The sequence below is a fragment of the Myodes glareolus genome, chromosome 4, assembly GCF_982192425.1.
Source record: "Myodes glareolus chromosome 4, mMyoGla1.1, whole genome shotgun sequence".
Taxonomy (NCBI): Eukaryota; Metazoa; Chordata; class Mammalia; order Rodentia; family Cricetidae; genus Myodes; species Myodes glareolus.
Genome location: NC_142029.1, coordinates 121,722,719 through 121,866,897, shown reverse-complemented (window position 1 = coordinate 121,866,897; position 144,179 = coordinate 121,722,719). Strand labels below are relative to the sequence as shown.

The following is a 144,179-nucleotide window of genomic DNA, read 5'->3' as shown; positions in this document are numbered from 1 at the left end:
AGTAGCCTTAGGCACTTTCAAAGGAAAGTGATTTTCTCTGAAAGGACAGCATTTAGAAAGTGAAGCAACACTCCATTCACTTCGCACAGTGAATTCAATTGTTGGAACAGACTGCTTCTCTTTCAGAAGAAAGCATGTGAGTTTCTAGTGAATGCATGTAAGTAGCTTAAGGCACTTTCAAAGGACAGTGATTTTCTCTGAAAGGACAGCATTTAGAAAGTGAAAGAACACTTCATTCACTTCGCACAGTGAATTGAAGTGTTGGAACAGACTGTTTCTCTTTCAGAGAAACAGATGTGAGTTTCCTGTGAATGCTTGTAAGTAGCTTCAGGCAGTCTCAAAAGAGAGTAATTTTCTCTAAAAGGACAGCATTTAGAAAGTGAAGCAACACTCCATTCACTTCGCACAGTGAATTGAAGTGTTGGAACAGACTGCTTCTCTTTCAGAAAAACGCATGTGAATTTCTGTTGAATGCTTGTAAGTAGCTTAAGGCACTTTCAAAAGAAAGTGATTTTCTCTGAAAGGACAGCATTTAGAAAGTGATGCAACACTCCATTCACTTCGCACAGTGAATTGAAGTGTTGGAACAGACTGCTTCTCTTTCAGAGAAACGCATGTGAGTTTTTTGTGAATGCTTGTAAGTAGCTTAAGGCACTTTCAAAGGAAAGTGATTTTCTATTAAAGCACAGCATTTAGAAAGTGAAGCAACACTCCATTCACTTCGCACTGTGAATTTAAATGTTGGAACAGACTGCTTCTCTTTCAGAAAAACGCATGTGAATTTCTGTTGAATGCTTGTAAGTAGCTTCAGGCTCTTTCAAAGGAAAGTGATTTTCTCTGAAAGGACAGCATTTAGAAAGTGAAAGAACACTTCATTCACTTCGCACAGTGAATTGAAGTGTTGGAACAGACTGCTTCTCTTTCAGAGAAACCAATGTGAGTTTTTTGTGAATGCTTGTAAGTATCCTTAGGCACTTTCAAAGGAAAGTGATTTTCTCTGAAAGGACAGCATTTAGAAAGTGAAGCAACACTCCATTCACTTCGCACAGTGAATTCAATTGTTGGAACAGACTGCTTCTCTTTCAGAAGAAAGCATGTGAGTTTCTAGTGAATGCATGTAAGTAGCTTAAGGCACTTTCAAAGGAAAGTGATTTTCTCTGAAAGGACAGCATTTAGAAAGTGAAAGAACACTTCATTCACTTCGCACAGTGAATTGAAGTGTTGGAACAGACTGTTTCTCTTTCAGAGAAACAGATGTGAGTTTCCTGTGAATGCTTGTAAGTAGCTTCAGGCAGTTTCAAAAGAGAGTAATTTTCTCTAAAAGGACAGCATTTAGAAAGTGAAGCAACACTCCATTCACTTCGCACAGTGAATTGAAGTGTTGGAACAGACTGCTTCTCTTTCAGAAAAATGCATGTGAGTTTCTTGTGAATGTTTGTAAGTAGCTTAAGGAACTTTCAATGGAAAGTGATTTTCTCTGAAAGGGAAGCATTTAGAAAGTGAAGCAATACTCCATTCACTTCGCACAGTGAATTGAAGTGTTGGAACAGACTGCTTCTCTTTTAGAGAAACGCATGTGAGTTTTTTGTGAATGCTTGTAAGTAGCTTAAGGCACTTTCAAAAGAAAGTGATTTTCTCTGAAAGGACAGCATTTAGAAAGTGAAGCAACACTCCATTCACTTCGCACAGTGAATTGAAGTGTTGGAACAGACTGCTTCTCTTTCAGAGAAACGCATGTGAGTTTTTTGTGAATGCTTGTAAGTAGCTTAAGGCACTTTCAAAGGAAAGGGATTTTCTCTGAAAGGACAGCATTTAGAAAGTGAAGCAACACTCCATTCACTTCGCACAGTGAATTGAAGTGTTGTAACAAACTGCTTCACTTTCAAAAAAACGCATGTGAATTTCTGTTGATTGCTTGTAAGTAGCTTAAGGCACTTTCAAAGGAAAGTTATTTTCTCTGAAAGGACAGCATTTAGAAAGTGAAGCAACACTCCATTCACTTCGCACAGTGAATACAAGTGTTGGAACAGACTGCTTCTCTTTCAGAAAAATGCATATGAGTTTCTTGTGAATGCTTGTAAGTAGCTTAAGGCACTTTCAAAGGAAAGTGATTTTCTCTGAAAGGACAGCATTTAGAAAGTGAAGCAACACTCCATTTACTTCGCACAGTGAATTGAAGTGTTGGAACAGACTGCTTCTCTTTCAGAGAAACGCATGTTAATTTCTGTTGGATGCTTGTAAGTAGCTTAAGGCACTTACAAAGGTAAGGGATTTTCTCTGAAAGGACAGCATTTAGAAAGTGAAGCAACACTCCATTCACATCGCACAGTGAATTGAAGTGTGGGAACAGACTGCTTCTCTTTCAGAAAAACGCATGCGAATTTCTGTTGATTGCTTATAAGTAGCTTAAGGCACTTTCAAAGGAAGGTGATTTTCTGTGAAAGGACAGCATTTAGAAAGTGAAGCAACACTCCATTCACTTCGCACAGTGAATTGAGGTGTTGGAACAGACTGCTTCTCTTTCAGAGAAACCAATGTGAGTTTTTTGTGAATGCTTGTAAGTAGCTTAAGGCACTTTCAAAGGAAAGTGATTTTCTCTGAAAGGACAGCATTTAGAAAGTGAAGCAACACTCCATTCACTTCGCACAGTGAATTCAATTGTTGGAACAGACTGCTTCTCTTTCAGAAGAAAGCATGTGAGTTTCTAGTGAATGCATGTAAGTAGCTTAAGGCACTTTCAAAGGAAAGTGATTTTCTCTGAAAGGACAGCATTTAGAAAGTGAAAGAACACTTCATTCACTTCGCACAGTGAATTGAAGTGTTGGAACAGACTGTTTCTCTTTCAGAGAAACAGATGTGAGTTTCCTGTGAATGCTTGTAAGTAGCTTCAGGCAGTTTCAAAAGAGAGTAATTTTCTCTAAAAGGACAGCATTTAGAAAGTGAAGCAACACTCCATTCACTTCGCACAGTGAACTGAAGTGTTGGAACAGACTGCTTCTCTTTCAGAAAAACGCATGTGAATTTCTGTTGAATGCTTGTAAGTAGCTTCAGGCACTTTCAAAGGAAAGTGATTTTCTCTGAAAGGACAGCATTTAGAAAGTGAAGCAACACTCCATTCACTTCGCACAGTGAATTGAAGTGTTGGAACAGACTGTTTCTCTTTCAGAAAAATGCATTTGAGTTTCTTGTGAATGCTTGTAAGTAGCTTAAGGCACTTTCAAAGGAAAGTGATTTTCTCTAAAAGGGAAGCATTTAGAAAGTGAAGCAACACTCCATTCACTTCGCACAGTGATTTGAAGAGTTGTAACAGACTGCTTTTCTTTCAGAAAAACACATGTGAGTTTCCTGTGAATGCTTGTAAGTAGCTTAAGGCACTTTCAAAGGAAAGTGATTTCTCAAAAACTACATCATTTAGAATTTGAAGGAACACTCCATTCACTTCGCACAGTGAATTGAAATGTTGCAACAGACTGCTTCTCTTTCATAGAATCGCATTTGAGTTTCCTGTGAATGCTTGTAAGTAGCTTAAGGCACTTTCAAATTAAAGTGATTTTCTATTAAAGCACAGCATTTAGAAAGTGAAGCAACACTCCATTCACTTCGCACAGTGAATTGAAGTGCTGGAACAGACTGCTTCTCTTTCAGAAAATTGCATGTGAGTTTCTTGTGAATGCTTGTAAGTAGCTTAAGTCACTTTCAAAGGAAAGTGATTTTCTCTGAAAGGGAAGCATTTAGAAAGTGAAGCAACACTCCATTCACTTCGCACAGTGAATACAAGTGTTGGAACAGACTTCTTCTCTTTCAGAAAATTGCATGTGAGTTTCTTGTGAATGCTTGTAAGTAGCTTAAGTCACTTTCAAAGGAAAGTGATTTTCTCTGAAAGGACAGCATTTAGAAAGTGAAGCAACACTCCATTAACTTCGCACAGTGAATTGAAGTGTTGGAACAGACTGCTTCTCTTTCAGAGAAACGCATGTGCATTTCTGTTGGATGCTTGTAAGTAGCCTAAGGCACTTTCAAAGGAAAGGGATTTTCTCTGAAAGGACAGCATTTAGAAAGTGAAGCAACACTCCATTCACTTCGCACAGTGATTTGAAGTGTTGGAACAGACTGTTTCTCTTTCAGAAAAACGCATGTGAATTTCTGTTGATTGCTTGTAAGTAGCTTAAGGCACTTTCAAAGGAAAGTTATTTTCTCTGAAAGGACAGCATTTAGAAAGTGACACAACACTCCATTCACTTCGCACAGTGAATTGAAGTGCTGAAACAGATTGCTTCTCTTTCAGAGAAACACATGTGAGTTTTTTGTGAATGCTTGTAAGTAGCTTAAGGCACTTTCAAAAGAAAGTGATTTTCTCTGAAAGGACAGCATTTAGAAAGTGATGCAACACTCCATTCACTTCGCACAGTGAATTGAAGTGTTGGAACAGACTGCTTCTCTTTCAGAGAAACACATGTGAGTTTTTTGTGAATGCTTGTAAGTAGCTTAAGGCACTTTCAAAGGAAAGTGATTTTCTATTAAAGCACAGCATTTAGAAAGTGAAGCAACACTCCATTCACTTCGCACTGTGAATTTAAATGTTGGAACAGACTGCTTCTCTTTCAGAAAAACGCATGTGAATTTCTGTTGAATGCTTGTAAGTAGCTTCAGGCTCTTTCAAAGGAAAGTGATTTTCTCTGAAAGGACAGCATTTAGAAAGTGAAGCAACACTCCATTTACTTCGCACAGTGAATACAAGTGTTGGAACACACTGCTTCTCTTTCAGAAAAATGCATGTGAGTTTCTTGTGAATGCTTGTAAGTAGCTTAAGGCACTTTCAAAGGAAAGTGATTTTCTCTGAAAGGACAGCATTTAGAAAGTGAAGCAACACTCCATTCACTTCGCACAGTGAATTGAAGTGTTGGAACAGACTGCTTATCTTTCAGAGAAACGCATGTGAATTTCTGTTGGATGCTTGTAAGTAGCTTAAGGCACTTTAAAGGAAAGGGATTTTATCTGAAAGGACAGCATTTAGAAAGTGAAGCAACACTCCATTCACTTCGCACAGTGAATTGAAGTGTGGGAACAGACTGCTTCTCTTTCAGAAAAACGCATGTGAATTTCTGTTGATTGCTTGTGAGTAGCTTAAGGCACTTTCAAAGGAAAGTGATTTTCTCTGAAAGGACAGCATTTAGAAAGTGAAGCAACACTCCATTCACTTTGCACAGTGAATTGAAGTGCTGGAACAGACTGCTTCTCTTTCAGAGAAACGCATGTGAGTTTTTTGTGAATGCTTGTAAGTAGCTTAAGGCACTTTCAAAGGAAAGTGATTTTCTATTAAAGAACAGCATTTAGAAAGTGAAGCAACACTCCATTCACTTCGCACATTGAATTGAAGTGCTGGAACAGACTGCTTCTCTTTCAGAAAAACACATGTGAATTTCTGTTGAATGCTTGCAAGTAGCTTAAGTCACTTTCAAAGGTAAGTGATTTTCTCTGAAAGGACAGCATTTAGAAAGAGAAGCAACACTCCATTCACTTCGCACAGTAAATTGAAATGCTGGAACAGACTGCTTCTCTTTCAGAAAAACGCATGTGAATTTCTGTTGAATGCTTGTAAGTAGCTTAGGGCACTTTCAAAGGAAAGTGATTTTCTCTGAAAGGACAGCATTTAGAAAGTGAAGCAACACTCCATTGACTGCACACAGTGAATTGAAGTGTTGGAACAGACTGCTTCTCTTTCAGAGAAACCAATGTGAGTTTTTTGTGAATGCTTGTAAGTAGCCTAAGGCACTTTCAAAGGAAAGTGATTTTCTCTGAAAGAACAGCATTTAGAAAGTGAAGCAACACTCCATTCACTTTGCACAGTGAATACAAGTGTTGGAACAGACTGCTTCTCTTTCAGAAAAATGCATGTGAGTTTGTAGTGAATGCATGTAAGTAGCTTAAGGCACTTTCAAAGGAAAGTGATTTTCTATTAAAGCACAGCATTTAGAAAGTGAAGCAACACTCCATTCACTTCGCCTCGTGAATTGAAGTGTTGGAACAGACTGCTTCTCTTTCAGAAAAATGCATGTTAGTTTCTTATGAATGCTTGTAAATAGCTTAAGGCAGTTTCAAAAGAGAGTGATTTTCTTTAAAAGGAGACCATTTAGAAAGTGAAGCAAAACTCCATTCACTTCGAACAGTGAATTGAAGTGTTGGAACAGACTGCTTCTCTTTCAGAAAAATGCATGTTAGTTTCTTATGAATGCTTATAAGTAGCTTAAGGCACTTTCAAAAGAGAGTGATTTTCTCTAAAAGGAGAGCATTTAGAAAGTGAAGCAACACTCCATTCACTTCGCACAGTGAATTGAAGTGTTGGAACAGACTGCCTCTCTTTCAGAGAAACGGATGTGAATTTTTTGTGAATGCTTGTAAGAAGCTTAAGACACATTCAAAGGAAAGTAATTTTCTCTGAAAGGACAGCATTTAGAAAGCGAAGCAACACTGAAGTCACGTCGCACAGTGAATTGAAGTGTTGGAACAGACTGCTTCTCTTTCAGAAAATTGCATGTTAGTTTCTTAAGAATGCTTGTAAGTAGCTTAAGGCACTTTCAAAGGAAAGTGATTTTCTCTGAGAGGACAGCATTTAGAAAGTGAAGCAACACTCCATTCACTTCGCACAGTGAATTGAAGAATTGAACAGACTGCTTCTCTTTCAGAGAAACGCATGTGAATTTCTGTTGAATGCTTGTAAGTAGCTTAAGGCACTTTCAAAGGAAAGTGATTTTCTCTGAAACTACAGCGTTTAGAATGTGAAGGAACACTCCATTCACTTCGCACAGTGAATTCAATTGTTGGAACAGACTGCTTCCCTTTCAGAAGAAAGCATGTGAGTTTCTAGTGAATGCATGTAAGTAGCTTAAGGCACTTTCAAAGGAAAGTGATTTTCTCTGAAAGGACAGCATTTAGAAAGTGAAAGAACACTTCATTCACTTCGCACAGTGAATTGAAGTGTTGGAACAGACTGTTTCTCTTTCAGAGAAACAGATGTGAGTTTCCTGTGAATGCTTGTAAGTAGCTTCAGGCAGTTTCAAAAGAGAGTAATTTTCTCTAAAAGGACAGCATTTAGAAAGTGAAGCAACACTCCATTCACTTCGCACAGTGAATTGAAGTGTTGGAACAGACTGCTTCTCTTTCAGAAAAATGCATGTGAGTTTCTTGTGAATGTTTGTAAGTAGCTTAAGGAACTTTCAATGGAAAGTGATTTTCTCTGAAAGGGAAGCATTTAGAAAGTGAAGCAATACTCCATTCACTTCGCACAGTGAATTGAAGTGTTGGAACAGACTGCTTCTCTTTTAGAGAAACGCATGTGAGTTTTTTGTGAATGCTTGTAAGTCGTTTAAGGCACTTTCAAAAGAAAGTGATTTTCTCTGAAAGGACAGCATTTAGAAAGTGAAGCAACACTCCATTCACTTCGCACAGTGAATTGAAGTGTTGGAACAGACTGCTTCTCTTTCAGAGAAACGCATGTGAGTTTTTTGTGAATGCTTGTAAGTAGCTTAAGGCACTTTCAAAGGAAAGGGATTTTCTCTGAAAGGACAGCATTTAGAAAGTGAAGCAACACTCCATTCACTTCGCACAGTGAATTGAAGTGTTGTAACAAACTGCTTCACTTTCAAAAAAACGCATGTGAATTTCTGTTGATTGCTTGTAAGTAGCTTAAGGCACTTTCAAAGGAAAGTTATTTTCTCTGAAAGGACAGCATTTAGAAAGTGAAGCAACACTCCATTCACTTCGCACAGTGAATACAAGTGTTGGAACAGACTGCTTCTCTTTCAGAAAAATGCATATGAGTTTCTTGTGAATGCTTGTAAGTAGCTTAAGGCACTTTCAAAGGAAAGTGATTTTCTCTGAAAGGACAGCATTTAGAAAGTGAAGCAACACTCCATTTACTTCGCACAGTGAATTGAAGTGTTGGAACAGACTGCTTCTCTTTCAGAGAAACGCATGTTAATTTCTGTTGGATGCTTGTAAGTAGCTTAAGGCACTTACAAAGGTAAGGGATTTTCTCTGAAAGGACAGCATTTAGAAAGTGAAGCAACACTCCATTCACATCGCACAGTGAATTGAAGTGTGGGAACAGACTGCTTCTCTTTCAGAAAAACGCATGCGAATTTCTGTTGATTGCTTATAAGTAGCTTAAGGCACTTTCAAAGGAAGGTGATTTTCTGTGAAAGGACAGCATTTAGAAAGTGAAGCAACACTCCATTCACTTCGCACAGTGAATTGAGGTGTTGGAACAGACTGCTTCTCTTTCAGTGAAACCAATGTGAGTTTTTTGTGAATGCTTGTAAGTAGCTTAAGGCACTTTCAAAGGAAAGTGATTTTCTCTGAAAGGACAGCATTTAGAAAGTGAAGCAACACTCCATTCACTTCGCACAGTGAATTCAATTGTTGGAACAGACTGCTTCTCTTTCAGAAGAAAGCATGTGAGTTTCTAGTGAATGCATGTAAGTAGCTTAAGGCACTTTCAAAGGAAAGTGATTTTCTCTGAAAGGACAGCATTTAGAAAGTGAAAGAACACTTCATTCACTTCGCACAGTGAATTGAAGTGTTGGAACAGACTGTTTCTCTTTCAGAGAAACAGATGTGAGTTTCCTGTGAATGCTTGTAAGTAGCTTCAGGCAGTTTCAAAAGAGAGTAATTTTCTCTAAAAGGACAGCATTTAGAAAGTGAAGCAACACTCCATTCACTTCGCACAGTGAACTGAAGTGTTGGAACAGACTGCTTCTCTTTCAGAAAAACGCATGTGAATTTCTGTTGAATGCTTGTAAGTAGCTTCAGGCACTTTCAAAGGAAAGTGATTTTCTCTGAAAGGACAGCATTTAGAAAGTGAAGCAACACTCCATTCACTTCGCACAGTGAATTGAAGTGTTGGAACAGACTGTTTCTCTTTCAGAAAAATGCATTTGAGTTTCTTGTGAATGCTTGTAAGTAGCTTAAGGCACTTTCAAAGGAAAGTGATTTTCTCTAAAAGGGAAGCATTTAGAAAGTGAAGCAACACTCCATTCACTTCGCACAGTGATTTGAAGAGTTGTAACAGACTGCTTTTCTTTCAGAAAAACACATGTGAGTTTCCTGTGAATGCTTGTAAGTAGCTTAAGGCACTTTCAAAGGAAAGTGATTTCTCAAAAACTACATCATTTAGAATTTGAAGGAACACTCCATTCACTTCGCACAGTGAATTGAAATGTTGCAACAGACTGCTTCTCTTTCATAGAATCGCATTTGAGTTTCCTGTGAATGCTTGTAAGTAGCTTAAGGCACTTTCAAATTAAAGTGATTTTCTATTAAAGCACAGCATTTAGAAAGTGAAGCAACACTCCATTCACTTCGCACAGTGAATTGAAGTGCTGGAACAGACTGCTTCTCTTTCAGAAAATTGCATGTGAGTTTCTTGTGAATGCTTGTAAGTAGCTTAAGTCACTTTCAAAGGAAAGTGATTTTCTCTGAAAGGGAAGCATTTAGAAAGTGAAGCAACACTCCATTCACTTCGCACAGTGAATACAAGTGTTGGAACAGACTTCTTCTCTTTCAGAAAATTGCATGTGAGTTTCTTGTGAATGCTTGTAAGTAGCTTAAGTCACTTTCAAAGGAAAGTGATTTTCTCTGAAAGGACAGCATTTAGAAAGTGAAGCAACACTCCATTAACTTCGCACAGTGAATTGAAGTGTTGGAACAGACTGCTTCTCTTTCAGAGAAACGCATGTGCATTTCTGTTGGATGCTTGTAAGTAGCCTAAGGCACTTTCAAAGGAAAGGGATTTTCTCTGAAAGGACAGCATTTAGAAAGTGAAGCAACACTCCATTCACTTCGCACAGTGATTTGAAGTGTTGGAACAGACTGTTTCTCTTTCAGAAAAACGCATGTGAATTTCTGTTGATTGCTTGTAAGTAGCTTAAGGCACTTTCAAAGGAAAGTTATTTTCTCTGAAAGGACAGCATTTAGAAAGTGACACAACACTCCATTCACTTCGCACAGTGAATTGAAGTGCTGAAACAGATTGCTTCTCTTTCAGAGAAACACATGTGAGTTTTTTGTGAATGCTTGTAAGTAGCTTAAGGCACTTTCAAAAGAAAGTGATTTTCTCTGAAAGGACAGCATTTAGAAAGTGATGCAACACTCCATTCACTTCGCACAGTGAATTGAAGTGTTGGAACAGACTGCTTCTCTTTCAGAGAAACACATGTGAGTTTTTTGTGAATGCTTGTAAGTAGCTTAAGGCACTTTCAAAGGAAAGTGATTTTCTATTAAAGCACAGCATTTAGAAAGTGAAGCAACACTCCATTCACTTCGCACTGTGAATTTAAATGTTGGAACAGACTGCTTCTCTTTCAGAAAAACGCATGTGAATTTCTGTTGAATGCTTGTAAGTAGCTTCAGGCTCTTTCAAAGGAAAGTGATTTTCTCTGAAAGGACAGCATTTAGAAAGTGAAGCAACACTCCATTTACTTCGCACAGTGAATACAAGTGTTGGAACACACTGCTTCTCTTTCAGAAAAATGCATGTGAGTTTCTTGTGAATGCTTGTAAGTAGCTTAAGGCACTTTCAAAGGAAAGTGATTTTCTCTGAAAGGACAGCATTTAGAAAGTGAAGCAACACTCCATTCACTTCGCACAGTGAATTGAAGTGTTGGAACAGACTGCTTATCTTTCAGAGAAACGCATGTGAATTTCTGTTGGATGCTTGTAAGTAGCTTAAGGCACTTTAAAGGAAAGGGATTTTATCTGAAAGGACAGCATTTAGAAAGTGAAGCAACACTCCATTCACTTCGCACAGTGAATTGAAGTGTGGGAACAGACTGCTTCTCTTTCAGAAAAACGCATGTGAATTTCTGTTGATTGCTTGTGAGTAGCTTAAGGCACTTTCAAAGGAAAGTGATTTTCTCTGAAAGGACAGCATTTAGAAAGTGAAGCAACACTCCATTCACTTTGCACAGTGAATTGAAGTGCTGGAACAGACTGCTTCTCTTTCAGAGAAACGCATGTGAGTTTTTTGTGAATGCTTGTAAGTAGCTTAAGGCACTTTCAAAGGAAAGTGATTTTCTATTAAAGAACAGCATTTAGAAAGTGAAGCAACACTCCATTCACTTCGCACATTGAATTGAAGTGCTGGAACAGACTGCTTCTCTTTCAGAAAAACACATGTGAATTTCTGTTGAATGCTTGCATGTAGCTTAAGTCACTTTCAAAGGTAAGTGATTTTCTCTGAAAGGACAGCATTTAGAAAGAGAAGCAACACTCCATTCACTTCGCACAGTAAATTGAAATGCTGGAACAGACTGCTTCTCTTTCAGAAAAACGCATGTGAATTTCTGTTGAATGCTTGTAAGTAGCTTAGGGCACTTTCAAAGGAAAGTGATTTTCTCTGAAAGGACAGCATTTAGAAAGTGAAGCAACACTCCATTGACTGCACACAGTGAATTGAAGTGTTGGAACAGACTGCTTCTCTTTCAGAGAAACCAATGTGAGTTTTTTGTGAATGCTTGTAAGTAGCCTAAGGCACTTTCAAAGGAAAGTGATTTTCTCTGAAAGAACAGCATTTAGAAAGTGAAGCAACACTCCATTCACTTTGCACAGTGAATACAAGTGTTGGAACAGACTGCTTCTCTTTCAGAAAAATGCATGTGAGTTTGTAGTGAATGCATGTAAGTAGCTTAAGGCACTTTCAAAGGAAAGTGATTTTCTATTAAAGCACAGCATTTAGAAAGTGAAGCAACACTCCATTCACTTCGCCTCGTGAATTGAAGTGTTGGAACAGACTGCTTCTCTTTCAGAAAAATGCATGTTAGTTTCTTATGAATGCTTGTAAATAGCTTAAGGCAGTTTCAAAAGAGAGTGATTTTCTTTAAAAGGAGACCATTTAGAAAGTGAAGCAAAACTCCATTCACTTCGAACAGTGAATTGAAGTGTTGGAACAGACTGCTTCTCTTTCAGAAAAATGCATGTTAGTTTCTTATGAATGCTTATAAGTAGCTTAAGGCACTTTCAAAAGAGAGTGATTTTCTCTAAAAGGAGAGCATTTAGAAAGTGAAGCAACACTCCATTCACTTCGCACAGTGAATTGAAGTGTTGGAACAGACTGCCTCTCTTTCAGAGAAACGGATGTGAATTTTTTGTGAATGCTTGTAAGAAGCTTAAGACACATTCAAAGGAAAGTAATTTTCTCTGAAAGGACAGCATTTAGAAAGCGAAGCAACACTGAAGTCACGTCGCACAGTGAATTGAAGTGTTGGAACAGACTGCTTCTCTTTCAGAAAATTGCATGTTAGTTTCTTAAGAATGCTTGTAAGTAGCTTAAGGCACTTTCAAAGGAAAGTGATTTTCTCTGAGAGGACAGCATTTAGAAAGTGAAGCAACACTCCATTCACTTCGCACAGTGAATTGAAGAATTGAACAGACTGCTTCTCTTTCAGAGAAACGCATGTGAATTTCTGTTGAATGCTTGTAAGTAGCTTAAGGCACTTTCAAAGGAAAGTGATTTTCTCTGAAACTACAGCGTTTAGAATGTGAAGGAACACTCCATTCACTTCGCACAGTGAATTGAAGTATTGGAACAGACAGCTTCTCTTTCAAAGAAACGCATTAGAGTTTCCTGTGAATGCTTGTAAGTACCTTAAGGCACTTTCAAAGGAAAGTTATTTTCTCTGAAAGGACAGCATTTAGAAAGCGAAGCAACACTCCATTCACTTCGCACAGTGAATTGAAGTGTTGGAACAGACTGCTTCTCTTTCAGAGAAACAGTTGGGAGTTTCTTGTGAATGCTTGTAAGTAGCTTAAGGCAGTTTCAAAAGAGAGTGATTTTCTTTAAAAGGAGACCATTTAGAAAGTGAAGCAACACTCCATTCACCTCGCACAGTGAATTGAAGTGTTGGAACAGACTGCTTCTCTTTCAGACAAATGCATGTTAGTTTCATATGAATGCTTATAAGTAGCTTAAGGCACTTTCAAAAGAGAGTGATTTTCTCTAAAAGGACAGCATTTAGAAAGTGAAGGAACACTCCATTCACTTCACACAGTGAACTGAAGAGTTGGAACAGACAGCTTCACTTTCATAGAAACACATTTGAGTTACCTGTGAATGCTTGCAAGTAGCTTAAGGCACTTTCAAATGAAAGTTATTTACTCTGAAACTACAGCATTTAGAAAGTGAAGCAATACTTCATTCACTTTGCACAGTGAATTGAAGTATTGGAACAGACTGCTTCTCTTTCAGAGAAACGCATGTGAATTTCTGTTGAATGCTTGTAAGTAGCTTAAGGCACTTTCAAAGGAAAGTGATTTTCTCAGAAACTACAGCGTTTAGAATGTGAAGGAACACTCCATTCACTTCGCACAGTGAATTGAAGTGTTGGAACAGACACCTTCTCTTTCAAAGAAACGCATTAGAGTTTCCTGTGAATGCTTGTAAGTAGCTTAAGGCACTTTCAAAGGAAAGTGATTTTCTCTGAAAGGACAGCATTTAGAAAGCGAAGCAACACTCCATTCACTTCGCACAGTGAATTGAAGTTTTGGAACATACTGCTTCTCTTTCAGAGAAACAGATGTGAGATTCTTGTGAATGCTTGTAAGTAGCTAAAGGCAGTTTCAAAAGAGAGTGATTTTCTTTAAAAGGAGACCATTTAGAAAGTGAAGCAGCACTCCATTCACATCGCACAGTGAATTGAAGTGTTGGAACAGACTGCTTCTCTTTCAGAAAAATGCATGTTACTTTCTTATGAATGCTTGTAAGTAGCTTAAGGCACTTTCAAAAGAGAGTGATTTTCTCTAAAAGGACAGCATTTAGAAAGTGAAGCAACACTTCATTCACTTCTCACAGTGAATTGAAGTGTTGGAACAGACTGCTTCTCTTTCAGAAAAATGCATGTGAGTTTCTTGTGAATACTTGTAAGTAGCTTAAGACACTTTCAAAGGAAAGGGATTTTGTCTGAAAGGACAGCATTTAGAAAGTGAAGCAACACTCCATTCACTTCGAACAGTGAATTGAAGTGTTGGAACAGACTGCTTCTCTTTCGGAGAAACGCATGTGAATTTCTGCTGAATCCTTGCAAGTAGATTAAGGCACTTTCAAAGGAAAGTGATTTTCTCTGAAAGGACAGCATTTAGAAAGTGAAGCAACACTCCATTCACATCGCACAGTGAATTGAAGTGTTGGAACAGACTGCTTCTCTTTCAGAGAAACGCCTGTGAATTTCTGTTGAATGCTTGTAAGTAGCTTAAGGCACTTTCAAAGGAAAGTGATTTTCTCTGAAAGGACAGCATTTAGAACGTGAAGAAACACTCAATTCGCTTAGCACAGTGAATTGAAGAGTTGGAACAGACTTCTTCTCTTTCAGAGAAACAGATGTGAGTTTCTTGAAAATGCTTGTAAGTAGCTTAAGGCACTTTCAAAGGAGGTTGATTTTCTCTGAAACTACAGCATTTAGAATGTGAAGGAACACTCCATTCACTTTGCACAGCGAATTGAAGTGTTGGAACAGACTGCTTCTCTTTCAGAGAAACAGATGTGAGTTTTCTGTGAATGCTTGTAAGTAGCTTAAGGCAGTTTCAAAAGAGAGTGATTTTCTCTAAAAGGAGAGCATTTAGAAAGTGAAGCAACACTCCATTCACTTCGAACAGTGAATTGAAGTGTTGGAACAGACTGCTTCTCTTTTAGAGAAACGCATGTGAATTTCTGCTGAATGCTTGCAAGTAGTTTAAGGCATTTTCAAAAGAGAGTGATTTTCTCTAAAATGACAGCATTTAGAAAGTGAAGCAACACTCCATTCACTTCGCACAGTGAATTAAAGTGTTGGAACAGACAGCTTTTCTTTCAAAGAAACGCATTAGAGTTTCCTGTGAATGCTTATAAGTACCTTAAGGCACTTTCAAAGGAAAGTTATTTTCTCTGAAAGGACAGCATTTAGAAAGCGAAGCAACACTCCATTCACTTCGCACAGTGAATTGAAGTGTTGGAACAGACTGCTTCTCTTTCAGAGAAACAGTTGGGAGTTTCTTGTGAATGCTTGTAAGTAGCTTAAGGCACTTTCAAAGGAAAGTGATTTTCTCTGAAAGGACAGCATTTAGAAAGCGAAGCAACACTCCATTCACTTCGCACAGTGAATTGAAGTGTTGGAACAGACTGCTTCTCTTTCAGAAAAATGCATGTAAGTTTCTTGTGAATGCTTGTAAGTAGCTTAAGCCACTTTCAAAGGAAAGGGATTTTCTCTGAAAGGACAGCATTTAGAAAGAGAAGTAACACTCCATTCACTTCGAACAGTGAATTGAAGTGTTGGAACAGACTGCTTCTCTTTCAGAGAAACGCATGTGAATTTCTGTTGAATGCTTGCAAGTAGCTTAAAGCACTTTCAAAGGAAAGTGATTTTCTCTGAAAGGACAGCATTTAGAAAGTGAATCAACACTCCATTCACATCGCACAGTGAATTGAAGTATTGGAACAGACTGCTTCTCTTTCAGAGAAACGCATGTGAATTTCTGTTGAATGCTTGTAAGTAGCTTAAGGCACTTTCAAAGGAAAGTGATTTTCTCTGAAACTACAGCGTTTAGAATGTGAAGGAACACTCCATTCACTTCGTACAGTGAATTGAAGTTTGGAACAGACTGCTTCTCTTTCAGAGAAACGCATGTGAATTTCTGTTGAATGCTTGTAAGTAGCTTAAGGCACATTCAAAGGAAAGTGATTTTCTCTGAAAGGACAGCATTTAGAAAGCGAAGCAACACTCCATTCACTTCGCACAGTGAATTGAAGTGTTGGAACAGACTGCTTCTCTTTCAGAGAAACAGATGGTAGTTTCTTGTGAATGCTTGTATGTAGCTTAAGGCAGTTTCAAAAGAGAGTGATTTTCTTTAAAAGGAGACCATTTAGAAAGTGAAGCAACACTCCATTCACTTCGCACAGTGAATTGAAGTGTTGGAACAGACTGCTTCACTTTCAGAAAAATGCATGTTAGTTTCTTATGAATGCTTGTAAGTAGCTTATGGCACTTTCAAAAGAGAGTGATTTTCTCTAAAAGGACAGCATTTAGAAAGTGAAGCACCACTCCATTCACTTCACACAGTGAATTGATGAGTTGGAACAGACAGCTTCTCTTTCATAGAAACGCATTTGAGTTTCCTGTAAATGATTGTAAGTAGCTTAAGGCACTTTCAAAGGAAAGTGATTTTCTCGGAAACTACAGCATTTAGAATGTGAAGGAACACTCCATTCACTTCGCACAGTGAATTGAAGTGTTGGAACAGACTGTTTCTCTTTCAGAGAAACGCATGTGAATTTCTGTTGAATGCTTGTAAGTAGCTTAAGGCACTATCAAAGGAAAGTGATTTTCTCTGAAACTACAGCATTTAGAATGTGAAGGAACACTCCATTCACTTCGCACCGTGAATTGAAGTGTTGGAACAGACTGTTTCTCTTTCAGAGAAACAGATGTGAGTTTCCTGTGAATGCTTGTAAGTAGCTTAAGGCAGTTTCAAAAGAGAGTGATTTTCTTTAAAAGGAGACCATTTAGAAAGTGAGGCAACACTCCATTCACTTCGCAGAGTGAAGTGAAGTGTTGGAACAGACTGCTTCTCTTTCAGAGAAACAGATGTGAGTGTCTTGTGAATGCTTGTAAATAGCTTAAGGCAGTTTCAAAAGAGAGTCATTTTCTTTAAAAGGAGACCATTTAGAAAGTGAAGCAACACTCCATTCACTTCGCACAGTGAATTGAAGTGTTGGAACAGACTGCTTCTCTTTCAGAGAAACAGATGTGAGTTTTCTGTGAATGCTTGTAAGTAGCTTAAGGCAGTTTCAAAAGAGAGTGATTTTCTCTAAAAGGAGAGCATTTAGAAAGTGAAGCAACACTCCATTCACTTCGAACAGTGAATTGAAGTGTTGGAACAGACTGCTTCTCTTTTAGAGAAACGCATGTGAATTTCTGCTGAATGCTTGCAAGTAGTTTAAGGCATTTTCAAAAGAGAGTGATTTTCTCTAAAATGACAGCATTTAGAAAGTGAAGCAACACTCCATTCACTTCGCACAGTGAATTAAAGTGTTGGAACAGACAGCTTTTCTTTCAAAGAAACGCATTAGAGTTTCCTGTGAATGCTTATAAGTACCTTAAGGCACTTTCAAAGGAAAGTTATTTTCTCTGAAAGGACAGCATTTAGAAAGCGAAGCAACACTCCATTCACTTCGCACAGTGAATTGAAGTGTTGGAACAGACTGCTTCTCTTTCAGAGAAACAGTTGGGAGTTTCTTGTGAATGCTTGTAAGTAGCTTAAGGCACTTTCAAAGGAAAGTGATTTTCTCTGAAAGGACAGCATTTAGAAAGCGAAGCAACACTCCATTCACTTCGCACAGTGAATTGAAGTGTTGGAACAGACTGCTTCTCTTTCAGAAAAATGCATGTAAGTTTCTTGTGAATGCTTGTAAGTAGCTTAAGCCACTTTCAAAGGAAAGGGATTTTCTCTGAAAGGACAGCATTTAGAAAGAGAAGTAACACTCCATTCACTTCGAACAGTGAATTGAAGTGTTGGAACAGACTGCTTCTCTTTCAGAGAAACGCATGTGAATTTCTGTTGAATGCTTGCAAGTAGCTTAAAGCACTTTCAAAGGAAAGTGATTTTCTCTGAAAGGACAGCATTTAGAAAGTGAATCAACACTCCATTCACATCGCACAGTGAATTGAAGTATTGGAACAGACTGCTTCTCTTTCAGAGAAACGCATGTGAATTTCTGTTGAATGCTTGTAAGTAGCTTAAGGCACTTTCAAAGGAAAGTGATTTTCTCTGAAACTACAGCGTTTAGAATGTGAAGGAACACTCCATTCACTTCGTACAGTGAATTGAAGTTTGGAACAGACTGCTTCTCTTTCAGAGAAACGCATGTGAATTTCTGTTGAATGCTTGTAAGTAGCTTAAGGCACATTCAAAGGAAAGTGATTTTCTCTGAAAGGACAGCATTTAGAAAGCGAAGCAACACTCCATTCACTTCGCACAGTGAATTGAAGTGTTGGAACAGACTGCTTCTCTTTCAGAGAAACAGATGGTAGTTTCTTGTGAATGCTTGTATGTAGCTTAAGGCAGTTTCAAAAGAGAGTGATTTTCTTTAAAAGGAGACCATTTAGAAAGTGAAGCAACACTCCATTCACTTCGCACAGTGAATTGAAGTGTTGGAACAGACTGCTTCACTTTCAGAAAAATGCATGTTAGTTTCTTATGAATGCTTGTAAGTAGCTTATGGCACTTTCAAAAGAGAGTGATTTTCTCTAAAAGGACAGCATTTAGAAAGTGAAGCACCACTCCATTCACTTCACACAGTGAATTGATGAGTTGGAACAGACAGCTTCTCTTTCATAGAAACGCATTTGAGTTTCCTGTAAATGATTGTAAGTAGCTTAAGGCACTTTCAAAGGAAAGTGATTTTCTCGGAAACTACAGCATTTAGAATGTGAAGGAACACTCCATTCACTTCGCACAGTGAATTGAAGTGTTGGAACAGACTGTTTCTCTTTCAGAGAAACGCATGTGAATTTCTGTTGAATGCTTGTAAGTAGCTTAAGGCACTATCAAAGGAAAGTGATTTTCTCTGAAACTACAGCATTTAGAATGTGAAGGAACACTCCATTCACTTCGCACCGTGAATTGAAGTGTTGGAACAGACTGTTTCTCTTTCAGAGAAACAGATGTGAGTTTCCTGTGAATGCTTGTAAGTAGCTTAAGGCAGTTTCAAAAGAGAGTGATTTTCTTTAAAAGGAGACCATTTAGAAAGTGAGGCAACACTCCATTCACTTCGCAGAGTGAAGTGAAGTGTTGGAACAGACTGCTTCTCTTTCAGAGAAACAGATGTGAGTGTCTTGTGAATGCTTGTAAATAGCTTAAGGCAGTTTCAAAAGAGAGTCATTTTCTTTAAAAGGAGACCATTTAGAAAGTGAAGCAACACTCCATTCACTTCGCACAGTGAATTGAAGTGTTGGAACAGACTGCTTTTCTTTCAGAAAAATGCATGTTAGTTTCTTATGAATGCTTGTAAGTAGCTTAAGGCACTTTCAAAAGAGAGTGATTTTCTCTAAAAGGACAGCATTTGGAACTTGAAGCACCACTCCATTCACTTCACACAGTGAATTGATGAGTTGGAACAGACAGCTTCTCTTTCATAGAAACGCATTTGAGTTTCCTGTGAATGATTGTAAGTAGCTTAAGGCACTTTCAAAGGAAAGTGATTTTCTCGGAAACTACAGCATTTAGAATGTGAAGAAACACTCCATTCACTTCGCACAGTGAATTGAAGTGTTGGAACAGACTGTTTCTCTTTCAGAGAAACAGATGTGAGTTTCCTGTGAATGCTTGTAAGTAGCTTAAGGCAGTTTCAAAAGAGAGTGATTTTCTCTAAAAGGACAACATTTAGAAAGCGAAGCAACACTCCATTCACTTCGCACAGTGAATTGAAGTGTTGGAACAGACTGCTTCTCTTTCAGAAAAATGCATGTGAGTTTCTTGTGAATGCTTGTAAGTAGCTTAAGCCACTTTCAAAGGAAAGGGATTTTCTCTGAAAGGACAGCATTTAGAAAGAGAAGTAACACTCCATTCACTTCGAACAGTGAATTGAAGTGTTGGAACAGACTGCTTCTCTTTCAGAGAAACGCATGTGAATTTCTGTTGAATGCTTGCAAGTAGCTTAAAGCACTTTCAAAGGAAAGTGATTTTCTCTGAAAGGACAGCATTTAGAAAGTGAATCAACACTCCATTCACATCGCACAGTGAATTGAAGTGTTGGAACAGACTGCTTCTCTTTCAGAGAAACGCATGTGAATTTCTGTTGAATGCTTGTAAGTAGCTTAAGGCACTTTCAAATGAGAGTGATTTTCTCTAAAAGGACAGCATTTAGAAAGTGAAGCAACACTCCATTCACTTCACACAATGAATTGAAGTGTTGGAACAGACAGCTTCTCTTTCATAGAGACACATTTGAGTTTCCTGTGAATGCTTGTAAGTAGCTTAAGGCACTTTCAAAGGAAAGTGATTTTCTCTGAAAGGACAGCATTTAGAAAGTGAAGCAACACTTCATTCACTTCGCACAGTGAATTGAAGTATTGGAACAGATTGCTTCTCTTTCAGAGAAACGCATGTGAATTTCTGTTGAATGCTTGTAAGTAGCTTAAGGCACTTTCAAAGGAAAGTGATTTTCTCTGAAACTACAGCGTTTAGAATGTGAAGGAACACTCCATTCACTTCACACAGTGAATTGAAGTGTTGGAACAGACACCTTCTCTTTCAAAGAAACGCTTTAGAGTTTCCTGTGAATGCTAGTAAGTAGCTTAAGGCACATTCAAAGAAAAGTTATTTTCTCTGAAAGGACAGCATTTAGAAAGCGAAGCACCACTCCATTCACTTCGCACAGTGAATTGAAGTGTTGGAACAGACTGCTTCTCTTTCAGAGAAACAGATGGTAGTTTCTTGTGAATGCTTGTATGTAGCTTAAGGCAGTTTCAAAAGAGAGTCATTTTCTTTAAAAGGAGACCATTTAGAAAGTGAAGAAACACTCCATTCACTTCGCACAGTGAATTGAAGTGTTGGAACAGACTGCTTCTCTTTCAGAAAAATGCATGTTAGTTTCTTATGAATGCTTGTAAGTAGCTTAAGGCACTTTCAAAAGAGAGTGATTTTCTCTAAAAGGACAGCATTTAGAAAATGAAGCACCACTCCATTCACTTCACACAGTGAATTGATGAGTTGGAACAGACAGCTTCTCTTTCATAGAAACGCATTTGAGTTCCCTGTGAATGATTGTAAGTAGCTTAAGGCACTTTCAAAGGAAAGTGATTTTCTCGGAAACTACAGCATTTAGAATGTGAAGGAACACTCCATTCACTTCGCACAGTGAATTGATGTGTTGGAACAGACTGCTTCTCTTTCAGAGAAACGCATGTGAATTTCTGTTGAATGCTTGTAAGTAGCTTAAGGCACTATCAAAGGAAAGTGATTTTCTCGGAAACTACAGCATTTAGAATGTGAAGGAACACTCCATTCACTTCGCACAGTGAATTGATGTGTTGGAACAGACTGTTTCTCTTTCAGAGAAACGCATGTGAATTTCTGTTGAATGCTTGTAAGTAGCTTAAGGCACTATCAAATGAAAGTGATTTTCTCGGAAACTACAGCATTTAGAATGTGAAGGAACACTCCATTCACTTCGCACCGTGAATTGAAGTGTTGGAACAGACTGTTTCTCTTTCAGAGAAACAGATGTGAGTTTCCTGTGAATGCTTGTAAGTAGCTTAAGGCAGTTTCAAAAGAGTGTGATTTTCTCTAAAAGGACAGCATTTAGAAAGTGAAGCAACACTCCATTCACTTCGCACAGTGAATTGAAGTGTTGGAACAGACTGCTTCTCTTTCAGAAAAATGCATGTGAGTTTCTTGTGAATGCTTGTAAGTAGCTTAAGGCACTTTCAAAGGGAAGGGATTTTCTCTGAAATTACAGCATTTAGAAAGAGAAGTAACACTCTATTCACTTCGAACAGTGAATTGAAGTGTTGGAACAGACTGCTTCTCTTTCAGAGAAACGCATGTGAATTTCTGTTGAATGCTTGCAAGTAGCTTAAGGCACTTTCAAAGGAAAGTGATTTTCTCTGAAAGGACAGCATTTAGAAAGTGAATCAACACTCCATTCACATCGCACAGTGAACTGAAGTGTTGGAACAGACTGCTTCTCTTTCAGAGAAACGCATGTGAATTTCTGTTGAATGCTTGTAAGTAGCTTAAGGCACTTTCAAAGGAAAGTGATTTTCTCTGAAACTACAGCGTTTAGAATGTGAAGGAACACTCCATTCACTTCGCACAGTGAATTGAAGTGTTGGAACAGACACCTTCTCTTTCAAAGAAACGCATTAGAGTTTCCTGTGAATGCTTGTAAGTAGCTTAAGGCACTTTCAAAGGAAAGTGATTTTCTCTGAAAGGACAGCATTTAGAAAGCGAAGCAACACTCCATTCACTTCGCACAGTGAATTGAAGTGTTGGAACAGACTGCTTCTCTTTCAGAGAAACAGATGTGAGTTTCTTGTGAATGCTTGTAAGTTGCTTAAGGCAGTTTCAAAAGAGAGTGATTTTCTTTAAAAGGAGACCATTTAGAAAGTGAAGCAACACTCCATTCACTTCGCACAGTGAATTGAAGTGTTGGAACAGACTGCTTCTCTTTCAGAAAAATGCATGTTAGTTTCTTATGAATGCTTGTAAGTAGCTTAAGGCACTTTCAAAAGAGAGTGATTTTCTCTAAAAAACAGCATTTAGAAAGTGAAGCTACACTTCATTCACTTCACACAGTGAATTGAAGTGTTGGAACAGACTGCTTCTCTTTCAGAAAAATGCATGTGAGTTTCTTGTGAATGCTTGTAAGTAGCTTAAGGCACTTTCAAAGGAAAGGGATTTTCTCTGAAAGGACAGCATTTAGAAAGTGAATCAACACTCCATTCACTTCGCACAGTGAATTGAAGTGTTGGAACAGACTGCTTCTCTTTCAGAGAAATGCATGTGAATTTCTGTTGAATGCTTGTAAGTAGCTTAAGGCACTTTCAAAGGAAAGTGATTTTCTCTGAAAGGACAGCATTTAGAACGTGAAGCAACACTCAATTCGCTTAGCACAGTGAATTGAAGAGTCGGAACAGACTGCTTCTCTTTCAGAGAAACGCATGTGAATATCTGTTGAATGCTTGTAAGTAGCTTAAGGCACTTTCAAAGGAAAGTGATTTTTTCTGAAAGGACAGCATTTAGAAAGTGAAGCAACACTCCATTCACTTCACACAATGAATTGAAGTGTTGGAACAGACAGCTTCTCTTTCATAGAAACGCATTTGAGTTTCCTGTGAATGCTTGTAAGTAGCTTAAGGCACTTTCAAAGGAGGGTGATTTTCTCTGAAACTACAGCATTTGCAATGTGAAAGAACACTCCATATACTTCGCACAGTGAATTGAAGTGTTGGAACAGACTGCTTCTCTTTCAGAGAAACAGATGTGAGTTTCTTGTGAATGCTTAAGTAGCTTAAGGCAGTTTCAAAAGAGAGTGATTTTCTCTAAAAGGCGAGCATTTAGAAAGTGAAGCAACACTCCTTTCACTTCGCCCAGTGAATTGAAGTGTTGGAACAGACTGCTTCTCTTTCAGAGAAACGCATGTGAATTTCTGTTGAATGCTTGTAAGTAGCTCAATGCACTTTCAAAGGAAAGTGATTTTCTCTGAAACTACAGCATTTAGAATGTGAAGGAACACTCCATTCACTTCGCACAGGGAATTGAAGTGTTGGAACAGACAGCTTCTCTTTCATAGAAACGCATTTGGGTTTCCTGTGAATGCTTGTAAGGAGCTTATGCAGTTTCAAAAGAGAGTGATTTTCTCTAAAAAGAGAGCATTTAGAATGTGAAGCAACACTCCATTCACTTCGCACAGTCAATTGAAGTGTTGGAACAGACGGCTTCTCTTTCAGAAACATGCATGTGAGTTTCTTGTGAATGCTTGTAAGTAGCTTAAGGCACTTTCAAAGGAAAGTGATTTTCTCTGAAACTGCAGCATTTAGAATGTGAAGGAACACTCCATTCACTTCGCACAGTGAATTGAAGTGTTGGAACAGACACCTTCTCTTTCAGAAAAATGCATGTGAGTTTCTTGTGAATGCTTGTAAGTAGCTTAAGGCACATTCTAAAGAAAGTGATTTTCTCTGAAAGGACAGCATTTAGAAAGTGAAGCAACACTCCATTCACTTCGAACATTGAATTGAAGTGTTGGAACAGACTGCTTCTTATTCAGATAAACGCATGTGAATTTCTGTTGAATGCTTGTAAGTAGCTTAAGGCACTTTTTTTTTTGAAAGTAATTTTATTAAATTATAAAGAGTTTCCATTTACGCCCCTCCTCCCAACGCCCTCCCACTCCCCCCTCCCTCTTCTCCTCCCTCTTTGTCCCCAAGGGCAGTCAGAGTCTCCTGCCCTGTGGGAAGTCCAAGTTCCTCCCCCTTCCCTCCAGGTCCAGGAAGGTGAGCATCCAAACAGACTGGATCCCAAAAATCCAGTATATGCAGAGGAAACCAGTCCCAGTGTCATTGTCAATGGCTTCTCAGAAAGACTGCAGGCCAGCCACATTCAGAAAATCCGGCCACATTCAGAGAATCTGGTTGGATCACATGCTCGTTCAGTCACGGTCCATCTGGCCTTGGTAAACTCTCATTATATCCGACCCCTTGTATCAGTGGGTGATAGTATCCCTCGCAGTCCTTCGTCATTTTCTTCCTTCCATTTGGATCTTGGGGGGCTCAGTTCCGTGCTCCAACGCGGGCCTCCATCTGTATCGTCATCCAACGCCAGATGAGGGATCTATGGTGATAAGCAAAATATTCATCAGTATGGTCACGGGCCAAGGCCGGTTCAGGCACCCCCTCCTCTGTCCAGAGAACAATCTGGGGATCTCTCCTTGGACCTGGGATCCCATATATAATCAAGTTTCCTGTAAACTCTAATATGACTCCCTTAGTTGAAATATATTCTTCCCTGATCCCACATTCATCCTTCCTCCCTTCCCCCCATCCCGGTCAACTGAGCTTTCTCCATTCCTCCACTACTCCCTTCTCTCTAACCCTCTCCCCTTCCAACAACCCTCCCACCCCACCCCCCATGCACCCAAAGTTACCTTGGACTCTTGACTATTTCCTACCTCCTGGCGGATAGCTAAAAAATCTTCATCAGGTTCGTCTTCTTATTTAGCTTCTCTAGGATCACGAATAATAGACTCAAAGACCTTTAACTATGGTTAGAATCCACTTATGAGTGAATACATACCATATTCCTCTTTTTGGGTCTGACTTACCTCACTCAGTAAAGCATTTTCTATGTCCATCCATTTGCATGAGAAATTCAAGATGTCATTATTTTTTACCGCTGAGTAAAACTCTAATGTGTATATGTTCCACACCTTCTTTAACCATTCTTCTATTGAGGGGCACCTAGGCTGTTTCCAGGTTCTGGCTATTACAAATAGTGCTGCTATGAACATAGTTGAACAAATGCTTTTGTAGTATGTTTGGGCATCTCTAGGGTATATTCCCAAGAGAGGAATTGCTGGGTCCTGAGGGAGGTTGACTCCCAGTTTCCTGAGAAACCGCCACACTGATTTCCAAAGTGGCTGCACAAGTTTGCATTCCCACCAACAATGGATGAGTGTTCCCCTCATTCCACATCCTCTCCAGCATAGGCTATCATTGGTGTTTTTAACTTTAGCTATTCTGACAGGTGTAAGATGGTATCTCAAAGTGGTTTTGATTTGCATTTCCCTGATCGCTAAGGAGGTTGAGCATGACCTTAAGTGTCTTCTGGCCATTCGAAGTTCATCTGTTGTGAATTCTCTGTTCAGATCAGTACCCCATTTTTTAATTGGGTTAATTAGAGTTTTAGTGTCTAGTTTCTTGAGTTCTTTGTATATTCTGGAGATCAGACCTTTGTCTGATGAGGGGTTGGTGAAGATCTTCTCCCAGTCAGAAGGCAGCCTTTTTGTCTTACTGACAGTGTCCCTTGCTTTACAGAAGCTTCTCAGTTTCAGCAGGTCCCATTTATTCATTGTTTCTTTTTTTTTGTTTTGTTTTGTTTTTTTTTTTTAGTAAATTTTATTAAATTATAAAAGTTTCCATTTCCACCCCGCCTCCCAACACCCTCCCACTCCCCCTACTCCCCCTCCTCCTCCCTCTTCGTCCCCCAGGGCAGTCAGGGTTTCCTGCCCTGTGGGAAGTTCCAGTTCCTTCCCCCTCCCTCCAGGTCCAGGAAGATGAGTGTCCAAACAGACTGGATCCCCAAAATCCATTATATGTAGAGGAAACAGGTCCCAGTGTCATAGTCAATGGCTTTTCAGAAAGACTTCGGGTCAGCCACAGTCAGAGAATCCGGCCAAATTCGGAGAGTCTGGTTAGATCACGTCCTCTTTCAGTCCCAGTCCAACTGGCCTTGGTAAACTCTCATCAGATCCGTTCCCTTGTATCGGTGGGTGATAGCATCCCTCGCAGTACTGATTTCGTTTTTCATGTTCTTCCTCCTTCTGCTCCTCATTTGGACCTCGGGGGGCTCAGTCCCGTGCTGCAATGTGGGTCTCCGACTGTATCGCCATCCTTCGTCAGATGCAGGATCTATGGTGATAAGCAAAATATACATCAGTATGGACATGGGCCACGGCCGATTTAGGCACCCACTCCTCTGTCCAGAGAGCAATCTGGGGGATCTCTCCTTGGACCTGGGATCCCATATATAATCAAGTCTCCTGTAAACCCTAAAATGGGTCCCTTAGTTGAAATATAATCTTCCCTGATCCCTTGTTCATCCTTCCTCCCTCCCCCCCCATCCCAGGCCACCAAGCTTTCCCCTTTCTTCCCCTACTCCCTTCTCTCTAACCTTCTCCCCTTCCATCGACCCTCCCTCCCCCCCATGCACCCGAGGTTACCTGGGACTCTTGTCTATTTCCTACCTCCTGGTGGATAGCTAAATAATCTTCATCAGGTTCATCTTCTTATTTAGCTTCTCTAGGTTCACGAATAATAGGCTCAAAGACCTTTAATTATGGTTAGAATCCACTTATGAGTGAATACATACCGTGTTCCTCTTTTTGGGTCTGGCTTACCTCACTCAGTAAAGCGTTTTCTATTTCCATCCATTTGCATGCAAAATTCAAGATGTCATTGTTTTTTACCGCTGAGTAAAACTCTAATGTGTATATGTTCCACACCTTTTTTAACCATTCTTCTAATGAGGGGCACCTAGGCTGTTTCCAGGTTCTGGCTATTACAAATAGTGCTGCTATGAACATAGTAGAACAAATGCTTTTGTAGTATGATCGGGAATCTTTAGGGTATATTCCCAAGAGTGGAATTGCTGGGTCCTGAGGGAGGTTGACTCCCAGTTTCCTGAGAAACCGCCACACTGATTTCCACAGTGGCTGCACGAGTTTGCATTCCCACCAACAATGGATGAGTGTTCCCCTCACCCCACATCCTCTCCAGCATAGGATATCATTGGTGTTTTTGACTTTAGCTATTCTGACAGGTGTAAGATGGTATCTCAAAGTGGTTTTGATTTGCATTTCCCTGATCGCTAAGGAGGTTGAGCATGACCTTAAGTGTCTTCTGGCCATTCGAAGTTCATCTGTTGTGAATTCTCTGTTAAGTTCAGTACCCCATTTTTTAATTGGGTTAATTAGAGTTTTAGTGCCTAGTTTCTTGAGTTCTTTGTATATTTTGGAGATCAGACCTTTGTCTGATGAGGGGTTGGTGAAGATCTTCTCCCAGTCAGAAGGCAGCCTTTTTGTCCTACTGACAGTGTCCTTTGCTTTACAGAAGCTTCCCAGTTTCAGTAGATCCCATTTATTCATTGTTTCTCTTATTGTCTGTGCTGCTGGGGTCCTGCTTAGGAAGAGGCCTCCTGTGCCTAAATCTTGTAGACTACTTCCCACTTTCTCTTCTATCAGGTTCAAAGTGGACGGATTAATGTTGATGTCTTTAATCCATTTGGACTTGATTTTTGTGCATGGTGATAGATATGGATCTATTTTCATTCTTCTACAGGTTGACATCTGGTTATGCCAGCACCATTTGTTAAAGACACTTTCCTTCTTCCATTGTATACCTTTAGCTCCCTTGTCAAAAATTAGGTGTTCATAGGTTTGAGGGATAGTATCTGGGTCTTCTATTCGATTCCATAGGTCGACTTCTCTGTTCTTATGCCAATACCAAGCTGTTTTCAATACTGTAGCTCTGTAATAGAGTTTGAAGTCAGGGATAGTAATGCCTCCAGAAGTTCCTTTATTGTATAAGATTGTTTTGGCTATCCTGGGTTTTTTGTTTTTCCATATAAACTTGATTATTGCTCTCTCAAGGTCTGTGAAGAAGTTTGATGGGATTTTGATGGGGATTGCATTGAATCTATAGATTGCTTTTGGTAGAATTGCCATTTTTACTATGTTGATTCTCCCAATCCAAGAGCAGGGGAGGTCTTTCCATTTTCTGGTATCCTCCTCAATTTCTCTTTTCAAAGGCTTAAAGTTCTTGTCAAATAGGTCTTTCATATCCTTGGTTAGAGTAACCCCAAGATATTTTATGGTGTTTGTGGCTATCGTGAAAGGTGATGTTTCTCTGATTTCCCTCTCTGCTTCTTTATCCTTTGTGTATAGGAGGGCAACTGATTTTTTGGAGTTGATCTTGTATCCTGCCACATTACTAAAGGTGTTTATCAGCTGTAGGAGTTCTTTGGTAGAGTTTTTGGGGTCACTTATGTACACTATCATATCGTCTGCAAATAACGAAAGTTTAACTTCATCCTTTCCAATTCGAATCCCCTTGATCTCCTTATGTTGTCTTATAGCTATTGCTAGAACTTCAAGCACTATATTGAAGAGGTATGGAGAGAGTGGACATCCTTGTCGTGTTCCTGATTTTAGTGGAAAGGCTTTGAGTTTCTCTCCATTCAATTTGATGTTAGCTGTCGGCTTGCTGTATGTTGCTTTTATTATATTTAGGTATGATCCTTGTATCCCCAGTCTCTCCAACACCTTTATCATAAATGGGTGTTGAATTTTGTCAAACGCTTTTTCAGCATCCAATGAAATGATCATATGATTTTTTTCTTTCAGTTTATTTATATGATGGATTACATTGATAGATTTGCGTATGTTGAACCATCCCTGCATCTCTGGGATGAAGCCTACTTGATCATAATGGATGATTTTTCTAATGTGTTCTTGGATTCGGTTTGCCAGTATTTTATTGAGAATTTTTGCATCGATGTTCATGAGTGAGATTGGCCTGTAATTCTCTTTCTTGGTTGTGTCTTTGTGTTGTTTTGGTATTAGGGTAACTATAGCTTCATAAAAGGAGTTTGGCAGTGACTTTTCTTTTTCTATATTGTGGAATACATTATGGAGTATAGGTATTAGCTCTTCCTGGAAGTTCTGGTAGAATTCTGCATTGAAACCATCTGGTCCTGGGCTTTTTTTGGTAGGAAGATTTTTGATAACAGCTTCTAGTTCTTCACGACTAACAGGTCTATTTAGATTGTTCACCTGGTCTTGGTTCAACTTTGGTATATTGTACTTATCTAAAAAAATGTCCATTTCTTCTACATTTTCCAACTTTGTGGCATATAAACTTTCGTAGTAAGATCTAATGATTCTCTGAATTTCCTCTGTGTCTGTGGTTATGTCCCCCTTTTCATTTCTGATCCTATTAATTTGCAAGTTCTCTCTCTGCCGTTTGATTAGTTTTGATAGGGGTTTGTCAATCTTGTTAATTTTCTCCAAGAACCAGCTTTTTGCTTCATTGATTCTTTGAATTGTTTTCTGTGTTTCTATTTTGTTGATTTCAGCCCTCAGTTTGATTATTTCCAGTCTTCTACTCCTCCTGGGTAAATCAGCTTCTTTTTTTTCTAGAGCTTTCAAGTGTGTTGTTAAGTCTCCAATGTGTGCTTTCTCTGTTTTCTTTAGGTGGGCACTTAGTGCTATGAACTTTCCTCTTAGCACTGCTTTCATTGTGTCCCATGGGATTGAATACGTTGTGTCTTTGTTTTCATTATATTCAAGGAAGACTTTAATTTCTTTCTTTATTTCTTCCTTGACCCAGGGGTGATTTAGTAGTTGACTGTTCAACTTCCATGAGTTTGTTGGCTTCCTGGGGGTACCATTGTTGTTGAATTCTAATTTTAATCCATGGTGATCTGACAAGACACAGGTGGTCACTAATATTTTTTTGTATCTGTGGAAGTTTGCTTTGTTACCAAGTATGTGGTCAATTTTCAAGAAGGTTCCATGAGCTGCAGAGAAGAAGGTATATTCTTTCCTATTTGGGTGGAGTGTTCTATAGATGTCTGTTAAGTCCATTTGATTCAGTACCTCCAGTAAATCTCTTATTTCTCTGTTAGGTTTCTGTCTGTTTGACCTGTCCATTGGTGAGAGAGGAGTGTTGAAGTCTCCTACTATTAGTGTGTGTGGTTTGATGACTGCCTTGAGTTCTAGAAGAGTTTCTTTTACATATGTGGGTGCCTTTATATTAGGAGCATAGATATTCAGGATTGAGACTTCCTCCTGATGAATTGTTCCAGTTATGAGTATGAAATGTCCATCTCCATTTCTTCTGATTGATTTTAGTTTGAAGTCGATTTTGTTAGATATTAGAATGGCCACGCCCGCTTGTTTCTTAGGTCCATTTGCTTGGAAAACCTTTTCCCAACCCTTTACTCTGAGTAAGTGTCTGTCTTTGTGGTTGAGGTGTGTTTCTTGTAAACAGCAGAATGTTGGATCCTGTTTTCGTATCCAATCTCTAAGTCTGTGCCTCTTTATAGGTGAATTGAGTCCATTGATATTAAGTGATATTAATGACCAGTGGTTGTTGACTCTGGTCATTTTTTTTTTAGGTAGTAGAATGTATGTGTTTTCCTTCTTTGATTTGTGCTTGTGAATGGTCGCTAGATGTTTGAGTTATTGTAGATCGTGTTGGGAATGTTGGATTCCTTCGGTAGTGATTTTCCTTCTAATATTCTCTGTAAGGCTGGATTAGTAGCTACGTATTGTTTAAATTTGTTTTTATCCTGGAATATTTTGTTTTCTCCGTTGATAGTGAACAATAGCTTGGCTGGGTATAGTAGTCTGGGTTTGCATCCATGGTCTCTTAGTTTCTGCAGTACCTCTATCCAGGATCTTCTGGCTTTCATGGTTTCCATAGAGAAATCCGGTGTAAGCCTGATAGGTTTACCTTTATAAGTTACTTGACCTTTTTCCTTTGCAGCTCTTAAAATTTTTTCTTTAATATTTATGTTTTGTGTTTTGATTATTATATGGCGAGGGGATGTTTTTTTCTGATCCAATCTATTCGGTGTTCTGTATGCTTCTTGAACCTTCATAGGAATATCGTTCTTTAGGTTGGGAAAGTTTTCTTCTATAATTTTGTTGAATATATTTTCTGGGCCTTTGATCTGCAGTTCTTCTCCTTCTTCAATCCCTATTATTCTTAGATTTGGTTTTTTTATTGTGTCCCAGATTTCCTGAATGTTTTGTGAAGAGAATTTGTTGGATTTGCCGTTTTCTCTGACCAGAGCATTTATTTTCTCTATGGTATCTTCAGAATCTGAGATTCGTTCTTCTATCTCTTGTATTCTATTGGTTATACTTGATTCTGTAGTCTCCGCTCGTTTACCTAGGTTTTCCATATCCAGCTGGTTCTCGTTTTGTGTTTTCTTCATTGCCTCCATTTCAGTTTTCAATTCTTGGACTGTTTCCTTTACTTGTTTGATTGTTTTTTCTTGGTTTCTCAGGGTATCACTCACGGATTTACTTATTTCTTCAAACTTTTTGTTATATTTCTCATCCATTTCTATACTCATTTCTTCAAATTTTTTGTTATACTTCTCGACCAGTTCCTTAAGGGAGTTATTCATATCCTGTTTAAGGGACTCTATTGCTTTCATAATGGCACTTTTTTCCACTTCATCTGGGTTAGAGTGTTCAAATCCTTCTGTTGTAGGGTCATTGGGATCTGATATTTTCATGTTGTTTTTCAGATTGTTGGAGGAGGTCTTGCCTTGGCGTCTGCCCATCTCTTCAATCAAATGCTCTCTATTGGAACTTCTGGTATCGGGTCAGGTTCCCTTGTTGGGCAGGGAGTTCACTGATAGAATGCCTACCTTTCCCCAAGCAGGGTATTGAACCACAGGCACTGCCTCTTTCCGGGATGCCCCTATAGAGCAGGCCCAGTGTGCAAGGCAGCTGAGCTGGGGAAATTTTATGGGCTCAGTGGTAGGGGAGAAATATAGAAATTTGTACCTGGATGGAAGCTGGGATGGCAGGTGGGAGAGCCTAGCAGGGTGGAAACAGCACTGCAGGCTGACCTGGGAGTCTATGGGGTTGGGGAGAGTCCTAGCACCCCTCGCCGGGCCCCTGTCGTGGGCCCGAATCAACTCACCACTCCGAAGGCCCTCTGGATGGAAGCTGGGATGGCTGGCGGGGAAGCTAGCAGGGTGGAGCCAGCAGAGCAGGCTGACCTGGGAATCTATGGGGTCGGGGAGAGTCCTAGCTCCCCCTCGCTGGGCCCGCAGGGACCCGAATCAACTCACCACTCCGAAGGCCCTCTGGATAGAAGCTGGGATGGCTGGCGGGGAAGCTAGCAGGGTGGAGCCAGCAGAGTAGGCTCACATGGGAGTCTATGGGGTCGGGGAGAGTCCTAGCTCCCCCTCGCTGGGCTCGCGGGGGCCCGAATCAACTCACCACTCCGGAAGCCCTCTGGATGGAAGCTGGGATGGCTGGCAGGGAAGCTAGCAGGGTGGAGCCAGCAGAGCAGGCTGACCTGGGAGTCTATGGGGTCGGGGAGAGTCCTAGCTCCCCCTCGCTGGGCCCGCGGGGACCCGAATCAACTCACCACTCCGAAGGCCCTCTGGATAGAAGCTGGGATGGCTGGCGGGGAAGCTAGCAGGGTGGAGCCAGCAGAGCAGGCTGACCTGGGAGTCTATGGGGTCGGGGAGAGTCCTAGCTCCCCCTCGCCGGGCCCGCGGGGGCCCGAATCAACTCACCACTCCGAAGGCCCTCTGGATGGAAGCTGGGATGGCTGGCGGGGAAGCTAGCAGGGTGGAGCCAGCAGAGCAGGCTGACCTGGGAGTCTATGGGGTCGGGGAGAGTCCTAGCTTCCCCTCGCCGGGCCCCTGTCGCGGGCCCGATTCAACTCACCACTCCGAAGGCCCTCTGGATGGAAGCTGGGATGGCTGGCGGGGAAGCTAGCAGGGTGGAGCCAGCAGAGCAGGCTGACCTGGGAGTCTATGGGGTCGGGGAGAGTCCTAGCTTCCCCTCGCCGGGCCCCTGTCGCGGGCCCGATTCAACTCACCACTCCGAAGGCCCTCTGGATGGAAGCTGGGATGGCTGGCGGGGAAGCTAGCAGGGTGGAGCCAGCAGAGCAGGCTGACCTGGGAGTCTATGGGGTCGGGGAGAGTCCTAGCTCCCGCTCGCCGGGCCCGCGGGGGCCCGAATCAACTCACCACTCCGAAGGCCCTTAATATTCTTTCTTTAATCTGTATGTTTTGTATTTTGATTATTATATGACGAGGGGATGTTTTTTTTTTTTTGATCAAGTCTATTCGGTGTTCTGTATGCTTCTTGAACCTTCATAGGAATATCATTCTTTATGTTGGGAAAGTTTTCTTCTATCATTTTGTTGAATATATTTTCTGGTCCTTTGATCTGCAGTTCTTCTCCTTCTTCAATCCCTATTATTCTTAGATTTGTTTTTTTTTATTGTGTCCCAGATTTCTTGAATGTTTTGTGATGAGAATTTGTTGGATTTGCTGTTTTCTTTGATCAGAGCATTTATTTTCTCTATAGTATCTTCAGACTCTGAGATTCGTTCTTCCATCTCTTGTATCCTATTGGTTATACTTGATTCTGTAGTCTCTGTTCGTTTACCTAGATTTTCCATATCCAGCCAGCCCTCGTTTTGTGTTTTCTTCATTGCCTCCATTTTAGTTTTCAATTGTAGAACTGTTTCCATTACCTGTTTGATTGTTTTTTCTTGGTTTCCCAGTGTATCATTCACGGATTTACACATTTCTTCAAACTTTTGGTTATACTTCTCATTCATTTCTTTACTCGTTTCTTCAATCTTTTTGTTGTATTTCTCATCCAGTTCTTTAAGGGAGTTATTCATATCCTGTTTAAGGGACTCTATTGCTTTCATAATGGCATTTTTTTCCACTTCTTCTGGGTTAAGGTGTTCAAGTCCTTCTATTGTAGGGTCGTTGAAATCTGGTGTTTTCATGTTGTTTTTCAGATTGTTGGAGGAGGTCTTGCTTTGGCATCTGCCCATCCCTTCCTTCAAATGCTCTCTATTGAAACTTCTGGTACCAGGTCAGGTTCCCTTGGTGGGCAGGGACTTCACTGACAGAATGCCCACCTTTCCTCAGGCAGGCTATTGAAGTACAGGCACTCCCTCTTTCCGGGATATGCCTACAGCCCAGGCCCAGCTCACAAGGCAGCTGAGCTGGGGAAATTTTATGGCCCCAGGGGGAAGGGAGAAATATAGGAATTTGTACCTGGATGGAAGCCGGGATGGCAGGAGGGAGAGCTTAGCAGGGTGGAGCCAGCACTGCCGGGTGACCTGGGAGTCTATGGGGTCGGGGAAAGTCCGAGCTCCTCCTCACCGGGCCCCTGCCATGGGCCAGAAGCAAACTCACCCCTCCGATGGCCCTCTGGATGGAAGCCGGGATGGCAGGAGGGAGAGCTTAGCAGGGTGGAGCTCTTGCCTATGAATTTCATGATGTCATTGTTTTTAACAGCTGAGTAATACTCCATGGTGCAAACATACCACATTTTCTTCATCTATTCTTTTGTTGAAGGACAACTAGGTTGTTTCCACGTTTTGACTATTAGAAATAAAGCTGCTATGAACATAGTTGAGCACTTGTCCTTGTGGTATGATTGATCATCCTTTGGATATATGTGTAACAGTGATATAACTGGGTCTTGAAGTAGATTGAGTTCCAATTTTTCTGACAAATCACCATACTGATTTCCCAAAGTGGCTATATGAGTGGCGTGTTCGCCTTGCTTCACATCCTCAACAGCATGAGCTATCAGTTGGGATTTTGATCTTAGCATTCTGATAGGTGTAAGATGAAATCTCAGAGTCTTTTGATTTGCATTTCCCTAATAACTAAGGATATTAAACATTTTAAAATGTTTCTTGGATATCTGACATTCTTCTGTTGTGAATTCTTTGTTTAGATTTATACCCCATTTTTAAATTGACTTACTTGATTTTTTGATGTCTAATTTCTTGAGTTCTTTATACGTTTTGGAAATTATCCCTCTGTAAGATATAGGGTTGTTAAGATCTTTTCTCATTCTGTAGGCTTTTATTTTTCCTACTGATGATGTCTTTGCCTTACAGAAGCTTTTCAGTTCCGTGAGGTTCCATCTTAGTGTCAGTGATTTTGGTGTTCTTTTCAGGAAGTTTTCTCCTGTGCCAATGCATTGAAAACTGTCTTCCACTTTCTCTTCTGTCAGGTTTAGTGTACCTGAACTTATGTTGAGGTCCTTGATCCACTTGGACTTGAACTTTGTGCAGCTTTATAGATAAGTCTCAAATTGCATTCTTGTGTCAACCTTCAGTTAGACCAGCACCATTTGTTGAAGATGACTTCTTTTTTCCATTATATAATTTTGACTACTTTGAGAAAAATCAAGTGTTCATAGATGTATGGATTTATGCATGGGTCTCCAATTGCATTACCTTGGCCAATGTGTTTTTATGCCAATACCATGGGCTTTTTATTACTATAGTTCTGTAGTTGAACTTGAAGTCAGAGATGATGCTAACTCCAAAAGTTTTTTTATTGTACAGGATTGTTTTAGCTATCTTTTTTTTTTTGTCTTTTCATTTGAAGTTCAGTATTTTTCTTTTAAGGTCTGTAAAGAATTATGCTTTGATTTTAATAGAAATTTCATTGAATCTGTAGATTGCTTTTGATACTAGGGCTGTTTTTACTACATAATCCCTGCTGATACATGAGCATGGGAGCTCTTTCTATCTTCTGTTATCTTCTCTGATTTTTTCTTTAAATACTTGAAGTTCTTGTCATAAAGGTATTTTACTTGCTTGGTTAGAGTTACACCAAGATATTTTATATTATTTGTGGCTATTGTGAAGGGTGTTGTTTCCCTGATTTCTTTCTCTACCTGTTTATTCTTTGTTTATAGCAGAGCTCTGATCTTTTTGAGTTAATGCTGTATTCAACCACTTTGTGGAAGGTGTTTATCAACTGTAGGAGTTCCCTGGTAGAATTTATGGGATCGCTTATGTATACTATTATATCATCTGCAAATAGTGATACTTTGACTTCTCCTATTTGTATCCCCTTGATCTCCTTTAGATGTCTTACTGTTTTAACTAGAACTTCAAGTACTATATTGACTAGATATGAAGAGAGTAGACAACCTTTTCTTGTTCCTGATTTTAGTGAGATTGCTTTGATTTTTCTCTCCATTTAATTTGTTTTTGGCTATTGGCTTGCTATATATTACATTTATTACATTGATGTATATCCCTTATATCCTTGATTTCTCCAAGACTTTTATAATGAAGAGGTGTTGAATTTTTTTCAATCACTTTTTCAGCGTCTAGTGAGATGATCATTGTTTTTTTCTTTCAGTTTGTTTATATTGACTGATTTTCGTATATTGAGCCACCTCTGAATCTTTGGGTTAAAATCTACTTTATCATGGTTGATATTCTTTATGATGTGTTCTTCGATTTGGTTTACAAGTATTTTGTTGAATATTTTTGTGTTGAGGGATATTGGTCATTAATTCTCTTCTTTGTTGAGTCTTTGTGTGGTTTCAGTATCAGGATGACTAGCCTCATAATAAACTTGGCATTGTTGCTTCTTTTTCTGTTTTGTGTAATAATTTTAGGCATACTGGTATTACCTCTTTTTTGAGCATGTGGTAGAATTCTGGCCCTGGCTTTTATTTTATTTTATTTTATTTTTATTTTATTTTATTTTATTTTAGAGACTTTTAATGAGTCTTTCTAGTTCTGATCTTGATTTAACTATGGTAAGTGAAATCTATTAAGAAATTTGTCTGTCATTTTTAGATTTTCCAGTTGTGTGTTGTATAGGTTTTTAATGATTTTCTGGATTTCCTTGGTGTCTATTGTTATGTCCCCCCTTTTCCTTCTGATTTTGTTGATTTGCATGTTCCCTCTCTGTCTTTTAGTTATTTTGTAGAAGGATTTGTCTGTCTTACTAATTTTTTTCAAAGAACCAACTCTTTGTTTTATTGATTCTTTTTATTGCTGTCTTTGCTTCTATTTTATTGATTTCAGACCTCAGATTGATTATTTCCTGCCATCTATTCTTCTTGGTATTTGCTTCTTTTGGTTCTAATTCTCAGGTGTGCTTCTAAGTTGCTAGAATACAATCTCTCCAAATTCTTGATAAAAGCACTAGTGTTGTAAACTTTTCTCTTAGCTCTGCTTTCATTGTGTCCCATACGTTTGAATATATTCTGCATTCATTTTCATTGAATTTGTAGGAATTCTTTAATTTCTTTCTTTATTTCTTCCTTTACAATGTAGTCATTCATTAGAGAGTTGTTCTATTTCCATGAGTTTGTTGTTTTTCTGCTGTTTCTGTTGTTGAAATTCAACTTAAATCTATGTTGTTCTGATAGGTTGCAGGGGGTTATTTCAATTTTCTTTTATCTTTTGAAACTTGCTTTGTGACTGTGTATATGGTCAATTTTGGAGAATGTTCCATGAGGTTCAGAGAAGAAGGTATATTCTTTTGTTTTGCTTGAAGTTTTCTGTAGTTATCTTTTAGATCCATTTGGTTCATAACATCTGTTAGCTCCAGTGTTTTCTCTGTTTTTGTCTGAGTGTTCTGTCCAATAGGGAGTGCAGGGTATTGAAGTCTCCCAATATTAATATTAACAACCGTGGGTGTCCTTGTGTTTGGGAAAGGTATTGAGAATTAAGATGTCATATTGATGGATGTTTCTTTTGATGGGTATGAAATGTCCTTTCCCATGTCTTTTGATTAATTTTTGTTTGATGTCTACTTTATTAGATATTAGGATAGTTGGACCAGCTGGTTTCTTGGGGGTTATTTGCTTGGAAAATCTTTTGCTAACCCTTTACTCTGAGGTGACGTCTGTCTTTGATGTTGGGGTGTGTTTCTTGTATGCAGCAGAAAGACAGATCTTGTTTTCACATCCATTTTATTAGTCTGTGCCTTTTTATTGGGGAATCAAGTCCTTTAACATTGAGAGATGCTGTTTTCTTATATTGTTATTGTTGTACTGTGTGCAAACGTGTGTGTGTGTGTGTGTGTGGTTCTCCTTTGAGATATGCTGATGTGAGATTATTTATTGCCTATGTTTTTGTGGGTTTAGTTAACCTCGTTGCATGGAAGTTTTCCTTCTCGTTCTTTCTGTGGGGCTGGACTTGAGGATAGAAATTTTTTAAATTTGACTTTGTCATGGAATATTTTGTTTATTCCATTCATGATGATTGAAAGTTTTGCTGGGTATAGTAGTCTGATCTAGCATCTCTGCTTTTAGAATTGCCCTTGAGAAATCCAGTATTCTGATGTATCTATCTTTATATGTTATTTAACCTTTTTATCTTGCAGCTTTTAGCATTCTCTCTGTGTTCTGTATGTTTTATGTTTTGATTATTATGTGGTGACTATTCTTTTGCTTCTGATCTAATCTATTTGGTGGGTGTTCTGTAAGCTTCCTGTACATTTATGGGCATGTCCTTTTTTGGTTAGGAAAATTTTCTTCTATGATTTTGTTTAAAATGTATTCTGGGCTGTGTTTGTGCTGTAAATCTTCTTCTCCTCTTCCTATTATTTTTAATTTTGGTCTTTCCATAGTGTCACAGATTTTCTGAATGTTTATGTCAGGAATGTTTTAGATACAACATTTTCTTTGACCCATGTATCTATTTCTCTATAGTTCCTTCAACACCAGAGATTCTTTCTTCTATTTCTTATATTCTGTTGGTGATGCTTGCGTTTATAGTTCCTATTTGAGTGCATATATTTTTTCTTTTTTAAAATTTTGTTTTGTGTTTTCCTGTTTACTTCTATCCTCTTTCTCTTCTTCTTCCCTTTAGAAACATGTGCTCTAATCAGGTTAACACACATTCTTCTCAGTTTTTATGAAATGAATTCATATCCAAAATGTGTGTATCTATTCAAGTACATAGTTGAAGATGAATAGCTTCATATTATAAAAGTAGTTCCCTATCATCCACTTATAGTATATTTCTCCCATATGCCTTGTAGATATTTAAAAATTGACAAAGTATTCAATTTAATTTCTAACATAAAGTCTATAGGTTGAGTCTCTGTAAATCTGAAAATATAAAATTCAAATTTCTCTAAAATTTGAGGATGTTTGAGAGCAGATATAATGCTCCCAATGGAAAATATCCATATCTAAGCCTATGTGATGAGTCATAGTGAAAACACAAGCACATCAAAAATAAGATATAAGATTACTTTCAGCCCGGTATAAGGTTAAACACTGATTTTGGATAAGGGCATTTCAATGTATATTAAGTTTATTATCACTTTAGAAAATGTCAAATTTGTTATTAGTAAAATTATTATTTTATGCTTTTTATTTGATTGTGTCAATGGTGTAAAAACTTTAAATATTCTTACAGGTCTATTTTTAATTTGTTTTGCCTGTGATTTGTCATCTTTTTTGCTTTGACCACAACATTAAAAGCTCAGATTAGTATCAGTGTTACTTTTATATTTTCAGTTAAATATAAATTTATTTTATACAAATAAAAATATACAGTTTCTGAGTGTGTTTTGCTTCTCTGGTTACAAACTTGAGGTCTTCCTGATATTTGCAACAGCATTTTGGAAAAATGGTTGAAAGAAGGTTACATTAAACATAAACCTGATCAGTTGACCATAAATCAGTATGAGCCTGGGCATGTTAGGTGTTTCTTTTTAAAAAAGCATTTTCTTTTATTTTAGGGTATCTATTTTCATATATATATATATATATATATATATATATATATATATATATATAGAGAGAGAGAGAGAGAGAGAGAGAGAGAGAGAGAGAGTTTTGACTGTATGCATGTCTGTGAATCTCATGTGATTGTAGTGCCCTAGGAGGTCAGAAGAGAAACTATCATGTCCCATGGAACTGAAGTTATAAATGGTTCTGAGCTGCTTTGTGGGTGTTGGAAACTAAACCTGGGTCTTCTGGGAAGAGTATCTAGTGTTCATAATCACTGAGCCATATCTCCAGCTCCATTTGTTTCTTCTTTAATATCCCAGTTGTGTATTTCAGAATTAAGAAGGTTATGAAACTTTTCAAGATCAAAATTCAGTGTTTTTTGTTTTTATTTTGGCTAAAATTAAGTTTTAGACTGCTTCAATAATATTCAGTATCTGTATTACTTCTTATTACTTGTAGTCTGTACCTCCATTTCTTGAGAAGCTTCCATTATAAAACATAATTAAATGGATATACATTGCTGTTTGTAGTTTTTGTTCCTCTCTCAACATGTTAGAGAGGGAGTTGGTAGCTTGGAAAACAAGAAATGCATAATAGAAGAAGCATGTTAGCCACAGAAAGGAAGAAAGTTAACTGGTTGGATGATTTTTCTCCTGCTGCTTTAGAATGTGTAAGATAATTCTAGGTGTATTTGTCAGTGAAAATCTTAGGTATAGGTAGGTTATTAGTAGCATTTTCACCCGATATTTGTAGTTAAGTGAGTTCCCCCCACCACACACACAAAGGGAATCACTTTTTGTCCCACCTTTTATTTTATCATGGAATGTTTTATATTTTATTTTTTATTGTTTTATTGTGATGCTGGGGATTAAACATAGGACCTAGTGTAGTATGAATTATAATAAAAACCTGAAGTCAGATATTGGGATAAATGTTGAAAGATCAGAGAGACAAAGGAGTCAGCCACAGCCACCTCTTGCCTAGCTAACTTTTGAGCTGAAAAAGGTTGAGCTCCTTTCTGTACCTCGCCTTATTATCACTTCTTCTCTCTGCTGAGCCATATCAATCACTTTCTCTTTCCTTTTCCCAAGTGCCTGGCTGTAGCTAACAAAGTTTCTTCCCTTCTCTCCTGACTATTCGCAGGGCCATGTGACCTCCGGCTTCCTGGAGTCTCTGCTCTAGCTCTGGCTTGAGGGGATAACTTAGCAAGAACCTGGTTCTCTTTGTTATGGTGATTCCACTTGTATTCAAGGTCTTAGCAGTGGGCCCATGCCTGCCTCCCCTAGCTGACCCTGCCCGAGTGGCTGGGAGGCTTTAATCTTCTCCTCCTGCTTCTGGTTGGGAGGAGGCCTTGCCTTTTTGATCCTGGTTGCCCACTGGTATAAATATCTGACTTGAGTTTAATAAAGTTGCCATTTACTCTTGTAGATGAGCCAGGTCTCTTTGTGTCTGTGTCTCTTTTTCAACCCTCAGGAAATTGTCCCTTCTCGTGGGCCCGAGTTCAGGAAGCGCGCAGCCTGGGTCGGGCATGGGTATCTATTGAGAAATGCAGACTCCCACAGATGGCGTCCCTCGAGTGGGCTTGGCTTTGAAGAATTAAAGAGTCGCGTCCTGCTGTCAGTGGATCCAACACGAGAAGCCCAAATAGAGGTGAGGGCCCCCCAACGATCCGGAATCTGGCCAGATTTTGCAGTTTTGTAACGTGCAGTTGTGCACGGGTGATAAGGGGGTGAATAGGTTGAACAGTTTGATGTGTAGAAGTATGGGTGCTGAAAAGTCTGATCCAGAGCTGAAGGCCAATGGGCAAATCAGCTGCTAAATTTCTTAAAGAGACTAGGCACCAGGATCAAAAGATGACACTGCATTAGAGACTGCTTAGAATTAAACTCAGTCCCTGGCTCTCTCATGCAGGGAACTTTAATCTTTGCCTAGAGCACAGGCTGGGCGCAGTTAGCTCCCAGCCGGAATCCGTTCCCAAGGCAACAGAGCCAAACGTAGCTGGCTACTAGCAAAGTACATAGCCGAGGCACATATAGGTGAGGACCTCGGGCTGAGAGAGGATTAAAGATATATTTGTAAGTTCTATTAAGAGTTTTTGAGTAACAAAAGAAAAGCTTCACAGAGCTTGTCTTTCAGGGAGACTAGAAAGCTCCCATGTATGTTTGAATGCGGGTCACAGGACCGCACTGGGTCACTCACTGTGGCTGAGGTTCTGCAAGGTGCACTTAAAACAGAGAAACAGACAGCTGTATGGCGCAGGGAGAAGCGCAGGCAGCTGCCAGGCCCTGCCTGTGAGCGGCGGGGCCATTACAGACAGGCCAAGGAGGGTAAACGCAGCGGTGTGCCAGTACACTCAACCGCGGGTGCAAACTCGTTCGGGAGGCACATCCGCGCTCACCAGACACAGAAAGGCAGTCACATGGCTTCCTCGCCCAAGGCAGCCAGTGAACGGCGGGCTGCAGGGACCTGGAGCAGGGCTATGCCGGTTGTGGCTGCGCCTGAGCAGACAGATAATAAGAGAGTGCTAGGCGCCTCGCAAACTCCCGGGCGGGGGCTACGGGAGAAAGGCGCAGGGCAACACAGCGTGCGGTGCCGGCCTTTCCGCGGGGCTCGCATCTTATTGGTGGGCACCTGGGCTGGCTTGGAGGGCTTGCCTGGACAACAGAGACAGCCCACAAAAAGCGACAATAGCCAGGCCTTGGTGGTGCAAAAAAAATAGTTAAAATCCGCCCGCCAAATCTCAGGTGACAGTTTGCAGCCGGAGGGAGCGGGTCTGTGTCCCGCCCCCTGCTGTGCAGCGCAGGCAGCTTCGGCGGTTTTTAGTGGAGATTGATAGATTCAAAGGTTTTACAGACCCAAAGAGGTTAGCTAAATCTTGGAATGGATTGTTGCCTAATTTTCTGTAAATCCAAACTGTGCTAGTTTGCATTTCCACCAGTGATGGAGGAGTTTCTCTTAAGTAAAAGTTATGAACAATATTTGATCTTGATCATGTTTAAGGGATAAGATAAGAGTCAAGAGTTATTTTGATTCACACTTCTCCTATGATTAAAGATGTTTGAGGATTTTTTACATGTCTTTCAGTCATTTTAAGTTTGTCTATTGAGAGTTTTCAGTTTAGGTTCGTTGCATATATTTTAATTTTATTAATTGCTCTTTGGAGGACTAATTTATGGAGTTCTAATATTTTTTATGTGGATTGATGACTGACAAAGATTTCCAAATCTGTAGCCAGATATGTCGATCCTATTAATTATTTCTCTAATGTTGGTGGGAGGCAATGTGCCCCCATAAAGACAATTTTTATAATTCTGTCCAGTTGTGTAAGTGCTCATGTACTGGATCAGATAATAATTTTCTGCCCTTGGAAAAGTTCCAGGTGGAGCTGATTTTAAAAGATGTTTTGGAGCTGACCATTCAGCCCAATTCAAAACCTGCTATGATGGTACAGGCCAATAAAAATTAATGTTTTGAGGTTGGCTAATTCAGGCCAATATTTATGCTGGTTGCAGTGGCACGGGCCAATAAAATTTGCTCCTTGGAGACAGAGACCTACAGATCTCTGTATGTCCAAGATCTGCTTGGTTGTAGTTTAGATCCTAAACAGCTAGGCACATTGCTCCCAGAGACCAATGAGGGGAGCCAATTTCAATGGCGCACACAGGCAGGATTTGCCTCAGCTAGCGTCTGGCAAGGTCCAGGTCATGTACTGATGTACATGGTCCGGACTGGGCTTTGATTTGGGGAAGAGAAGCGGTTTTTGCATATTTCCACAGGATGCAGAGCTCCCGATCTGGGTTCCTGAACGTCTGGTGTGGACCGTGGATTCCTCTGTTCAGAAACCTGAGGACGAGGCGAGGTCGAGAGATCCCACGGACACGGTGGCAGAGGCGACAGCGGAGTTGGCAGATTCCTGAGAGATGATCCAGCGCCTGATTTTACCCCTTTCCCAGTTTTCTGTCTCTCTGTCTGATCTGTCCCTTTCAGCCAAGGCTGCTTGGCCCCCTGAGGGGAAAACAGCTACTTCCCCCTGCCCTGCTAGCAGCTTTTGATGCTCAAGGCTGAAACCTTGCCAGATACACGGAATTACCATACTATTCAAATTCTCTATTGGACGTGGTAGTCAATCTTTACAACTGGGTGTGAATTTTAACCTCTGCTGGTCATAGGTTAAGATTGTGCTGCTTTTTCTCGGACCCCGGAATACAAAATTGCTAATTGGCTCTAATTTAGTTTACCTAGTCACATCAGGGGTCCCATTTGCTGGTGCTGCAGCCCTACCCAAGGGCGCTATGCTGAGCCAACGTTTCAGACATTGTGCAAGCACTGTCTCTTCCAGGAATGCTTATGCATGCTTACGCTGGAGTGTCTTCTCCTGCCCAGTGGCTTCAGGTCCGCCACGACCTGGCCCTAGTTGGCGTTCGCCCCTGAGTATCTTTCAGCATTAACTGGCTGAACATGTTGGAGGATGACATTAACCAGAGACGGGTCTAAATCACTGGGCAGACATTTCCAATCTAAGACAGGGAGCGTCGGACCTGATGCGTTATTCTAAGGATGGATCCGGATCTGTTCTGCTGACTACTTCCGGTGATGCCTAAGACAGGTGGTGTCATCATATTTTATATATAAAAAGGGAGACTTGTAGCTAACAAAGTTTCTTCCCTTCTCTCCTGGCGATTCGCAGGGCCATGTGACCTCCGGCTTCCTGGAGTCTCTGCTCTAGCTCTGGCTTGAGGGGATAACTTAGCAAGAACCTGGTTCTCTTTGTTATGGTAATTCCACTTGTATTCAAGGTCTTAGCAGTGGGCCCATGCCTGCCTCCCCTAGCTGACCCTGCCCGAGGGGCCGGGAGGCTTTAATCTTCTCTTCCTGCTTCTGGTTGGGAGGAGGCCTTGCCTTTTTGATCCTGGTTGCCCACTGGTATAAATATCTGACTTGAGTTTAATAAAGTTGCCATTTACTCTTGTAGATGAGCCAGGTCTCTTTGTGTCTGTGTCTTCTTTTTCAACCCTCAGGAAATTGTCCCTTCTCGTGGGCCCGAGTTCAGGAAGCGCGCAGCCTGGGTCGGGCGTGGGTATCCATTGAGAAACACAGACTCCCACACCTGGCCTCTGTGGTTAACTAGTGGCTAGCATTGCACTCTGATCTTCCAGCAAACTTTATTATTATAGCACAAACAAAATATCACCACAGCTTAGTCCTGCTGGACAGGAACCCAGTCAATGTGCTACATTCCCAGCCCTCAAAGACTGATTAAAACGTGAGCTGCTCCTTTCCCATCTCCCGCGGGGCTAGGACTTCAGATGTGTACTGTGGTGTTAATATTGTAAGTATTTGAATTTCTTGTTTTCCTATCTGGCTTTCCACCAGTCTATACATTCTTTAGTAGGATATATCTTTCTTCTTTGTATCTTTTCTCTGAGTTACACTTTCTTTACCAATGTCTACTCATTTGCCAGACTGATGAATGGAAGAAGTGGTATCTTAATTATTAATAACTAAGTCTTTAGTGTATTAATGACCTCTGTTGTCCAAGTTTTTGAGAATCCATGTGTTTATGGAAAAGAATGACTTGTATTTGTCTTCCACATTGACCTCTTGAACTGTGAATGGAAAGTGTCCTATTTAAGCAGTTACTCCTGAAACTTTATTTAAAGTCAATTCTCAATGTCATTTAACTTTGATGTTGAGCTATCCTGTTTTAGATTTAGTTTAATTTTGTTGAGTCATATTCATTCTGTTTCCCTCTAATTGAGATTATAGTCCCTTCTAAAAAACCAAACAATCTTTTCACCATAATTATGTGAGACTCCATGCGTGGAGTCTAAATCTACGATGAACGATGAAGTGATATTGTCATGTTTTCTATCTCAGGAATTCCTGCCCATATTGACACACATTCTACATTTGAGGATGAGATTATTTCTCTCAGTTTGGGGTCAGAGGTAAGTGCTGAAGCATTTCTTTTTTTTCTTTCTTTTTGTTTTTAAATCAGCTTTTAACCCATTTTACCTTGCACAGTGCCTTGTTTCCCCATATGGGAATATCCATTCTAATTAAAATGAATTAAAATTTCTAAAAGGAAATAACTTTTTTAGCACATTAGTTCCTAAATGACCACCCCTCCTTTTTTTTTAAAGTTGTCATCAGATGCCAGGAAAGTCTATACATTTATTGATACATTTCAAATAAGCAGTTGCGTGAAATATAGATAGATTTTCTCTGGTACTGTTTGGCCAATTTTTGACCTGCCTTTGTTTCATTGTCACCTGATGGCAAACGATAGTCACTGTATGAAGCAGGATAATGAGATAATGACAGAACTGAAATACAAATACATAAACTTCTCATTTATTTATTTATTTGGCTGTTGTGGTTTTAGATTGTAGTCTTTTTGGTTTTGGTCTCCTTATGTAGACCAGACTGGTCTGGAACTCACAAAGATCCACCTGCCTCTGCCTCCTGAGTGCTAGGATTAAAAGCATGTGTCACCACATCCGGCCACATGGTAGATCTTTATAATACTTGGGTAACTTGAGTCAGGCCTTTCAGAAATGTTAGCAGCGGATAATTTCTGCCCCGCCAGGTGAAGGAAAAGCCCATGTTTATTCAGTGCTTGCTTTCTCTTGCACTTTGCTTGAGCTGCTATACATGCGGAACCATGCTTTAATGTGGTGAATATAAGCCCCTCAATGAATGAGGGACCAGGCCCTGACTACTCTGATAGCCAGACCTAGTCCCTTGAGGCATGTGGCACAGGCCCTGTCCCTCAAGACTACTCTTACAGTTTTATTTTAATGGCTATTTCTGTCTGGAGATGCAGGTGGCTAAGCTCTACCTTACAGGAAAAAAAAGCCTGTGATCAGGTCACAAAATTCCATTAATTCATGAGTTTGCCCCCAAGATCAGGCTAGAGAATTACAGCAATTCCTGAACTTGCCTCAAGATCAGGCCGCCCTGGAGAGGTCTTCCTCCCTCAAAAACCCATAAGGCCTATGTCCTGTTCAGTTCTTTGCTGCTTTTCTCTCAAGCAGAGGCAAACACCCTCATGTGTCTTTCCCAAAAATTATTTTGCGTTAGGTTTGTTTGGTGGTATGACTTTGGTATTCCTACTGCCAGAATACCTTTCCTCTCAGAGATGTAACACTTATAGTATATACAAGTTTCACATGTACTTTCAGACAGAAATAAAAAAAATAAATCCAAAATAATTTTTGAAATATGAAAGCATCTGACTAGAGTTATTCAATATTTGATGTCTCACCTGAAGGCAAGTACTATTTGCCTCTCACCCTCCTTTCCTCTCCCCTCCTCCTCCTTTTGTCTCTCTCCCCTATATCTGTACAGTTTCCATCTGTATAGCTTAAGTACTTTGGCTTCTTAACTTTTGCTGTATTCTTCTGATCATCTTATTGCTGTGATTAAAAAACCAATATGATTTATTTGATATAGTAAACCATCTTTTCACTTACATATGTAGATTTTTGTATAGAAAGTTTTAGAAATAATGAGCATGGGAGAAAAAACAGTTCTTTTTCCATGTTGCCGATTATTACTTGTAGTTTTAGAAGATCAGTGAGTAACATTCTTGAGTTTTCTTCTCAAAGCTGTGGAATTTAAAAAAAAATGACAAGTGAGATCAGCATGTCTTCAGCTTCCTAATGTGAACAATGATGGCAGACTACATTGTAGGTCTATGGCCATTGCATACTTCACCTCTGAGTTGTGGAAATACAGTGTTCTTATTCGCACTGACTGTTTAGAGGAAAAGGCTGGCCCTGTAACATTAGACCAGAAGGAGCTTGGTAGATAATACACACTGGTTCTGAATAAGGTTGAAGAAAGGGCAGGGACAAGTGAGCTAGCTTTGTTACTGTCCTGGGAAACTGTAAGCAAGAAGGTATGTCAAAGGTAGGGGTTTGCTTCTTTCTCCTGGAGAGATTTGCCTCCCTCCCAAGAAAATATGAAATTAAACACTGGAAGTGCTTAATTAAATGTTGTAAGGGAGGGGAATCTTGTGTTTTTTGAACTGAAATCTTGTGGATCAGTATTTCCATTTCTTATCTCTGGAGATGTGCTTTTCATCTGCTGGTGGAATGAATAAGTTTTTTGTTAAAACTTTCTATGTAATAGCTAGGAAGAATATGAGTTATAGTTATTACAGGCACAGATTTTACCTTAAAAGATAGTTTGAGGGGAAGTAAAATTTTGAGATTTTGAAAATTTCAAAATTAACATTTCAGATTATCCTGCTATTCAAAGTAGGGCTCTAAATCTGAACTTTTATTTTACTTATCAAGTGGGGTTATTAAAATTGCTTTCCTGACCAAAAGATTATGGTAGGAATAAAATGAGTTAATCTCATTAAAATGGTTTTCAAACTTGGAGCCATCCATTTAGGTAAAGACCCATCAAGGCTTGTCCACTAGGAGTCTTTGCTTGAAACCATTGTTTTTGGCAGAAAAGGAAGTCCTTATACCCATGACCTGGGTGTAAGCTTTCTTACCCTTGGCACAGCAGCCATCCACAGTTGTTTTTTTTTCCACAGTTGTTTTTAAGAAATTTCTGATAATTTCTTGTAGTGTACCGTTAGGACCTGTTTGCTTGTGGCAGCCTCCTTTTCTTCCTTCCTTCATTCTTTCCTTCCTTCCTTCCTTCCTTCCTTCCTTCCTTCTTTCCTTCCTTCCTTTTAAACTTAAATTAATTAATTATTATTATTTTTTAAAAACTGTCTTTTCTCATTTTACATACCTATCCCAGTTACTACTTTCTCGCCTCCTCCTGCTCCCTCCATCTTCCCCCCACCCCATCCCTATCAGACAGGGTAAGGATTCCCATAGTGAGTCAACAAAGTCTGACATGTAGCTTTGAGGCAGGACCAAGGCCCTCCCCCCCATATTTAGGCTGAGCAAGGTATCCTGGCAAAAAGAGTGGGTTCCAAAAGACCAGTTCAAGCACTAGGGATAAATCTTGGTCCCACAGCCAAAGCTAGTGGCCCCACAGACTGCGCAATCCAAACAATTGTCACCCACATTCAAAGGACCTAGTTTGGTCCTATGCAGGTTCCCCCACTATCAGTCTGGAGTCAGTGAGCTCCCTCTAGCTCAGGTCAGCTGTTTCTCTTGGTATCCCCATTATGGTGTTGACCCCTTTGCTCATATTATTACTTGTCCTTCACTTTGACTCGTCTCCTTTTTCTTCTTCCATCAGTTGCTGGTTGAAGGTTCTATAATGATAATTCAGGTATTCATCAATCTGATTACAGATTACAGTGGAAGGCCAGTTCAGGTACCATCTCCACTATTATGTAGGGTCTTAGCTGGGGTCATCCTTGTGGATTCCTAGGAATTTGCCTGGTGCCAGATTTCATGCTAAACCCATAATGGCTCCCACAATCAAGTTATCTTTTTCATTGCTCTCCCTCTCTGTCCTTCCCCAGTCTCCAGCATCCTATTCCCTCCTGTTTTCATCCTCCCTCCTTCTCCTCCCCCCTCCCTTTTTGCTCTTCCTTGTCGACTCCCCCCACCCACCTGCACACATCCTGCACGCTCCCCATTTTCTCAGGATAACTTGTCTATTTCCCCTTCCTTGGGGGAATCCATGTATGTCTTTCTTAGGGTTCTCCTTGTTAACTAGCTTCTCTGGGGTTGTGGTCTATAGTCTGATTATCCTTTGCTTTACATCTAATATCCACTTATGAGTGAGTATATAAAATGTTTATTTTTCTGGGTCTGGGTTACCTCATTCAGAATGTTTTTTTCTCGTTATATGCATTTGCATACAAATTTCATTGTTTTTTATCACTGAGTAGTACTCCATTGTGTAAATGTACCACATTTTCTTTATCTGTTCTTCTGTTGACATACATCTAGGATGTTTTTAAGTTCTGACTGTTAAGAATAATATCCTTGTGGTATGAGTGTGCATCTTTTTGGGTATATGCCCAAGAGTGGTATTGCTGCATCTTGAGGTACATTGATTCCAAATTTTCTGAGAAACTGCTGTACTGATTTTCAAAATTGCTGTACAAGTTTGTGCTTCCACCAGCAGTGAAGGAGTGTTCTGCTTACTCCACATCCTTTCCAGCACAAACTATCATTGCTATTTTTGATCTTAGCCATTCTGACTGGTGTCACAGAGTATCTTAGAGTCATTTCTATTTACATTTCCCTGTTTGCTAAGTATGTTGATCAATTCCTTAAATGTCTTTTGGCCAAATGAGATTCTTCTGTGGAGAATTCTCTGTTTAGATCTGTACCACATTTTTTATTGGATTATTTGGTATTTTAATGTTTAGTTTTTTGTGTTCTTTGTGTATTTTGGAGATCAGTCCTCTATCCAATGTGGAGTTGGTTAAGAGCTTTTCCCATTCTATAGGTAGCCACTTTGTCTTCTTGACTGTGTCCTTTGCCTTCACTGTTTCAGGTTGTCCCATTTATTGATTATTGGTCTCTGAGTCTGTGCTATTGGTGTTATATTTAGGAAGTGGTCTCCTGTACCCATGCATTGAAGTCTACTTCCCGCTATCTTTTCTATCAGGTTCAGTGCCAATCATTTTGTTGAGGTGTGTGATCCATTTGGACTTGAGTTTTGTGCATGGGATAGATATGGATCTATTTGCCTTCTTCTACCTGCTGACATCCAGTTATGCCAGCACTATTTGTTGAAGGTGCTGTCTGTTTTCATTGTAAAATTTTAGCTTCTTTGTCAAAAATCAGGTGTTCATAGGTGTATGAATTAATATCTAGGTATTCGATTCAATTTCATTGGTCCATGTGTCTGTTTTGAAAATATCAAGCTTGTTTCATTACTATAGCTCTACAGTAGAGCTCAAACTCAGAGTTGTTGATGCTCCAGAAGTTTGTTTCTTGTACAGGATTGTTTTGACTATCCTGAGTTTTTTTGTTTTTCCATATGAAGTTGAGAGCTGTCCTTTTGAGGTCTGTGAAGGATTTTGTTGGAATTTTGATGGGGATTTTATTGAATCTGTAGATTGCTTTTGTAAGATTGCCATTTTTATTATGTTGACTCTACCTATCCAGGAGCATGAGAAATCTTTCTGTTTTCTGATATCTTCTTCAATTTCTTTCTTCAAAGACTTAAAGTTTTTTTCATACTAGTCTCCCACTTCTTTGATTAGTGCACCCCAAGATATTTTATGTTATTTGTGGCTGTTTATTGTAAAGGGTGATGTTTCTCTGATTTCTTTTTCTTTTTTTACTTTTTTTTATTAAAATTTCCACCTCCTCCCACTTCCCTCTCCTCCCCTCTCCCTCCCCCCTTCCCCTCCTTCTCCAGGCCAAAGAATAGTCAGGGTTCCCTACCCTATGGGAAGTCCAAGGTCCTCCCGGCTCCCCCCAGTTCCAGGAAGGTGAGCATCCAATCAGACAAGGCTCCCACAAAGCCCATCCATGCAGTCGAATCAAAGCCCAGCGCCATTGTCCTTGCCTTCTCAGTCAGCCTCCATCATCAGCCACATTCAGAGAGTTCGGTTTGATCACATGCTCCATCAGTCCCATTCCAACTGTCCTTGGTGATCTTCCATTAGATCTGTCCCACCGTCTCAATGGGTGAACGTACCCCTCGCAGTCCTGACTTCCTTGCTCATGTTCTCCCTCACTCTGCTCATCATTTGGACCTTGGGACCTCAATCCAGTGCTCCAGTGTGGGTCTCTGTCTCTATCTACATCCATCACCAGATGAAGGTTCTATGGTAATGTGCAAGATATTCATCAGTGTGGCTATAGGACAAGGCCAGTTCAGGCACCATTTCCTCTGCTGCTCAAGGAACAAGCTTGGACATCTGGGAACCCCTCTAGAGTCAAGTCTCTTGCCTACCCTGAAATGGCTCCCTTAATTAAGTTATATACTTCCCTGCTCCCATATCCAACTCTCCTTCATCACAATCATCCCATTCCCGCAAGTTCTCCCCATCCTCCCCTTCTCCCTTCTCTCCCCCCATCTCCCCTTATTTCCACCTCACCCCCACCCCCTTGCTAACAACCCATGCCCAGCAATTTTGTAAACTTCCAATATCCAGGAGGATAACTATATGTTTTTCTTTAGGTTTACCTTCTTATTTAGCTTCTCTAGAATCACGAATTATAGGCTCAATGTACTTTATTTATGGCTAGAATCCACTTATGAGTGAGTACATACCATATTCCTCTTTTGGGGTCTGGCTTACCTCACTCAGTAAAGCGCTTTCTATTTCCATCCATTTGTATGCAAAATTCAAGATGTCATTGTTTTTTACCGCTGAGTAGAATTCTAAAGTGTATATTGCCACACCTTCTTTATCCATTCTTCTATTGAGGGGCACCTAGATTGTTTCCAGGTTCTGTCTATTACAAATAGTGCTGCTGTGAACATAGTTGAGCAAATGCTTTTGTAGTATGATTGGGCATCTCTTGGGTAAATTCCCAAGAGTGGAATTGTTGGGTCCTAAGGTAGGTTGACTCCCAGGTTCCTGAGAAACCACCACACTGATTTCCAAAGTGGCTGCACAAGTTTGCATTCCCACCAACAATGGATGAGTGTTCCCCTTACTCCACATCCACTCCAGCACAGGCTATCATTGGTGTTTTTAATTTTAGCCATTCTGACAGGTGTAAGATGGTATCTTAGAGTTGTTTTGATTTGCATTTCCCTGATTGCTAAGGAGGTTGAGTGTGACCTATAGTGTCTTTTGGCCATTTGAACTTTTACTGTTGAGAATTCTCTGTTCAGTTCAGTGCCCCATTTTTTAAATTGGGTTAATTAGCATTTTAAAGTCTAGTTTCTTGAGTTCTTTATATATTTTGGAGATCAGACCTTTGTCTGATGTGGGGTTGGTAAAGATCTTCTCCCAGTCAGTAGATTGCCTTTTTGTCTTAATGACAGTGTCCTTTGCTTTACAGAAGCTTCTCAGTTTCAGGAGGTCCCATTTATTCAATGTTGCTCTTATTGTCTGTGCTACTGGGGTTATACGTAGGAATTGGTCTCCTGTGCCTATGTGTTGTAGACTACTTCTCACTTTCTCTTCAATCAGGGTTAGTGTGGTCAGGTTAATATTGAGGCCTTTTATCCATTTGGACTTGAATTTTGTACATGGTGATAGATATGGATCTACTTTCATTCTTCTACAGGTTGACATCCAGTTATTCCGGCACCATTTGTTAAAGATGCTTTCTTTCTTCCATTGTATAATTTTAGCTCCTTTGTTGAAAATCAAGTGTTCATAGGTTTGTAGATTAATATCTCGGTCTTCGATTTGATTCCATAGGTCAACTTCCCTGTTTTTGTGCCAATACCAAGCTGTTTTCATTACTGTAGCTCTGTAATAGAGTTTGAAGTCAGGGATGGTAATGGTTCCAGAAGTACTTTTATTGTTTTGGCTATCCTGGGTTTTTTGTTTTTCCATGTAAAGTTGATTATTGTTCTCTCAAGGCCTGTGAGGAATTTTGATGGGATTTTGATGGGGATTGCATTGAATCTATAGACTGCTTTTGGTAGAATTGCAATTTTTACTATATTGATCCTCCCAATCCAAGAGCAAGGGAGATCCTTCCATTTTCTGGTATCCTCTTCAATTTCTTTCTTCAAAGACTTAAAGTTCTTGTCAAATAGATCTTTCATGTCCTTGGTTAGAGTTACCCTAAGATACTTTATACTATTTGTGGCTATCGTGAAAGGTGATATTTCTCTGATTTCCCTCTCTGCTTCTTTGTTCTTTGTGTATAGGAGGGCAACTGATTTTTTTGGAGTTAATCTTGTATCCTGCCACATTGCTAAAGGTGTTTATCAGCTGTAGCAGTTCTTTGGTAGAGTTTTTGGGGTCGCTTATGTCCACTATTATGTCATCTGCAAATAATGAAAGTTTGACTTCTTCCTTTCCAATTCGAATCCCCTTGATCTCCTTATGCTATCTTATTACTATTGCTAGAACTTCAAGGACTATATTGAAGAGGTATGGAGAGAGTGTACAGCCTTGTCTTGTTCTCTCTAATTTCTTTTCCTGCCCTTTTATCATTTGTGTATAGGAGGGCTACTGATTTTTTTAAGTTAATCTTGCATCCTGCTACATTATTGAAGGTGTTTATTAGCTGCAGAAGTTCGCTCATAGAAGTTTTGGGGTTACTTATATGAACTATCATATCATCTGCAAATAGTGAAAGTTTGACTTCTTCCTTTCCAGTTATTAACCCTTTGAGCTCCTTTAATTGTCCTATTTCTCTAGCTAGAACTTTGAGTAGCGTACTGCATAGATAAGGGAAAGAATGGACAGACTCTTCTTGTTCCAGATTTTAGTAGAATCGCTTTGAGATCCTCTCCATTTGATTTGATGATGGATGTCAGGTTGCTGTGTAATGTCTTTATTATGTTTTGGTATGTTTCTTGTATCCCTGACCTCTCCAAATCATTTATCATGAAGAAGTGTTATAGATTTTGTCTAAGGCTTTTTCAAAATCTAATGAGATAATCATGTTTTTTTCTTTCAGTTTATTTATATGGTGGAATACACTGACAGATTTTCATATGTTGAACCATCCATGCATCTCTGAGATGAAGCCAACTTGATCATGGTGGATGATTTTTTTTGATGTGTTCTTGGATTTGGTTTGCCAATATTTTATTGAATATTTTTGCATCAGTGTGCATGAGGGAGATTGGTCTGTAATTATCTTTCTTGGTTGAGTCTTTGTGTGGTTGGATATCAGGGTTACTGTCGCCTTGTAAAAAGAGTTTGACAATGTTCCTTCTGTTTCTATTGTGTGGAACAATTTGAGTAGTACAGATATTATTAAGCTCTTCTTTGAAGTTCTTGTAGAATTTTGCTCTGAAGTCATCTAGCTCTGGACTGTTTCGTTGGGAGGCTTTTGATGACTGCTTCTATTTTCGTAGGGGTTAGAGGTCTATTTAAATTGTTTATTTGGTCTTGATTTAATTTTTGTGTGTGGTACCTATCCAGAATATTGTCCATTTCCTCTAGATTTTCCAATTTTGTGGAGTACAGGTTTTTGAAGTATGACCTAGTGAGTCTTTGGATTTAACAGTGTCTTTGCTATGACCCCAGTTTTATTTCTGATTCCGTTAATTTAGATATTCTCTTTTTGCCTTTTTTGTTAGTTTGGATGAGTGTTTGTCTGTCTTGTTGATTTTCTCAAAGAACCAGCCCTTTGTTTCATTGATTCTTTGTATTGCTTTCTTTGTTCTATTCTAGTGATTTCAGCCTTCAATTTGATTATTTCTTCTTGTCTATTCCTGCTGAGCGAGTCTGCTTTGTTTGTTCTAGGGCTTTCAAATGTGCTGTTAAGTCGTTAGTGTGAGATTTCTTCACTTTCTTTATGTAGGCGTTTAGTAATATGAACTTTCCTCTATGTACTGCTTTCATAGTGTTCCATAGGCTTTAGTGTGTTGTACATTAATTTTCGTTGAATACTAGGAAGTCTTTAATTTCTTTCTTGACCCAGGGGTGATTCAGTTGAGCATTGTTCAATTTCCCTGAGTTTGTATACATTTTACAAATTAGTGTTGTTGAAATCTAACTTTAAGCAATGGTGATCTGATAAGATGCGGAGGCGGGGTTACTCCAACTTTTTTGTATCTATTGAGGTTTGCTTTGTTACTGAGTATGTGGTCAGTTTTAGAGTAGGTTCCATGAGGTCTGAGAAAAAAGTGTATTATTTTGTATTTGGGTGAAATGTTTTATAGATGTCTGTTAAGTCCATTTGTATCATGACATTTGTTAGTCTCTTATTTCTTTATTTAGTTTCATCTAGCAGTCCTGTCCATTGGTGAGAGTAGGGTGTTGAAGTCTCCTACCATTAGTGTGTTGGTTTGATGTGCAATTTAAGCTTTAGTAATGTTTCTTTTATATATGTGGGTGTTCTAGTATTTGGGGCATAGATGTTCAGAATTGAGATTTCATCTTATTGGATTTTTTTGTGATGAGTATGATGTGTCCTTCTCTATCTTTTTTCTTTGATTTTAGTTTGAAGTCTATTTTGTTAGATATTAGAATAGCTACACCCTCTCATTTCTTAGGTCTATTTGATTGGAAAACCTTTTACCAACCCTTAAAGTAATATCTGTCTTTAAGATTGAGGTGTGTTTCTTGTATGCAGCAGAAGGATGGATCCTGTTTTTATATCCATTCTGTTAACCCGTCTCTTTTTATAAGTGAATTGAAATTGAATCCATTGATATTAAGAGATACTAATGACCAGTGATTGTTAATTTCTGCTATATTTCGGTGATAGTTTTCGTAGGTTTCACTTCTTTGGAGTTTGCTGGTATGAAGTTTGAGATTATCAGTTTCCTGTGTTTTTGTAGGTATAGCTAACTTCCTTGGGTTGGAGTTTTCCTTCTAATATTTTCTGTAATACTGGATTTGTGGATAGATATTGTTTAAACCTATTTTTGTCATGGAATATCTTGTTTTGTCCAACTATGGTGATTGAAAGCTTTCTGGGTATAGTAGTCTGGGTTTGCATCCATGGTTTTAGTGTCTGCAGCACATCTGTCCAGGACCTTCTGGCTTCATAGTTTCCATTGAGAAGTTGGGTATAATTCTGATAGGTCTGACTTTGTGTGTTATTTAGCCTTTTTCTTTTGCAGCTCATAATATCCTTTCTTTGTTCTGTATGTTTTCTGTTTTGATTATTATATGGTACAGCTACATTTTTTTGGTTCAGTCTATTTAACATTTTGTAAGCTTCTTATACCTTCATAGGCATATCCTTCTTTAGGTTGGGAAAGTTTTCATCAATGATTTTGTTGAATATATTTTCTGTGCCTTTGAGCTGGAGTTCTTCTTCTATCCCTATTACTCTTAGGTTTGGTCTTTTTTACAGTGTCCCAGATTTTCTGAATGTTTTGTGTGAAGGATTTGTTGGATATAATATAATAATATAATATAATCTGTTTCCTCTACTGTATCCTCAACTCATGAAATTCTTTCTTCCATTTTTTCTATCTGTTGACTAAGCTTGCATCTGTAGTTCATGTTCGTTTACCCAGATTTTCCATTTCTAGAATTCCCTCAGTTTGTGGTTTCTTTATTGTCTCTATTTCAATTTTCAAGTCTTGAACTGTTTGAACTGTTCACTTCACTTGTTTGTCTTTTTTTGTTTTCTTTGATTTCTTTAAGAGATTTATTTATTTCTTCCATTTTTTTCTTTTCCTCCATTTCTTTAATGGGATTTTTTATTTCCTTTTTAAGGGTCTTTAAAATCTTCATAAAGTAATATTTAAGGATGTTTTCTTCTCCTTCTTCTGCGTTAGAATTTCAGGTCTTCCTTTTGTAGGACCTCTAGCTTCAGGTGTTGCCATATTGCTCTTTCTGTTGTTGAATGTATTTTGTGTTGGTGCCTACCCATCTCTTCCTCCAAGGGGTGCAGGTGGGGCCTCTGCTTCAGGGGGTCTCTCTTCCTCCAATTACTTCAGATGGGGCTTGTTGCTTAGATGGTTACAGATTCTCCTCTGGGGGACTCCTCTCCATTTGCTGTCTGGGCCAAGGCTCTGGTGGTCATAGCTGCAGTGAGGAATCGTTGCAGGTATGAGGCAACTGCTCCAGGATCTTTGGGGTTTGGTGGTTGGGGCTGGGGCATGGGATGTTCCTCTGTGGGCTTGGACCTGGACAGCAGGGCCCTCTTGCTGGGAACCCAGATACTCACCTCTCCATGGCAGTCAGTGCCAAGGCTCCAGTAGTCAGAGATGTGCTGTGGGATGGTTAGGAGTGAGAGGAGTCTCCTTCCAGGCCTCAGGCTTTGACAGGTGGAGGTTGGGTTCAGGATATGCCTCTGGGCATTAGAGTCTAGAGGGCAGGGCCCTCCAGCAGGGAAGCCAGATACACATCTTTCCAGGGACAGTCAGCTCCAAGTCTTTGGTGGTCTCAGATGTGGTGGTACATGGTTGCTGATATGGGGAGGCGCCCAGATTTTTGGGTCTTGTCTGGGGGTTGGGAGTGGGGCACAGGATGTGCATCTTGGAACAGACTTATTTTGGGGCCACTGAAGAGCAGATTCTTGTTTATTGCCAAAACTGTCACCATTGAGTTGGTATCAGATTCTAAGTTGCACAAGTGACCTGTACTGTGAAGAAAGGATGGGATGTCACATTATTGAGCCGATTCTCAAGACAATCATGAAAATGTTTCAGTTCCTAAAAGGTAGTGTATAGCTGCCTATAGAATAGCATATAGAAGTGTTCCCTTTACCCCACAACCTCTCCAGCATAAGTTGTCATCGTGTTTTTGATCTTGGCCATTCTTACAGGTGTAAGATGGAATCTCAGAGTTGTTTTGATTTGCATTTCTCCGATGACAAAGGATGTTGAACATTTCCTTAAGTATCTTTCAGCCATTTTAGATTCCTCTTTTGAGAGGTCTCTGTTTAGGTCTGTACTCCATTTTTTTATTGGATTATTTTTTTCTTTTGATGACCAATTTCTTGACTTCTTTGTATATTTTGGAGATCAGACCTCTGTCTGATATGGGGTTAGTAAAGATCTTTTCCCAGTTTGTAGTGGAAATGCAAGCTGGTCCAGCCCCTTTTGGATATCAGTGTGGCGATTTCTCAGAAAATTAGGAAACAACTTTCCTCAAGACCCAGCAATACCACTTTTGGGTATATATCCAAAGAATGCTCAATTGTACCACAAGAGCATGTGCTCAACTATGTTCATAGTAGCATTGCTTGTCATAGCTAGTACCTGGAAAGATCCTAAATATCCCTTGACCAAAGAATGGATAAGGAAAATGTGGTACATCTACACAATAGAATACTACACAGCAGAAAAAATAATGACATCTTTAATTTTGCAGGAAAATGGATGGAACTAGTGCTACATCCATGGCTGTCTCGCCAGTGTAGCAGAAATGCTGACTAGGCAGGCAAATACTGCCGGAGGATAGGGATCCGCGCTCCTCGGAGTTGAGTCCCTGGCTGCCCTGTGGCAATCAGTTGTGGTGTAATGCCACCTGAGTTGCCATTTGTGCTGACTCGACCTAGCTGTCCTTGGAGCCATATGTCTGTCTTTTCCCTTGTCTGTGTGTTCTTTGTGATTCTTGCATATTGCTAACAGATCAGACTATTCCAGGCAGTTGCGGATACAAACAAAACTGCTGAGAACATTTTTGAAATCTGCTCCACTATTAATTAAAACCTTAAAAAAGTAGCCAGTTCTGGGAATTGCCAGAATCATTATCAGGACAATTCCTTGATGATGTGGAACAAAGGGAGTTAATTTTACTAGGAAAAACCTTAGAGGCTTTAGTCATTTGCCTGAGAAATATGTACAGTTGTAAATAGAAGGCCTATGAAACCTTTCTTGTGGGAAGAAAAAGACCTAGCCTAAGCTGACAATATCTGAGCCTGAGAATTGAGAAGGGAGGAGAGTTGAAGTTAGTGATATAAAGTAAACTTCAGAGATATTGAAGACTATGTATTAGAAATTTCCTAGCAGAAAGCTTTCCCAGGGAGATAGTAGCCTTTTTTTCTCACCTAGGCACACAAGGTCACTTAGCTTAAACCAACCAGCCACCTGCAAGCTGATAAAGATGGTCTAGCTCAAGGGCAGTGATCTCTATGAAGGCAAGAGGAGAGAGTTTGTTTTGTAAAGTGTGAGAGAGCAGAAGTCCTTGTACCCAAGTCAAAGCATCCTCAAAGATTCTTTTTGTAAACTATTTTATGCTGTTCTTTTCTGTTTTATGATCGGATGATGTATGCCTTTGCCAAGTTCTTTGATTGTAAAAAAGAAATATATAATCCTGCACTGAAGTAAGTAAATAGCAGCAGCATTTTCAAAAATACATTGAGAATGACTGTCTGTCAATTTCCTCCGCCATATCCTGATTTCTCCTGTGCCTTTGTCCTGATTCCCTTATGGTCTGAGTGGCTCCCCTGAGCCAGTCCGTAGCAAACTAGAAAACATCATTCTGAGTGAAGTAACCCAGACACCGAAAGACAGTTGTCACATGTACTCACTCATAAGTGGTTTTTAAACATAAAACAAAGAAAACCAGCTCACAAATCACAATTCCAGAGAACTTAGACAACAATGAGAACCCTAAGAGAGACTTACATAGATCTAATCTACATGGGAAATAGAAAAAGACAAGATCTCCTAAGTAAATTGGGAGCATGGGGACCTTGGGGGAGGGTTGAGGGAGGGGAGCAGAAAAAAATGTAGAGCTCAATAAAAAAAAAGAATGGCATACAGTGCCTATAGAATACCTATGACTGCTTTATATAGTATAGTATGTAGCTGCCTATTGAATAATGTGCAATGCCTTTACCAGCTTACTGTATCATTGAAATAAATTTTTTAGCTACTTCATTGTTTTATTTTTTTAATATCATTGTTTTGCTTGTTTTTTGCTGTTTTTTTTTCTCCCCACCTAAAATCCAAGAGGCTATATAATATCAGTTTTTCTCCTTTTTAAGAAATTCCTGCCTGATCAGCAGGGGCCCTGACTTCTAGCAGAGGGCCATCGGAGGGGTGAGTGTCCTTCGGGCCGGGGCAGGGTCCCGGTGAGGAGGAGCTTGGGTATTCCCCGACCCCATAGACGCCCAGGTCACCCTGCAGTGCTGGCTACCCCTTCCCGCCTGCCATCCCAGCTCCCATCCAGGTACGAATTCCTATATTTCTCCCTTCCCCCTGGGGCCATAAAATTTCCCCAGCTCAGCTGCCTTGCGAGCTGGGCCTGGGCTGTAGGCGCATCCCGGCTGGAGGCAGTTGCTGGGTCTTAAAGGCCTCCCGGAGGCCAGGTGGACCAGGGGCCAGCTCAGTCACATTCCTGACCAGCAGGGGCCCTGATTTCTAGCAGAGGGCCATCGGAGGGGTGAGTGTCCTTCGGGCCGGGGCAGGGTCCCGGTGAGGAGGAGCTTGGGCATTCCCCGACCCCATAGACGCCCAGGTCGCCTGCAGTGCTGGCTACCCCCTCCCGCCTGCCATTCCAGCTCCCATCCAGGTACGAATTCCTATATTTCTCCCTTCCCACTGGGGCCATAAAATTTCCCCAGCTCAGCTGCCTTGCGAGCTGGGCCTGCATTGTAAACACATCCCGGAAAGAGGGAGTGCCTGTGCTTCATTAGCCTGCCCAAGGAAAGGTGGGCATTCTGTCAGTGAAGTCCCTGCCCAAGAAGGGAACCTGACCCGGTAACAGAAGTTTCAATAGAGAACATTTGAAGTAAGAGATGGGCAGATGCCAAGGCAAGACCTCATCCAACAATCTGAAAAACAACATGAAAACACCAGATCCCAACGACCCTAGAATAGAAGGACTTGAACACCTTAACCCAGAAGAAGTGGAAAAAAGTGCCATTATGAAAGCAATAGAGTCCCTTAAACAGGATATGAATAACTCCCTTAAAGAATTGGATGAGAAATATAACAAAAAGTTTGAAGAAATGAGTATAGAAATGGATGAGAAATATAACAAAAAGTTTGAAGAAATAAGTAAATCTGTGAATGAGACCCTGAGAAACCAAGAAAAAACAATCAAACAAGTAAAGGAAACAGTCCAAGAATTGAAAACTGAAATGGAGGCAATGAAGAAAACACAAACTGAGAACCGGCTGGATATGGAAAACCTAGGTAAACGAATGGAGACTACAGAATCAAGCATAACCAATAGAATAAAAGAGATAGAAGAACGAATCTCAGACTCTGAAGATACCATAGAGAAAATAAATGCTCTGGTCAAAGAAAACGGCAAATCCAACAAATTCTCTTCACAAAACATTCAGGAAATCTGGGACACAATAAAAAAACCAAATCTAAGAATAATAGGGATTGAAGAAGGAGAAGAACTGCAGATCAAAGGCCCAGAAAATATATTCAACAAAATTATAGAAGAAAACTTTCCCAACCTAAAGAATGATATTCCTATGAAGGTTCAAGAAGCATACAGAACACTGAATAGACTGGATCAGAAAAACAATCCCCTCGCCATATAATAATCAAAACACAAAACATACAAATTAAAGAAAAAAATTTAAGAGCTGCAAAGGAAAAAGGTCAAGTAAATTATAAAGGTAAACCTATCAGGCTTACACCGGACTTCTCTATGGAAACCATGAAAGCCAGAAGATCCTGGATAGAGGTACTGCAGAAACTAAGAGACCATGGATGCAAACCCAGAATACTATACCCAGCCAAGCCAGCTTTCACTATCAACGGAGAAAGCAAAATATTCCAGGATAAAAACAAATTTAAACAATACGTAGCTACTAATCCAGCCTTACAGAGAATATTAGAAGGAAAATCACTACCAAAGGAATCCAACATTCCCAACACTGCCTACAATAACTCAAAACATCTAGCGACCATTCACAAGCACAAATCAAAGAAGGAAAACACATACATTCTACTACCTAAAAAAAAAATGACCAGAGTCAACAACCACTGGTCATTAATATCACTTAATATCAATGGACTCAACTCACCTATAAAGAGGCACAGACTTAGAGATTGGATACGAAAACAGGATCCAACATTCTGCTGTTTACAAGAAACACACCTCAACCACAAAGACAGACATCTACTCAGAGTAAAGGGTTGGGAAAAGGTTTTCCAAGCAAATGGACCTAAGAAACAAGCGGGTGTGGCCATTCTAATATCTAACAAAATCGACTTCAAACTAAAATCAATCAGAAGAAATGGAGATGAACATTTCATACTCATAACTGGAACAATTCATCAGGAGGAAGTCTCAATCCTGAATATCTATGCTCCTAATATAAAGGCACCCACATATGTAAAAGAAACTCTTCTAGAACTCAAGGCAGTCATCAAACCACACACACTAATAGTAGGAGACTTCAACACTCCTCTCTCACCAATGGACAGGTCAATCAGACAGAAACCAAACAGAGAATTAAGAGATTTATTGGAGGTATTGAATCAAATGGACTTAACAGACATCTATAGAACACTCCACCCAAATAGGAAAGAATGTACCTTCTTCTCTGCAACTCATGGAACCTTCTCGAAAATTGACCACATACTGGGTAACAAAGCAAACTTCCACAGATACAAAAAAAAATATTAGTAACTACCTGTGTCATGTCAGATCACCATGGACTAAAATTAGAATTCAACAACAATGGTACCCCCAGGAAGCCAACAAACTCATGGAAGTTGAACAGTCAACTACTAAATCACCCCTGGGTCAAGGAAGAAAGAAAGAAAGAAATTAAACTCTTACTTGAATTTAATGAAAACAAAGACACAACATACTCAAACCTATGGGACACTATAAAAGCAGTGCTAAGAGGAAAGTTCATAGCACTAAGTGCCCAATTAAAGAAAGCGGAGAAAGCACACATTGGAGACTTAACAGCACACTTGAAAGATCTAGAAAAAAAAGAAGCTGATTCACCCAGGAGGAGTAGAAGACTGGAAATAATCAAACTGAGGGCTGAAATATACAAAATAGAAACACAGAAAACAATCCAAAGAATCAATGAAGCAAAAAGCTGGTTCTTGGAGAAAATCAACAATATTGATAAACCCCTATCCAAATTGATCAAATGGCAGAGAGAGAACATGCAAATTAATAACATCAGAAATGAAGAGGGGGACATAACCACAGACACAGAGGAAATTCAGAGAATCATTAGATCTTACTATGAAAGTTTATATGCCACAAAGTTGGAAAATGTAAAAGAAATGGACATTTTTTTAGATAAGTACCATATACCAAGGTTTAACCAAGAACAGATGAACAATCTAAATAGACCTGTTAGTCGTGAAGAATTAGAAGCTGATATCAAAAACCTCCCTACCAAAAAAAGCCCAGGACCAGATGGTTTCAATGCAGAATTCTACCAGAACTTCCAGGAAGAGCTAATACCTATACTCCTTAACGTATTCCACAATATAGAAACAGAAGAATCATTGCCTAACTCCTTTTATGAAGCTACAGTTACTCTAATACCAAAACAACACAAAGACACAACCAAGAAAGAGAATTACAGGCCAATCTCACTCATGAACATCGACGCGAAAATTCTCAATAAAATACTGGCAAACCGGATCCAAGAACACATTAGAAAAATTATCCATTATGACCAAGTAGGCTTCATCCCAGAGATGCAGGGCTGGTTCAACATACGCAAATCTATCAATGTAATCCATCATATAAATAAACTGAAAGAAAAAAAAACCATATGATCATCTCACTAGATGCTGAAAAAGCATTTGACAAAATTCAACACCCATTTATGATAAAGGAGTTAGAGAGACTGGGGATACAAGGATCATACCTAAATATAATAAAAGCAATATACAGCAAGCCGACAGCTAACATCAAATTGAATGGAGAGAAACTCAAAGCCTTTCCACTAAAATCAGGAACACGACAAGGCTGTCCACTCTCTCCATACCTCTTCAATATAGTGCTTGAAGTTCTAGCAATAGCAATAAGACAACATAAGGAGATCAAGGGGATTCGAATTGGAAAGGATGAAGTTAAACTTTCGTTATTTGCTGACGATATGATAGTGTACATAAGTGACCCCAAAAACTCTACCAAAGAACTCCTACAGCTGATAAACACCTTTAGTAACGTGGCAGGATACAAGATCAACTCCAAAAAATCAGTTGCCCTCCTATACACAAAGAATAAAGAAGCATAGAGGGAAATCAGAGAAACATCACCTTTCACGATAGCCACAAATAGCATAAAATATCTTGGGGTTACTCTAACCAAGGAAGTGAAAGACCTATTTGACAAGAACTTTAAGCCTTTGAAAAGAGAAATTGAGGAGGATACCAGAAAATGGAAAGACCTCCCCTGCTCTTGGATTGGGAGAATCAACATAGTAAAAATGGCAATTCTACCAAAAGCAATCTATAGATTCAATGCAATCCCCATCAAAATCCCATCAAACTTCTTCACAGACCTTGAGAGAACAATAATCAATTTTATATGGAAAAACAAAAAACCCAGAATAGCAAAAACAATCTTATACAATAAAAGAACTTCTGGAGGCATTACCATCCCTGACTTCAAACTCTATTACAGAGCTACAGTATTGAAAACAGCTTGGTATTGGCATAAGAACAGAGAAGTCGACCTATGGAATCGAATAGAAGACCCAGATATTAACCCACAAACTTATAAACACCTAATTTTCGACAAGGGAGCTAAAGGTATACAATGGAAGAAGGAAAGCGTCTTTAACAAATGGTGCTGGCATAACTGGATGTCAACCTGTAGAAGAATGAAAATAGATCCATATCTATCACCATGCACAAAACTCAAGTCCAAATGGATTAAAGACATCAACATTAATCCGTCCACTTTGAACCTGATAGAAGAGAAAGTGGGAAGTAGTCTACAAGATATAGGCACAGGAGGCCACTTCCTAAGTAGGACCCCAGTAGCACAGACAATAAGAGAAACAATGAAAAAATGGGATCTACTGAAACTGAGAAGCTTCTGTAAAGCAAAGGACACTGTCAGTAAGACAAAAAGGCTGCCTTCTGACTGGGAGAAGATCTTCACCAACCCCTCATCAGACAAAGGTCTGATCTCCAAAATATACAAAGAACTCAAGAAACTAGACACTAAAACTCTAATTAACCCAATTAAAAAATCGGGTACTGAACTGAACAGAGAATTCACAACAGATGAACTTCAAATGGCCAGAAGACACTTAAGGTCATGCTCAACCTCCTTAGCGATCAGGGAAATGCAAATCAAAACCACTTTGAGATACCATCTTATACCTGTCAGAATAGCTAAAGTCAAAAACACCAATGATAGCCTATGCTGGAGAGGATGTGGGGTGAGGGGAACACTCATCCATTGTTGGTGGGAATGTAAACTTGTGCAGCCACTGTGGAAATCAGTGTGGCGGTTTCTCAGGAAACTGGGAGTCAACCTCCCTCAGGACCCAGCAATTCCACTCTTGGGAATATACCCTAGAGATTCCCTAACATACTACAACAGCATTTTTTCTGCTATGTTCATAGCAGCACTATTTGTAATAGCCAGAACCTGGAAACAGCCTAGGTGCCCCTCAATAGAAGAATGGTTAAAAAAGGTGTGGAACATATACACATTAGAGTTTTACTCAGTGGTAAAAAACAATGACATCTTGAATTTTGCATGCAAATGGATGGACATAGAAAATGCTTTACTGAGTGAGGTAAGCCAGACCCAAAAAGAGGAATATGGTATGTATTCACTCATAAGTGGATTCTAACCATAATTAAAGGTCTTTGAGCCTATTATTCGTGATCCTAGAGAAGCTAAATAAGAAGATGAACCTGATGAAGATTATTTAGCTATCCGCCAGGAGGTAGGAAATAGACAAGAGTCCCAGGTAACCTCGGGTGCATGGGGGGTGGGGTGGGAGTGTTGATGGAAGGGGAGAGGGTTAGAGAGAAGGGAGTAGGGGAGGAATGGGGAAAGCTCGGTGGCCTGGGATGGGGGGGGAGGGAGGAAGGATGAATATGGGATCAGGGAAGAATATATTTCAACTAAGGGAGTCATTTTAAGGTTTACAGGAGACTTGATTATATATGGGATCCCAGGTCCAAGGAGAGATCCCCCAGATTGTTCTCTGGACAGAGGAGAGGGTGCCTGAACCGGCCTTGGCCCATAACCATACTGATGAATATTTTGCTTATCACCATAGATCCTTCATCTGGCGAAGGACGGCGATACAGACGGAGACCCACATTGGAGCACCGGACTGAGCCCCCCAAGGTCCAAATGAGGAGCAGAAGGAGGAAGAACATGAAAAACGAAATCAGGACTGCGAGGGATGCTATCACCCACTGATACAAGGGGACGGATCTAATGAGAGTTTACCAAGGCCAGTTGGACTGGGTCTGAACGAGGACGTGATCTAACCAGATTCTCTGAATTTGGCCGGATTCTCTGAATGTAGCTGGCCCAAAGTCTTTCTGAAAAGCCATTGACTATGATACTGGGATTTGTTTCCTCTGAATATACTGGATTTTGGGGATCCAGTCAGTTTGGATACTCACCTTCCTGGACCTGGAGGGAGGGGGAAGGAACTTGAACTTCCCACAGGGCAGGAAACCCTGACTGCCCTAAGGGACGAAGAGGGAGGAGGAGAGGGAAGTGGGGGGAGGGGAAGGGTGTTGTGAAGAGGGGCGTAAATGGAAACTTTTATAATTTAATAAAATTTACTTTCAAAAAAAAAGAAAGAAATTCCTAAGATGGCTTTTAATTCTTAAATGTTCTAGCCCAAATTGTTCCTATCATGTTTTTCCTCATTTTACTCTAAGTCATATTTCAATGCCTTAATTTTATCATTATCCTTAGAGTATTTTTAAAGTCTCATAGTATTTCTAAAAAATTAATCTGAAAACTGTTGTCAGATATGTCTGTTCATACATTAATCCTAGCACTCTTGAGACTAAAAGAAGTAAATTGCCATGAATCCGTGGCCAATGTGGCTTATAGAGTGAAACTTTGTTACAAAACTAAATCCAACACAAAGCAAAACAAAACTTGAAATAGTAGTGTATATCTTATAGAGAGCTAATGTAGTCTTGACTTTTTGTCTGAGCTATTTGTATTGCTTTTACAGTTAAACTGTAGTCACCTTAAATGCTTTTGTACCTCAGAAAAATATACATACATTTTTGATATGTATTCATGTGAGGATACTTAAAAGTAAGTAAGACAAGCACAATTACACTAAGTTTGTATCTCAGATAACATGATGTTTCCTGAAGGTTAGTTCATGCTCTTTTGCTTAAGGTCTAGCTTATTGAGCTACCAGCAAGGGGTAAGATGCCTCAGGACATGTGAGAATAATAGACACACTGCATAATTGCTTAACGTTTAAGTTATTAAGGAAGTGCAACCTGTCTTTTGTGGTTAGGTGTGTTTTAAGCAATGCCCTTACCATAAATTTCTTTGTGATAATGAGCTAGGAGTAGTGGGCAGATAATCAGTTCAGCAAAAACCATGAGGACTTGGTCATCTAAGGATGACAATAAACATTTTATTATAAATTAAAATTTGACCAGGACATAACTTTGAAAAATGAAACTAAAAATCATGGAGATGGTTGATTTTTTTTCCCCTCTTAACAATATTTAATTTATGTAATAATTACTATTTTTTATTTTTAATTGTTTTTATTAAGCTATATATTTTTCTTCAGCAATGAAGGAATGTTCCCTTTACCCCACATCCTCGCCAACATAAACTGTTGTCAGTGTACTTGATCTTGGCCATTATTTCAGGTATAAAATGGAATCTCAGGGTTATTTTGATTTGCATTTTTCTGATGGTTAAGAATGTTGAACATTCCCTTAAGTGTCTTTCAGCCATTTTAGATTAATCATTTGCAAGTTCTCTGTTTAGGTTTGTACCCCATTTTTTTTACCCGATTATTTTTTTGTTTTAATGACCAATTTCTTGAGTTCATTGTATATTTTCAAGGTCAACCCTCTGTCCGATGTAGGGTTGGTAAAGATCTTTTCCCATTATGTAGGCTGCTTTGTCTTGTTGACCATGTCCTTTCTTTTACAGAAGACTTCTTTCAGGAAGTCCCATTTATTAATTGTTTCTCTCAGTGTCTATGCTACAGGAGTTATATTTAGGTATATTTAGGGACTGGTCTCCTGTGCTAAGGCGTTCAAGTGTACTTCCCACTTTCTCTTCTATAAGGTTCAGTTTGATAGTTTTATGTTGAGGTGTTTGATCCATTTGGACTTGAGTTTTATGCGTTGCAGTAAATATGGATCTATTTTCATTCTTCTATATGTTGATATTCAATTATGCCAGCATCATTTGTTGAATATGCTTTCTTATTTCCATTTTTTATTTTTAACTTCTTTCTCAAAAATCAGGTGTTCATAGTGTGTGGATTGATATCTGGGTCTTCAATTCAGTTCCATTGGTCCCCTTTACTCTGAGGAGATGTATCTCTCTTTGAGGTTGAGGCATGTTTATTTATGCAGCAGAAGAATGGAGTCTGTGTTTGTATCCAGTCTGTTAGCCTGTGTCTTTTTATGGGTGAGTTGAGTCCATTTATATTAAGGGATATTAATAACCAGTGATTGCTAGTTCCTTTCATATTAGTTTTCATTGCTAGTGATGTTGTGTATGTTTTTCCCTTCTTTGGGATTTGCTGCTATGAGAGCATCTATTTTCTGTTTTTCTGGATGTACCTAACTTCCTTGGGTTTGAGTTTTCCTTCTAGTACTTTGTGTACTGGCTTTGTGACTAGGCATTGGCTTAATCTGGTTCTTGTTTTGTCTGTTTATTGTGATTGAAAGTTTTGCTGGGTATTGGAGTCTGGGATGGCATCCGTGTTCTCTTAATGTCTGCATACTGCTTGACCAGTACCTTCTGGCTTTTATTGTTTCCATTGAGAAGTCAGGTGTAAAAATTCTGAGAGGTCTGACTTTATGTTACTTTGCCTTTTTCCTTTGCAGCTCTTAACAGTCTCCCATTATTCTGTATGTTTAGTTTTTTTTTATTATTAGGTGGTGTGGGGACTTAATTTTTGGTGCTGTCTGTGTGGTGTTCTATAAGCTTCTTGTATCTTCATTTGCATATCTTTCTTTAGGTTGGAAAAGTTTTCTTTTATGATTTTCTTGAATATATTTTCTATGCTCTTGAGTTGGATTTCTTCTATCCCTATTATTCTTAGGTTGGACTTTTCATGGTGTCCCATTTTTCCTGGATAGTTTGTCTTCAGCATTTGTTAGATTTAATGTTTTATTTGACCACTGAGCCTGTTCTCTTTGCTCTGTTGTATCTTCAGCACTTGAGATTCTCCCTTCCATCTCATGCATTCTGCTGTTTATGCTTGCATTTTTGGTTCAAAATTATCTGGTGGGTCTTTGAGTGCAGGCCTTCATGTGTCAAAGCACATATAGTAGAGATGTACACATATAATAATGTGTGAAGTCAGAAGACAGATTTTGAAAGTGTTAATCAATTCTTTTCTTGCAAGTAATTTTCTATTCATATCTAATTTGCAGTTAGATTCATTCCTTGATATCATCATGTGTTGTACTGTTTTTCTGTTTTGGAATATCTTTTTGGTGTTTCTTCTTTCTCTTCCCTTTCTGTGTATATAGAAAGCTCACATTTTGTTGACTGTCTTATTTGCTGTTATAGTTGTCCATTGAGTTAGAAAGTGCTGGAATATCAGTGCTATGTATCATCTTAAGGTATTTTTTAAAATTTTTGTGATGTTTTTAATTTTTTTGAATGTGTATGGGTGTTTTGCCTGTATGCTTTTTTGTGTTTCATATTTATGCAGTACCTGTGGAAGCCAGAAGAGGTTATTGGATCCCCTGAAAATAGTGTTACAAATGGTTATGTACTAAGTAGGACTGAAACTTGAACCTAAGTCTTCTGGAAGAGACAGTCGATGCTCTTAATCACTGATGCATCTCTCTAATCTCCTACATTTATATTCTTTTAGACAAAGACTAGGAATAAGGTATATAAGCCCCAGATGACAGCTTTTATCATCATTTTTTTAAATTTTCCAAAATAATGTTAGAAACTAGAAATGTAAAGCCAATGTAATTATCTTCAGATCTTTATATATTGGTACTGAGAGTAGACTAAAAACTAGATAAGGCAAAAACTTGGTTCTAGTTCATACCTATTTATAAATAGGTATTTATAAAATAAATTTATAAAATAAATTTATAAATAGGTATTTATAAAAAACCCAAGACTAGTTTTTAATGAAATGTTTTAGGTGGTAGATGCTAGCTTGATAGATGTAGTAGCAAGGACACGACAATAATATCCGTTAGTAATAAGTACTCTCTATACTCTAAAATATACTTCTTATAACCTTGTGTTATTGATTATTAAATTTTTTTCCTTGACTTATGGGCTGTGTATATCACGACAAATGTTTTGAAACTGATTAGTCTCATGTTTATGTTTGTCTGTCCTTATTTGGTTAGATTGCAGTTTCTGAATTTGAAAAACATTTCCTTCCTTTGATGCCAGGGGCAATGTTTGAATTTCACAATTTAAATGTTTGTCCCATTTGTAAAATGGTTGAATTTTGGCCATAATTTTTTATTACTTTAAAAAAATACCAATCCAAATTCTCAATCCTTCCCCTCCTCCCACTTCCTCCACACTCCCTCCTATCCCTCCCACCTCCAATCCTAACATGCAGTAGAGACATAATCCCAGGGCCACTGTCAGTGACCCCTCAGTCTGCCCCAACTGTCAGCCACATTCAGCAGGACTAGTTTGATCCTATGCTCTTTCACTCCCAGTCCAGTTGGAGTTCGTGAGCTCTCATTAGCTCAGGCAAACTGTCTCAGTGGGTCAGCTTCTCATGGTCTTGACCTCCTTGCCATATTCTCACTCCTTCCACTCTTCAGCTAGACCTTGGGAGCTCAGTTCAGTTCTCCAATGTGGGTCTCTGCCTCCAACCTTTAGGTGATTGAGAACCTGCACTTTGCATTCAAGTTTGAAATCTTTGATGCTTGACACGATGACTGATAAATTTGTTGGCGAACTGGAAACAAATCTCCTAGAATCCTTCCCTATCACAGCATGGGATTTAATTTAATGCACCAATGATCATCTCTAATAAAATAATTTTGTTCATTATTTTATTCTTCTTTGTGGACCATAGCTTAACTTCAGAAAATCAAAAACTATATACATTGATTTTAGCAAGACATGTTAGATTTTACCCCCCCTTTCATCAAATTCTTATAGACACTTTCATACAGAAAAGTTAATAGAATTGTAAACACCCCTAAACTTGCTTCCTAGATCCTTCAATCAACATTTTAATATATTTGCTTTAGTCAAATATTACTTTATCTCTCCAACAATTTGTTAGTTCTTTATATATTTAAACATTCTAAGCCAGTGATAAACAAGCATACTTCATCTGTAAAACTATAAGTTGCATACTGTCACTTTAAGCAGCAGAGTACATTGTATAAATGTACCACTTTTTCTTCATTCATTCTTTTGTTGACGAATATCTAGGTTGTTTTCAGTTTGTGTTTACAATGAATAAAGCTTCAATGAAAATAGTTGAGCAGGTGTCCTTCTGGTAGGATGGAATGCTCTTAGGGTATATGCCTAAGAGTGGTATAGGTGGATCTTGATGTAGATTGAGTCCCAATTTTCTGAGGAAACATATTGATTTCTACTATGGCTATACAAGTTTACAGGCTCACCAGCAGTAGAGCAGGCTCACCACCCTTGCTCCACATCCTTATCAGCATGAGGTGTCAATTATGTTATTGGTTGTATCCATACTGACAGGTGTCATTCAGACATCCAGTTTTGGCTAGCACCATTCACTGAAGAAACTCTTTTTCTCCAGTGTGAATTTTTGGCTTCTTAATCAAAAATTAGATATCCATAGGTGAGTGGATTTATGTCTGAGTCTTCATTTTGATTCTGTTGATCCACTTGTCTGTTTTTATGTTAGTGCATAAGGTTTTTATTACTATAGTTCTGTAGTACAACTCAAAATCTGGGATGGTAATACTTCTAGCAGTTCTTTTATTATTAGCTATCCTGGGTTTTTCTTATGAGGGTGAGAATTGTCCTTTCAAGGGCTTTATAGAATTGTGTTCTAATTTTGATGGGGATTATGTTGAATCTATAGATTGCCTTTGTTAAGATATTCATTTGTACTTTGTTAATTCTTCCAATCCATGAACATGGGGAATCTTTTCATCTTCTTATATCTTCTTCAGTTTCTTTCTTTAAGACTTGAAGGTTTTATTTATTTTTTTTTGATGCTGTTCAGACATATTTATTAATGCCACATTGTAAATGGTACTTAGGGAAGTGTACAGCAATGTTCCATGTTCCCATCTAACATAGCTTGCTTAAGTGTAGCCGACAGGATTCATCTTGAGTGGACTCAGGGAGCCGTTAGTGACGACCATGGGCAGATGCAGGACTGGAGCCTTTCAAAGCTTTACTTCTTTTATCAGCACTCCTGATTATATAAAGGATGAAGGTCATCAATCCCATTCCTACCCAAATTTCCTGGTAAACCTGGGTATAGTAGGGTTTCATGGGGACCCAGACATTCTTAATAAGGGTTTGAAGCATCTCAACGGGACCAAGGCCACAGGCCACACCAGATTTCCACAAGCCTGGGAAAGGTCGACTTGAAGGTTTTATCATACAAGTTTTTCACTTGTTCGTGTAGAATTACCCCAAGTTATTTTATATTGTTTGTGGCTAATTGTAAAAAGTGTTGCCTGAAGCACAATTAATTAAAAACTCAGAAACTAAAATTAGCGCTCAACCTGAAGAACCAAAAAGGAAAGCAGTCAGCCACTGACTCTTACCTCGACTTCCATCCGTGGTGATCCTGTCTCCAGGAACCTTAGAATGAGACTGTATCTGAGTGCTGTTTCCTCTCATTTTATAATCATATCTAGTTCTGAGATTAAAGGTGTGCACATCTTAGATTAAAGGCATGCATTGCCCAATTTCTATGGTCAACTACTATGGCTACTGGTATTAAAGGTGTTTATTACCTTGGTCTATAAGGCTGACTAGTGGGGTTGTTTTACTTTCAGATCTTCAGGCAAGCTTTATTTATTAAAATACAATTGAAATGCCACTACATTTGTTTCCCTGATTTCTTTCTTAGTCGACTTGTCATTTATGTATAGAAGGGCTACTCTTGCGTGCACTTTTCTGTGAACACCCGAACCTCGAAACAGGCGCATACATCTGGCTACTGATTTTTTTTTAATTAACCTTGTTTCCACCCACTGTGCTGAAATTGTTTATCAGTTATAGGACTTCCCTCATGGAATTTTTAGGGTCATCTATGCATAGTATTATATCATCTGCAAATAATGATACTATGAAGTCTTCCTTTCCATTTGTATTTCCTTATAATCCATCAGTTGCCATATCCATCCATCTAAAACTTCAAGTACTATATTGAATAGATTTGGAGAGAATTTGTTCCTGACTTTAGTGGAATTGCTTTGAGTTCCTCTCCATTTAATTTGATGTTGACTATGGTTTGCTATAAATTGCTTTTATTATGCTTAGGTATGTCCCTTTTGTCCCTAATCTCTTCAGGGGTTTTATCATGAAGGGGTATTGGATTTTGCTGAATGCTTTTTTGATATCTAAAGAAGTGATCATGTGGGTTTTTTCTTTACTTTATTTATATGGTGGATTACATTCACAGATTTTTGTATGTTAAACCATTCTTGCATCTCTGAGACAATCTTTTTGATGTGATTTTTGGATTCCGTTTGCAAGAATTTTATGGAGTATTTTTATATTTATGTTCATAAGAGAAATTGGTCTATAATTATTTTTATTTTTTCAGCCTTTATATGGTTTGGGTATCAGATGAATTGGGCATTGTTCCTTCTGTTTCTATTTGGTGAATAATTTGAGGAGTATTGGTATTAATTAGCTTTTCTTTGAAAGTGTGGTTGAATTCTGCACTAAAATCATCTGACCCTTTGCCTTTTTTGGTTGAGAAACTTAATGACCACCTCTATTTTACTAGGAGTTATAGGTCTATCTAAATTGGTTTAATTTTGACATGTGATATGTATTGAGAAAATTATCCATTTTTTTCACATTTTCCATTTCGGTGGAGTCTGGGTTTTTAAAGTATGTCTTTTTGATTCTTTGGATTTCCTTGCTATCTGTTGTTATGACTACCTTTTCATTTATGATTTTTATTAATTTGATTATTGTTGTGTTTTACTTCGTAAGGGTTTGTTTATCTTGTTGATTTTCTCAACCAACTCTTTTGTTTCATTGATTCTTTTTTATTTTTGTTTATTTATTTTTTGTTTTTTGTTTTTTTAAGACAGGGTCTCTCTGTGTAGACAGGTTGCCTTCAAACTCACAGAGATCTGCCTGCTTCTGCCTCCCAAGTGCTGGGATTAAAGGTGATTCTTTATATTGTTCTCTTTGTTTCTATTTTAATTGATTTCAAACCTCAGTTTGATTATTTCCTGCCTTCTACTCCTCATGTATGTGCTTGCTTCTTTTTGTTCTAGAACTTTCAGGCATGCTGTTTGCTGTTATGAGATCTCTCCAATTTTATATTGTAGGCAATTTATACTATAAACTTTTTTGTAGTACTGCTTTCATTGTGTCCCATAAATTTAGGTATATCATCTGTTCGTTTTCATTTAATTCTAGAGTCTTTAACTTTTTTCTTAATTCCTTTCTTGACACATTTCTTTTACTTATTAGGGAATTGTTGAGTTTCCATAAATTTGTAAGCTTTCTGTTGTTTATATCCATACAGTTTTAATCCATGGTGGTTTGACAGGTTGTAGGTAGTTATTTCAATTTTCTTGTAGCAGTTGAGACTCATGTGTCCAATTATGTGCTCATTTTAAAGAAAGTTCCATGAGGTACAAAGAAGAAAGTAGAATGTCCTGTAAATATCTGACTCATTTAGTTTATGTCTGTTAGTGCCAGGAATTTTCTGTTTAGTTTTTGTCTGGCTGACTTACCTGTTCTTTGGTGATAGTGTGATGTTGAAATCTCCTGCTATCAATTTGTGAGGTTAGATGTGTGATTTAAGCTATACTGATGTTTCTTTTACAAATGGTGTGGGCAAGCTTGTGTTTGGAGCATAAATGTAAAGAATGAAATGTCATCTTGCTAGATTTTTCCTTTGAATATGTGGTGTCCTTTGCAATCATTTTTGTTTAATTTGAAGTCTATTTTGTTAGATATTAAAATGGGTACAGCAGCTTGCTTCTTAGGTTCATTTGCTTGGGATATCATTTTCCAACCCTTTACCTGAGGTAATATTTATCTTTGATAAAGTGTGTTTCTTGTATGCATCATTGTATCCTGTTTTCGAATCCATTCTGTTAGTTTTTGTCTTTTTGTTAAAGAATTGAGACCATTTATTTTAAGAAATGTTTATCAATGACTCTTAATTCCTGTTATTTTGTTGTTGGTGGTGGTGGTGTGTGTATGTGTTGTCTATATATGTGTTTTGTATGTGTGTGTGTGTGTGTGTGTGTGTGTGCTTTCCTTCTCTTGGTTTTGCTTGTGTGAGATTATTTATTTCCTGTGTTTTCATGGGTGTAGTTAACCTTCTTTTAGATTTTTCCTTCTAGCACCTTCTGTTAGGCTGGATTTATAGATAGATATCGTTTAAATTTGACTTTATCATAAAATATCTTATTTTTTCCATTTGTGGCATTTGAAATTTTACTGGGTATAATAATCTGGACTGGCATCTGTTGTCTCTTAGAGTCTGCAGCTGATCCGTCCAAGCCCTTTTTGCTTTTAGAGTCTCCATAAGAAGTCAGATATAATTCTAATAGGTCTGCCTTCATATGTTACTTGATCTTTTTACTTTACAACTTTTTTCTTTGTTCTGTATGTTTAGTGTTTTATTATGTGGTGGGGGTACTTTCTTTTTTGGTCCCATCTAACTGGTGTTTTATATGCTTCTTGTACCATTATAGGTAAGTCCTTCTTTAGGTTAGAAAATTTTTCTCTGGTTTTGTTGAAAATATTTTTTTATATCTTTGTGCTGGGAATTTTCTCTTCCTCTATTCCTATTATTCTTAGGTTTGGTCTCTTTATAGTTTCCAAGATTTCCTGAATGTTTTGTGTTAAATTTTTTAGATTTAACATTTTCTTTGATTGATGTATCCATTTCTTCTATCATATCTTCAATACCTGTTTCTGTATTTCATCTCTTGTATTCTGTTGGTGAATTCTTACTCTATTCTTACTGTTTTAATTTCTAAAATTTTCACCTCCAGAATTCCCGCAGTTTGTGATTTCTTTATTTGTTCTATTTCCATTTTCAAGTTTATTTGTTTCCTTTAACTGTTTGGTTTTTCTTGACTTTTTTAAAGGGATTTATTAATTTCCTCCAATTGTTTGTGTTTTCATGGATTTCTTTAAGGGCTTTTTCATTTCCTTTTTAAGGACCTCTGTCATTTCATAAAATTGGTTTTAAGATCTTTATCTTGTGCTTTAGCGATGTTGGAATATTCAGGACTTTATGTAGTAGGATAGGTGGGCTTTGGCAGAGACATATTTCCCTTGCTGTTATGAACTGCTTTTGTGTTGGCATCTAGGCACCTGGGATTCAGGTGATTTGTAAGTCTAGGTTTGCCTTTGTTGGGTTGTGTGTTGACTGTTTTGCCTTTTCCTGGCCTCCTTGACTAGTGTGTTCATGGGAATGCTTGCTGGTGTTGGAGGCTGGGGGAAAGGGAAGCCAGGGAGAGATAGTCTGTTGCGGTGCTAGGAATGATCCTAAATATTGGATCTGAGGGAACATAGAGAATGGAGAAAATTAGGGAGCAGTCTACCTGGTCATTTGGCAGTCATAGCTTTGGTTGAGCAAGTGGTAGTGCCCACAATGGGGGTGGGATACAGTGGGAGAGTATCCTAGAGGGGGATGGACCATGAGACCCACTGGAGGTATGGACAGGGGCAAGGCAAGGCTGCATCTTATATACTGTTACAGAGCTGTGGATAACCCTGGGGAGTGGGTCTGTGGAAGCAAGAAGTTGCAGAACATCTGTTGGCAGCCTTCCTGGTGTTCTGTGGTGTGTGGCCTGTGGTTGAGCATGGGGTATCCACTTGTGTTTTCGGGGCTGGTCTTCTGGCAGGCATGGCCTGTGGTTGAGTAGGGTATGCCCAAGTAGAGGTTATCTGCCCAATTTGGGGGCTGGGACACAGTGAAGAAATGGGGAGAGGAGGCCATGGAAGAATGGTCTGTGGAAGTCATCAGATACATAGACGGAGGTTGGGGAGGCAATCTGAAGCCAGTGTTCTGTTGCAGCCCTGGTGGCTACCCTGAGAATTAGATTGGAAAACAGAGACAATGGAGAAGGTCCCTCCCTGGGCAGCCTACCTGGTACCTGGTCTTCTTTCAGGCTTTTCCTGTCATTGAACTGGGTGTCTGCTAGAGGTGGAGGTTGGGACACAACAAAGAGGAAAAAGCCAATGTGAGGTATTGAGATCCACAGGAGGTGTGGACACAGGAGGAGGGGAAGCTGCAGCTGCTGTTCTGTTGCAACACTTGGACCCACCCTGAGAATTGAGTTTAGGGGAACAAAGAATAACTGTCTTTAAGTTTGAGTCATAAAAAATAAATGGCCTGATTTTGATTCTTTTTCATAGCCATTAAAATATTTGCACTCAAATGCAGTCTAATCAATTTTCTCAAGTATTCTTAGAATTTTGAAAATAAGCAGGTTTTCTTTTGGGGTTCAGGCTCTTTGTGTTGTCGCTCATTCTTAAACTTTTAAGAATAATGGCATTATAGTAAGTGCAAAATAAGGAGTTATTTTGCATATATATTGTGAAACAATCTATTCTTGGAAATATTAAAGCTTCTTTGTAGTCAGACTTTTTCATCGGGACTGTCGGCTCCCCAGGAATGACACAGAAACTGTTATTAATTATAAAAGGTTGGTCAATAGCTTAGGCTTGTTTCTAATTATTTCTTATAACTTGAATTAATCTATATCTTTTAATCTGTATTCTTTTATGTGGTTCAGTTACTTTTACTCTGTATTACCCGTTCTTGCTCCGAGTCTCCTGGCATTTCCCCTTCTTCACAGCATCCTCTCTCCCTGGAAATCCTGCCTAGGCCAGTCAGCTTTTTTTTAAACTATTCAGAGTGACACATCTTCACAATATACAAAAAGATTATAACGTGTCTCAGATATTATTTTGATCACACTTTTTTATTGAAGGTCCTTAAATGTTAACAGTAGTTATATATGAAAGTTTGATTCTAAGTCATACTAATATTTAATTTAAAGCTGATGTAAGTCTTATTCATTCTTTGTTATATTATTAGGAGGAAGAAATAAATATTAACACTATATTTGAAGGTTGCCATTGACATTCATTACCTCCAAAGTGACTGACTGACTGTGAGTGTGCATTTGCATGCTGTGGAAAGTGATGGAGGAAAGGGTGTAGGTTGTCAGAGATGGGGAAAAGTGTGATAGAGGAAGCAAACAAATGGTATACCAACTATTTGCTTGTTACAATCTTTGGTGAAGGGGAAAATAAATTGAGATAAGCATGCCAGCATAGGAAATCAACCTTTTGATGTTTATTCTGGAAAAAAATATAACAAAATTCCAACCTGCTTTATGTATATTCTTTTTCAAGTGCGTTGTAATTTGTAGAATGTCATGTATTTGAAACAGCATGCTAATCCCAACATTTGTTGTATTCCCTAAATGCTGTCACTGTAATGCCAAGTAAGTTATTTTACTTATTGTCTTCAGAATTACACCCAGAAAGTTTGATACTGTCCAAGCATCTGAGCAGTTCAAGGGTGGAATAATCACCAGTGACATCGGAGACTTGACTTTAAGCAAGCGGGGAATTCAAACATCATTTACATTTAAGAAAGTGAGGCTTGTGCCCTGTAATTGTAGTAAGTCTCTAATTTCATCTATTCTGCATCAGAATAAATGAGGTATGGAAACCCTTTAAGGGCGTCAATACTTAGGAGAGCTTTTTCTTAACTTCTCCAGTAACATCTGCTGTACTGAGCATGTGTTAGGCTTTTGTAGCACTTCTCTGAGCTACCTCCATCACAGTTTATATTCTTTGAAGGCAGAGGCTATATTTTATCATTAATTTACCTGATATTTGGTCCTTTAGCATCCTTGAGTGCCAAGAAGATGCTTTATTTTTTGAAGTAGTAGCTAAGAGTGTTGGGATTGTAAGGCAATAAAACATTTCTTATGGAGAAATGATTTTTGTTGGCAAGGCTTGTCAGGCCTTTAATTTTTCTTTTGTAATCTCAACAGAGAACTTGGAGAGGACAGATTGCTTGTGTGAGTGACTCTGGGGTAGTAAGTGGAGGTTTATAATTTAGTAGAAGAACTACACACACAGGATGCTGTTCTGATTTGTTTGTCTGAGTATGTTGTTCTCTATATTTATTTCTTGAAATCAACAGAAAATTCTGTTACTTTATAAATGTTAATTTGTAATGACAGTAATCAGAAAATGCTTTTTACATCACAGGAGTTTCAATTTGGGGTAGCCTGTAACAATGGCCATTTTATTTAGCTGCAAAATAAATAAATGAAAACTCTTTTATCTCAGGGCTGGAGAGATGGTTCAGCTGTAACTCTCCCAGAGGACCTGAGTTTGTTTCTTCCCAGTGCCCATGTTGTCAGACTGTCACTCCAGCTCCAAAGGATCTGCTACCTCTGGCCTCCACAGGCACTCCCCTCCCACATGGCGTATGCACACAGAGACAAGAATAGAAATGAAAATAAATCTTAAAGAACAAAACCTCTTATCTGAAAATGATAATCCTGTTTTTAAAAAAACCTTGAAATTACTTTATTCGTGAAGCTGAAAATGAGTTTTTGCTAATTTTGCTAACACTATAGTGAGTTTATAAAATGTGATACTTTAAAATATGTTTGGTATTTGTTAAGTGTTAACACTACTGGCAGCCTTATAAGGTATAGAAACTAAAGCAAAGCTCCTATTCTCGAGCTACTTAAAAATTTGGTTGGAGAGAGAAGCTAGGTTTCTTATGCAAATGTGTCATTGTTGTGGATGGTTATTAATTATAAGTGAAACACTAAAAGCATTTCACTGGCTCTTTTTATTCAGTTTGCAGATTTTTTTCTCCTTTTCTTTCCTCCTCTTTATTCTTTGACAATTTCATGCATGTGTTGTAAATTTCGGTCATTTTCACTCCCTATTACTCTTCCTTCTCCCACTGACTCTCTTTCTACCAACAAATCCCCAACTCCTTACTTGTTTTGTTTTGCATTTTGTTCTGCGTTTTGTTTCCTGACCCACTGAGTTTAATTAGAATTGCTTACTTGAATGTGGTGTAGAATTGTTTTCTGGACCATGGACAACTTATCAGTGACTATGTAACTGAAGAAAATAATAACTCTTCCCCTAGCAGCCGTAAACTACCCCTCGACCCTGTCCATATATTGATTTTATTTGCTACCCTAGTCTTTTGCATAAAAAGTTAACATTGCCTTACATAATAAATCTATTTTAATTCATTATTTTTTATTATTGATTGAGTAAGTGATTGATTGAGATAGGTCTCACTCTATAAGCCTAGATAGCGTGGAACTCACTGTGTAGTACAGTGTGCCCTCAAATTAATGGTGGTCCTGCTGCTCAGATTCTACAGTGGTGGGTTTATAGGTATGTTTCACACCTGGATGCAGAGGTTTTTTTCTTCTCATTTAGGTTACTCCTCGGTCTGCGACAGACAGAGGAAGGCCACACTTCCTTCCCTTCCAGAGAGCAGTAAAGAAGCATGCCAGCTGGAACAAGAGCATGTTCATCGTGTCTATGATTTGATTGCAAGGCACTTCAGCAGCACAAGACACAGCCCATGGCCACACATCATGGAGTTCCTGAAAGCTTTGCCAAGTGGTTCTATAGTGGCAGATATTGGATGTGGAAACGGAAAGTACCTTGGCATCAACAAGGAGTTATATATGGCAAGTAATTGCTTCTGTTTTCTTTAAATTGGAAAAATGGGATGGAGGTTATGTAGGAGGGTCATCTGCCTACGTGTTACCACCACTCATTTTACTACAGGAGGTTCATATGTGAGTATTGTAGTTAACATCATTTTCACTCCTTTCTCTCCGTATTTCAATTCCTCCTGTTTCCCTCCCTATTACGTTTATAACCTCTTATTTCACTGTTATTGTCACATAAATATTCATATGTATGTATAAATACAGCCTGTTGGGTCAATTTATTGGTGCGTGTGTGTGTGTGTGTGTGTGTGTGTGTGTGTGTGTGTGTGTGTGTGTGTGTTTAGGGGTGACAGTTTGGGATTACTTAGCCTGCAGGGGATACTCCTCCCTGAATTAGACTGATTCTCCCTTTCTTAGTAGTCATTAATTGCCCTGATTTTCATGCAGGGGTGGGGCCTTATGAAATTTCTCTCATCCACATTAGCATGTAAGGTGTGTTATCATTGTTCAGGTCTAGCCATATTTAGGCAGCTATATAGTTGAGATCCTATGGGTGTAGCTTCCCTGTCTTTTATAGAAGATGCTGTCTTACAGCAGATGTTCTGATTCTGTGACTTTTCAAATCTTTCTGCTCCTCTTCTATGATTTCCTTGCTTTATGCTTTATCACTCCCTTATTAGGATGCCCCAATATTGAAGACCTCGCTTTAAAATTCTTTCTAATCTATAGTTTATAAACATAAGATAATTTATTGATAGTCACATTGTAAGTAAAATCTAAAGATGGGAAAAATTACAAAGAATATAATGGTCATAAATTTCTAGGTGGATAAAAAAGAACTGGAGCAGTCTTGGGGTGATAGTTCAGTAGATAAAATGCTTGCCACATAAGCTTGAGAGCCTGAGTTCTATTCCCAAGTACCCACATAAAAATACTGGATGTGGTGGTATGTGATGCTATCCCAGAGCTGGGGAGGCAGTGACAGGAGGATCCCTCAGGTTCAGTAACCAACCAGCATAGCTGAATCAATGAGCCCCAGGTGCCACTGAGAGACTTTTGTTTCAAAAATACAAGTTGGAGAGTTCACCAAGGCCAGTTGGACTGGGACTGAACGAGGACGTGATCCAACCAGATTCTCTGAATGTGGCCGGATTCTCTGAATGTGGCTGGCCCGGAGTCTTTCTGAAAAGCCATTGACAATGACACTGGGACTTGTTTCCTCTGCATATACTGGATTTTGGGTATCCAGTCTGTTTGGATGCTCACCTTCCTGGACCTGGAGGGAGGGGGAGGAACTCGATCTTCCCACAGGGCAGGAAACCCTGACTACTCTTAGGGATGGAGAGGGAGGAGGAGAGGGAGTGGGGGGAGTAGGAGGGTGTTGGGAGGAGGGGCGGAAATGGAAACTTTTATAATTTAATAAAATTACTTTCTCATTAAAAAAAAACAAAAATACAAGTTGGACAGCACTTGAGGTATGACAACTGAGGTTGACTTATTGCCTTCATACTTACATGAGCATGTGCACACTTAGCCACATGTGAACACACACACACCTAAAAGAAAAGAAAAGATTGGACGTGTTTCTTAATTTTTAGTCTGCAGCAACCTAAATAAGAGTATATACTATGACAAGGAATCACTACAAGGAAAGACAAAGATAAAAACACGGTAAGTAAGTGCACTTCTGGCACCTCATCAAAATGCTTTCTTGCAGCAGTTGGAGACTTACAGAAAGCCACAACTAGTCAAAATGCCAAGAACAACTGGTGATGAGCTGTTGAATGCCAACTGATACATCTGTAGCACAGCTCCAACACCTGAATAACAGAGACTTGTTCCTGTGCCTTTTGGGTCTAAACCCAGTGCTCATTTGTTCATAGTATTGCCTCGTAGATTTAAAAACTTTCAGATGTACTATGTCAGAGCCAGCGCTGAAGCTGTTTCTAATCTACACGTGTCTGCTCTCATTTGTTATCATTTCCTTCTCTGAGTCACCTTTTTCTTCTCATGTGAATAAAGTCTTTGTGTGGTAGACATTGATGTAAAATTCATACTATCACTGTTCTGTGATGACCAGAGCTTTTATTTCTCAAGATTGGGGGTGAAGAAGGTAAGGAAAAAGGAGGAAAGAGGGAAGGTAGAGAGTCAGAGAATGAATGAATGAGTCAGTCTATATGGAAGTTATTGAAATATCTCAGATTATTTGGAATATTGGCTTCCTTCCCCACCCTTCATACTTTGTACTGACACAAAGCAAAAACTACTACTGGAGTTAAGGGAAAGTAGGGCTGGCATTAAGAGGCAGATGAAAAGCAGCTTTCCATCGAGGTACAATGTGAAACCCATGGATTGTTGTCATGTGTAGTTCTGTTTTGTTTTGTGAATAACAGACTACATTTGCTCACACTGAGGAAGTAGGTTTTTGATGTGTCACAAAAAATTCCATCCTGCAGTTCAAAATAAGATATTCAAACCAGACTTGATGATACATGCCTATTATCTTAGTTCTTCTGGTGCACTTGAGCTACCTCAAAAACAAACAAGCAGGGGAAAATCAAAACAAAACAGGGAAAACAAAATGTGATATAGCCTTGGCTGCCCTAGAACTTGCTATGAAGAACAGGCTGGCTTCAAATTTCTAGTGATCTCTCTGCCTCTGTGTCCCAAGTCCGAGGATTAAAGGCATGTCCCACCATGCTTGCAGGGTGTTAACTTCTTAAAAACTTCTTCAAAAAGGTTTCAGAATGGACTCTGCTTTCTGACAAAAAAGAAAGAGGGAGAAGGCACAAATTTATTTTGTGATTAAAAACGGAGATTAAGAGTGTGATTCATCAAATATTCCAATAAAATACAGAATATTAATTAGAAATTACTATGAAAATTGTTAGCCTAAAGAGCTAATAAAGAACAGAATCAATAAAGTACAGTCAATAAAGTTTAGAATATTAATTAGAAATTACTATGAAAATTGTTAGTCTAAAAACCTTGAAAAAATAAAATTTCTAGATGCATACCAAATTAAAGCCAGAAGATACTGCAGACCCACTATAGTCAATGAGCTCAAAGTTATAATCAAAAACATTCTGTGAAAGAAACACCCAGGACCAAAGACATTCATATTTGAATTCTATCAAACTTTCAAAGAAGCCCTCATACAAATTCTTCATAACTTGTTTCACAAAATAGAGAGTGACACTACCAAATGTGATCAATAAGTCAGTATTCCACTGATCCAAAACCATATAAAGACATAACAACAAAAATAAAATTACAGTCCAATTTTTTGACGAACACAGCTGGATGCCACAATATCCAACCTCAAATTATACTACACTGAAGTTGGAACTCAAATGTAGACTTTAGTATATCCTTTTCTTGCTTTTAAACTGTGTTTCTCTGTACTTTGTGTATTGCCATTTAAATTTCTCTACAATTGAATCTTTTCCTTTATAAATAGTATTTCAAAGTTGTAATTTATGTGTCTGAACGTGGATTTAGGTATGTGAGTGCAATGCTTATGTAGGCTAAAAGAGGTCATTGGATCCCCTGGAGTTAGAGTTAGAGGTGGTTGTGAGCCATCTGATGAGGGTGCTGGGAACCGAACTAAATCCTTTTTAAGAGCAGTGTATGCTCTTAACCACTGAATTATCTCTCTAACTGTAATGTTTTCTTCATAGTTTTAAAAATTGTGTGTGTATATGTATATACATATATACTTGTTAAAAATGTATGTTTGTGCTTTGCCTGTATGTATGTACATGCACTATGTGCAAAACTGTTGTTATTAAGTGCCAGTAATGGGAACTGTATCCCCAGGAATTTGAGTTTTGTAACAGATAACTAGCCACCATGTATGGGTACTGGGGATCAAACCCATGTCCTCTGCAAGAGGAGCAAGGGCTCTTAATTGTTGAGCCATCTCTGTAGCCCAAATGGTGTGTATTTTTAAGAAAAACAAAGCCCTATTTAGAATATTGTTGAAAGATATTTATCTACCTGTATTCCTATTACCCTAATAAAGCAGTTTAAAATGTATATATTTTCTAATTATTTTTCCCATAAATATTTTATATTATAGTTTATGGAATTTGATAATACGTATCACTTATCCTCACTGTTACATTAATTGTCTCTAAGTTTCTTGAGTTTAGAATATTTATAAAGATGACATTTCTGTATATATGGTTGTTTTAGTTTAGTGCTGTTTTAAATAACTAATAGACTGGGATCTTAGCTCAGTGGCACAGTGTGAGTTCTGGGTTCTAGGTTCCACCTCATGTGGAACAGCATGTGCATGCATGCACACATCCAAATAACTTATTGTGCACATAGTTTTGTTAGGATGGTAGATTTCCTATTGAGTATGTATGCTATGATAAGAAACACACAAAAGGTTCTTACTGTATACAGACATGTATGTTGAAAGATATTATGACAGAAGAGAAAATGTAGATTTAGGAGACAAGAAGATCAAGTTTTTAAATCTGTAGTCTATTCTGGCCTTACTATTCTATACTATATTCTATACTTTTTTGCCAGAAAATTTCATCATCCCTACTATAGAAATATAACTAACTTAAAATATGTTACAAAGAATCTGTCTAGGTGAATTCCAAATAAATAGGTCAGTGGGTCTTAGCCTGGTTAGCTTTGTCTGTAATTTGTGTTATTTCTAAAAATGCCTTTGAGAAGAGTGGTTATTAAGCTAAAAGTTGTGGACATTGTTATGATAATAGTTAAAGATAATGTTACTAATTGCTTTTTAAATGACTTGCCAGTTTTCACTGTCAGCAACATTATATAAGGAGAGTTTTCATCACACTGCCATCACTGTTGTAGTGGCATTTCATTTGTACTTTAATAATTGAAGCTTGCCTGAGGATCAAAAAAGTAAAACAACCACATTGGCCAGTAGCCACAATGACATACACCTTTAATCCCAGTAGCCACAATAACACACACCTTTAATCCCAGTAGCCACAATGACACACACCTTTAATCCCAGTAGCCACAATAACACACACCTTTAATGCCAGTAGCCACAATGACACGCACCTTTAATCCCAGTAGCCACAATAACACACATCTTTAATGCCAGTAGCCACGTTAGTTTGCCATAGAAACCAGGTGGTTTCTTAATCCCCAAACTAGAGAGGATAACAAAATGGGAGGAGACAGCTCTTAGTCTCAGTCTTATTCTGAGATTCCAGGAGACAGGATCACCATTTCGGATTGAGGTAAAGATAAAAGCTAGTGGCTGGCTCTTTTGCTTTTCTGACCTTTAGGTTAAACCCCAGTTTCTGTCTCTGAGTTTTTATTAATCGTGCTTCAGCTGTGAGACATTTTGATTTTAGAAGAGGTTGGAAGTCCTACTCTGTGCTGTCCACTTTCCACTCTGACACGCTGAAGGGTATGCATGCTTTCGTTTCTTCTTTTTTTTTCCTTTCTCACCTGGTAAGGTAAGCATCAATTACTTGCTTGCTCTAAAAGTTACGTTTTTAATAGTAGAAAATAGAACTAAGTTTTAATGATTTCTTTTGTTTTACTTATACATCCAGAGTCAAATATTTAGGGTTTTGATTTGTTTTATTTTTCTTTGAAAATTTTAAAAATAAAAAAGTTTAAGTTGGGGAGATGGCAGTCAGTAAAGTGCTTATCACACAAACAAGTGGACTTGAGTGGAAATTGTCAGAATAAACATAAAATCCAGATATGGTATCAGGTGTCTGTAGTTCACACCCTCCTCCAGTGAGATGGGAGATAGAGACAGGAATATTCTTGGAAGGTTGTGGGTAAGCTAGCCTGCTGTACCTGGCTGTAAACCAGAGACACTGAACTAAGCAAGGTGGAATGCAAAGACTAACATATGCATGCCTGCACATGAACATGAACACATGTGTGATGTGGGATTTCTTTCTGTATGCTCTGATTACCATTAATGAATAAAGAAACTGTTTTGTGCCTATAGCAGGGCAGAGCTTAGCTAGCCGGAGAAAACTAAACAGAATGCTGGGAGGAAGAAGGGCAGAGTGAGAGAAGCTCTGGAGCCACCGGAGATAAATGCTGGGAACTTTAGCTGGTAAGCCACAGCCACCTGGCAATATGCAGATTAATAAAAATGGGTTAAATTCATATGTAAGAGTTAGCCAATAAGAAGCTAGAGCTAATGGACCAAGTAGTGATGTAAGTACAGTTTCTGTGTGATTGTTTTCAGGTCTAAGCTTGCCAGGCAGCCAGGAACCAACAAGCGGCTCTTCTGCAACACATGTGTACACACAATACATACACAAATAGGAAAGAGTAAGACAATATTTTTAAGCCTAATGTAACTTTTTTATGTTCTTGATCTCCATTAAAGACAATGAAATATGTAGCTTTGCAAGAGTTCCTGTTTTTGCTTATAAATAGGCCATCTTTCTGCTCTATTGTGGACATTGTGTGGCATTATTATGAAGAATTTCAAGTACTTGATACTATTCTTGGTATTTATGAAAGGAGGAGGGAAAAAAGACATGATTTAACTATGGTCTGTGGAAGGCTCCAGCAAAACAAGTGAAAGATAAAAGTCTTGATCCAGGCATGGGTGACTTCTCTAGTAGTGGGACTTATGTGACATATTGCCTGTGCTTTCTTGTTAGTGAAAAGGTGTGCTATATCCAAACTGTCAAAAGCATCTAGCAAGAGAAGAGAGAAAGAGAGACATTTCCTCTTATTTGGATTGACTTCTGCTATGGTTTTCTTTATTGTTCTTAGCAACTTTCTTCTGAATAATCATTGAGCCCTATTTTTAAAGCTTTGTTTTACAGTCAGATTGGATGTCTTTCTGTTGACTTTTAGTCAGATTCAGTTGTTGGTAACAACTGGGCCTACTTTGGTCCTCTGATTATTTTTTAACTGAATTTAAGTATAAGGAAATGTGACCAACATAAAATTCTGTATATTATTTGAATGGTGTTTCTATTTTGAGTTTGTGTTTACTAGCTGAATTATACAGACATATATATATGGAAATACATAAATGTGATCATTCAGACATGGATCTTAAACCAAAGGGAAAGCTAGGAATAGTACTGATGGTGTTATTAATAGCCACTTGGGACATTCCTGTGTTGATTTATACCTAGGAGATATAGCAAATACAGTATTGCTATACTTTGTATATATATTACTAAACAGGAAAGTTTAAACAGAAATGATAAAGCTGTATTGAATATGAGAAGCCCTCAGACACTTTCATGGAATCAGGTGGTCATGGGACTCATTGGACTTTACCTGTTTGGGAAAGTGGAATGTTTGCTCTGATTGCTGCCATCAGTGGCTCCATTAATTTGGGTTGGTTATCTTATACAGAAAGGTTTAAACAAGCACAGTTTTACACTACGTTCTTTGTAGGGCTAGAGGTTTAACAGAAAAAAAGACTCAGTAACTTTAAAAATTGGAGTATTCTTTAGCAACAATAAAAAAACCAAACAACAAAAACAAACAGGATTTCACTGTGTAATACTGGCTGGGCTTGAACTTGTAGAGATTTGCCTGCCTCTGCCTCTAGCATGCTGGGTGTGTACCACCATAGCTGACCTAAATTCTCTTTTTTATTTGGTAATGACCGATTTTCCTGACTATAGTCATGACTTTGTACTGACTCCTATGGCTTGTAATATGATTGTTTGCTTATGTAGATAAAGCTTGTGTGATTAGTCTAAGGTATAAAATAAACCTCTGTGATATGCAAACTAAATGTTACACATTTCTTTCCCTATCATAGATTGGGTGTGATCATAGCCAGAACCTTTTGGACATTTGTAGAGAGAGGGAGTTTCAGTCCTTAGTCTGTGATGCACTGTCTATTCCATTCCGAAGTGGGTCTTTTGATGCTTGCATCTCCATTGCTGTCATTCATCATTTTTCAAATGCGGTGAGTATTGCTTTTCCTTCTGTAACACTTGTAATTAAGATGACAGAGAAAGTTTGTATGTGTGTAAATCAAAATAAGCTATTTCTTAATTTTTTTCTTTTATTTTCTTATTTTTTGTCAAGGTCTCAACATGAAGTAGCCTCCAAAAATAAATTAGAAAGGCTCATGTATTAAAGTCTTGACTCTAAGTCGAAGTGGCTCTATTGGAAGGTGATTGGGTCATGAGAGTACTAACTACACCAATGTGTTAATTCATTGAATCCTTTGAGGATTTGAGGATTTTGAGGGAGTGGGGCCTGATTTGGAGTAAGGAACTTTGAATGGCATATTTCTTCATGGTCCCCTTCCTCTTTCTGCTACATGGCTGCCATCAGGTGAGCATCTTTGTCAGGATGCTATCTTCTCTGAAGAGCCCATCATAGCCTTAGGAACAAGAAGCCAAATGGCCATTGACTGAAACCTGAAAGTCTATGAAGTAAAATACATCTCCATTTTATTTTGCTTTTCTCAGGCATTTTACCACAATGGCAAAAACTGATAACAGTTTTCTTTGATTACTTACCTCACTGATGTCATGTAGTTTTTCCTCTTCCCTTATCTTTCTGCTTATATACTCTTTAGTTATTTTTAATGGTTATCATAGTACCCAAAATCTACCCATGACATTAGGCTACCTTGAGTTGTTATGCTTAGCCCTTCTAGCAATGTAAGATATCAGAATAACACTTAGTTCCTCTGATTTCCACTATGTTATTGCTTTATATAAATTTTGTTGTTTTAAGCTCGTGATATTTATTTGTACTTTTCAAGATTTACTCTTTCTAGTCTTCCTTCTTTAAAGCACTTTTAAAGGTTTCTAAAAGACTAGCTTTCTTTTACTTGAAGAATTCTGTTTGTTATTCTTTTTTGTTGTTTTGTTTTGTTTTGTTTTGTTTATTCAAGTATCCGAAAACACTCTTTCCACTTCCTCCCCTCCCCCAATACTCTCCCGCCCCCCCCACTCCCTCTCCTCCTCCCTCACCATTCCCCAGAGCAGTCAGGGTTTCCTGCCCTGTGGGAAATCCAAGTTCCTTCCCCCTCCCTCCAGGTCCAGGAAGGTGAGCATCCAAACAGGCCAGGATCCCAAAAAGCCAGTCCATGCAGACGAAACAAGACCCAGTGCCATTGTCAATGGCTTCTCAGTCTTCATTTGGACCTTGGGGACTCAGTCAGCCCCCATGTCAACCACATTCAGAGAGTCCGGTTTGATCTCATGCTCGTTCAGTCCCAGTCCAGCTGGCCTTGGTGAGCTGTCATTCGATCAGTCCCCTTGTATCAGTGGGTGAACGCACCCTTCGCGGTCCAGACTTCCAGTGCTCCAATGTGGGTCTCCGTCTCTATATTCATCCATCGTCAGATGAAGGCCCCCTCTGATTTTGCTTTCTTTGCTCACGATCTCCCTCCCTCTGCTTCTCATTTGGGCCTAGGGAGATAAGTTCAGTGTTTCAATATGTGTCTCTGTCTCTATCTCCATCCATCGCCATATGAAGGTTCTATGGTGATATGCAAAATATTCATCAGTATGGTTATGGGCCAAGGTCAGATCCGGGACCCTCTCCTCTGCTGCCCAGAGTACAATCTGGGGCCCTCTCCTTGGGCCTGGGAACCCCTCCAGAATCAAGTCTCTTGCATACCCTAAAATGGCTCCCTTAGTTGAGATATAAAATTCCCTGTTCCCATAACCATCCTTCCTCCCTCACCCCCCTCCCATTCCCCCAAGCCATCTCCAATCCTCCCCCTCTCCCCTCTCCCTAACCATCTCCCCGTACTTCCACCCCCCCACACCACCCCCAGTGCACACAAGTTTGCCTGGCAATCTTGCCGACTTCTAATATCCAGGAGGATAACTATATAATTTTCTTCAGGTTCACCTTCTTATTCAGCTTCTCTAGGGTCACAAATTATAGACTCAAAGACCTTTAACTATGGCTAGAAACCACTTATGAGTGAGTACATACCATATTCTTCTTTTTGGGTCTGGCTTACCTCACTCAGTAAAGCATTTTCTATTTCCATCCATTTGCACGCAAAATTAAAGATGTCATTGTTTTTTACCGCTGAGTAAAACTCTAATGTGTATAAGTTCCACACCTTTTTTAACCATTCTTCTAATGAGGGGCACTTAGGTTGTTTCCAGGTTCTGGCTATTACAAATAATGCAGCTATGAACATAGTTGAACAAATACTTTTGTAGTATGATAGGGCATCTCTTGGGTATATTCCCAAGAGTGGAATTGCTGGGTCCTGAGGGAGGTTGACTCAGTTTCCTGAGAAATCGCCACACTGATTTCCACAGTGGCTGTACAAGTTTGCATTCCCACCAACAATGGATGAGTGTTCCCCTCATTCCACATCCTCTCCAGCATAGGCTATCATTGGTGTTTTTGAATTTAGCTATTCTGACAGGTGTAAGATGGTATCTCAAAGTGGTTTTGATTTGCATTTCCCTGATCGCTAAGGAGGTTGAGCATGTCCTTAAGTGTCTTCTGGCCATTTGAAGTTCATCTGTTGTGAATTCTCTGTTAAGTTCAGTACCCCATTTTTTAATTGGGTTAATTAGAGTTTTAGTGTCTAGTTTCTTGAGTTCTTTGTATATTTTGGATATCAGACGTTTGTCTGATGAGGGGTTGGTGAAGAACTTTTCCCAGTTCGAAGGTAGCCTTTTTGTCTTACTGACAGTGTCCTTTGCTTTACAGAAGCTTCTCAGTTTCAGTAGGTCCCATTTACTCATTGTTTCTCTTATTGTCTGTGCTACTGGGGTTCTACTTAGGAAGTGGCCTCCTGTGCCTATATCTTGCAGACTACTTCCCACTTTCTCTTCTATTAGGTTCAAAGTGGACAGATTAATGTTGATGTCTTTAATCCATTTGGACTTGAGTTTTGTGCATGGTGATAGATATGGATCTACTTTCAATCGTCTACAGGTTGACATCCAGTTATGCCAGCACCATTTGTTAAAGATGCTTTCCTTCTTCCATTGTATACCTTTAGCTCCCTTGTCAAAAATTAGGTGTTCATAGGTTTGTGGGTTAATATCCGGGTCTTCTATTCGATTCCATAGGTTGACTTCTCTGTTCTTATGCCAATACCAAGCTGTTTTCAATACTGTAGCTCTGTAATAGAGTTTGAAGTCAGGGATGGTAATGCCTCCAGAAGTTCCTTTATTGTATAAGATTGTTTTGGCTATCCTGGGTTTTTTGTTTTTCCATATAAAATTGATTATTGTTCTCTCAAGGTCTGTGAAGAAGTTTGATGGGATTTTGATGGGGATTGCATTGAATCTATAGATTGCTTTTGGTAGAATTGCCATTTTTACTATGTTGATTCTCCCAATCCAAGAGCAGGGGAGGTCTTTCCATTTTCTGGTATCCTCCTCAATTTCTTTCTTCAAAGACTTAAAGTTCTTGTCAAATAGGTCTTTCACTTCCTTGGTTAGAGTAACTCCAAGATATTTTATGCTATTTGTGGCTATCGTGAAAGGTGATGTTTCTCTGATTTCCCTCTCTGCTTCTTTATCCTTTGTGTATAGGAGGGCAACTGATTTTTTGGAGTTGATCTTGTATCCTGCCACATTACTAAAGGTGTTTATCAGCTGTAGGAGTTCTTTGGTAGAGTTTTTGGGGTCGTTTATGTACACTATCATATCGTCTGCAAATAACGAGTTTAACTTCATCCTTTCCAATTCGAATCCCCTTGATCTCCTTATGTTGTCTTATAGCTATTGCTAGAACTTCAAGCACTATATTGAAGAGGTATGGAGAGAGTGGACATCCTTGTCGTGTTCCTGATTTTAGTGGAAAGGCTTTGAGTTTCTCTCCATTCAATTTGATGTTAGCTGTTGGCTTGCTGTATATTGCTTTTATTATATTTAGGTATGATCCTTGTATCCCCAGTCTCTCCAACACCTTTGTCATAAATGGGTGTTGAATTTTGTCAAATGCTTTTTCAGCATCCAATGAAATGATCATATGGTTTTTTTTCTTTCAGTTTATTTATATGATGGATTACATTGATAGATTTGCGTATGTTGAACCATCCCTGCATCTCTGGGATGAAGCCTACTTGATCATAATGGATAATTTTTCTAATGTTATCTTGGATTTGGTTTGCCAGTATTTTATTGAGAATTTTCGCGTTGATGTTCATGAGTGAGATTGGCCTGTAATTCTCTTTCTTCGTTATGTTCTTGTGTGGTTTTGGTATCAGGGTAACTGTAGCTTCATAAAAGGAGTTAGGCAATGACTCTTCTGTTTCTATATTGTGGAATACATTAAGGAGTATAGGTATTAGCTCTTCCTGGAAGTTCTGGTAGAATTCTGCATTGAAACCATCTGGTCCTGGGCTTTTTTTGGTAGGGAGATTTTTGATAACAGATTCTAATTCTTCACGACTAACAGGTCTATTTAGATTGTTCACCTGGTCTTGGTTCAACTTTGGTATATGGTACTTATCTAAAAAAATGTCCATTTCTTGTACATTTTCCATCTTTGTGGCATATAAACTTTTGTAGTAAGATCTGATGATTCTCTGAATTTCCACTGTGTCTGTGGTTATGTCCCCCTTTTCATTTCTGATCTTATTAATTTGCATGTTTACTCTCTGCCGTTTAATTAGTTTGGATAGGGGTTTGTCGATCTTGTTGATTTTCTCCAAGAACCAGCTTTTTGTTTCATTGATTCTTTGGATTGTTTTCTGTGTTTCTATTTTGTTGATTTCAGCCCTCAGTTTGATTATTTCCAGTCTTCTACTCATCCTCGGTGAATCAGCTTCTTTTTTTTCTAGTGCTTTCAATTGTGCTGTTAAATCTCCAACGTGTGCTTTCTCCGTTTCCTTTAATTGGGCACTTAGTGCTATGAACTTTCCTCTTAGCACTGCTTTCATAGTTCCCATCGGTTTGAGTATGTTGTGTCTTTATTTTCATTAAATTCAAGGAAGACTTTAATTTCTTTCTTTATTTCTTCCTTGACCCAGGGGTGATTTAATAGTTATCAGTTCAACTTCCATGAGTTTGTTGGCTTCCTGGGTGTAGCATTGTTGTTGAATTCTAACTTTAATCCATGGTGATCTGACAAGACACAGGTGGTTACTAATATTTTTTTGTATCTGTGGAAGTTTGCTTTGTTACCAAGTATGTGGTCAATTTTTGAGACCGTTCCATGGGCAGCAGAGAAGAAGGTATATTCTTTCCTATTTGGGTGGAGTGTTCTATAGATGTCTGTTAAGTCCATTTGATTCAATACCTCCAATAATTCTCTTATTTCTCTGTTGGGTTTCTGTCTGATTGATCTGTCCATTGGAGAGGTGTGTTGAAGTCTCCTACTATTAGTGTGTGTGGTTTGATGACTGCCTTGAGTTCTAGAAGTGTTTCTTTTACATAAGTGGGTGCCTTTATATTAGGGGCATAGATATTCAAAATTGAGACTTCCTCCTGACGAATTGTTCCTGTTATGAGTAAGAAATGTCCATCTCTATCTCTTCTGATAGATTTTAGTCTGAAGTTAATTTTGTTAGATATTAGAATGGCCACACCTGCTTGTTTCTTAGGTCTGCTTGCCTGAAAAACCTTTTCCCAGCCCTTCACTCTGAGTAGATGTCTGTCTTTGTGGTTGAGGTGTGTTTCTTGTAGACAGCAGAATGTTGGATCCTGTTTTCGTATCCAATCTCTAAGTCTGTGCCCTTTTATAGGTGAATTGAGTCCATTGATATTAAGTGATATTAATGACCAGTGGTTGTTGACTCCGGTTATTTTGGGGGGGGGTGTAGTGGAGTGTATGTTTCTCTTTCTTTGAGTTCTGCTTGTGAAGGGTCACTAGATGCCTGAGTTATTGTAGGCAGTGTTAGGAATGTTGGATTCCTTGGGTTGTGATTTGCCTTCTAATACTTTCTGTAAGGCTGGATTTGTAGCTATGTATTGCTTAAATTTGTTTTTATCCTGGAATATTTTGTTTTCTCCGTTGATAGTGAACAATAGCTTGGCTGGGTAAAGTAGTCTGGGTCTTGCGTTCATGGTCTCTTAGTTTCTGCAGTACCTCTATCCAGGACCTTTCATGGTTTCCATCGAGAAGTCTGGTGTAAGTCTGATAGGTTTACCTTTATAAGTTACTTGATCTTTTTCCTTTGCAGCTCTTAATATTCTCTCTTTAATCTGAATGTTTTGTGTTTTGATTATTATATGGCGAGGGGATTTTTTTTTATCCAGCCTATTCAGTGTTCTGTATGCTTCTTGAACCTTCATAGGAATATCGTTCTTTAGATTGGGGAAGTTTTCTTCTATAATTTTGTTGAGTATATTTTCTGGACCTTTGATCTGCAATTCTTCTCCTTCTTCTACCCCTATTATTCTTAGATTTGGTTTTTTTATTGTGTCCCACATTTCCTGAATGTTTTGTGATGAGAATTTGTTGGATTTGCTGTTTTCTTTGGTCAGAGTGTTTAATTTCTCTATGGTGTCCTCAGAGTCTGAGATTCTTTCTTCTATCTCTTGTATTCTGTTGGTTATGCTTGTTTCTGAAGTCTCTGTTCGTTTACCTAGATTTTCCATAGCCAGCCGGCCCTCGGTTTGTGATTTCTTCATTGACTCCATTTCAGTTTTCAAATCTTGAACTGTTTCCATTACCTGTTTGATTGTTTTTTCTTGGTTTCCCAGTATTTCATTTATGGATTTACTCATTTCTTCAAACTTTTTGGTATATTTCTCTTCCATTTCTTTACTCATTTCCTCAATTTTTTTGTTATACTTATCTTCCATTTCTTTACGGCAGATTTTCTCCTCCTGTTTAAGTTCCTCTATTATTTTCATAAAGAAGCTCTTAGAGTCAATTTCTTCTATTTCTTCTGGAGTAGGGTGTTCAATTCTTCTAGTTTCGTGATGCCTGGATTCTGGAGATGTCATGTTGCCTTTCAGGTTGTTGGAGGAATTCTTGCATTGCTGCCTGCCCATCTCCTCCTCTCTGGATGAAACTCCTCAGCACTCTCTGGATAGAACTCCTCAGTACTCTCTGGATAGAGCTCCTCAGCCCTCTCTGGGAAGAGCTCCTCAGCACTGCAGCAGGGATAGCTGGTGTTTCCAGGACCCAGGAGACAAAAGGGCAGCAGCAGTGGGGGCAGGGAGGTGTCCTGTGGAACACCAAAGACCGTGCAGCAGAAGCTGAGGGGGGAGGGGTTGTGCTCTCTTCTGGGACAGAGAGCCCAGGCAAGCACCCATTCACCTCTCTGGATAGAACTTCTCAGCACTGCAGCAGGGATAGCTGGTGTTTCCTGGACCCAGGAGACAAAAGGGCGGTAGCAGTGGGGGCATGGAGGGGTCCCGTGGGACACCGAAGACCCTACCACAGAAGCTGAGGGGGGAGAGGTTGTGCTATCTTCTGTCTGTTTGTTATTCTTATTTAAGTATTTATTGATTTAAGTATTAAGTGTTTAAATATTGGCAGCATATCTTTTTGTCATTAAACTCTTTAAAAAGTATTATTTTGACTATATTTTGAATTCCAAATTGATAATATATTTTATATTTTGCTACCCTCCTTTAAATTTCTGCTTCATTTTTGGTAATTTATGCTGATTTGAATTCTAACTTAATAATTATTTGTGAAGATATATGTAATTTACCATTAAAATTCTTGTGTCTGGAATTTATTTTATGTCTTCATTGAATTTTTTCTAGTTTTTTGAACATATTAGCTTAGTTATTTTAAAGTCTTTGAGGTTTTATTTATTCATTTTTTTGAAAGTAATTTTATTAAATTATAAAAGTTTCCATTTACGCCCCTCTTCCCAAAACCCTCCCACTCCCCCCACTCCCTCTCCTTCTCCCTCTTCGTCCCTTAGGGCAGTCAGGGTTTCCTGCCCTGTGGGAAGTTCAAGTTCCTTCCCCCTCCCTCCAGGTCCAGGAAGGTGAGTATCCAAACTGACTGGATCCCCAAAATCCAGTATATTCAGAGGAAACAAGTCCCAGTGTCATAGTCAATGGCTTTTCAGAAAGACTTCGGGTCAGCCACATTCAGAGAATCCGGCCACATTCAGAGAATCTGGTTAGATCACGTCCTCGTTCAGTCCCAGTCCAGCTAGCCTTGGTAAACTCTCATTAGATCCGTCCCCTTGTATCAGTGGGTGATAGCATCCCTCGCAGTACTGATTTACTTTTTCATGTTCTTCCTCCTTCTGCTCCTCATTTGGACCTTGGGGGGCTCAGTCCGGTGCTCCAATGTGGGTCTCCGTCTGTATCGCCATCCTTCGCCAAATGAAGGATCTATGGTGATAAGCAAAATATTCATAGTATGGTTATGGGCCAAGGCCGGTTCAGGCACCCTCTCCTCTGTCCAGAGAACAACCTGGGGATCTCTCCTTGGACCTGGGATCCCATATATAATCAAGTCTCCTGTAAACCTTAAAATGACTCCCTTAGTTGAAATATATTCTTCCCTGACCCCATATTGATCCTTCCTCCCTCCCCCCCATCCCGGTCCACTGAGCTATCCCCATTCCTCCCCTACTCCCTTCTCTCTAACCCTCTCCCCTTACAACAACCCTCCCACCCCCCCCCATGCACCCGAGGTCACCTGGGACTCTTGTCTATTTCCTACCTCCTGGCGGATAGCTAAATAATCTTCATCAGGTTCATCTTCTTATTTAGCTTCTCTAGGATCACGAATAATAGGCTCAAAGACCTTTAATTATGGTTAGAATCCACTTATGAGTGAATATATACCGTGTTCCTCCTTTTGGGTCTAGCTTACCTCACTCAGTAAAGCGTTTTCTATTTCCATCCATTTGCATGCAAAATTCAAGATGTCATTGTTTTTTACCGCTGAGTAAAACTCTAATGTGTATATGTTCCACACCTTTTTTAACCATTCTTCTATTGAGGGGCACCTAGGCTGTTTCCAGGTTCTGGCTATTACAAATGGTGCTGCTATGAACATAGTTGAGCAAACGCTTTTGTAGTATGTTCGGGAATCTCTAGGGTATATTCCCAAGAGTGGAATTGCTGGGTCCTGAGGGAGGTTGACTCCCAGTTTCCTGAGAAACCGCCACACTGATTTCCACAGTGGCTGTACAAGTTTGCATTCCCACCAACAATGGATGAGTGTTCCCCTCATTCCACATCCTCTCCAGCATAGGCTATCATTGGTGTTTTTGACTTTAGCTATTCTGACAGGTGTAAGATGGTATCTCAAAGTGGTTTTGATTTGCATTTCCCTGATCGCTAAGGAGGTTGAGCATGTCCTTAAGTGTCTTCTGGCCATTCGAAGTTCATCTGTTGTGAATTCTCTGTTAAGATCAGTACCCCATTTTATAATAGGGTTAATTAGAGTTTTAGTGTCTAGTTTCTTGAGTTCTTTGTATATTTTGGAGATCAGACCTTTGTCTGATGAGGGGTTGCTGAAGATCTTCTCCCAGTCAGAAGGCAGCCTTTTTGTCTTACTGACAGTGTCCTTTGCTTTACAGAAGCTTCTCAGTTTCAGCAGGTCCCATTTATTCATTGTTTCTCTTATTGTCTGTGCTACTGGGGTCCTACTTAGGAAGTGGCCTCCTGTGCCTATATCTTGTATACTACTTCCCACTTTCTCTTCTATCAGGTTCAAAGTGGACAGATTGATGTTGATGTCTTTAATCCATTTGGACTTGAGTTTTGTGCATGGTGATAGATATGGATCTATTTTCATTCTTCTACAGGTTGACATCCAGTTATGCCAGCACCATTTGTTAAAGACGCTTTCCTTCTTCCATTATATACCTTTAGCTCCCTTGTCAAAAATTAGGTGTTCATAGGTTTCAGTGTTAGTATCTGGGTCTTCTATTCGATTCCATAGGTCGACTTCTCTGTTCTTATGCCAATACCAAGCTGTTTTCAATACTGTAGCTCTGTAATAGAGTTTGAAGTCAGGGATAGTAATGCCTCCAGAAGTTCCTTTATTGTATAAGATTGTTTTGGCTATCCTGGGTTTTTTGTTTTTCCATATAAAATTGATTATTGTTCTCTCAAGGTCTGTGAAGAAGTTTGATGGGATTTTGATGGGGATTGCATTGAATCTATAGATTGCTTTTGGTAGAATTGCCATTTTTACTATGTTGATTCTCCCAATCCAAGAGCAGGGGAGGTCTTTCCATTTTCTGATATCCTCCTCAATTTCTTTCTTCAAAGACTTAAAGTTCTTGTCAAATAGGTCTTTCACTTCCTTGGTTAGAGTAACTCCAAGATATTTTATGCTATTTGTGGCTATCGTGAAAGGTGATGTTTCTCTGATTTCCCTCTCTGCTTCTTTATCCTTTGTGTATAGGAGGGCAACTGATTTTTTGGAGTTGATCTTGTATCCTGCCACATTACTAAAGGTGTTTATCAGCTGTAGGAGTTCTTTGGTAGAGTTTTTGGGGTCGTTTATGTACACTATCATATCGTCTGCAAATAACGAAAGTTTAACTTCATCCTTTCCAATTCGAATCCCCTTGATCCCCTTATGTTGTCTTATAGCTATTGCTAGAACTTCAAGCACTATATTGAAGAGGTATGGAGAGAGTGGACAGCCTTGACGTGTTCCTGATTTTAGTGGAAAGGCTTTGAGTTTCTCTCCATTCAATTTGATGTTAGCTGTTGGCTTGCTGTATATTGCTTTTATTATATTTAGGTATGATCCTTGTATCCCCAGTCTCTCCAACACCTTTATCATAAATGGGTGTTGAATTTTGTCAAATGCTTTTTCAGCATCCAATGAAATGATCATATGGTTTTTTTCTTTCAGTTTATTTATATGATGGATTACATTGATAGATTTGCATATGTTGAACCATCCCTGCATCTCTGGGATGAAGCCTACTTGATCATAATGGATAATTTTTCTAATGTTATCTTGGATTCGGTTTGCCAGTATTTTATTGAGAATTTTCGCGTTGATGTTCATGAGTGAGATTGGCCTGTAATTCTTTCTTCGTTATGTTCTTGTGTGGTTTTGGTATCAGGGTAACTGTAGCTTCATAAAAGGAGTTAGGCAATGACTCTTCTGTTTCTATATTGTGGAATACATTAAGGAGTATAGGTATTAGCTCTTCCTGGAAGTTCTGGTAGAATTCTGCATTGAAACCATCTGGTCCTGGGCTTTTTTTGGTAGGGAGATTTTTGATAACAGATTCTAATTCTTCATGACTAACAGGTCTATTTAGATTGTTCACCTGGTCTTGGTTCAACTTTGGTATATGGTACTTATCTAAAAAAATGTCCATTTCTTGTACATTTTCCAACTTTGTGGCATATAAACTTTTGTAGTAAGATCTGATGATTCTCTGAATTTCCACTGTGTCTGTGGTTATGTCCCCCTTTTCATTTCTGATCTTATTAATTTGCATGTTTACTCTCTGCCGTTTGATTAGTTTGGATAGGGGTTTGTCGATCTTGTTGACTTTCTCCAAGAACCAGCTTTTTGCTTCATTGATTCTTTGGATTGTTTTCTGTGTTTCTATTTTGTTGATTTCAGCCCTCAGTTTGATTATTTCCAGTCTTCTACTCCTGCTGGGTAAATCAGCTTCTTTTTTTTCTACAGCTTTCAAGTGTGTTGTTAAGTCTCCAACGTGTGCTTTCTCCGTTTTCTTTAATTGGGCACTTAGTGCTATGAACTTTCCTCTTAGCACTGCTTTCATTGTGTCCCATAGGTTTGAATACGTTGTGTCTTTGTTTTCATTATATTCAAGGAAGACTTTAATTTCTTTCTTTATTTCTTCCTTGACCCAGGGGTTATTTAGTAGTTGACTGTTCAACTTCCATGAGTTTGTTGGCTTCCTGGGGGTACTATTGTTGTTGAATTCTAATTTTAATCCATGGTGATCTGACAAGACACAGGTGGTTACTAATATTTTTTTGTATCTGTGGAAGTTTGCTTTGTTACCAAATATGTGGTCAATTTTCGAGAAGGTTCCATGAGCTGCAGAGAAGAAGGTATATTCTTTCCTATTTGGGTGGAGTGTTCTATAGATGTCTGTTAAGTCCATTTGATTCAGTACCTCCAATAAATCTCTTATTTGTCTGTTAGGTTTCTGTCTGATTGACCTGTCCATTGGTGAGAGAGGAGTGTTGAAGTCTCCTACTATTAGTGTGCGTGGTTTGATGACTGCCTTGAGTTCTAGAAGAGTTTCTTTTACATATGTGGGTGCCTTTATATTAGGGGCATAGATGTTCAAGATTGAGACTTCTTCCTGATGAATTGTTCCTGTTATGAGTATGAAATGTCCATCTCCATCTCTTCTGATTGATTTTAGTTTGAAGTTGATTTTGTTAGATATTAGGATGGCCACACCCGCTTGTTTCTTAGGTCCATTTGCTTGGAAAACCTTTTCCCAACCCTTTACTCTGAGTAGGTGTCTGTCTTTGTGGTTGAGGTGTGTTTCTTGTAGACAGCAGAATGTTGGATCCTGTTTTCGTATCCAATCTCTAAGTCTGTGCCTCTTTATAGGTGAGTTGAGTCCATTGATATTAAGTGATATTAATGACCAGTGATTGATGACTCCGGTCATTTTTTTGGGTAGTAGAGTGTATGTGTTTTCCTTCTTTGAGTTGTGCTTGTGAAGGGTCGCTAGATGTCTGAGTTAATGTAGGCAGTGTTGGGAATGTTGGATTCCTTGGGTTGTGATTTTCCTTCTAATATTCTCTGTAAGGCTGGATTAGTAGCTACGTATTGTTTAAATTTATTTTTATCCTGGAATATTTTGTTTTCTCCGTTGATAGTGAACAATAGCTTGGCTGGGTAAAATAGTCTGGGCTTGCATCCATGGTCTCTTAGTTTCTGCAGTACCTCTATCCAGGACCTTCTGACTTTCATGATTTCCATCGAGAAGTCTGGTGTAAGAGTGATAGGTTTACCTTTATAAGTTACTTGACCTTTTTCCTTTGCAGCTCTCAATATCCTTTCTTTAGTCTGAATGCTTTGTGTTTTGATTATTATATGACGAGGGGATGTTTTTTCTGATCCAGTCTATTCGGTGTTCTGTATGCTTCTTGAACCTTCATAGGAATATCGTTCTTTAGGTTGGGAAAGTTTTCTTCTATAATTTTGTTGAGTATATTTTCTGGACCTTTGAAATGCAATTCTTCTCCTCTTTCTACTCGTATTATTCTTAGATTTGGTTTTTTATTGTGTCCCACATTTCCTGAATGTTTTGTGATGAGAATTTGTTGGATTTGCTGTTTTCTTTGGTCAGAGTGTTTAATTTCTCTATGGTGTCCTCAGAGTCTGAGATTCTTTCTTCTATCTCTTGTATTCTATTGGTTATGCTTGTTTCTGAAGTCTCTGTTCGTTTACCTAGATTTTCCATAGCCAGCCGGCCCTCGGTTTGTGATTTCTTCATTGACTCCATTTCAGTTTTCAAATCTTGAACTGTTTCTATTACCTGTTTGATTGTTTTTTCTTGGCTTCCCAGAATTTCATTTACGGATTTACTCATTTCTTCAAACTTTTTGGTATATTTCTCTTCCATTTCTTTACTCATTTCCTCAATTTTTTTGTTATACTTATCTTCCATTTCTTTACGGCAGATTTTCTCCTCCTGTTTAAGTTCCTCTATTATTTTCATAAAGAAGCTCTTAGAGTCAATTTCTTTTATTTCTTCTGGAGTAGGGTGTTCAATTCTTCTAGTTTCGAGCTCCCTGGATTCTGGAGATGTCATGTTGCCTTTCAGGTTGTTGGAGGAATTCTTGCATTGGTGCCTGCCTATCTCCTCCACTCTTGATGAAACTCCTCAGCACTTTATGGATAGAACTCCTCAGCACTCTCTGGGCAGGACTTCACAGCACTCTTTGGATAGAGCTCCTCAGCCCTCTCTTGGAAGAGCTCCTCAGCAGTGCAACAGGGCTAGCTGGTCTTCCCAGGACCCGGGAGACAAAGGGCCCACAGCAGTGCGTGGGGTGGAGGGGTCCCTTGGAACACCGAAGACCCTGCTGCAGAAGCTGAGGGGGGAAGGGCTGTGCTCCCTTCCCGGACAGGCAGACTGCCCAGGCTAGCACCCACTCAGCTCTCTGGGAAGAGCTCCTCAGCAGTGCAACAGGGCTAACTCTTATTTATTCATTTTTAAGATGGAAAATAAATCTTTTCTTGTTTTATTTTTGACTGGACACATGTTAATAGTTGGTTTAACATATTTATAATCTAGATCATTACAAAGTAATTGAAATGATGATATGTAAAATTTTTAAATTTATTTACTTTAGAGTGTGTGCATGTGTGTGTGTGTGTGTGTGTGTGTGTATTGATGTCAGTTGCCAAAGTGTACATTTGTAGATCAGAGAACAACTTTAAGAGTGAATTCTCTCCTCCCAGAGGTGAATTCAGGTCATTGGGTAGTAGCAAGAGCTTTTACCTACTGTGCCATCTCCCTAGCTTAATTCTTAATTAAATAATTCTTAATTAACTCATAATGCTTAATTCTTAATTGCATTGGATATAGAATAACTATTTTTCTATGGCATAACAGCCAATATATTACAGAAAATAGAGGTCAATAAATACAAAACATTAGGATGAAAACAATTGTATAAACCCATTCTTATTTCCAAGTAGTACATCACTTGGTATATATATATATTATATATATATACTACTATAGCAAGTAGCAAATCAACTGAAAGAAATGTGAGAAACTTAAAAAAACAATTGATAAGATCAGTAATAATATACATGTTAAATATGTTATATTGGTTTTAATCTATATAAAAAGTAAAATGTTGTAGGAGACTGCTTGTTTGTTCCTGGCTGCCCAGACCATGAAATAATCACACAGAAACTCTATTATTTAAATCACTGCTTGGCCAATCACTTAAGCATATTGCTAGCTAGCTATATCTTGGGTTAACCCATTTCTATTAATCTGTGTATCACCCTGTGACTGTAGCCTACCAGCAAGGTCCTGGCGTGTCTGTCCCTGGCTGAAGCTACATGGCTTCTCTCTGACTCCACCTTCTTTCTTCTAGCATTCAGTTTAATTTTCCCCACATTGCTCTACTCTGCCCTATCTCAGGCCAAGGCTAACCTATAAAAGCAGCACATCTACAGAAGGGCCTCCCACACCACTGAAATACCTGAGTGATGGAAGGATGTGGAGCTTACTCATGGAACTTGAATTCTCTCAAATTTTGTAGAAGTTGCCTTCTTGAAACACTGTCTTAAAAAGTTGTGATATATAATTTTACATCTTTTATAAAAGGACAGATAATAGTGAACAGAGTATCTCTGGAGAGACAGAGGCCATACCTTGTGATTAATAGGTGGCCAAAAAAGTGTCTAAACCTAATGGAAATAATAATAGATATCTCCTTTTATGTCTGTAAAAACTGAGGGTCAAGTTTCTGAGAATACATAAGCAGTTGAAAACAGACCTTCACAGCCAGTCTTTCTGAAGTGAAAACTATTTTGCTACTTCCTTGTCTTTCTGGAAGTGATAGTTACAAAGAATCCAAATAACTGTGAAAAACATACTCCAGAATTTAAAAAGTGAAAGTTCTGTTCATTTTCCTACTGAAAAAGTGGAAGAATCTCATTAAATCAATATCTCTCTCTCCCCCCTCCTCCTCCTCCTTCCTCTGCTTCTTTTTCTTCTGTCCTTCCCGCTCCCTCTTTCTCTTCCCCGCTTCCCCACCAGCAGTAGTTATACACCCTTTCTTTTATATATACTAAATTATTCTTGGGGCTAGAGAGGTGACTCGTACTTCAGAGCACTTTTCTGTGCTAGCATGAAGGCCAGAGTTCAGACCCTAGCACCCACATGAAAACTGGGCATGCTCCTCACATGCACACCTGTAACTCCAGTGCTGAGACTGACAGAGATAGGAAGATTTCTGGCATTACTGGCAGGTAGTCTAGCAGGCAGTCTAGCTCGTTCTAGATTCAAGAAACCCTTTGTCTAAAGGGAGTAAGGTGTAAAGTGGTAGAGGTGGGCACCTTGTGCCTTCTTCTGGCTTGGGGGTTTATTTTTCTAGTCTGTCTTTACCTCTGGTTTTTGGGCTTTGATCATGATTGCTTTGAATATGCATCAAGATTATTATTATGGCTTTTGTTATTAGTGTTGTTATTTGATGCAAAAACCCACAAAGTATGATTAATAATTTATTAAGGGGTACAATGGAAAAACAGACTCATGAATACAGAATGACTTAGATGCAGCTGCTGATTCAGCTGCCATTGTCCTACTGTTCTGCGATGATGAGGTGATGAGGGTGATGAGGACCAACTGCAAGGCTTGCTCCTGCTCCAACCACCCAAGAAAGAGAGTGTACATCCCCTCCTCAGTTTTGTTTGGTCACTTATCCTGAGAAACCATGCCCATAGGCCTAGTTATGCAAACATCAGTTATTATTATTGATATATGCTTATGATTAATTAATTATATATATTAATAATATATAAATTATTATTATAACTTCTGGACAGTTTATATTAAGTTGTATAGATTCTTTTGTCTGGTGCGGGAGAATTGTCTGTATTCTGTCAATCATGTTTTAAATAAATGCTGATTGGCCAGGCAGGAGGTGTAGGCAGGAAAACCAGACAGGAAGTGGAAATGATGCAAGGAGAGCAGGAGAATTCTGGGGAGGAGGAAGCTGATTCCTCCCACACCTGCCCAATGTGATTATTTTCTTTGGAGCTAAACAGCTGGGGGAATTGGGCAGGACAGAAATCCGAACAAGCAGGCCCGGCCTTTTCATTTTACATTTGTCTGTTTCCAGAGAGCAGTAAATTAAGACCAACAAGTACATATAAACTGATCAGTTTAATTCTTTAGTGATTGGCGTTGTGCTCTATTGTGGCCAGTTTATAGTCACTTCTTTCTGTTTCTCCCTTTAGTTTCAAGTTAAACTTGCCATTGTACCTTGAAGGCCCTCAGACCATCTTCTGTCTCCAACATTGTATGATTGCTAAACCCTTCGCTTTGCTTTCTAACATCCCAGCCACTCTTCTGCTGATCTCCTTGGGATTCCGCCCTGTGCTTGCGCAGCATGGGTCTCAAAGATGCCTTTAGAGGACTTTGTAGCCTTTGGAGGTATTGCCTGCAGTTCCTCCTTTATCTGTGATTCTGTTCCCTGCGTTCCAGGACTTCCCTGTACTCAGAACCTGGTGTTCTCAGGCCAGGGAATCTTGGGTTTCCATCTTGTAATCTATTTCCCACACTGTGAATTAAATTCATTCAGGTCTAGTCTGCAGACTTGCTTACCAGTGCCTTAGCCAGATGTTTTATGTACAGTTTGAGACACCTACACATAGTCCTACATTTAATTATAATTTTCCACATCCTTTTTCTCCTCTGGATTGATAAATAATAATCATTTCATTTTAAATTTTCTTTTAGGAGCATAGAGTGGCAGCTCTCCAAGAACTTGTCCATCTCCTGAGACCTGGTGGGCAGGCCCTCATATATGTCTGGGCAATGGAACAAGAATATAAAAATCACAAATCCAAGTACCTTAGAGGAAGCAAAACTTGCCTACAAGATAAAGAGGAGATAAACAATGTCATAGCCCCTGAAGGATTGCTAGTAAATCAAATGTCTGATGAAGGTAGTGAAGACCTAGCATCTTCTGTCCCCTCCACTGATAATATCAAGGAAAAAAGATGTAAACCAAGAAAAGTTCCTAATTCTGAGCTGCCTGTTCATACAAACCGGACTTCTTTTCATTCCCAAGGTGCTGGTTCCATGGCACCTCAAGAGAAATCCTGGTAAAGAGAAAGCTGCTGAGCCTTCTGGCTTCGCAGGATGCCCTGATCAATGTCCTGTGTTTCATCGTTATTACCATGTTTTATGTAATGGAGAATTGGAGGCTTCCTGCCAGGCTCTGGGTGTAGCATTCTGCAAAGCTACTATGATGAGGGGAATTGGTGTGTTGTTCTTCAAAGGGTCTGTTCTGAACATATCAGGTGTAAAGAAAAATATGCCTATCTATTTCTTCGAAGGAGGCTAGTTATCCCTTTAACTAACAAGGAAGTTTTGGAAGACATTACCAAAGGAAAACTGAGAGCAGAGATTACAGAGGTAACTGTTGTGCCCAGATCACGACCCCCAGAGAGAGACCACCAGAGAGGCCCAGACTGTAATAAACAAGGTTTAATCAGCATAATGCAAGCATGTTTGGAACTCATCTCCATCCCCGTTACAAGGTAGAGAGGAGTTGTATCTCCTCTGTGGGGTAAGCTTTTAAAGGCATAACTACAAAGAGAATCTTTGAAGATGCTTTGGCATGGGTACAAGGACTTTTGCTCCCTCACATTCTGTTAAGTCAGCTTTTTCCTTGTTTTTAGAGCAAGGCCACTGTTCCTGAGTTAGGCCATCTTTATCAGCCTGTACCAGGTGGCTGGCTGGGCTGAGCTAAGTGACCTTGTGCTCAGAATATCCTGGGTGGGAGAGGGGAAGGCCACTATCTTCCTGGGAAAACATTCTGCTAGGAAATTTCTTCTTGCCCCTTTGAGAATAAGGGGTGAGGGTCCCACAGTAACATTCTATCTGGGATTTTTGGCTGACTTCATAAACAGGTTCCTCTTACATGCCTTCTAAGTATGATGTTGAAAAATGATTGGCATTAACTTGTGAAAGGTCTGTGATCTTTGTGTAGGTGTACAGCATTTTGAAGCTAAACTTTTCTTATAAAGTGTTTATAAAGATCCTAAACTATGTAGGATCAAAGTGAAGCACTTATGTAACCTTTTAATGACTTGAAGACTCCTGGATAACAGGACACTCTCTGAAGTGTTATCTACAACTGATTGTTCCCAAGAAAATCATAACAGGCTGTGGATGCCCAGTAAAACTTTAACCATATACACAGAAAGAAAGAGAAAAAGCAAAGTTAGCTGGTCCTAAATCAAAGTTTGACTATGTCGTTTGTGAACTTAAGTTTCCAAGTAAACAAGTTAGCCATGTTGATTGACCATAAGAGAAAATTTCTTAAAATATATATTGGCTCTTTAGGCTAATTTGAATATTTATTTATTTATGGATATTTTAGAAAGAAGCTTAAAGGTAAGCATAGGGTCATACCTGTAGTATTAGCTGCTCAGAAGTCTGAGCCCCAGAGGTCAAAACTGGTTAGAGTTACATAGCGAGACCCCCGTCTAGAAGTAAAACAAAAATAAGAGAAATTTCTTCCTTGTGTCATTTCCACCATTTCTTCTCCTTAGAAATGGCATCCTTGGGTCTCAGCCATGAGTATAGTTAACAAGTAAGTTCATTGTCCCTGTAGTACCTGATCTCAACTTACTGCATGTTTTCTCTCCATAGAATTAAGAAGTGTTTGTAGGTGCTTTGTTACTTCCCATTTCCAGCAGCTTCAGGCTGTCTACCCCCACTGTTGGGATTGGCGTTTCCTTGAGACTAAAGAACTGCCACTGTGACATCTTGGTGGCCTTCTCCTAAAGTCTTTAGTAGATAACTTTTAATTTCTTCATAAAACAATTGTTATAAGCTAAGAAAAAATATGAACTCTAGCTGACAATTAGGATTTTTCAATTATGACTATAATTCTGAAAAATTATTTATCTTTAGTTAATGAAGGAAATGATCTCTAGTTTTATTAGAATATTAAGAAACTGTGATGTATTGTGTCTCATAAGTCACTCTTTTATTGTATACCAGCTTTTGAATGAAAGTATCTAGTGGATGAGAGGAGCAATAATTTGATTAGAAATATTGGCTGTCTACCTATCATTTTAAAATTTTATGATTTTGTATATAACCAGTTCAAATTAGAACCCTGTGAATTTAAAGGCTAAGAAATAATAATGGGACTATGTCAATTTGATTCATGTTTTCCATCCTTAAAGAATTTTAACTGAAAATTTGAAAATATAAATTGTTATAATCTTATGGAGGCTGTGAACATGCATTGCTTTTTTAGCTTCTGACTTTTTACACACAATTGTGGCTATGTCTGACTTGAAATAAATTTGTCTTGTGTGCTGTGTCAGCATCATGACCGGAGCAACTAATGGTTTCTCTTTCATTCCAGTTTGCAGATGGCTCTTGTTCAAGTACCCTCCCCTATCGTGTGAACCAATTTAACAAATACCCATTTTATAATAAATATGCATTCTGTTGATTAAATTTTTCTAGAGAACCCCATCTAATACACCAATAAAACAGTATAACAAGTACATACATAGCATATTTATATTGTGTTAAGTATTAGAGGTAAACTAAAGATCATTTAAAGTCATGGGAATATGTGTGCTAGATACATTTAAATTTTACTTTATATAATGTATTTGAGTTTCTTTGGATTTTGACCTCATCCAGAGGTACTGGAACCAACCCTCCTGTCCCCCACCCACCCACATGCAGATACTGAGAGTTGTTTCCAGTTGGAAATAAGGTCAGAGACAATATAACATATGCCAAAAAGTCGCTGGCTATCATTCTGAGATTGCAAGCTCCTTGAAACAAGTGACATCCTGAGTTCTACTTTGAATGGAAATTCGGGCTGCTGTGTGAAGATTTGACAGTAAAGCTATTAGAGTGGAAGTAGAAGAAGCGTTTAATGCAATCCCAATGAGAAGTCACGATTGGTTTGCTATAGTCAATGTGTTGGCATTGTACATAGGAGAATAGTAAGCATTGGGTTATAGATTTGGAGGTAGAAATCCAAGAATTTCTGCTGAATTCCATGTGTTGTGAGAGGATACAAGGGGCCCACATTAATGTGTGAAACTTCTCTATGTTCTGTGCAGTCTGTTTCCTAGGGCTGCCAGTCTTCAGTCCAAATGAAATTTTGATTTATCCTTTTTTCCTCTTCTGTGATGCCAGGCATGAGTCTCCTATGGTGGTACCCCAAGTTAATCTTCTAGATAATGCATCTCCCAACAGCCCCAGCACCTTGGATATTCCTTCCACTGCTGAGCAGTTAGGATGTGCAGTCTGTATAAAAATAGGAGTAAGCAGAACACAGTGTAACAATTGTAATCATAAAATCCCTTCAGGAACCATTAGACTGATACAGGCACACACACACTAGAGGACTCCAAATCATGTAGGCAGCAGGACAACATAAAACTAATGTGGCTCCAATGTGGGTCTCCGTCTGTATCGCCATCCATCGTTGGATGGAGGATCTATGGTGATAAGCAAAATATTCATCAATATGGTTATAGGCCAAGGCCGGTTCGGGCACTCTCTCCTCTGTCTAGAGAACAATCTGGGGATCCCATTTATAATCAAGTCTCTTGTAAACCCTAAAATGACTCCCTTAGTTGAGATATATTCTTCCCTGATCCCATATCCATCCTTCCTTACTCCCCCATCTCAGTCCCCCGAGTTTTCCCCATTCCTCCCCTACTCCCTTTTCTCTAACCCTCTCCCCTTCCAACAACCCTCCTACCCACCCCCCCATGCACCCGAGGTTACCTGGGACTCTTGTCTATTTCCAACCTCCAGGAGGATAAGTACATGATTTTCTTCAGGTTCACCTTCTTATTTAGCTTCTCTAGGATCTCGAATAATAGGCTCAAAGACCTTTAATTATGGCTAGAATCCACTTATGAGTGAATACATACCATATTCCTCTTTTTGGGTCTGGCTTACCTCACTCAGTAAAGTGTTTTCTATGTCCATCCATTTGCATGCAAATTTCAAGATGTCATTGTTTTTTACCGCTGAGTAAAACTCTAGTGTATATATGTTCCACACCTTCTTTAACCATTCTTCTATTGAGGGGCACCTAGGTTGTTTCCAGCCCCCTATGGTCAAAATGAGGGGCAGAAGGAGGAAGAACATGAAAAAAAACTCAGGACCGTGAGGGGTGCAATCACCCACTGATACAAGGGGACTGATCTGATGAGAGTTCACCAAGGCCAGTTGGACTGGGACTGAACGAGCATATGATCCAACCAGATTTTCTGAATGTGGCCGGATTCTCTGAATGTGGCTGGCCCAAAGTCTTTCTAAAAAGCCATTGACAATGACTCTGGGACTTGTTTCCTCTGCATATTCTGGATTTTTGGGGATCCAGTCTGTTTGGATACTCACCTTCCTGGACCTGGAGGGAGGGGGGAGTGTCCCACGCTATCCTCGCCAGCAAGAACCACGTGGGACACAGGATCCTACTGCAGAAATAGCTTTAATGCCCCTTGGGAGAGCGAGCATCAGCCAACATGGCGGAGACCCAGATATGAAGGAAGTCATCCCTTATATATGAAACAGACCCTGCTTTGGAACGTGTCACTCTTGGATTGGTCTGCTGCTCCCAGTCCCAGGTGATGCCTTGGGAGTCGTGGAAAGTTACCAACACGTGTGAGCTTTCTAGCTCACCTGGTGGTGCAGCGCCATCATATGGTGGAGAGTGTGGCTGCGGCCCTCTACATCTCCCCCTAAATTTACTTCTTTGCAGAAAGGCAACTCCCTCAGAAGGTAAAGATAGAGGTCGCACTTCCCAAAATGAAAACATTAAAATGGGCTTACACGGAATCTGCCCCTAGGTTCATGACACCTGGAACCTATCCGGCCTGCCCTCTGCCATTTTTCTGGGAAAGGGAACATACGGCAGGAAACCCTTATGCAGGGCGACTTATCTCTCAGAGAGGGCCATTCTCTGTGCGATGCTTTTCAGCTCCACAACCTTCAGGGCTAGCTAAGCCAAGCACTCCACCCTGTGCCATGGACCACAGTCCTAGGGGTGCAGGAGCTGGTTGGCTTAAACCTTACTGCTTTACCATAGATAACCACATATCAGAAGAGGCTCCCTGTTCCAGGGCAGACAGTGCTGTGCAAAAACAACTTTATCCCTATGGCTTTGGGATTAGAGTCAGCAGACCATCCAGAGGAGAAACACTATTCCATAGCATAGGACCGTTCCAAAACATTTCCACTCCCACCCATTCTTTGAAGTAGGGGATGAAGGACACGACTCAGGACTGGAATCCGTTGGCCAGGCTTATGTCCACTTGCGTGGAGTTGATTGTCACGATGGACCATCTCAAGGAGGACAGCAAATCATCAAAATTCTCCTGCAAGATACAAAGACAATTCTCGGGACAAGTTAGCCACTTTTATAAAGTTCTCATATGGTACACTGGTCACACATAAGGCTGGAGTTTTCCATTCACAGCCCAATTGGGCAAGCTGCCATAAGATATCCACCTGTTCTTTATTCTACCTCTAATAGATGTATCTATGGTAGCCTGCTGATCCAGGGCTGTAGCCACTGTGGTAGATAACTGATTGAGGGTCTCTGTTTTCCATGGTATAGGCCGTGCTGCCATTTAAAAAATGTATAATGAACAGAGCATCGGGGGCAGTTCCTTTATTATTCCCCCTTTTTTCAATTTTAACAAGAACTGGTAAGTTCTCCAGTCCAATTACCTAGAAGATAACTAGACAATTGCTTAATAATCTGGGATCGCAGGGGCACAACTCTCCAGCTGCATCAAGAAGTCTGTAGTATCCAATTCTTAATTTGAATAACCATGGCATTTTGTAACCTGTCTTGAAGATACCCATAGTGTTTAGGAGAAATAACTGACAGGATAAGGGAAACTGATAGCAAGCAATAACTGACAAAACAAGGGGAAATCCAGCAGCACAGCAATGGCACAGCAACAACAACATTGCAATGTACAGCAACAACAGCACAGCAATAACTGACAGACCAAGGGCAGGAGCTGGACCATCCCTCAGGAACCCGCCAGCTCTGCAGCAATCAGGTCAGACAGCTCCATAGCAGAGGCTTTGTCCTCAGGCCTCTGGACAGATGAATCCACAGCATGAATAGTACCCAGATGTATGTCAGCATTCCTAGAAAAAAAATCTCCCAAAATAACATTTAAGAGTATTAAAAAACTCAGTGTAAAAATTTAGCACAGTCAGTACTGGAAGTAGGCAGGTCTTGAACTTAGAGACCTATGGTCTCTGTTCCAAAGAGCAAATCTTGTTTGCCTGTGCCATTACAGCAGGCCTTAGAATTAAACCATTTTAAATCTGGCACAGATGAGATTATTGCTCCAAAAATATGAGAAAACCGTTTTCCTGTTCCCAGCCTGGAGTCCTAAGATGACGTGGCCACTGGGAATCAAACTTGTAATCTCTGGAAGAGCAGGCAGTGCTCTTAACCTCTGAGCCATTTCCCCAGCTCCCCTATTCAGATGAAAAAAACCTCTAGGTCTAGCATTGTTTATCCCACCCGTTGCCTCAGGCAATAGGTCTGCCTTTGTTACCTAGGATACCGGTAACCAGGTTGACGCGCTTTTATTCTGATAATTACAACCAGCCCTGCCTGAAGTCAGCAAACTTTAGCATAGCCAAATGGAACCAGAGCCATTTTAGCCTCAGAGACCAGCACAGTTTTTTGGTACATTGTAAGCCTTCTGGCCTGGATGCTTGTGGCACCGCTCTCATTTTCAGTAATGCTGTGACACCCTCCAGGCCAGACACCAACTGAGACGGCGCAACGTGCCCCCCACCATAGCCACAGAGCAAAGCTCCGCTCCAGCCGCCCTTTAGCTGTAGCTGCATTCATTCCGAGTCCAAACTGTTGTACGGAGCAAAGCGGAATTCAGAGAAGCAGGCTTGCTGCTCTGCAACCATTGAAAGGACCTCATTTAATCTTTTAGGGAAATTGGGCGCCGTTAGTCTCTCTGGCTATTTCCTGCTGAATTGGGACGTTGCATTTTAGGGGTATACACTACAACATTTCAGGAGGTCTCGGTGATTCAAACCATATAAATCCCAAGTACACCTTTAGGCTCTCATTTTCTGTGAAGACGAAAACAGAACCTCTCCTCCAAAACATCATATTCTTAAGCCCATGTTTTAAATTTAAACTACCTTTTTTAGCAGTTCCTAAATTTAAATATCTTTCTCCTGTCCAGTACATAAAAAACAACGCAAAAAACATTCTCTCCCCTATTCTTTACCGGAGGGTCCTTTTTAACTTATCTGAATGTGCGCACAACCTCCCACTGCTGTTCAGTTTCTGATACGCTCTCTGGACTTTAGAGTCATACCTCTCTGAGCATGCAGGCCTGCAGTTCTGAATCCTCCTTGTGTCCAAGGGGTCTCCGGCGGTGTGAGCAGTTGTCAGGGTCCCCCGGCGTCCCGGGTTTCAAGCACCAGAAGTCCCACGCTTCCTCTCGCCAGCAAGAACCACGCGGGACACAGGATCCTACTGCAGAAATAGCTTTAATGCCCCTTGGGAGAGCGAGCATCAGCCAACATGGCGGAGACCCAGATATGAAGGAAGCCATCCCTTATATATGAAACAGACCCTGCTTTGGGACGTGTCACTCTTGGATTGGTCTGCTGCTCCCAGTCCCAGGTGATGCCTTGGGAGTCGTGGAAACTTACCAACACATGTGAGCTTTCTAGCTCACCGTGTGGTGCAGCGCCATCATATGGTGGAGAGTGTGGCTGTGGCCCTCTACAGGGGAGGAACTTGAACTTCCCACAGGACTGGAAGCCCTGACTGCTCTTAGGGATGGAGAGGGAGGAGGAGGGGGAGGGGGGAGGGGGAGAGAGTTGGGAGGAGGGGCGGAAATGGAAACTTCCATAATTTAATAAACTTTGAAAAAAAAACTAATGTGGCTTTAGTTTTAGTTAACCATAAAGATAAGATAAGTCCTTAGGAAAAGCCAGACATTCTGGGCATAACCATCGAATGCCCTCTGGAAGAAAGAAGAGGGGAAAAGTAGTGACAAGGAAAGGTTGCTCCAAGTTTTCTTGCTTACTCACCTGATGTGATTACCCACCTGATATGGTTCTATTTAAAGGCTCCCAAACCTTTATACAAACAAAGAAAAGAAAAAAATTATGTGTGAATGAAAAAAACAAATATAAAATATCATTTCAGACCACAAAATCTCCACCTTTAAAAAAAAGCAAGTGAACATTTGATTAATTAATAGAAATTTGTAACAAGCATCTTAAAGAATGTCTATTCTGTCTTTTAGTCTCTAGAAAGGAAAATGGGGATTTTGAGAAAATAAAAGATGTGCTGGATTTGAAATAGCAAAAGATATGCTAAAGTTGAAACAATAGAGTAAAGATTATCATAGCCCTAGAGCAAAAGTGATGTTCAAAACCAGGAAGCATTCTATAAAAGAAAGCACATAAAGCTATCTAAAATGTTAATGGCAAGAGAATTTTGTTGGATTAATGAAGATCCTCTTTACTTGTGGTTTTCTGAATAAACTATAGAGGCCTTGTGAATATGTAACATTTGATGCAGGCATATAATGTGACTTAGGTCCTAGAACCAGTCCGTAGATCCAATACTCTTTGAGTGAGAACAAGGCTAGATTTCTTTAAGGAAGGAACCTGCTACACTGCCTAATACCTACACAATTAATCTTTCTCACACAGTTCTGAAAATAGACTATAACTTTCAGGTAGAATATTTGGATTATATACAAAGAGATAATCATGCATTTATCCATGACTAGATACCGGTTCTGAACTAGAACTAATTTTAAGAGACTCAAAATGTCACCATCAGTAATTAGAATTAAGGCTTAAGGACAGTAGATCATCGATGGAGTTTAGCTCAGTAGCCTCTCACAGTGGGTCTAGTGGATTCTTCAATCCATACTGTGGTTATCTCCCCCAGTTCTAGGACACACAGTTGGCGTGGAAATACTCAACAACTGGCACTGGTTCTCTGAACTATGGAGTGTCCTAAGTTGCTATTTAAGAAATGACATCTGGAAGCCAATGGGACAAGCTTCCTAATGGAAGCAGTAAGGCAAAGCCAAGGTCACATGCCTGCAAAGGTTGTAGAGATTAGCACCACCTTTAGCATTTGCAGGGTCTGTTTTCTTTGAGTCCGGGATAGTGGTTTTTACCATACCCCATTTCAGCTCTTCTTTTTGTACAACATAGAAAATAGATGACTCTTGAAGAATTATCAAAAAATGCAACCATGTCATGACTCTTATGTAGCTACTATTTTAGATATGGGAATTTTAGAATACTTTAAATAACTGTAAAGACTTAAGTAAATTCATTATTATTGTGACATTTAGAGTTTATGTGAGACAAAGTGGCACAGAAATTTATAGACTTTGGTTTACATGTTGGATGGACTTGAACACAGTGGAAGTCAGTCTTTACAGGAGTCAGAAGGTAAGGGAATATTTTCCATGATTATACTCATTGCTGATAATGTTGATGTTCTCCATGGTGACATATCTACCTTAAAATTTAAAATTCTGTTTGTCATTTTACTTACCTAATGTGGATCATAAAATGTGGTGGTGATTTGTAGAAAAGATTACATCTGAATACAAACTACTCTGATGGTCAGAGAAAATTAGTGATCTGTTCCAATGTTAGGAACCTACTAAGATTGGCTAGAGTCTTGGCTCTAGAGGGGTTCCCAGGTGTCCAAGGAGATTTCCCCAAATAGGTCCGTGGGCAGCAGAGCAGAGGGTGCCTGAACTGACCTTCTCCCATAGACATACTGATGACTATCTTGCATATCACCATAGAACCTTCATCTGGCAAGGGATGGAGATAGAGACAGAGACCCACATTGGAGCACTGGACTGAGCTTCCAAAGCCCAGATGAAGAGCAGAAGGAGGGAGAATATAAGAAAGGAAGGCAGGACCAGGAGGGGTGCGTCCACCCATGGAGACTGTGGAACTAATCTAAGTGGGAGTTTACCAAGGCCAGCTGGACTGGGTTTGAATGAGCATGTGATCAAACCAGATTCTCTGAATGTGGCTGACAATGAGGGCGGACTAAGAAGCCAATGAAAATGACCCTGAATTTTGTTTCTACTGCATGTACTGACTTTTGGGAACCTAGTCTGTTTGGATGCTCACCTTCCTAGGATGGAGGGGGGGCTGGACTTCCCACAAGGCAGGGCACCCTGACTTCTCTTAGGACAGGAGGGAGAAGGGGAGTGGGGGGAGTGAAAGAGAAATGGGAGGATGGGAGGAAGTGGAAATTTTAAATAAATAAATAAATAATTTTTTTAAAAGAACCTACTAAAAAATATTTTTCTTGTTTCCTACAGAGCTTGTAACAAGAATGCAATGAATATAGAAGGCACTCATGCCATGATGATGGAAGTCACAAAATAATCCCATACCATTTCCGAATTATAATTAATAAAAGGGTTATTTGTTTAAGGGAAAAAACTTAAACATCACTGCTCTAGATAACAGTCCTCTGTGTGAACAGGAACAGAGTCTAGCAGCTGAAAATGGGAATCAGAAGCAAGAGAGTGGGCACACACTTTAAAACTGCTTTTAGAGTATCAGAGACCACACTCAAGTAGGCTGGTATCTTAAAGACTATTGGCTGGAGGACCAGAATATGCTCTCACAGCAATGCCATAAAGATTGAAGAGAAAAAAAGGTAGCATCACGTGGTATTCTAGTTTCATTTTAGAGCTGTGACAAAGACCATGACCAAAAGCAACTTAAAAGAGGAGAGGATTTACCTGGTTTATATTTCCAGGTTACGGGAAATCAGAACAGGAACTTCAAGCAGAAAACATGGAGGAATGTTTCTTCTTTGTTTCTTGGCTCACTAGTTCATACTTGTTATACAATCCAAGATCACTTGGACAAGAAATGATAGCACCCAAAGTAGTCTGGGTCCCTCTACATAACTTACTAACCAAGGAAGTTCTTCCCACCTTTGCACACTGGCCAATTTGATCTAGACACTCCCTCAGTCAAGGTGACCTTAGGCTGTGTCAAATTGACCAAGGTGACTAGGACATGACCTCATGTCACTGACTAGGAAATAATATCAAAGTCTGAATATTACCGCCCTGAATTTAGCACTTAGTTTGGAAGCTTCAAATCCTTTATCTCATTAAGTTCTCACAGAAGGTAGAGGCATACAGTGTTGTTACCACTTTACAGTTAAGAAACCAAAGGAAGCAGATTATGTAAAGGGACATGACAAAATATGTGGCAGAATTTTTTAACCTAGCAAATTAGAAATTGTACATTGAATGCATCACTATTACCTCAGAAATTGTCATAGAATTAGTTGCTGGGAAACAGATTTTCAAATCTCTGTTATTGACTACATCATATTGTCAGAAAAGATTCTTGGTCTTTCTTGGCTCTTGACCACTTAAAGACAACCAACTGTGTGTTGGAAAGGAATTAATATAGGATTACTCTTAGGGTAGCCATGTGATTTGTGATCTAAACTGTGACCCTTTCAAAAGCTAAATAAGGAATTGTTGATAAGCATCAGGGAAACAAAATCAGATGGATTCATGTGAGCTAGGACATGCGGTCATCTGATGTGGGAAGTCCTTCTGTATATGTGTTGCTTTTATTGGTTAATGAATAAAGAATCTGCTTTTACCTGTGATAGGAAAGAGTAGAGCTAGGCAGGAGAACTAAACTGAATATTGGAAGAAAACGGGGTTAGGAAGAAGCCATGTAGCCGCCAGAGGAGAAAGACGTGAGTCACCATCTGGAATCTTGCTGGTAGGCCATGAGCTTCATGGTAAAATATAAAATAATAGAAATGGGTTAATTTAAGATGTAAGATCTTGCTAGGAATATGCTAGAGTCATATGCCAAACAGTGTTGTAATTATGAAGTTTCTGAGTGGTTATTTCAGGTCTTGGCTGCTAGGAAACAAGTGAACAGTCTCCGACTACAGTCATCCTCACTAGATCTATTTCATCCTCAAAGAAATATTCATTCTCTCTCTCTCTCTCTCTCTCTCTCTCTCTCTCTCTCTTCTCTCTCTTTGTGTGTGTGTATGTCTGTCTCTCCTAGTGAAATTGAATAATTGAAATTAATTTATGCATGTTATTGTATAATAATGTTGTTTTCAAACAGCCATGTACCTTTATTTTATGGGCAATTTTGTAGATTGTCTTTATTGTGTTTGATAGTTATATTACACATGACAGTATTTAACCTCTCCAATACATTGTTTCATATAAATAATTGTGTTCAAACAGGTTGTCTAATTTGGCAAGGATTAAAACTTTTAATTTATTTTTCTTTTATGTGTATGAATGTTTTAACTCTATGTAAGTATACTGCATGCAAGCAGTCCCACAGAGATGAGAAGAGGGCATCTGATCCCATGAAACAAGAGTTACAGATTTTTGTGGCCTGTGTAGGTGCTGGGAACCCAGTGTGGGGCCTCAACATGAACAGAACCTCTTAACTACTGAGTCATTTCTTCCTCCACAGACTTTATTTTAAAGTATAGACTCTATATTAATACCTTTTAGATCTTGCAAGACTTACAAAGAATATGAAAGAAACTCTTAAAATTATAAGCAGTTAAGGTATGCAGTTTATTTATGTAAAGTCAACAATTCACCCAAGATCTTGAACTCACATGTGGTAGTTATCCAGAGGCTTATCCAGGAAACAAGAAAATGGGCAGTGAAAACAACTTCAAGTAGAGATAGAGGGCTAAACCAACATTAAATCATGATGTTAAAATATCTGGGGAGTAGTGTGAAGATGGGAACACTAGACTTTGTGATCAGGGAAGGGGATATTTGTTTGACCTGGGATATGAATGTCATGCAAAGACCTTAGGTAGGAATAAAAACTGGAAGGAGGCCCAGCAATGAAAGTAAGTGAGGGGAAAGAGAAAGAAAGGAAGAAGGAAAGAGGCAAGAGAATGGAGGGAAGCTCAGGCAGCAGAGGCAGTAAAAGCATAGCTACAGGGTGGCTCCTATGAATGGCTCAACTCTATGACTTATGAGAAGGACAGAATTCAACATCTATGAGCCTGCCTGGACTGTCCTCAAAGAGACAAGGTCTAACAGGGCTTAGGCCTTACCTTTGTTTCTCTTATCAGAGTTGGAGCAGGGCAAACCCTGTGGAATTAATGGAGATGCAGGCAACTACGCAGAGTCAGGCTCCTCTGTCTTAGCTGTAACAATATCAGTCTGGTCTCTCATAATTAGTGCATTTTGGGATGGGTTGTTGTAATCTGTTGGCCTGGTCTGTCAAATAGGTATACTATCCCTTTAAGAGACAAGCTCTGCTCCCCTCTTCAGTGATCTCCTGCCTCCTCCTCCCCCAGCCCGTGCCCACTCTTTCTCTGTCAGCCTGTCTTCTGGAGAAGCAGCTTCTGCCTCTCTCTCTCTCTCTCTCTCTCTCTCTCTCTCTCTCTCTCTCTCTCTCTGTCTCTCTCTCTGTCTCTCTCTGTCTCTCTCTCTCTCTCTCTCTCCTTCCCTCCCTCCCTCCCTCCTCTCCACTTCTTCCCCTTCTCTCCTTCCCTTCCCCTTCTATAACCCACTAAATAAACTCTATACCCCATCTCTCTTCATGGTGTATCTGTCTGTTACTCACCCTCAGCCGTCTCCCACCCACCAAGGGGACTTGGGTGGACCCCTCGTGGAACAGGGCCTTGGGCCACCACCCTTTATAAATAATTTCATGGTTTACAGGGAAGGAAAGTAGGGAAATTTTCAAAATACAGTTTTCAGTTTCCTGACATTTTCATTTCCTGTCACTCTTCAATACCAAAGCTCATTGGTATTGCTCCTTAACAACAAAATGAACTTTCAAAGCACTTCTGACTTAGAGAAGGAAGATTACTCAAAACCACCAGACTGACTAGTAGAATTTCATAGCATGCCCTTCTAGGTGCCTTTACTATTGGGTGAGCAGGTGCAACAGCCCTTCCAAATCAACTATCCAGACTGGTTACTCTTGATTCGGATGCACAGGTGTATTTGAAAGGGTGAAGCCTCCCAAGCATAATGAATCAAATCTAACCATAGCACTTGAAGAGGGGAAGGGGTTTGGACATTTTAAATTCTGCTTAGCTGCCAGAGGTAAAAGGAGAAATGGTTTGTTTCAGTTTTACTATTACCATTCCTGTGAACCAATCAAATGAAGTATAGATAAGGACTAGTATTTTGATACAGAGACTTATTTATGCAAGACGCAAGAAACACAATAAAGAAGTTGCTGTTTTCTTTATGAGAGATAATCTTCCACCCAATGCATCTTTACTTAGGGTGATGAGAACTCTTCCTGTAGCGAGGCTTGCGCAACACTTAAGTTTCAACCTCTATAGATTTTTTTAAAAAATATTTTTTATGAGTGTTTTCTCTGCCTGTACATAAAGTGCACCACAAAGGTGCAGTGCCTGTGGAGTCCAGAAGAGGATGTTGGGTCCCCTGGAAATAGAGCTACAGATAGTTGTGGATCTCCTTGTGTATTCTGTATCTGAACTTCAGTCCTTTGCAGTTAGCACCTGAAACCACTAACCCATCTCTCCGAACTCGGTTTTCAGTATATTTAAAGACAGCGTTCAACAAAAAAAAAATACTAAATTTTAAAAGCAGTTTTTCTTTCTTTTTTTTTTTTCTATTTTTTTCCCCTATGTTCTCCTGACTTTCTGACCAGCTTCCCTTTAGCCTGATGCACCATCACAGGAAGTCAGAAAAGAACGTTGAGGTTTGAATTCTTTTAAGAGTCTAGGCAAGAAAGGAGTTAATATAGTGCAGGATGCTTAATAACTCCTGTTGATATTAACTCAGAGTTTAGCGAATCCAGTTCACCTAAAATGTCAGTCCTCCAGCAGGCTTCCACGCTACTAAACCTTTTTCTGAATCTGCGCCTGCTCCGTTGGCATAGTAACGCCCTGGACTACTACTACTACTATGAAATCTGGATTTGGGTTCTGAATTACGACAGTCGCAAACAGAGGTTTCCTTACGGCGTCCTCGCTTTACGACAGTAATAACTATGGCGGCGTTCGGTGGAAGATTTGAAAGTGCTACGAAAAGAACAGACCCGGCTTGCCAGGGCCGAAGTGTTACGCCAGGTACCGCCGCTTTTCAGGACTTTCTTCCTTTTAAAACTAGTGCTTGCACTGAGAACTTCCTATATGCTAGGCCAGCACTCCCAGAGAATCTGTCTTTAGACAGATCTCAGAAAGTTCTTTAGAATTGTAGGACTTGAGACTCCTGGGAGGTAGCTCACCTACTCCTATCGTTACTTCGATATCTCGCCTGGTCTCACTGTGGTCTCTTTCCAATGCAGTGTCTTCTAAATGCTCTGGCCGGTTCCATTTGCTCGTTTTCTTTGCAGAGAGATGCGATTGGTTTCCTTCCAGTTTCTTTAGCTTTTACGCCATCTGTTCTTGACATTTCTGCCGCCTGGGTTGCTGAGTTTTTAATGTAGTGTGTTACATCTGACTCCACCAGTTATGTCGCAACCCGAGTCATGGCAATGGCTATTTTGCAGGTAGGTCTTCTGAATACACTGGTGATTCCTCCAACCCTAGTTGAAGAACAGAATGTTTGGTAACGATTTTTTTTGGGGGGGGGATGGGGGATTAAGGTGAAAGAGCGTATATAAAAATAGTACAAAAGAAATAGAAAAGACAGGAAGAATGACTCTTCAAATCACATTTTAAGGGAATAAGTGAGCAGCTAGTTTTGGACAGGTAAACCGTTGTGATTATTCATTGTTCTCACAATAGTTTAATAATGTTCTTTATTATTGTTGGTCTGGTATTTCCAGTAGTTTTGGTAGGAAATTCTTTGTAAGCTGTGATGAGTTTTATAGGTATCTACTTTATGATCAAACTCAGCTTTGACATTTGAGAGGTGGATGATTAAGCAGAAAAAACTACTTGAGAAAACCTTGCATTGTTTGACTGTTGTTGACCACTGACTAGAAACAAGCAGTATGATCCTTTCCTTTTTTTAAAGATTTTTATTTATTTATTATGTATACAGTGTTCTGTCTGTCTGCTTGCTGGCCAGATGAGGGCACCAGATCAGAGCCACCATGTGGTCGCTGGGAATTGAACTCAGGACCTCTGAAAGAGCAGTCAGTGGTCTTAACCTCTGAGCCATCTCTCCAGCCCCTATCCTTTCTTTTTTTGCTTTTTTTTTTTCATTTTTCATTTTTTTTTTTTTCGAGACAGGGTTTCTCTGTGTAGCTTTGGAACCTGTCTTGGAACTCCACCAGGCTGGCCTTGAACTCACAGCAGAGATCTGCCTGCATTTGCCTCCAGGGTGCTGGGATTAAAGGCGTGAACCACTACCGCCTAGCTTTTTTTTTTTTTTTTTTTTTTTGACAGGGCTTCACTGTAACCTTGGAGCCTGTCCTGGAACTTGCTCAGTAGACCAGGCTGGCCTTGAACTCACAATGCCACCATTAAAGGTGTGCACCACCACCACCCAGCTGATCCTTTCTTTTTAAGAAGATAACTATATTTTTTTCCTGAGACAAAGTGTTGGGGTACAAATATTGCCTATTAAAGCTGGAAAAATTCAGCTTCATAACTTTCTAAAGAACTAGCCCCAGGAATGATGAAGTTTAAAGTGATTCCAAGTCATATTTGTGACAGGGAGAAACGAGGACATAGGCTAGACCTGGGCAGGATATTGTCTGTGATTTGTACCATGATTTACTGAAGGTTGGTAGTTCCAAAGAAAAGCTGTTGTTAGGTTTTTAAAAATCTTTTTTTATATTAGTAGAAACAAATTTATTGTCAAAATAGACCGTTTATTCATTAGGAATCTTTATATGAAAGTGCTACCAATTTTTATTTTTATATATGAAATGTGGATCTGTCAATTGTCACCTTATCCTTTGTATTCTTTCCTTGTAGGCTAAAAGTAATTTCAAAAAAGAACAAAGGTGCAAAGAACTTAAGCAAATTCGAGGTGAAGATACATGGATGTTACTTGATGTGAATGAGCGAATTGAACAGTTTTCACAGGTGAATATTACCAGTTGTGCTTGGAGTAATAATAGGACTTGTTTTCTTGATTTGTGTTTTTAGGAAGGGTCTTTCTTTGTAGCCCTGGTTGGTCTAGAACTTATTATGTAGACTAGGCTGACCTCAAAAGCACAGAAATCAGCCTGCTGCTATCTACCAAGTGTTGGGATTAAAGGCATGTGCCACTATGCCTAGTTTATGTCTTTTCTTTTTAAAGTATGTTTCAAGTTAATATTGAGGAGCAGTTCTTTCTTTATGCTTCTGTATTCTGTCTCTCTCTCTCTCTCGTGTATGTGTGTGTGTGTGTTTTGACATATGTGTGCATGTCAAAGGACAACTTGCCTAAGTCAGTTCTCTCCTGCCTTGTGTCTTCTGGGAATTGAATTCATATTGTCAGTAATATGTTCACTATCAGGTGGTTAGCATTATATATTTATATATAATAAATAAATAAATATTTTTTTTTAAAAAAAAGAGTTTCAAAAAAAAAGAATAGATCATGATCCCCATGTCCCTCTCTGATCTTGACTTTTTTCATGTTGGGCTATTGGTAGGCTGTTCTGGTAGGAAGATTCTTGTGCTTGTCTCCAAGAGCTTGTATTTCTTGGCTCTAGAGCTAGCAGGATCTAAAGCTGTCCTTACTAGAACAGGGAATATCAGGAACAGAGTTTTAATTTAAGTAATCAATTAAATTTCTTTGTATCAACTGAAAATAGGACAAAACATACACACACACATTGAAGGCATTCAAATGTTCATAGCTGCTAATCACAAATAAGGTTTAACTTAATGACATTTCTTCTATAACTTTCTTATTTATTGTGTTGCTTTCTTCACTGTGTACATTTATTTCTTATTTCTGGGAGGGGCAATCCCCTATATGTGTTACAATAAGTCTAACCGGAAGGTCAGAGAAAATTCCATAGAATAATGCTTAGGCTAAGCATGGTGACTTCTGCTTTTAAATCCAGGATTTAGGAGATAGAGGCATAGATATCTCTGAGTTCAAGGCCAACAACCTGGTCTACCAGGCCATTCAGGGCTGCATAGTAAGACCCTCTCTCAGTAAACAAACAACTAACCTTAACATATATAATTTTATGCTTGTTCTCTAAAATTGGTATTTACTTACAGGTAGTTTGTTTCTCCTTCCTTTTTTCATCATGACAAGCCTTTGTAGCTTGTATAGGTAGGTATTTAAATGTATGGTGAATATTAATTGTGATTATAACTTTAATCAAAAAAGTATTTAATTTTATACTTTAAAAGTGATAGAAACAGTAAGATTTTTAATAATCACCTTAGAAATACGATTGATGTTTATTATTGGAATTTAGCTTCAGGAGTAGAGGATGGTGGATTAAGCTGGCTAAGAAAGTCTTATCAAAGAATGAAAGAACAAGCTCAAAGAGAAAACAGAAATTTTGTGGATATTGTAGCTGAAAAATATGGGTTAAGTATTTGTGCTTTAAGAAGATATGTATTGTTTCATAGTTATTTGAAAACAATATCTTTGTTTTGAATAATGAAGCAATTTGAATCAAATATTATTAGATTTATCTTCATTCTTTTAAGTAATTTTCTGCTTATGCAAGGATGTTGCTTAAAAATATTTTACACTTATTTCTGTATGTGTACTCAGGGATGTACACATGCCACAGTGCCCATGTGGGGTTTAAAGGAGTCATTTTTCTCCTTCTATTATGTTGTTATCTTATATATGTGGGTCGCAGGTATTGAATTTAAGTCATGATGCTTGTTAGCAATTGCCTTTAGCCTCTGAGCCAAATTGCAAACTTAGCCTACATCTTTTTAAGATTAACACAATGAATGTAAAACCCAAGTGTTTAAAACTTGAAATGTGTGTATGTTTAATATTAAAGTAGAATTTTTCTCATTGGAAGGAATTTTAAATAATGCAGAGGATTCTCTGTAGTACACCTTTAGAGATAAGCATTGTTGATGTTTTGTTGACTCCAGAGTTTCATATTTTGTAGCATTTTGCAGTGGACCTATACTTTAGCATGTATTTTTTTAAGCTATCATGATGTCTTTTCGGGTAATGTTTTAATTGCATACCTTGTCTGTGAATCAATTCCCAGTTGCATAATCCTTTCCCTGTCAAGTTTTTGCAAAGATTTTTATTTTGAGTAGAATTAGATGTAATAGTCTTTCTCTTTCTATCCACGTCTAAAAAGGCCATTCTGTTTAAGAAAATCAGTTATGTGGAATCCTCTATTTTTTTCATGCTTTTCTTCCATCATCCTTTTCTTTGGAAGATTAAAACACAGTTATAAGAGTCTCTAGAATCAAATGTCTACATGTCTTTTTCCCCCCTCTTAAAACATGCATCTGCTTGCTATTGATTCCCAAACTATATAAAATTTCCTGGTCAATTTGATATTTTCCCCCAGGATCCAGACTTACCGCGCCAGTGCGGGCTGGAACCAAGAATCTCGGTGGAGGGTGTCCAGGTTGAATGAACTCAGAGCACGAGGTTGAGGTGGAACAGCTTCTTCATTGTTCTGCTGGGGCTACTTTTATACCCTGGCACCAAAAGAGGAGGGGGCTGCGAAGGGACTGTCAGCTGACCCCAGCAGGGATCAAGGAATGATCACGTGCACTCAAACTTCCTTACCCAAATCCAGGAGCAGAGGATTTATGCTTTCTTAAGCAGAGTTATTAGGTTTTTTTTGCAGATAAGCACCTCAAATGGGGGCAGGGAAATGTAACTCGGGGCTGCAATTCCCACACAGACTCCCTGTGTGTTTTCCATCTTTATGTGGCTTATCCTTTTTATATTACTCTATTCTCTCTTTTTAAACATTTCTTTATTGACTCTTTGGAGGTTTCACATCAAGTACCCCAATTCTGTTCACCTCCCTCCATGTACCCTCTCATCCTTTTTGCATCCCCACAAGGAAAGAAAACTAAACAGAATAAGCAAGCAAGCAAAGAAAAGCAAGAACAAAAAACTCTCTACAGTAAACCAAAACAGAACAAAAACCACACCAGGAACAGGAAAATGTCTGCTTTTCCTTCTGACTATCATCTTTTCATCTGTCCTGGTGGCATTGGAGGCTATCGTGTGACATGCAGAATACACCTTTGTCCCATCAGCTTTACTGGCAACTGCTCATTGCAATAAGTCCTTGGTCTGGTTCAAGCCCTCCGATTTATAGTACACCATCCTCACTGGATTATCACCAGAGCTCTACTAGGGTATCCTGAGCCCCAACTGGTGGGAGGACAGACAAGCCTGCCTGATGCAGATGTGCTCAGATGGGGCCTTCCCAGCAAATAAGAAGAAGGCCAGCCTGGGTCCTTGGGCTCAGACTGGCAGTCAGTTTGATTTTTGAGAATTTATTTCATTCGGTGTACCCAAACTTTCCCCCATCATTTTAGGAATTTTTATAAGTTGTATCTGTGGTGTCTGTATGATACTCTATTCTGTAGAACATTTGTTCTCAGTGCATCCCATTTTGAAATCTTTTAATTTGATTTGATTATTTTTCTTTATCTACTTATGCTTTCTAAAGTATTATTGGTGTGTGGTGATTTTTATGGTTCTGTCTACTTTGGTACTATTGTACCATTTACATGCATTATGTAAATGCATATAATGCATTATAACACAGTGGTATGTGGGAGACAAGACACTGAACTTTTCTTAATTGTAGATATGTTATTCTCTTTTATAGTCAATGGAAATATTTCATTCAAAATTAGAAGAAGCTGAAAAAATTGCATGCAAAAGAGAAGATTATGGACGGGAACAGTGGAGAAAGCCTGCATATTCAGATAGTACGCAGTGTAGTCAAGCAAGTAGCATTTCAAACTTAGTGAAATGTAAGAAGGACTCAAAAGACAGACATTTTGCTACAGAAGTTGCAAAGAAGAGCATTGGCGACTGTGAGTTTAGTTTCCCTGACACAACGAACCGATCTGGATCTTTGGAAACTTGTATAAGAGAATCTGCCCTAAGACAAAGGCAAGAATCTTCTGGAAATTTGAGACCTAAATTCTTAAGACCCTCTGATGAGGATGAACTGTCACTTTACAACAAGAGGAGAAATTTTGAACCGTCTACTTCATCTTCTACATTAGTGGTTCAGGCTTCTTTGCATTGTGATTTTCAAAAATCCATAGAGAACAGTGAAGAAAATTTGACTTCCTGGAGCCTGTGTGGTAGGCAAGGAGGAGACCGAAAGCATTCAGATCAAAAGCCATTGGAAACCTGGAGCAGCAGTGCTGATCAGTGCTCTCCAGGAGATAAGAGAGAACAGTTGCAGGCTGAGAGCTTGAGGGGTGACCCACCAAGAAGAGGACATCTGCAGAACATAAAGGCAGCATTTTCTGGGTATTATAGGTATTTGTATCTTTTCAGTTAGGTTCTTGGGGAATTATACAAAACTTGATTTTTGTCATAGGGGTGACTCTTTTGAAGGTTAAAAAATGTATTCTAAAGATAAGGACTAACTTCCACTTAAATCCTTAAAATAGATTAAAGCTCTAGGGAGATAACTGAGAGAGCGGGCGTACCAGTATGTATCTATAAACTCAGTGCTCCAGCAGAACGATGGGAGGTGGAAACAGGAGAAGCCACTGAAGCTCATGAGCCAGATAGCCTTGGAAACTGAAGCAGAAGTTTTGTTATATGACTGGGTAACCATGGCAGGAATTAGAGAAAATTAATGTGTACAGTAACAAAAATGAGAGACTCTGTTTCAAACAACCCAGAAGGTAGCACCAACACTAAAGATTGTCCTCTGACCTCCACACTCTTGCCATGTGCCACTGAAAGGAAAAATATTGATTGAGTAACCATTGGAGGGATTAGAAGAAATCAAACTACATGGGCTTTATTTTGGGTGCCTTTTTGTTTCAAGTCCCCAATTGCCAGTGGATGATATCATTAAGTATTGATATCATTAATACTGACTTAGCATTTGGGCACAATGTGCTGGTCTTGTTTCCTTTGAATGTAATTGAATCATGTGTGCAAAGCTTCCATACATACACACCATTCTATCTAGTTGTTGAATTGCTTCATTTCTGTTATGTCTTCTGACATTGTAGATTTCTGGTACTTATAATACAGGAATGTAATGCAGGCCCTGTGGTCTGATTTTATTTTTTTCAGATTAGTTAATTTGATGTTAGAAGAAGTTTGTAACTTTTTATGAATTCCATGATTAGCTGGAGAGAAAAAGAATTTAGAAATTATCCCTATATATTTGGAAGAAAAATATTTCTGAGTGATCAACTAGTGGTAAGAAAGCAAGAATGCCAGAAAGTGTCAGAAGGAATACTGAAACCTATTAGTGTGTCTGGATGTTGTTGTGAGATATGTTTGATTGTTAAACCAATGTTAGGATTTTAGGAATTTTAAAGCCAGTGAACTTCAGAACTATAGAAGGTTACAAACCTAATTTTAGAACCAGAAGAGATCATAGTCTGAGCCTTGCATTTTTCAACTGTGAAAACTGAGGGAATTGAAGTTGTAATCCTCATCATATAACTATTGTTGCTTGACTTAGTAAATAAAAAATATTATTTTAAGCAGTTGGACATATTTATGATTTAAATAACAAACAGAAAACCCTGTTGCTAACCTGGAATTTGAATATAACTAGATTTATCCATTTTTATCTGGAAGCTCTGTAGCCCATTAAACTTTTACTAGATACATACATTTTTGAAAAACAATTTTCCCTTAACCGAAGTTGTTTGAAAAACAACTTGTTTTCTTAAGTAAGTGTAGTTAGTGGTGCTTTTGTGTTGTTGGTTTCTTTTTCTCTATTTGCATCATTGGTAGCTTTCCTTTTCTAACCATTCTTTCATTTTCTCTCATAGGATCATCTTTAGTATTTCTCCTTCATACTTTTTTGAGCCTGTGATTATCTTATAGGAAAACATCATCTAATAGTTGGTCACATGAGTTAAAGATTTAAGCTCATTATTCTTACAGACAAAAATGTGTTTGTGTATATTTTTATTTTGTTGGAAAAAATATATTGACAAGCATTTTTAGAAGCCTAAAACCCAGAGTGGTACTTTAAATGAGTAGAACATATTTTGTCCTTAATTTAGAGTTTAAATGTGTCAGAAACTAACACATTTAATATACTATTTGTACCTTTGTCTCTGATCTTGCCAGTTTGGCATTATAGCACAGAAGGGCAAGAGAAGGCTGTCAGACTCTTAGTTTCTGAGTAAGGTTCTGAGATAGGAGTGAAAATGTGAGAGTGTGATGAGAAGAGCATAATTACAGAGATCAGTGACCACAGCCATCAGAAGCAGGAAAGCTGAAATATACTCAAATTTTTTTTCTTTTTTTTAATTTCTTTTTTTTAATTTTTTTTTATTAAAAATTTCCACAACCTCCCATTTCCCTTCCCATCCCCCATATTCCCTCCCCATCCCTCTCCAGTCCAAAGAGAGCAGTCAGGGTTCCCTGCACTGTGGAAAGTCCAAAGTCCTCCCCCCTCCATCCAGGTCTAGGATGGTGGGCATCCAAACAGACTAGGCTCCCACAAAGCCAGTCCATGAAGTAGAATCAAAACCCAGTGCCATTGTCCTTGGCTTCTCAGTCAGCCCCCCTTGTCAGCCATATTCAGAGAGTCTGGTTTGATCACATGCTCCATCAGTCCCAGTCAAGCTGGCCTTGGTGAGCTCCCATTAGATCAGCCCCATCATCTCAGTGGGTGGGCGCACCCCTTGCTGTCCTGACTTCCTTGCTCATGCTCTCCCTCCTTCTGCTCCTCATTTGGACCTTGGGAGCTCAGTTCAGTGCTCCAGTGTGGATCTCTGTCTCTATCTCCATCCATCACCAGATTAAGGTTCTGTGGTGATATGCAAGATATTCATCAGTGTGGCTATAGGATAGGGCCAGTTCAGGCACCCTCTCCTCAGCTGCCCAAGGAACAAACTGGAGACATCTCCTTGGACACCTGGGAACCGCTCTAGAGTCAAGTCTCTTGGCAACACTAAAATGGCTCCCTTAATTAAGACATATACTTCCCTGCTCCCATATCCACCCTTCCTCCTTCCCAAGCGTCCCATTTCCCCAAGCTCTCCCCATTCTCCCCTTCTCACTTCTCTCTCCCCATCTACCCTTACCTCCACCCCACCCCCAAGCTCCAAATTTTTGCCTGGCAATCTTGTCTACTTCAATATCCAGGAGGATAACTATATGTTTTTGGGGGGGTTCACCTTTTTATTTAGCTTCTCTATGATCACGAATTATAGGCTCAATGTCCTTTAATTATGGCGAGAATCCACGTATGAGTGAGTCCATACCATATTCATCTTTTTGGGTCTGGGTTATCTCATTCAGGATAGTGTTTTCTATTTCCATCCATTTGCATGCAAATTTCAAGATGTTATTGTTTTTTATCGCTGAGTAGTACTCTAATGTGTATATATTCCACACTTTATCCATTCTTCCATTGAGGGGCATCTAGATTGTTTCCAGATTCTGGCTATTACAAATAATGCTCCTATGAACATAGTTGAACAAATGCTTTTGTACTATGATTGGGCATCTCTTGGGTATATTCCCAAGAGTAGTATTGCTGGATCCTGGGGTATGTTGATCCCGAATTTCCTGAGAAACCGCCACACTGATTTCCGAAGTGGTAGCACAAGGTTGCATTCCCACCAGCAATGGCTTAGTGTTCCCCTTACTCCACATCCTCTCCAGCAAAGGCTATCATTGGTGTTTTTTATTTTAGCCATTCTGACAGATATAAGATGGTATCTCAAAGTTGTTTTGATTTGCATTTCCCTGATCACTAAGGAGGTTGAACATGACCTTTAGTGTCTTTTGGCCATTCGAACTTCTTCCGTTGGGAATTCTCTGTTCAGTTCAATATCCCATTTTTTAAATTGGGTTAATTAGAATTTTAATGTCTAGTTTCTTGAGTTCTTTCTATATTTTGGAGATCAGATCTTTGTCTGATGAGGGGTTGGTGAAGATCTTCTCCCAATCAGTAGGTTGCCTTTTTTTCTTACTGACAGTGTCCTTTGCTTTACAGAAGCTTCCCAGTTTCAGGAGGTCCCATTTATTCATTGTTGCTCTTATTGTCTGTGCTACTAGGGTTCTACTTAGGAAGTGGTCTCCTGTGCCCATGTCTTGTAGACTACTTTCCACTTTCTCTTCTATCAGGTTCAATGTGGTCAGATTAATATTGAGGTCTTTAATCCATTTGGACTTGAGTTTTGTGCATGGTGATAGATATGGATCTATTTTCATTCCTCTGAAGGTTGACATCCAGTTATGCCAGCACCATTTGTTAAAGATGCTTTCTTTCTTCCATTGTGTAGTTTTAGCTCCTTTGTTGAAAATCAGGTGTTCATAGGTTTGTGGATTAAGATCTGGGTCTTTGATTCGATTCCATTGGTCAACATCTCTGTTTTTGTGCCAATACCAAGCAGTTTTCATTACTGTAGCTCTGTAATAGAGTTTGAAGTCGGGGATGGTAATGCCTCCGGGAGTACTTTTATTGTATAGGATTGTTTTGGCTATCCTGGGTTTTTTGTTTTGCCATATAAACTTTATTATTGTTCTCTCAAAGTCTGTGAAAATTTTTGTTGGGATTTTGATGGGGATTGAATTGAATCTATAGATTGCTTTTGGTAGAATTGCCATTTTTACAATGTTGATCGTCCCAATCCAAGAGCATGGGAGATCCTTCCATTTTCTGATATCCTCTTCAATGACTTAAAAATGACTCTTCAAAGACTTAAAGTTCTTGTCAAATAGTTCTTTCACGTCCTTGGTTAGAGTTACCCCAAGGTACTTTATGCTATTTTTGGCTATGGTGAAAGGTGATATTTCTCTGATTTCCCTCTCTGCTTCTATGTTCTTTTTGTATAGGAGGGCAACTGATTTTTTGGAGTTGATCTTGTATCCTGCCACATTACTAAAGGTGCTTATCAGCTGTAGGAGTTCTTTGGTAGAGTTTTTGGGGTCTCTTATGTACATCTGCAAATAACGAAAGTTTGACTTCTTCCTTTCCAGTTCGAATCCCCTTGATCTCCTTATGCTGTCTTATTGCTATTACTAGAACTTCAAGCACTATATTGAAGAGGTATGAAGAAAGTGGAAAGCCTAGTGCGATGGCTTTGAGTTTCTCTCCATTTAATTTAATGTTAGCTGTCGGCTTGCTGTATATTGCTTTTATTATATTTAGGAATGAACCTTGTATCCCTAATCTCTCCAAGACCTTTATCATAAAGGGGTGTTGAATTTTGTCAAATGCTTTTTCAGCATCCAATGAAATGATCATATGGTTTTTTTTCCTTCAGTTTATTTATATGATGTATTACATTCATTGATTTTTTTGTATGTTGAACCAGCCCTGCATCTCTGGGATGAAGCCTACTACTTAATTGTAGTGGATAATTTTTCTAATGTGTTCTTGGATTCGGTTTGCCAGAATTTTATTGAGAATTTTTGCATCGATGTTCATGAGTGAGATTGGTCTGTAATTCCCTTTCTTTATTGGGTCTTTGTGTGGTTTTGGAATCAGGGTGACTGTAGCTTCATAAGAAGAGTTTGGCAATGATCTTCTGATTCTATTATGTGAAACACATTAAGGAGTATAGGTATCAGCTCTTCTTGGAAGTTCTGATAAAATTCTGCATTAAAACCATCAGGTCCTGGGCTTTTTTTGGTTGGGAGGTTTTTTATGACAGCTTCTATTTCCTCACAACTAATAGGTCTATTTAAATTGTTCACATGGTCTTGATTTAATTTTGGTTAATGGTACTTATCTAAAAACAAGTCCATTTCTTTTACATTTTCCAACTTTGTGGCATATAAGCTTTTGTAGTAAGACCTAATGATTATCTGAATTGCTTCAGTTTCTGTTGTTATGTCCCCCTTTTCATTTCTGATCTTGTTAATTTGCATGTTCTCTCTCTGCCTTTTGATTAGTTTGGATAAAGGTTTGTCAATCTTGTTGACTTTCTCAAAGAACCAGTTCTTTGTTTCATTGATTCTTTGGATTGTTTTCTGTGTTTCTATTTTGTTGATTTCAGCCCTCAGTTTGATTATTTCCAGTCTTCTACTCCTCCTGGGTGAATCAGCTTCTTTTTTTTCTAGGGCTTTCAAGTGTGCTGTTAAGTCTCCGATGTGTGCTTTCTCCGTTTTCTTTAAATGGGCACTTAGTGCTATGAACTTTCCTCTTAGCACTGCTTTCATTGTGTCCCATAGGTTTGAGTATGTTGTGTCTTTATTTTTGTTGACTTCAAGGAAGATTTTAATTTCTTTCTTTATTTCTTTCCTGACCTAGGGGTGGTTCAGTAGTTGACTGTTCAGCTTCCATGAGTTTGTAGGATTTCTGGGGGTAAAATTATTGTTAAATTCTAACTTTATTCCATAGTGATCTGATAAGACACAGGTGGTTATTAATACTCTTTTGTATCTGTGGAAGTTTGTTTTGTTACCGAGTATGTGGTCAATTTTCGAGAAGGTTCCATGAGCTGCAGAGAAGAAGATATATTCTTTCCTATTTGGGTAGAATGTTCTATAGATGTCTCTTAAGTCCATTTGATTTATTACCTGCATTAATTCTCTTATTTCTCTGTTAGGTTTCTGTCTGATTGACCTGTCCATTGGTGAGAGAGGAGTGTTGAAGTCTCCTACTATTAGTGTGTGTGGTTTGATGTGTGCCTTGAGTTGGGTACTTTTATATTAGGTGCATAGATATTCAGGATTGAAACTTCATCCTGAAGAATTGTTTCTGTTATGAGTATAAAATGTCCATCTCCATCTCTTCTGATTGATTTTAGTTTGAAGTCAATTTTGTTAGAAATTAGTATGGTCACACCCACCTATTTCTTAGTTCCATTTGATTGTAAAACCTTTTTCTAACGCTTTACTCTGAGTAGATGTCTGTCTTTGTGGTTGAGGTGTGTTTCTTGTAAACAGCAGAATGTTGGATCCTGTTTTCGCATCCAATTAGTCTGTACCTTTTCATAAGTGAATTGAGACCATTGATATTAAGTGATATTAATGACCAGTGGTTCTTGACTCCGGTTGCTTTTTTGTTGTTGTTGTTGTTGTTGTTGTTGTTGTTGTTTGTTTGTTTTTTGAGTTTTTTTTTGGTAGTAGAGTTTGTGTGTTTTCTTTCTTTGAGTTGTGCTGGTGAAGGGACGCTAGATGTCTGAGTTATTGTGGGCATTGTTGGGATTCTTTGGGTTGTGATTTTCCTTCTATTTCTGTAAGGCTAGATTTGTGGCTATGTATTATTTGAAATGCAAATCAAAACAACTTTGAGATACCATCTTACACCTGTCAGAATAGCTAAACTCAAAAACACCAATGATAGCCTATGCTGCAGAGGATGTGGAGTAAGGGGAACACTCATCCATTGTTGGTGGGTATGCAAACTTGTGCAGCCACTGTGGAAATCATTGTGGCGGTTCCTCAGGAAACTGGGAGTCAACCTCCCTCAGGACCCAGCAATTCCACTCTTGGGAATATACCCAAGAGATGCCCTATCATACTACAAAAGCATTTGTTCAACTATGTTCATAGCTGCACTATTTGTAATAGCCAGATCCTGTAAACAACCTAGATGCCCCTCAATGGAAGAATGAATAAAGAAATTATACACAATAGAGTACTACTCAGTGGTAAAAAAATAATAATAATAATGACATTTTGAATTTTGCATGGAAATAGAAACATCCTGAATGAGATAACCCAGACCCAAAAAGATGAATACGGTATGTACTCACTCATTAGTGGGTTCTAGCCATAAACAAAGGACATTAAACCTAGAGTAGCCAAATACCAGGGTGAACCCAAAGAAAAACATACATAGATCCTCTTGGAAATTAGAAGCAAACAAGATTTCTGGGCAAAAGTTTGGGAGCATGGGGGGGTGGGAGAAGGGGAGAGGGGGAAAGAGAAGGGATAGGGGAATGATTGGAGAGAGCTTGGGGGAGTGGGAGGGTGGAGATGTAGGAAGGGTGGATATAGGAGCAGGGAAGAAGTTATCTACATTAAGGGAGTCATTTTAGGGTTGTCAAGGGACTTGGCTCTAGAGGGGATCCCAGGTGTCCACAGGGATGTCCCCAGCTAGGTCCTTGGGCAGCAGTGTAGAGGTTGCCTGAATTGGCCTTGCCCACTAACACACTGATGATTATCTCGAATATCACCATAGAATCTTGGTCCTGCGACAGATGGAGATAGAGACAAAGTCCCCCATCAGAGCAACAGACTGAGCTCCCAAGCTCCAATTGAAGAGCAGAAAAAGGGAGAAGATGAGCAAGGAAGTTTGGACAGTGAGGGGTTGGTCCACCCACTGAGACAGTGTACCTGTTCTAATATGAGCTCACCAAATCCAGCTGGATTGGGACTGAATGAGCATGTGACCAAACCGAACTCTCTGAATGTGGCTGAAATGGGGGCTGATTGAGAAGCCATTGATAAAGAACCTTCATCTGGCAATGGACGGAGATAGAGACAGAGACCCACATTGGAGCACTGGACTGAGCTCCCAAGGCCCAGATGAAGAGCAGAAGGAGCGAGAACATGAGCAAGGAAGTCAGGACTGCAAAGGGTGCGCCCACCCATGGAGACCGTGGGACTGATCTAATGGGAACTCACCAAGGCCAGCTGGAATGGGACTGAAAGAGCATGTGATCAAATCGGACTGTCTGAATGTGCCTGACAGTGAGGGCTGACTGAGAAACCAATGATAATGACACCAGATTTTGATTCTACTGCATGTACTGGCTTTTTGGGAGCCTGTCTGTTTAGATGCACACCTTCCTAGACCTGGATGGAGGGGGGGCCTTGATCTTTCCACAGGGCAGGACACCCTGACTTCTCTTAGCAATGGAGAGTGAGGGGGAGGGGAAGTGGGGGAAGTAGGAGGGAAATGGGAGGATGGGAGGAGGTGAAAATTTTTAATAATAATTAAAAAAAAGAAATTTGCAGGTCAATAAATATCTCCAAAATTCTTTTTAAAAAAAGACTTATGTATGTGTTCTGAAATACTATATCCATTTTAAAAGAGAAAACTTGGCAAACTGATGTTACGACTTGTAAATATCTGATATTCAGGACATCTGATATGTGACATCTGTGAACGGGTCATTCGACCCTCAGGTTGAGAACCACTGATTTTGAGGATGCCAATATTAACTAAGAACTACAGGATTAGGGTCCCAAAATAAATTCTACCATAGCTGAACAATCTCAGAAAAGTCTCACTATTTGATAACTAAGGAGCAATCCAAAGAACTGTCAATAAAACTCCTCAGGAACCCCAAGAGCTCACACAAGTCCTAAAATTCACAGATGTTTGCTGATTAAAATTTTCCTTGTCAGTCATATCATTTTTCTTTATTAGAAAAGGAAAGCTGAAATCACATCAGGACCAAGAAGAACTGAAAATAAAAAATTTTTAAAAATGAAACAAAATGAAGAAAAAGCACAGGAAACACAGAGATGCAGAGACACAACAGTGGCACACACAGAAAATTCACATAAACAAAATAAAAACCAAAAGACCAGTAAGGTAAAAAGCTAAAACAAAACAAAGCCCTCCAAATATAATTGATATTATAAAATAAATATCAAGTTATTATTAACTTGATAATATATTATCAAGTTAGTGTTGGGTTGGTTATCTATTGTAGGGCACAGGACTAGACTTTAAGTGTATTTGTGTCCTCAGTGAGTCTCACTTGGGGAAAACTGATGTTTTTCCTTTGTGAGCGGTTATCAATTGGAGATAACTTCAGGGTTAGAGATGGGACTAGTGTCCACTTTTCCCTTTTGGTGCTGGTACTCCATCTGGCTTAGACCTTTGCATACTTTTTAAATTTAAAAGTGTGTTATAAAGAAAATATATAGCAAAGTGACTTGCTAGCTTCCTTATCCGTGACTCTCCCAGTCTCCTCCTTTGAGTGAACACACACCATTCCTCTCCCATTTGACTGCTGGCTTCTTTTAACAATATAGTCAAGTCTTGTAGCATAAGATGAGTAACGTTCCCTTGTGTGTGCCTTGGACATACATAACTCTGTACTGGTACCCAGCTGCTCCCTGCTATGACCTGCAATGATCAACAATGACGTGGCTACAGATCTTGGAAGCTTCATGAAGAACCCGGTTTCACCCGTGAGGACACATAGTCAGAGGTGGAGCCACTGGATCAGATGCTCCTGTATCTGTGGTTGTTTGGGGTTCTGTGGAGCTTTCTGTGGCAGCTGCATCACATTGCATTCGCAGCAGCAGTGCCCCTGAGTCCCAGTTCCTCTGTCCCCTTAAGCCACTTCCCATTTTTAAAAGTTATTCTTGAAATGGGCATAGAGTGGTATTTGATTGTGGTTTTAAGTTACTGTTGGCATATGTTCATTTTGAGGGTCATGTTGACATTTCCATGCATACCTAGCCTGTGACTTGATATTTATCCTCCTCTGCTCTCTCTTACAGCTCAGTCCCCCTCCACCAACCCCTTCCCCCACTATCCCTAGCTGTCGCTCTTTTACTTCAGTTCTTGTGCTGCTATGGCTAAAGGAACCCCATTTTATGCCAAGCATTGATCTTGGTACCCACTAGTATTTGTTCCTGATTCCTGTCCCTGGAAGATAAGTTCCAAGAAACCCTGACTCAGTGACCCTCGCCCAAAAGTCTACAGTCGTGGCCATCTATTTGTTATGATATGACTACTTTTTTTGGTTTCTGTGACCTGCTTAAAAAGGTTCCCAAAGATTGTTCTGAGTTGCCTTCACCACTTAACTTGGCAGCACAGACCTGTCTTTGATTGCTTACATAGATATTGATGGTCTTCTAGTGGTTTTCACCTTTAGAAATCCTCACCTCAAATGCAGAATAGATACCATAGATACTCTGAGATACCATCTTACAACTGTCAGAATGGCTAAGATCAAAACCATGATGACAGCTTATCGTGGAGAGGATGTAGAGTAAGGGAAACACTCCTTCATTGCTGGTGGGAGTACAAACTTGTACAGCCCCTTTGGAAATAAGTATGGCAGTTTCTCGGAAAACTGGGACTTAATCTACTTTAAGACCCAGCAATACCACTCTTAGATATATACCCAAAGGATGCTCCATCATTCCACAAGGAAACTTGCTCAACTATGTTCATAGCAGCATTATTTGTAATAGCCAGAACCTGGAAGAAACCTAGATACCCCTCAACTGAAGAATGGATAAAGAAAATGTGGTACATTTACACAATGGAGTATTACTCAGTGTTAAAAAAAAATGACTCATGAAATTTGCAGGCAAATGGATGGAACTAGAAAAAAAATCATCCTGAGTGAGGTAACACAGACCCAGAAAGACAACCATAGTATGTACTCACTCATAAGTGGATATTAGATGTAGGGCAGAGGATAGCCAGGCTATAATCCACAACTGAGAATCTAGGTAGCAAGGAGGACACTAAGAGGGATATGCCTGGATCTGGAGGGGGGGGGAAATGGATGAAATCTCCTGGGTTAACTGGGGTGAGGAGTAAAGGGGAGGGATTGTGGGATGGTCAAGCTGGGAGAAGGATGGAGAGGGAGAACAATAAAAGAGATATCTTGATAGAGGGAACTATTATGAGGTTAGGGAGAAACTTGGTGCTAGGGAAATTCACAGTAATCCACAAGGATTATTCCAGATAAAACTCCTATCAATAGTGGAGAAGGTTCCTGAACCAGACTTCTCATGTAATAAGATTGATGACTGCCCTAATTGTCATCATAGTAACTTATGATGACATAGTAACAGTTACTTCATCCAGTAACTGATGGAAGCAGATGCAGAGATCCACAGCCAAACACTGGGCCAAACTCCTGGAATCCAGCAGGAGAAAGGGAGGAGGGATCATATGAGCAAGGTGGGGTCAAGGACATGACAGGGTAACACACAGAGACAGCTGACCTGATCTAGTGGAAGCTCACGGACTCTGGATCAACAGCTGGGGAGCCTACATGGTATCATGTAATGGTGAGGAGCGGCAGAAAGGTGGGCTGCGTTCCCACTCGGATCCCGGCTAGCTTACGCCGAAATAATTACACAGAAACTGTATTCTTTTAAACACTGCTTGGCCCATTATCTGTAGCCTCTTATTAGCTAACTCTTACATATTGATCTAACCCATTTCTAATAATCTGTGTAGCAACGGAGGTGGTGGCTTACCAGGAGGATTCTAACCTGCAGCTGTCTCAGAGAGGAGAGTCATGGCGACTGCCTCATTGCCTTCTTCCTCCCAGCATTGTGTTCTGTCTACTCCACCTATCTAAGCTGCTGTCCTATCAAAAGCCAAGGCAGTTTCTTTATTAACCAATGAAAGTAACACATAGACAGTTAACCCTCCTCCATCAGTACCGAACTAGGTCCTTTGAATGCAGATGACAGTTATATGGTTGGGTTTTTTTGTGGGACCACTGGCAGTGGGACCAGGATTTATCCCTGGTGCATGAACTGGCTTTTTGGAGTCCATTCCCTATGGTGGGATACCTTGCTCATACAGGGCAGAAGGGCTTGTTCCTGCCTTACCTGGATATGCTAGGCTTTGTAGAGCCCCCATGGGAGACCTTACCTTTTCTGAGGAGTGCAGAAGGGATGGGAGGAAGGTGCGGGGGCAGGAGAAGGAAAGGGAGGGAAACTGTGGTTGGTATGTAAAATGAATAAAAATGCATAGCTTAGTATAAAAAATATCCTCCCCTCACCCCTTTTCTCACGGCTATCTCAAATTTGGCTCAGAGATTGTGGTCCTGTTATCCTGGCAGTAACAAATATATTTTTTAATTATAATTGGATTGAGTCTATGGTCTTTTCTCAGGGATTACAAACTCCTTAGCAGTAACTTTTTCTACTCTGCATACAGCAGAAAACATTTCATACTTACTTGCTTACATCACCTAACACGATGATGTCCATTCTATATGCTTTCCTGGGACCAACATAAAGGTCATGATTTTATTTATGTAATTATGCATGTAATTATGATTCTCAGTCTGCCCTTGAACTCACTATGTAGTCATGTGTAACACCCGATTCTGTGTTATCCTCTCGGTACAGTTCGCGCGCAACTGTACCTTATGCGAGTTTGGGCAAAGGCCTGGAGATTGAAAGGAACGCACAAGAGACCATGGTCATTCGAAAAGAAATCAGCCGAATGTCATTTTATTTAGCTTTTTGCCAAACTAATATACCTAGGCTGCTGCAAAAGGATTATCTCCCAGGTAGGGGGGAATCTGGCTGGTGCATAGGAATTTCCTCCCAGGCATGGGGGGGGATCTGGCTGCTGCATAGGATTTCCTCCCGGGCAGGTGGGAAATTACCATACCAAAGGTGAAACAATGCCCTACAGCTAAATCACCAGGCTATGGCAGAGGGAGCACAGAACTAGCAGGAATGCTATAGCTGGCTGACCAGAACTGTCCTCAAGATGCACCCCAGGGAGCAAAAGTAGACCGGGCCCTACAGTCATGGATGACTTTGAGCTTCTGATCTTCCTGCATCCATCTTCCACATACTGGGATTACAAGCATGGGCCACTCTCTTAGCCAGTGTTCTATTGCTGTGAAGAGACACCATGACCACAACAACTCTTACAAAGGAAAGCAAGTTTAGGCTTGCTTACAGTATCAATGTTTTAGTCCATTGCCATTATATCAGGAAGCATGGTGGCATCCAGGAAGATATGCTGCTGGAGAAGGAGCTCAGAATTCTACATCTGGATCCACAGGCAGCAGGGAGAGAGAGTCACTGGGCCTGGCTTGGGCTTCAGAAAACCTCAAAGCCCACTCCCAGTGACACACTTCTTCCAACAAGATCTTACCTCCTATTCTTTCAAATAATGTCACTTCCTGGTAACCAATCATCCAAATACATAAGCCCATGGGGGCAATTCTCATTCAAACCATCACAGCCACCATGCTGTGGTTCCGTGCATCCTGGACCAGTTCTCTTCCACCTGTGCTGCGTTCCTAGCCTCCAGTTAGAGACTCTGACTTATATTTAGAATGCCTAGTTATGTTTGAGCATTTTGTCATGTGTGTATTAACTGTGTATGTGTTTGGATTTGGAGAGCTGTCTGTCCATATCCCCAAATAATAGCAATTACTACTACTACTACTACTACTACTAATTTTGGTTTTTCAAGACAGGGTTTCTCTCTGTAGCCCTGGCTGTCCTGGAACTCACTCTGTAGATCAGGTTGGCCTTGAACTCAGAAATTTGCCAGTCTTTGTCTCCCAAGTGTTGGGATTAAAGGAGTGTGCCACCGCAACCCAGCTCCCTGAACTATTTTCAAATGCAATTATTATTCCTTTATTGTGAGGCCACTGCTTTAAAAAGGAAACAAGGCAGTCTCTTTCTACTTGTTTACAGTCTTCTTTAGGGTAGGGTTGCATGCGATGCAGGCTGACCTTGAACAGTTTTGTAGGTGAGGATGAGCCTGAACTCCTGATCATTCTATTTCCAACTCTCAAATGCTAAAATGACAGGCATGAGACACAACACACACCCAGTTTCTGCAGTACTCGGATGAAACCCGGGGTTCTATGTTTCCATGAAGACACAGGTGGTTATTAATACTCTTTTGTATCTGTGGAAGTTTGTTTTGTTACCGAGTATGTGGTCAATTTTCGAGAAGGTTCCATGAGCTGCAGAGAAGAAGATATATTCTTTCCTATTTGGGTAGAATGTTCTATAGATGTCTCTTAAGTCCATTTGATTTATTACCTGCATTAATTCTCTTATTTCTCTGTTAGGTTTCTGTCTGATTGACCTGTCCATTGGTGAGAGAGGAGTGTTGAAGTCTCCTACTATTAGTGTGTGTGGTTTGATGTGTGCCTTGAGTTGGGTACTTTTATATTAGGTGCATAGATATTCAGGATTGAAACTTCATCCTGAAGAATTGTTTCTGTTATGAGTATAAAATGTCCATCTCCATCTCTTCTGATTGATTTTAGTTTGAAGTCAATTTTGTTAGAAATTAGTATGGTCACACCCACCTATTTCTTAGTTCCATTTGATTGTAAAACCTTTTTCTAACGCTTTACTCTGAGTAGATGTCTGTCTTTGTGGTTGAGGTGTGTTTCTTGTAAACAGCAGAATGTTGGATCCTGTTTTCGCATCCAATTAGTCTGTACCTTTTCATAAGTGAATTGAGACCATTGATATTAAGTGATATTAATGACCAGTGGTTCTTGACTCCGGTTGCTTTTTTGTTGTTGTTGTTGTTGTTGTTGTTGTTGTTGTTTGTTTGTTTTTTGAGTTTTTTTTTGGTAGTAGAGTTTGTGTGTTTTCTTTCTTTGAGTTGTGCTGGTGAAGGGACGCTAGATGTCTGAGTTATTGTGGGCATTGTTGGGATTCTTTGGGTTGTGATTTTCCTTCTATTTCTGTAAGGCTAGATTTGTGGCTATGTATTATTTGAAATGCAAATCAAAACAACTTTGAGATACCATCTTACACCTGTCAGAATAGCTAAACTCAAAAACACCAATGATAGCCTATGCTGCAGAGGATGTGGAGTAAGGGGAACACTCATCCATTGTTGGTGGGTATGCAAACTTGTGCAGCCACTGTGGAAATCATTGTGGCGGTTCCTCAGGAAACTGGGAGTCAACCTCCCTCAGGACCCAGCAATTCCACTCTTGGGAATATACCCAAGAGATGCCCTATCATACTACAAAAGCATTTGTTCAACTATGTTCATAGCTGCACTATTTGTAATAGCCAGATCCTGTAAACAACCTAGATGCCCCTCAATGGAAGAATGAATAAAGAAATTATACACAATAGAGTACTACTCAGTGGTAAAAAAATAATAATAATAATGACATTTTGAATTTTGCATGGAAATAGAAACATCCTGAATGAGATAACCCAGACCCAAAAAGATGAATACGGTATGTACTCACTCATTAGTGGGTTCTAGCCATAAACAAAGGACATTAAACCTAGAGTAGCCAAATACCAGGGTGAACCCAAAGAAAAACATACATAGATCCTCTTGGAAATTAGAAGCAAACAAGATTTCTGGGCAAAAGTTTGGGAGCATGGGGGGGTGGGAGAAGGGGAGAGGGGGAAAGAGAAGGGATAGGGGAATGATTGGAGAGAGCTTGGGGGAGTGGGAGGGTGGAGATGTAGGAAGGGTGGATATAGGAGCAGGGAAGAAGTTATCTACATTAAGGGAGTCATTTTAGGGTTGTCAAGGGACTTGGCTCTAGAGGGGATCCCAGGTGTCCACAGGGATGTCCCCAGCTAGGTCCTTGGGCAGCAGTGTAGAGGTTGCCTGAATTGGCCTTGCCCACTAACACACTGATGATTATCTCGAATATCACCATAGAATCTTGGTCCTGCGACAGATGGAGATAGAGACAAAGTCCCCCATCAGAGCAACAGACTGAGCTCCCAAGCTCCAATTGAAGAGCAGAAAAAGGGAGAAGATGAGCAAGGAAGTTTGGACAGTGAGGGGTTGGTCCACCCACTGAGACAGTGTACCTGTTCTAATATGAGCTCACCAAATCCAGCTGGATTGGGACTGAATGAGCATGTGACCAAACCGAACTCTCTGAATGTGGCTGAAATGGGGGCTGATTGAGAAGCC

General features: G+C 39.4%; 2 protein-coding genes and 2 pseudogenes across 4 annotated transcripts; 3 read left to right on the top strand and 1 right to left on the bottom strand.

The window, feature by feature from the left end:
* The first annotated feature begins 57,500 nt into the window (after nucleotides 1-57,500).
* Nucleotides 57,501-57,614, top strand: LOC148122450 (small nucleolar RNA SNORA24; annotated as a pseudogene).
* A 14,771-nt stretch (nucleotides 57,615-72,385) lies between these two features.
* Nucleotides 72,386-72,649, bottom strand: LOC148122449 (ATP synthase subunit ATP5MPL, mitochondrial pseudogene; annotated as a pseudogene).
* Nucleotides 72,650-76,920: 4,271 nt separating this feature from the next.
* Nucleotides 76,921-121,578, top strand: LOC148122448 (tRNA (carboxymethyluridine(34)-5-O)-methyltransferase ALKBH8-like). Its single transcript, XM_087905959.1, is given in 8 exon segments — nucleotides 76,921-76,943; nucleotides 78,773-78,924; nucleotides 80,730-80,986; nucleotides 88,740-88,889; nucleotides 106,251-106,582; nucleotides 106,584-106,738; nucleotides 106,741-106,931; nucleotides 121,378-121,578. Coding segments are annotated over 8 exon segments (1,461 nt in total).
* Nucleotides 121,558-136,443, top strand: LOC148122447 (CWF19-like protein 2). 3 transcript variants are annotated; one of them, XM_087905908.1, is made up of 5 exons: nucleotides 121,574-121,662; nucleotides 121,929-122,084; nucleotides 123,463-123,573; nucleotides 127,275-127,933; nucleotides 135,753-136,443. In XM_087905908.1, exons 2-5 carry the CDS (start codon nucleotides 122,064-122,066, stop codon nucleotides 135,811-135,813), a joined length of 852 nt encoding a protein of 283 aa, XP_087762034.1. In that variant the 5' UTR covers nucleotides 121,574-121,662; nucleotides 121,929-122,063; the 3' UTR covers nucleotides 135,814-136,443. The 3 variants fall into 3 exon arrangements, with proteins under 3 accessions (XP_087762036.1, XP_087762034.1, XP_087762035.1); XM_087905910.1 differs by lacking the exon at nucleotides 121,929-122,084 and having other exon boundaries at nucleotides 121,558-121,662; XM_087905909.1 differs by lacking the exons at nucleotides 121,574-121,662; nucleotides 135,753-136,443 and having other exon boundaries at nucleotides 121,673-122,084; nucleotides 127,275-129,135.
* Nucleotides 136,444-144,179: the final 7,736 nt, after the last annotated feature.

Bases quoted from the DNA above. Each gene is read 5' to 3' on its own strand.
- LOC148122447 (XM_087905908.1), top strand. From the start codon at position 122,064: ATGGCAATGGCTATTTTGCAG. The intron at 122,085-123,462 runs GTAGGTCTTCTG...CTTTCCTTGTAG, and splicing joins TGGCAATGGCTATTTTGCAG to GCTAAAAGTAATTTCAAAAA. The intron at 127,934-135,752 runs GTATTATAGGTA...ATATCACCATAG, and splicing joins ATAAAGGCAGCATTTTCTGG to AATCTTGGTCCTGCGACAGA.